Source organism: Scyliorhinus canicula, chromosome 20 (genome assembly GCF_902713615.1).
Source record: "Scyliorhinus canicula chromosome 20, sScyCan1.1, whole genome shotgun sequence".
Lineage (NCBI taxonomy): Eukaryota > Metazoa > Chordata > Chondrichthyes > Carcharhiniformes > Scyliorhinidae > Scyliorhinus > Scyliorhinus canicula.
Window position 1 is genome coordinate 29,195,800 of NC_052165.1, and position 144,179 is coordinate 29,339,978.

The 144,179-nt window shown below is 44.6% G+C and overlaps 2 protein-coding genes across 4 annotated transcripts; one reads left to right on the forward strand and one right to left on the reverse strand.

Moving 5' to 3' along the window:
* Positions 1 to 33,112: 33,112 nt before the first annotated feature.
* Positions 33,113 to 89,783, reverse strand: rpap3 (RNA polymerase II associated protein 3). The gene is made up of 16 exons (XM_038780439.1): positions 89,553 to 89,783; positions 88,152 to 88,292; positions 85,011 to 85,112; positions 81,358 to 81,485; positions 74,990 to 75,111; positions 74,677 to 74,747; positions 68,482 to 68,610; positions 67,322 to 67,449; positions 64,490 to 64,611; positions 63,065 to 63,135; positions 59,066 to 59,170; positions 51,427 to 51,650; positions 44,964 to 45,165; positions 39,840 to 39,937; positions 35,187 to 35,287; positions 33,113 to 33,741 (listed from the first exon to the last, which is right to left on the reverse strand). Exons 1-16 carry the CDS (start codon positions 89,712 to 89,714, stop codon positions 33,656 to 33,658), a joined length of 1,992 nt encoding a protein of 663 aa, XP_038636367.1. The 5' UTR covers positions 89,715 to 89,783; the 3' UTR covers positions 33,113 to 33,655.
* Positions 89,784 to 94,809: 5,026 nt separating this feature from the next.
* atp23 (ATP23 metallopeptidase and ATP synthase assembly factor homolog) lies at positions 94,810 to 111,328 on the forward strand. 3 transcript variants are annotated; one of them, XM_038780971.1, is made up of 6 exons: positions 94,810 to 95,046; positions 101,334 to 101,379; positions 102,941 to 103,022; positions 106,115 to 106,252; positions 109,366 to 109,449; positions 110,950 to 111,328. In XM_038780971.1, the coding sequence occupies exons 1-6, from the start codon at positions 94,896 to 94,898 to the stop codon at positions 111,151 to 111,153; spliced, it is 705 nt and encodes a 234-aa protein (XP_038636899.1). In that variant the 5' UTR covers positions 94,810 to 94,895; the 3' UTR covers positions 111,154 to 111,328. The 3 variants fall into 3 exon arrangements, with proteins under 3 accessions (XP_038636899.1, XP_038636900.1, XP_038636901.1); XM_038780972.1 differs by having other exon boundaries at positions 94,815 to 95,030; XM_038780973.1 differs by lacking the exon at positions 102,941 to 103,022 and having other exon boundaries at positions 94,815 to 95,046.
* The last annotated feature ends 32,851 nt before the right edge of the window (positions 111,329 to 144,179 follow it).

The following is a 144,179-nucleotide window of genomic DNA, read 5'->3' on the forward strand; positions in this document are numbered from 1 at the left end:
TTTAAACTTCTTATATCCTCTTCATAATTTACTTTCCTAACTATCTTTGTGTCATCAGCAAATTTAGGAACCATATACTTGATCCCTTCATTCAAGTCATTTATATAGATTGTATATTCATCACGGTAGCACAGTGGGTAACACTGTCGCTTCACAGCTCCAGGATCCCAGGTTCAATTCCCGGCGTGGGACACTCTCTGTGTGGAGTCTGTACATTCTCCCTGTGTCTGCATGGATTTCCTCCATGTGCTCAGGTTTCCTCCCAAAATTCCTGAAAGACGTGCTGTTAGGTAATTTGGACATTCTGAATTCTCCCTCTGTGTACGAACAGGTACCGGAATGTGGCAACTAGGGGTTTTTCACAGTAACTTCAGTGCAGTGTTAATGTCAGCCTACTTGTGACAATAAAGATTACTGTAAATAGTTGAGGCCCCAGCTGGTTAGACCTTACCAACCCAAAAATGACCCATTAATCCTGGTTTGTATAGTCCGACCCTTCCTGCCACACTCTGGTTGTCATTACCCTTATTGTTAACTTGCTCTCTTGCTTTGTCTTTTCCCTATAATTTATTTCTATTTATTTCAAAGCTAGTTCGACTGCCATCATTATATGACTTGCCAGAACACGGGTCCCAGCACGATTCAAGTGTCAATCATCTCAACAGTACAGCTCCGGCTTTCCCCAGTACTGGTGCCAGCGCTCCATGCTTTAAAACCCATTTCTCTCACATCAATCTTTGAGCCACGCATTCAACACCCTAATTTTATGAACCCTATGCCCATTTGCCTGTGGTTCAGGTAATAATCGAGAAATGATTACCTTTGAGGTTCGCTTTTTAATTTAGAACCTAACTGCTCAGACTCCCTGTGCTATTTACGTAGGTGGGTGGATAGTTTTGAGATTCATGCAGAAAGCACTTCTTAAGGGGGTACAATCAACACTTTAAAAACATTTGTAAGAGTATAAGCAAATCCTGAAGTAATGATACTTGAGGAGATTATTGCTTCAATCACCACTCCTCCTCCTAGTTACAGAAATGAAGGACTTTAAACCCCATTGTTGCCTGAAGGAGGGGCGGAAGCAAAAATCAGGAGAAGTTTAAAATCCCATGCATTCTCATTCAGCACTAAAACCAATGACATTAAAATGTCCGGAAAATAAGCAGGGAAAAACAAATAAAAAATGTGACGGCTTCATTTTACCTTATCTGGGAGAATTAAAATTGTTTTTCATTTAATCTCACTATTACTGCATAACTCTATCCCTCCTCAGGTTAAGTCACAGGGATAGAGTTCTGCTCTGCTAGTCAATTAAAATATGGCAGTTCTGTAACTTCACTCTATTAACCTACCTTCGTTCCTTATTTCCTCATAACCCAACCTATAAATAAATCTTCTCAGTCTCTGTTTTGAAATTTTGATCAAACCTCAGCAGCTCTTTGAGGGACAGAATTCACAACCCTTTTTTGTAAAGTATTTCCCGGCCTTACTGACTGAATGGCTTAGTTGCAGGTTTAAGGTTAAGTTTACCTCTGTTCCTCATGTCTTCACCTGAATTTATCATAATTCTAAATAACTAAATCTTCAATCCACTACCTGCTTAAAAAAATTACAATTCTGCAGATGGAAGGAAACAATCTCTTCTTCATTTTCAAGCTCCAGCTAGTCATGTAAACTATGTCCAATACATTGATGATTACATCAGTACAATCTCCAGTTCTCGTCCTGCACTGGATGAACACAATCATCTTTGTTTTCAGCTTCTACTGTTATATCCGGGACATCAGGAATCCCCAGATTCTCTAGCCTCACTACCGTTTATAGCAATAGTGTAAATGTCTAATCCACTCAGCAAAATGGCCAATTATTTACCTTCGCTAGGGCTAGACACAGAGTAAAGGAGACTTTAACCGGGTTTCTTTCAACAAACTCAGAACAATTGATTTATAATGAAACAAAGTTCTTTATTAAAAAACTCAAGTTGCAAAACTGATTAACATAGAACATAGAACAGTACAGCACAGAACAGGCCCTTCGGCCCTCGATGTTGTGCCGAGCCATGATCACCCTACTCAAACCCACGTATCCACCCTATACCCGTAAGCCAACAACGCTCCCCCTTAACCTTACTTTTTAGGACACTACGGGCAATTTAGCATGGCCAATCCACCTAACCCGCACATCTTTGGACTGTGGGAGGAAACCGGAGCACCCGGAGGAAACCCACGCACACACGGGGAGGACGTGCAGACTCTGCACAGACAGTGACCCAGCCGAGAATCGAACCTGTGACCCTGGAGCTGTGAAGCATTTATGCTAACCACCATGCTACCGTGCTGCCCAATTACATACAATTATAATTCACAAGACTAATGATTTACCCCTTTTAAAAAATTCCCCAACAGACACAAACAAGAAACAAAAAGTAAGACAAACTCTGTAGATGTTGGTATAAGGGACCTCTATAAAAAAGAATAAAGTTTGAAAAGGCTTTGACACTGTCGATCTTACAGAGCGTTGGTCACAGTTATGCACTGAAAGTGATTTCAGATGGATCTTCGGTGGAACGCAGTCTTTGTTAACTCTTGCTGGTCACAGCTTCCCAGGCTTTCATAATGCAGATGCGTTGAGTACTAAAATTAGAATTTTCTGGCTTGAGGTTAACACTCCACTCTGGATTGCTGGCAATACAGGGTGAGAGAAAGAGAGAGAGAAAAAATGGCAATCTTTCACAGTTTGCTCCCAAGGCACACACCACACAACTGAGTTAAAATAAAGCGTTCAGAGTGAATGTCTTCCAGGTCAGATCTTTTCAGCCAATCAACAGGATTCCAAGGCCTGGCAACAGAATTTTGTTTTTAATGTTAGTTCAAGAAAACTAAATAACTTATATCTCGCCAGGTGTCTTGCCGGTCATCTAACTCTAGTCATGTGATTTCTTGAAAAAAGCAACTTGCAACTTTGAACTATTTGGACAATTATTTTTAAAAGTCCTCCCAGTTCTTCAGAAAGCACATAGTTCCTGGTGACACGGACTCTGCACACCACCTTCTACCACCTTGACATCGTACATCTCTTACCAATATCCACTATAAGCCCAGTGACTCACCCAATCAGTTTTAGAACAGTTTCTCACACCCCACGTCCAGTAACCCCAGCTACCTATTCTCCCAGTTCCTCCATCTCTTTCACTTCAGATGATGCAACCTTCCTCACAAGAGCTTCTGATATTCCTCAACCAAGGATTCCTCCCTGCATCCTGATTGGCATGGCCTTTGCCCATCTCCTTTCCATTTCCCACCCTTCTGCTGCCTTTCTTTCCACTGTCTCTCAGCACCATGATAGGGTTCCCCCCATAAGACAATAAGACATATGAACAGAAGTAGACCATTTGGCCCATTGAATCTGCTCCGCCATTAATGAGTTCATGACTGATCTGATACGATAATCCTCAATTCCTGATTACCCTCACTTTCATAGATCATAGATTTTTACAGTGCAGAAGGAGGCCATTCGGCCCATCGAGTCTGCACCAGCCCTTGGAAAGAACACCCTACTCAAGCCCACGCCTCCACCCTATCCCCGTAACCCAGTAACCCTACTTAACCTTTTTGGACACTTAGGGCAATTTAGCATGGCCAATCCACCTAACCTGCACATCTTTGGACTGTGGGAGGAAACTGCAGCACCTGGAGGAAACCCACGCAGACACGGGGAGGATGTGCAGACTCCGCACAGACTCCGGGAATCGAACCCGGGACCCTGGAGCTGTGATGCAACTTGCAACTGTGCTAATCACTGTGCTACCGTGCTGCCCACTGTACCCCATCGACCTCAATTTTCAACGTTTTTTTTCTCCACCACTTCCATCACCTGTGTGTGAGATCCACTAGACACATTCCCTCCTATTTAGTATTTCACAGCGTCCATTCCCTCCATGACACACTCATGTGCTCCTACACCCTCTCTGCTTCCCTTCAAAACTTTCCATGCAATTAGAAGAGTTCAGATGAAGGGCCATCTACTTGAAATATCAACTCTGTTTCTCTCCCCACAGATGCTACTCGACTTGCAGAGTATTTCCAGCATTTTCTGTTTACATTTCAGATTTCCAGAATGGGCCGCATTTTGTTTCTCCAATAATTCCCTAATACCTGTTAAAGAAACTTTCTAATATTGCAAGGTAAACATCGGCGAGCCTGCGTAACACCATCTGTTTTCCCTTTCATGGCAGATGGTACTACATAAGTCAAATTGAGTGGAGATTCCCCATCCTTTACAACAGGAATATAAGCACGCATACCAAACATATTGAGAAATGTACACAAAATAAAAGAACGTTTAAATTGATCTGTACAAAGCAACAAAAACACAGCAGATGCTGCAAATAGGGAATTTAAAAAATAATAACAATGTGAGGTCTTTCAGAATGAAAACGTATATTAACATTTAACTGGGACGTCTTAAATGTACATCTGTCGAGATTCAAGATTAAAAGAGAATGAGTAGGAAACTAGATAAAGAAAAGCAAGAATAGTGGTTACTTGTGAGAGGAGAGATGCTTGGGTATAGGGAAATGTTGAGCAGAGCTTTGTTTTTGTGGATGAATTTATAAGAGAACAGATTCCCAGACCTCTACTTTATATGCAGAATGTCTTTACGAACCACATAATGCACTACATGTGCAAACAGGGGCAGCAGGGTAGCATGGTGGTTAGCATAAATGCTTCACAGCTCCAGGGTCCCAGGTTCGATTCCCGGCTGGGTCACTGTCTGTGTGGAGTCTGCACGTCCTCCCCCTGTGTGCGTGGGTTTCCTCCGGGTGCTCCGGTTTCCTCCCACAGTCCAAAGATGTGCGGGTTAGGTGGATTGGCCATGCTAAATTGCCCGTCATGTACTAATAAAAGTAAGGTTAAGGGGGGGGGTTGTTCGGTTACGGGTATAGGGTGGATAAGTGGGTTTGAGTAGGGTGATCATGGCTCGGCACAACATTGAGGGCCGAAGGGCCTGTTCTGTGCTGTACTGTTCTATGTTCTATGTTCTATGTTCTATGTCATTTTGTTCTCACACGCTAACAGGAGTATAGCCATGTAAGTGCTTAGAATATTCTGCTTCTCGATTCATTTACATATGTCGCCTCAGTAGAAGCCAAGTTTAGCTTCAAATATTGGTCAGGAGTAAATCAGTAAATGGCTCACAGACATATGGTTTGCTCCTTCCAGTCTTATGACCAATCCCCATGCAAAGTCTTTTAATTTATGATCCTGGACAAGATACCCCCAAATAGATATTTCCACTGCCACCCCCCCGCCCCCCACCCCCCACCCCCCACCCCCACCCCCACCCCCACCAGCCTGTGTGAGGAAGGATGAACTGGCTCCCCTTCTTTCCTCAACACCCTCGGTTGGTCGTGACAAGGATAATCTTTAGGATCCTTTTTACCAGTCCACATGTATTTATGCTGTAAAAGGAACCAATTTAACCATGCTTTCTTGAGTTGAGGAAGAGCAATTTTATTAGTTACTAAAATGCAAGAATAAGAATGATAAAATGTAACATGCATATACGCAGATTAGGAATGAGAAGTGAGTCCAAAATGAAAGTTAGGAAAGATATAGGAATCTGTCTTTGGCTTGTCTGTGAGGAGTAGATGGTGACCAGTTGTGGCCTTGAATTTGGATGGTTCTGGGAGCTCTGACTCTGCCAACTAAGCAGTTGGTTTGGATATTCTTGGTCCTACAGGTTAGCTGAAAGAAGTTGCCCTGTTTTCTTTTTGATTGTGACTACTGACTTATGACTTGCTTCCAACAATCAGAGAGTTTTTTTTCACCTGTGAGCACAGAGATACCGAGTGAATGTTCTTCAGCAGTGACCTTCACAGCACACACAAGCACAGTAAGCACAGTAAAACTAGAACACCAGACTAGTTTTGATTTCAAGGTGAGAGGGGGAAAGTTTAAGGGAGATGTGCGTGGAAAGTTTTTTACGCAGAGGGTGGTGGGTGCCTGGAACGCTTTACCAGCGGAGGTGGTAGAGGCGGGCACGATAGCATCATTTTAGAGGCATCTAGACAGATATATGAACGGGCGGGAACAGAGGGAAGTAGACCTTGGAAAATAGGAGACAGGTTTAGATAAAGGATCTGGATCGGCGCAGGCTGGGAGGGCTGAAGGGCCTGTTCCTGTGCTGTAATTGTCTTTGTTCTTCTAGCACACAGAGACAAGTGTTACAGTTGGTGTTAACTCCTTTTGTGTGTGTATCGATGGAAGGGGATGTGATGTTGTACGAAATAAGTAATGGTATGATGGGAAAACTGGTCAACTACTTGGTACAATGTAAGAAAAGCTGACTTTGCATGACTTAAAGCCTGAATAAGATTGGAGAAGGTCAAGCCATTCCGAAATGCCTGACCTCCGCAACTTCTGATATGACTAACTCGTCATAACCCAAGGCAGTCTCAATAAGACGAGATAAGGTCAGGAAGGAACAAGTCTCCTCCGACCTTTTAATGTTCCATCAAAGGACAAGATAATGGTATGTGATGAGACAAAGAGTCCTGGAAGGTCAGCAAGGTGACGCCTGATTTATGATATTGCTTATGTTTATACTTCTGATCGAATTCCTGACTAAGCTGTAGTCACGTATTCCTGATTCTGATAATGTATAAATACTGAGCTGATTCTCTGTGAAAGCGCAAACTTAGGAAGGAATCAGCAGTAATACTAACTGCTCTCTGACCTCAAGTTTCAGCCATTACTGCATGCAGTCTGTTCGTAAATAAAGTCTTGTTATTTTTCCATAACGAGCATTGTTGAATCTTTCTACCACAGTCCAGAAGCGGGGAAAATATTGACTTCTACAGGGACAAACACAAGCATGTCTTCCACCCAGAATTGCTTTCTTTCAACTCGCATCATGTACATGGTCTGGGGCATTACTCATAGGAGATGGCTTATGCTGAGATGGTAATCAGCCTCCATTGTCTCTACACAAGATTACAGTTCAGTTTTTGCATTGCATCTCTTCCTTTTGCATTGCATCTCTTTTTTTGAAGTGTCTCTGACTGAAAAATGGTGTGACGTTCTGTTCTCCAAGTTGGTCAAGTGTAATCCACAAAGGAGTTCCAACAAATGCTCACTTGACAGTCTCAGCCAAGCTTTGCTCGTCTGTCCCATTTTAAAAAACATGTCTTACTTAAAAGTTCAATCTGTCAGGAAGTAATCTGGGGCTCAGATCCATTGTATGGCACTATGTTTGTGCTCTCCCCTTGCTCAATTAATGTTCCCTCTGTGCTGCACTGCCCCAGTCTTTCTCGTCTTCCCATGCTTTGCCTTTGTGGCCTCCTGCCCTGTCTGTGCTCATGCCAAGGATAGACCAAGTCCGCAGTAAGAAGCAGGTACACCGCACACCCACTAATATCTAGCAGTTAGTACCTATCTTCTTAAGATCATTATCAAAGCACTCTTCATCTGCGGCACCTTCATGGTTTATATTACATGGTATTATGAGTTAGATATGTTATCATTTTGATGGTGGTCGGAATTCTCCAAGTCATTGTGATTCATTTTGGAAATCTGGAACCATTGAAAAAAGATAAAGGGCGGGATTTTCTGCATCCCCCACCATACCCCTCAAAGCGTGTTTAGTGGTGGTGGAGGCGGCCTCCCATTGGCCGGTTGGCGGGGTTTTCCCATCGCCCACAGCCTCTGCCACTGGGAACCCGGAGCCGGAGGTCACCGCCAGCGGGACCAGCCTGAAAATCCCGTCCAAAATCTCAGTTCTGTTCAGCAGTGAGTCAGCTTCCGTCTTCGGTTTTCCAATGTGCAAATTAAGAAAAAGCTTTCTCACACATATACATTGTTGAAAATGGCACCAGAGATACAGTAGCCTTTTCTGCCAACAGAGGGTATTTGTTTCTTAAATTCAGCCAAAAGTCGATAAATGTTAGACTTCTGAGATCATTTTCAATTCATAATCAAAGGAGATTTCGATCAATTACTCTTCTTCCTCTGCGCTCAATATCTGCAATCAGAAAGTGCTTTCATTAAAGGTGTTGCAATTCCAGCCAGCATCGTCTGGCATAGCTGAAAAATATTCCAAACTTTAAGATCATGTGAACCCCCTTTCATGAAAATGCTCAATCCCACAAAACCCCTCGTCAAAATAAAGTATAAATTATAAAAACACTGTGATTTCTTTTTCTTAATGACACTTCATTTGTACAATATTAATTGCACTATTTATCATTACACTATTAATTGATAACATTATGGAAACACGGACACTATGAAAACACCAGTACTCCTCCAAAAATTAACTTTTATGACTGGCAATACTTGGACTAAACCTAAACTCGAGTAGATAAAATAGAAGATTTAATCAGTGTGATAGATGTGGTTGCTTTGTTCAAAATAGGATTTGGAAATGTGGAACCATTGAAGAAAGATAAAGGGCGGGATTATATGGGCCTTCCCACTGGTGGGATCGTCCGGTCTCGCTGAAGGCAAGGCCCGGCCACAAGTTCCCTGGCAGCAGAGGTGTGAACAACTCAAAACCCCGCTGACAGCGGTGGGACAGCGGGCACATGGTGGGCCCTACCTCCACCGCCACAAAATAAGCCACTTGGGCGGGGGGGGGGGGGGGGGGGGGGGCGTTGGGGAAGTCCTGCCCAAACTCTCAAATCTGGTTCAGCGTCGAGTCTGCTTCTGTATTTTGTTTTCAAATTGCGTGAGAAGAAAAAACTTTCTCTCCTAAGTACATTGTTGTAAAGGGTACCACATCTGCAGTAGCAGTTTCTTCCAGCCAAGGCGACAAAGGTTGATTGATTTGAAACTGATTTTCAATTCGTAATTACAGATTGCAATCAATTCCTCTCTTTCCTCTGTGCTCAATATCAGCAATGAGAAAGTGGTATCATCAAAGGGATTTGAACCCAGTCACCCTCGCCTGACATAGAATCCATACAGTGCAGAAGGAGGCCATTCGGCTTATCAAGTCAGCACTGCCTCTCTGAAAGAGCACCACACCAAGGCCAATTTCCCACCCTATCCCTATAACACCACCTAAACTAACCATCTTTTGACACTAAGGGGCAATTTAGTATGGCTAATCCACGTAACCTGCACATTTTTGGGTCGTGGGAGGTAACCGGAGAACCTGAGGGAAAACCACGCAGACACAGGGAGAATACACAAAATCCATAAAGTCACCCAAGTGTTTTTGAAAACTCACCACTATTCTTACAATTCCCCCTATACCAAAAAGGGCCAACATTCTAAATGGTGAACAGGGATTCTCACTCCCTGACTCTGATGCAGGCTTCGGTGGGTGCTATTCAGGTCAAACTATATTTTCAAGTTATCCCCGGTATAACCCATACCTCCACCAAATATTTTATCTACTTAAAACTTAGTAGCATCGATGTCCTGTGTCCTGTATTGCTAAGTAAGTAAAGTAGACTTTAGGAAAAAAAATACTTTTTCAGGTTAAGTTAAGTTATTTTATTATTATATTTTTTCTTTTAAAAGCTGCAAACACTTTCTTTTTAGAAAGGTAAAAGATCTTGCTTCTGGATCCTGCTGTTTGGTTGAAGGGACCTTCAGGCCCACCTTGACAATCAATCTTCTATAAAGTCTGGTTTTCTTGAGATGTGTTCGCTGGTTAGCTCTGCTGCTGTGTCTTGTCGATCCCATGTATTGAGCTATAAGAGCTGGCTCTGCTAGTTATCTCTCAGCTGACTCTGACTCCTGTTTAAATTCTAGTCTTCCTTAGCTGATTAAACTCGGCTGCTTGTCTTGTCTTTCCCATGACCGAGCTGTGAGAGCTGAATATGCTTCTCTCCTCTCTCTGAGTTCTCCTCCCCTTCTCTTGTTTCCTTTTTCTGGTCTACTTCTGCTCCCTGTGTTTATATTCTCTTTCTACCAATTATTACGTTTTTAGAGCCTTATTGTAAATTAACTTATTTCACTTTGATTGTTAAAAAGTATCTTTGATGTAAACATTCTAATACAACTAAGTTTTCATTTTGGGCATGGCCTCACCTCTCAGATCTGATTACATTGTCCTTTGTGATGTTCAAAGTTCCTTTGTTTTCAATAGAGGTGTTACTTTTAATTCTGTGATTTCGAATTGTTTAATTTTCCAATTGTCCCCAGCTCATAACTTTGCCTTTGATTTTGACTTTAAATTATGTCTCTCATAGACAGGTTGTTTCCAATTTTCTTTTCATTGACTTGATGTTAGTAGAATTTCACACTTAGAATTGACAGAAAATTCGACTGAGCATCATCCATCCTTTCCAGCTGTTTACTAAGAGAGTTAATTTCAGTGAAGGTGTGAAACCTTTGCTTTTAGCTGTAGGCTAAAATTTCACTTGGTTATGACTTGAAAGACCTGCCTGTTTTAAACATTCATCACTTAATTCAATTGAAACTCTCATCCATGTTTTTCCAGATACTTCCTAAGATAGTTACATTCAATGAAGGTGTGAGCCATTGTTACATGAATCCTGTGTGTTTGCTAAGGCTGCTTGTGAGAAAGAATCTGCATTTTATAATCCTGCTCTTTGCAGCTGCTATTAACCTTTCATGGGATCTTTCCCTGTATCGACTCAGACCAGATATTGCCAGGCTTCCATGTTTCAAATGACACATTTTTCTGTATTTTCAATTACACAAGGCTAGAATTGAACCCGGGTCTCTGACTCTGTGGCAGTAGTGTTAGGGGGCGGGGGGATCTGTCACCGGGAGGGGGGTCCTCCAGGATGGCCAGGGTTCTGAACAGGGGCCACCGATTGGCGGGCGTGCGCAATCTGGGGCCAGCTTGCTGTGTGGGTCCGCCATGTTGCACGGGGTCGCCACGCACATGCACGGACACGCGGCCGGATGTGCAGAGCCACGTATTGGCAGCTGGAGATGCGCGGAACATTCCAGCGCCCTGCTGGCCCCCTTCAGGTGAGTGAATTGCAGGGCCAAAGGGCCCATTGACGCCGGCTTGAAACGCTCCGGTGTTTACGCCGGCCTAAACACTCAGCCGCCGTTTCAGAGAATCCCGGGATTCTGAGTTACAGGTTACTGAGTTGGATGATCAGCCCTGATCATAATGAATGGCAGTGCAGACTCAAAGGATTGAATGGCCTCCTCCTGTTCCTATTTTCTATGTTAGTTATGTTGGTTTTAGTGACGATCCAACTAAATTTCACTTTCTGCCAGGAAGTCATGAAGAATACTGAAACACTCAGTTTAACTGTTCTCCTAACACCTTTCTCAGAACGACAACTTTTTTTAAAATCACAGATTCAACTCAGTCATGGCCAGTTGAAAATGTTACATTGAGGCCTTGAACAGGTCAATTTGGCCACTATGCCTTGAGAAAATGTCTGCTAAATAAGCAAGACCCTGGAACCAAAGATGATTTTCCATGCAGTTGGCAAGGTGGAAGCTTTGAAAAAGCTTGAATTTCCATTCTACATTCAAACAAACGTGCAAGGGCTTGGCGTTAGGAGAACCATCTAACATTGCTCTGGGTCAGCAAACATTTGTGCACACTACCCATTTCTTCACAAAGCATCTGGAATATTCTGGAATTTGTTGGCCACATTTTTATGAAATTCACTATTTTCGTTGCATTAGCCAACACTTCCCTCAGGCATGTGTTTGGCCCCGAGAGCTTGTCTATGGATACCTCAGTGAGTCCAAGAAGTGTTGAATGCAATTTAATAATACTGGAACCTGAAAGACAAACAGATAAATGATGAAAAATCCCATGAGACCTGGAAGCACCTGAGGAGAAGGAAGATGAGAGTTAACTCTTCGAGTCTGGATGAGAAATCAGAGACTCAAAACAGTAATTCTATTTTGTCCCTCAACAAGTGCTTGATGCAACTTTTTCTTTATGAACTACCAATCCTGAATATATTCCCATCATTGGTGTGGCTCCATCAGTGCAGATGTCGAGGCATAAAGAACAATTTATCATGAGTCAAGTTGAAGATATCTTCTCCAGTTATTATGTTCTTTCAATTTGGACAGCAAAACAACAGGTTTTCTTCAACCATGCCTTCATGTATATAATATAGCAACATCAGTTGATTCATCCAACTGCATAGCATAATGTAGCCTGTTTTTCACTCTGTGCAATTGTGGTCTCAACATAACTTGTCATGTCATTAATTCCCTGTGTCAATGTACAATTGGACAAAAGTATCACATCAGTCTTTTCTGCAGTCTTTTCTTTCACCATGAACTGAACAATGTCCTGTATACGTGGACCAATCAAGATCTCTGCTGTGGATCTCTCCAATTAATATAAAAAGCCATATTTTCTGTAATCACCATCATATTTGTAGTGATCTGCATTACTGTATATACACATTAATGTAAATACAGTACAACTAAGTAACCACTAGAAGGAGCACTACAGATGTATAAATAAGCAGACGAAAGCCAGGAAGTCACCCTTCACAGGAACGGCATCTAGTGAGCAGGACACAGACAGACAACTCACATGTAACATCTAGTATAAAATCTGGAGAGAGAACTCAATAAAGCATTTACTTCAACTGGAAGACTACGAGCTTTAGTCTGACATAAGAAATAATATATGGTACCAGGACTGGCTTCAGAACACTTACTAGAAGATTACACAAGATGCAGACAAAGGAAGATCGAAAAGAGAAGAAAACGCGTACCGGAATTCAACATGGGGAGCCTTCGCTGATTCGATGGAACTCATTGGAACTCCACCGCAGCTGGAAACAGCCTAGAATTTAAGTCATAACTGGAAAATTTTTAAACAAATATTCAAAATATATATCGTAGCTAATGATTTGACTACGGCCTCTGAAGAAATTAAAATAGCATTGCTACTAGCAAGACATGAAGCTAGAGACATCTATATCTGCTTTAATTACTTGAAAGGTGAAGACAACACCAAATTAGAAGTAATACTCAGAAAATTTGAAGATCACTGTTACACCAATAACAATGCTGTTTTAAGACATTCAATGTTTGGAGACCAAATTGCACAGGGAATGAGTGATACAAAACTCAAACAATCATTATCAGAACAGAAAGGTTTAACGCTGGAATTCGCGATTGAAAAGTGCAGATTGCCAGACAAAAATAACATTACGTTTTTACCAAGAAAGAATGCCGAAAAAGTTCTTCTCCACCGGTCTAAAGAAGTTAAAATGGCATCTGAACATATTTTAAACTGCCCGGGGAACAAAAGTTGCAAATCTAGTTCTGCGCATGCGCAGGAAACTGCAGCCGCTCATGCACAGTTGAAAATAGCCATTTTGTGCAAAGACTGTTCTGCGCATGCGCACGCCACATGCGCAATTGAAGAAAGATGTTTTGGATGCAGATCGTTCTGCACATGCGCAGTCAGAAAAAGATCGAACACCGTTCGAAGATAGATCTGCGCATGCGCAATCGATTAGTACGCATGACGTCACAAGCGCCATTATGTCAGAGGACTCAGACCACGTCCACTTAAAGGGGAAATGCCCGAAAATCACTAACAAGACTCTTAGAGGCATAAGGCCAAAAAATTCAAACTCAAAAGGCACAACATTGCCTGAACTTCGACCAGCAGTTGAAAATAACTTCCGCAGCACCCCGGAACTAGCAATTTGCAGCACAAACAGTGAAGAGCCCAATAACAAATCCAAAGCCAAAGAAGATGATTTGTTAATTAAAAGTGAAATGCTCAATAGCAAATCCGAAACCACAGAAGATGATTTGTTTATTAAAGAACACTACTCAGACATGGCTGAGTTCATTTTATATGATCATAAAGGCATCATCAACACGGTTGAAAAGCTCAACACGACTTCACTCATAGTAGATGAATCCAATACCATGATGCAATGGCACATCGTTGAAAACGATGCCACACAGAGAGTACTGACCGACTCCGTTGAGAGCACAGATCGACTCCACAGAGAGACCACTGCACGACTCCACACAGAGAGCGAAGAAAGACTCCACAGAGAGAGCGACACAAGCCTCCACAGAGAGCTCATTGACAGACTCCAGAATGGAAGCAATTAAAGACTCTGGAGTGATAACCATGCATGAATAAGACTATGAAGGTCTATCCACCTTATTTCAGCAACCAGTAGCAGACCATGAAAGTCTACCCAGCTCATTTAATCAACAAGAAGACAATGAATGTCTACCCACTGTGTGTGAGGATAGTGACAATGTGATCACAATCAGCAAACATGACCTGCAAGATCACAGTGTGACTAACAGATCTCAGCTCGTCAGTACAGAAGCACTCAACAATCGAAGTAAAACTACTCTCGAGTCCAGTGAGACCGCATCCATTAAAACCTCATCCACTCTTGACAACCCACAAGGTTCTGAAATCGTGATGACATTGACTCCAGAAGAGGAACAGCAAGAGATCAATAAGGAAGCAAATCAACCACAAATGACTCCAGAAGAGGAGCACCAAGATATCAACGATGAAGCAAATCAAGCAGAAATGACTCTAGAAGTGGAACACCAAGGAATCAAAGAGGAATCACATCAACCACAAATGACTGATGTCACCAGGATCAATGCAACATCAGATCATTCTCACAATCCTCAAGTCAAAACGCTCAATGAAACATCAGATACCACAAAGGACACTGATACCAATAACTTTGAGAATTACTCAAATTATCCACACGGACTAGTCATTGAGCGCAATAAGAACAACAAAACTACAAGAACAACAACAAAAACTACAAGAACAACAAAAACAATGACAAGAAGCACAACAAAGACAACAGAAATAACAAGCACGACAAAAGCAACAACAAAGCAACAAGAAGCATAACAAAGACAACAACAGAAACAACAAGCATGACGAGAACAACGAAAACAACAAAAACAGGAACAACAAGCATGACAAAAACAACAATCAGAACAACAACGGAAACAACAGACAGAAACGACAGAAACAACAAAACAACAATGAAACAATGACCTGTACAACATGGTACAACTCTGCACATGAAGGACAATGTAACAGCACAGTCCAAAACAATGGCAAGAGTACAAACATAACATGGCATGACAACAAATCTCACAAATGCATATCTGCTCCACAACAAACAAGCAAACTAGTTTTCAAGGCAGATGTCATACAGAATCAATGCCGCAAGCACAGAAAAATGTCCAGGTCAGACAACAAGGATGACAAACAGAATCAATACCGGAAGCACAGGAAAAAGTCCAGGTCAGACAAGGCGGATGACATACAGAATAATGCCACAAGCACAGGAAAAATTCCAGGTCATGACAAGGCAGCTGACATACAGACTCAATACCGCAAGCACAGGAAAAAGTCCAGGTCATGATAAGGCGGCTGGCATACAGACTCAATACCGCAAGCACAGGAAAAAGTCCAGGTCAGCCAACAAAAGTGATTCGACCATTCGAACACCTCATGATGACTTGTTGGTTACTTAAACACAAGAACACTGATGACGTTCACAAAGAAATTATAATGTCAACATCACCAAGTCAACAACAGAAGAAGAAAGAAACTCAACTGAATAAATAAATAAAGTTTGGATTCTTAAATTTTTTTAAATTAAGATTGGATTCAAATATTAATTGGCTTTGTATAATCATCAATATCATCACAACTTGTACATATAATCATTTATCTATCTGTTTTGTACAATTTTCTTTAACAAAGTACAGAAAATATGTAAAAAGTAAAAAGGGGGGAAGTAGTGATCTGCATCACTGTATATACACAAGGGGTTAATGTAAATATGCTACAACTAAATAACCACTAGAGGGAGCACTAGAGATGTATAAATAAGCAGGCGAAAGCCAGGAAGTCACTCTTCACAGGAATGGCAGCTAGTGAACAGGACACAGACAGACAGCTCACATGTTACATCTAGTATAAGCTCTGGTGAAACAACAAACTTACACAATAAAGCATTTACTTCAACTGGAAGACTACGAGCTTTATTCAGACATAAGAAATAATATAATCTTTTCTTCTTAAGATACATTCCTGGACTATCTTGATCGATTTCGCACAATTTGACAAAACGTTAGCCGACTTTGCCTTATGTTTTCCCCTGTCCTTACAGTTCCTGTTTTCAGCCACTTGTCCATTGCTGATGTGAAGCAGTTAAAATAAAATAAAAACATACTGACAATAATATCAAACGAACACAGTGGCAAATGAGAACATAGACCCAAATCTCACATCAGCCAGAGCCACGTTCCCCATAGATGATGCCAGAATGACTATTAAACAAACCATTGTACAAATTCTTTTTACATCAATGTGCAATATTGCTAATCTGATAGAAAACTATTACATTAGCTATCTATAACATTGAACATATGATAGCATTGCCTCATTAACATGTTCTATATATTGTACCATGCATTACGACAGACAACCGTAAAAACTCACCATAGCCCCACATCTCACCCTTCCAACCCCCCACAACAAATCTGCTCATTTCACAATGTCTCACCACTACAACCACCCCAACTTACTACCCCCACCTCACATCACTATCCCCATTCCCCACCTCACTTCACCACCACCACATCACTTCACTACCCCTCCAACCCCACCTCACTACACTCCCCACGCCCACCTCACTTAGGGCGGTACGGTAGAGTGGTTAGCACTGTTGCTTCACAGACACAGGGTCCCAGGTTCTATTCACGGTTTGGATCATTGTCTGTGTGGAATCTGCACATTCTCCTCGTGTCTTGCATGGTTTCCTCCTGGTGCTCCAGTTTCCTCCCACAAGTCCCAAAAGAAGTGCTGTTAGGTGAATTGGACATTCTGAATTCTCCCCCGGTGTACCTGAACAGGCGCCAAAATGTGGCGACTGGGGGCTTTTCACAGTAACTTCATTGCAGTGTTAATGTAGCCTACTTGTGACAATAAAGATTATTATAAAATTTATTATTATACACTCCCCACCCCACTTCACTACCCCCAACCCCCCACCTCATGACACTCTCCACCCCCCACCTCACTACACTCCAACCCCACTTCACTACCCCACCTCAGTACCCCCACCTCACTACTGCACTCCCCACCCCACCTCACTTCACTACCCTCCACCTTACTGCACCACCCTCCACCCCCCTTCCTCATTTCACTACACTTCCCACCTCACTTCACTGAACTCCCCGCCCCCACCTCATATCACTACACTTGCTCAAAACATGCTCGCAGTCCCCCGCACACCATTAACGGTGCCTTAAAGATTTTTGGAAGGTGGGGTTGATGAGTGAAGCGTTGAGACAGGACTTGGGAGAGGAAGGTGAAATTTAATTCAATTACCCGGCTGAAATGGGGCGGCGAGCTCAGTGCTATTTAACTGCCAAGAATCGGCAGCCAGAACCTGCAGACTTTTAAAAACAAAAATTGGAAGCAACAGGTTCAGAAATCTGTGATTTTCTAAAACTTGTTCATTTTCATTATTGCAGCTGCTTCTGATCCTCGACAGCCTCGTGGGACAAACATCCAGCCATAGAGCAACAAATGGATCTAAGTGTAAATACACCAATTACTAAATGTTGCGCCACATGTTAGCAAGGCCATAAAAACAAACCAAGCACTAAGTTTTATTTATAGAGGGATATAATTCAAAGGTAGGGAATTTATGCTAAACCTATATCAAACATTTGTTAGGCTAATTATACACAGTTCTTGTGAAATGAAATGAAAATGAAATGAAATGAAAATTGCTTATTGTCACGAGTAGGCTTCAATGAAGTTACTGTGAAAAGCCCCTAGTCGCCACATTCCGGCGCCTGTCCGGGGAGGCTGGTACGGGAATCGAACCGTGCTGCTGGCCTGCTTGGTCTGCTTTAAAAGCCAGCGATTTAGCCTGGTGAGCTAAACCAGCCCCTATTATATGCCACCCTATTATAGAAAGTATACGGAGAGAGTGCAGGAAAGATTTACAAGGAGGCTAATAGAAATGCTTGGGTATATATATCAAGGAAAGGTTGGCAGGCTGGTTCTCTTTTTAAAAAAGAATGCTGTGGGGTGACCTAATACGATCTTTAAAATTATGAAAGAATTTGACAGAGTGGATACAGAGAGAATGTTTCCGTTTTTGTATAAGAGCATAACTAGAAGTCATCAACATAATACAATCACCAAGAAATCCAGTAGGGAGATGTAGGCTGGATGAGGGAACCTTTTGAAAGATAAATTCTTACCCATGCCCTTCTGCCTCCCTCTGACCCTCCAACCACCCTATGTTCCCCTCCAACCATACCCCTAATGATTCTCCATGCCAACCTATGGAACTTCCATGTATCTTCACTCTTACAATAACAATATCAACACCGGCATGTGTGGGGCATTTTTAAAAGACCAGTTATTAATTTATAACTTTTTAATTGCTTCGGTGTCAATCATCAGACCTTTAAAATATCAATAGCAGAAACTACAAGCATTATCTTGTGTAAAGAAACAATATGCAATTGACACAATAGATCACAGAGAACGATCTGACAATCAGCTCAATAAGAACTAGGAGCAGGAGTAGGCCATCTGGCCCCTCGAGCCTGCTCCGCCATTCAATTAGATCATGGCTGATCTTTTGTGGACTCAGCTCCACTTTCCGGCCCGAACACCATAACCCTTAATCCCTTTATTCTTCAAAACACTATCTATCTTTACCTTAAAAACATTTAATGAAGGAGCCTCAACTGCTTCACTGGGCACGGAATTCCATAGATTCACAACCCTTTGGGTGAAGAAGTTCCCCCTAAACTCTGTCCTAAATCTACTTCCCCTTATTTTGAGGCTATACCCCCTAGTTCTGCTTTCACCCGCCAGTGGAAACAACCTTCCCGCATCTATCCTATCTATTCCCTTCATAATTTTATATGTTTCTATAAGATCCCCCCTCACCTTTCTAAATTCCAACGAGGACAGTCCCAGTCTACTCAACCTCTCCTCGTAATCCAACCCCTTCAGGTCTGGGATTAGCCTAGTGAATCTCCTCTGCACACCCTCCAGTGCCAGTACGTCCTTTCTCAAGTAAGGAGACCAAAACTGAACACAATACTCCAGGTGTGACCTCACTAACACCTTATACAATTGCAGCATAACCTCCCTAGTCTTAAACTCCATCCCTCTAGCAATGAAGGACAAAATTCCATTTGCCTTCTTAATCACCTGTTGCACCTGTAAACCAACTTTCTGTGACTCATGCACTAGCACACCCAGGTCTCTCTCTGCACAGCAGCATGCTTTAATATTTTATTGTTTAAATAATAATCCCGTTTGCTGTTATTCCTACCAAAATGGACAACCTCACATTTGTCAACATTGTATTCCATCTGCCAGACCCTAGCCCATTCACGTAACCTATCCAAATCCCTCTGCAGACTTCCAGTATCCTCTGCACTTTTCGCTTTACCACTCATCTTAGTGTCATCTGCAAACTTGGACACATTGCCCTTGGTCCCCCAACTCCAAATCATCTATGTAAATTGTGAACAATTGTGGGCCCAACACGGATCTCTGAGGGACACAACTAGCTACTGATTGCCAACCAGAGAAACACCCATTAATCCCCACTCTTTGCTTTCTATTAATTAACCAATCCTCTATTCATGCTACTACTTTACCCTTAATGCCATGAATCTTTATCTTATGCAGCAACCTTTTGTTGGCACCTTGTCAAAGGCTTTCTGGAAATCCAAATATACCACATCCATTGGCTCCCCGTTATCTACTGCACTGGTAATGTCCTCAAAAAATTCCACTAAATTAGTTAGGCACGACCTGCCCTTTATGAACCCATGCTGCGTCTGCCCAATGGGACAATTTCTATCCAGATGCCTCACTATTTCTTCCTTGATGATAGATTCCAGCATCTTCCCTACTACTGAAGTTAAGCTCACTGGCCTATAATTACCCACTTTCTGCCTACCTCCTTTTTTAAACAGTGGTGTCACGTTTGCTAATTTCCAATCCGCCGGGACCACCCCAGAGTCTAGTGAATTTCGGTAAATCATCACTAGTGCATCTGCAATTTCCCTAGCCATCTCTTTTAGCACTCTGGGGTGCATTCCATCAGGGCCAGGAGACTTGTCTACCTTTAGCCCCATTAGCTTGCCCATCACTACCTCCTTAGTGATAACAATCCTCTCAAGGTCCTCACCTGTCATAGCCTCATTTCTATCAGTCACTGGCATGTTATTTGTGTCTTCCACTGTGAAGACCGACCCAAAAAACCTGTTCAGTTCCTCAGCCATTTCCTCATCTCCCATTATTAAAACTCCCTTCTCATCCTCTAAAGGACCAATATTTACCTTAGCCACTCAGGAATAGTAAGGCGAAAAAGTCACTGATAGGAGTTGTAAAAACCTTTACTGTCTGTTTTTATATTTTGAGCAAGTTTACTCTCATACTCTATCTTACTCTTCTTTATAGCTTTTTTAGTAGCTTTCTGTTGCCCCCTAAAGATTTCCCAGTCCTCTAGTCTCCCACCAATCTTTTAAACCCTCCCCAACAGCTCTAGTCTCATTATGCATTCTTGGTTGAAAGCCCAGACATCCATTAGGCTGTTAAAACAGTTGTGCCTGAGGGAAAACATTGCTTGACTAACAACTCTACAAAGCCCGAGAGCACTGAGGCAGGTCTTTTAGCCATCCCACCCCAGCACCTACTGTGCCTGCCTCAAAGATCTCTCTGGGGTCGGCGGAAGGTGTAATATGAGTGATGCACTTGCAAGTGTTTGTGCCAAATTATTTTCAATGGTTTGTGGTCAGGTTCCACAATGAATCATTTACTAAACAGGTTCATGTGGAACCTGGTGCTACCATATACCAGAGCAAGTGCCTTATGTTCTATTTTCAAATAATTAGATTGCACTTATGGTAGACATTTGGAACCAAATGCAATTGGTTTGCAGACTGCATGCTCCTAACCCTTTTTGAGATGCTTCAACTTCTAACATTGTATCTTTTCTTGGGTCATGGTACTGCAGTATTGCAGAACACATGTCTGTTTAAGTGATAGGAACAAGTGCAGATAGTTCCCTGCCGTACATATGGAACACCCTTCCTTAGCAGCTATAAGCGGCGATGCTCTATTTGCAAAGCTGGGTATGTATGGGTGCTAAGAAGTTGAAAAATCCAAGTAACCTCTACAATTCCTCTTTGCCCTGCAAGGTAGGCATGTCTCATACATTTTCCGGTTTCCCTGGATCAGGATAAATCCCAGAAATAGAATAGATCAAACTGAAAAAGTTAATATGACCCACATTCACTTGGAATTTCCTGCTGCTGGAAAAGAGTTCTTCACGATGAGCTGCTGCCGCCAGTGAGTGCAGAATTTTATCATGTTCACCTTTGGTTTTATCTGTCACCACAATATCATCGGCAATGCTTACAAATCCAGGGATATTGTGTGATTCTGTTCATAAGCTGCTGGAACAGATCCTGGTTGATGGATAAACCAAAGGATAATCTCTATAAGCAGCATCTTCTGAATGGTGTCTTGAAATTAGTTTTCTTCAGATTGTTCTGCCAAATAAACCACTGGATATCAATGTTTGGCATTCAACTTGGAGAAAAACCTTGTTCCTGTGAATTTGGGATTTAATTCTTCTCATATTGCAATCTGGTGGAAGTGCCTCTTACAGTGTGATTTAAGCATTCAAGGAGTAAGCATACCCAGATTACACCATCTGTTATCAGTACACACATGATCGAACTGCACCAGTCAGTGTGCTGATGTTTAATGTCATTATGTGCCATGTCAATTAATTGACTCTAACGCTTCTCTTGTATGTACACACTACACTTTCCATGAGGGTCAATTGATGGAATTGCTCCTTCTCTGCGATGTAATACAGCATCACCTCAGCAGTTCCCTATGGCCTTGCATATGACTGGGAATGAAGGTCATTGACTGATAAAATGTGATTATTCTTGGCCTCTTCTGCTGTGGTTGGTTTCTTAGTGATCTCGTACATGGTCATAATGTTAACTTCCACACGCGCCAGTAACCCTGCAACTGCTGCTCTGCTTGTGTCCACCAGGTAGAATACGTGCAGTTTCCATTCAGGTTTGTCATGGCTGCATCTCAATATTAATGCAATGAATGGGTGACCCAGTGTACATAGACAGTTTATCAGTGATGGGTTATATAATTGACTTCCAATGATTCAGATACATAATCTTCAGGATTCTGACCGGTAAGGTATTTAAGCTTGCTCCCATGTCAATTTTCGATGCAAGTGCGTCTGCCACTTTTCTTGTTGATGTTGATAGTAACAAAAGGCCATTTCACGTCATCCACACATCTCTCTCTCTCTCTCTAACCATTACAGACTGAAAACTAAAACCTCCAACTGAAGGCCTGCATTGAAGAAAGGTTCACTGGAAGATGTCCATCTGAAACAAAGATTCTTATCCTTTTACCTTAATTTTTATTTACACCCCTCTTTCCCCTCTGTGTTTGTCTGTCTTGTGTATACCTAAAGGGTGGGGTAAGTTAATGGGTGGGGAGGGGGGGGGGGGAGGTTAGGAGTTATATATTGTCTAACCAGTTGTATTTGATGCATATTTAATTATAGTTATTATTATGAAAATTAATTGTGTTTACATTTACAAACCTGGTGACTAGTTATTGGGCAACCGTAGACCAAAGACTTTGGGTATTTTCTAAGAATTATTTGTTAATTTAGTTTGGGTTGCAACTCCGGGTCAAGTGGGGCTGGAATTAATTGCGCACTAGCCCAGGGTAACACCATAAGACAAAATATTGATCAGATTGTTCCTGAAAAGTTCTCACTCCAAAGATCTGCACAGAAAAGCAAGTACCCTGATTGTTAACTTTATTCATAAGTGGCATTTGAACTGTATTGGGTTGGTTAATTGGAATATTCAGTGGCAGGTGTAGATAGTGAGTTAAAGTTTTTTTTCTTTCATTTAAGAACTGTTTGAACTGTTAATTGGAAAGCTATTACTGTGTTGCTAGTGTGATTGATTCTTTGTTTAATTTAAAATCTATTTTAACATTAAAATATACCTATTGGTCAGTGCGATCACTCCTATGGTTTAGTAGTCGTTCCTCAGTCTTACAAATTGCAAATTGTTGAGATTCACAGATGAGAGTCCCGAATTCTCTGGCACCAGAGATTCGACGGGGGCGGGAATCACTCCTCGCCGGTTGGTGGGCCCCCCTGGCGATTCTCCAGCCTGCGATGGGCCGAAGTCCCGCCGCTGTCAAGACTCTCCCGCCGGCATGGATCAAACCACCTATCTCCGTGGGAGCAGGTGGCGCGGGCGGGCTCTGGGGTCCTGGGGGGGGGGGGGGGGGCGCAGGGTGAGCTGGCCCCGGGGGTGCCCCCACAGTGGCCTGGCCCCACGATCACTGCCCACCGATCGGCGGGCGGGCCTGTGCTGTGGGGGCACTCTTTTCCTTCCTCCTTCGCCATAGCCTTCACCATGGCAGAGGCGGAAGTGACCCCCTCCCCTGCGCATGCACGGTGATGATGTCAGCAGCCGCTGACGCTCCGGTGCTTGCGCGGACCTCTGCGGGCTGGCGTGGTGCCAAAAGCCGTCCACGCCAGCTGGCGGAGCGCCAACCACTCCGGCGTGGGCCTAGCCCCTCAATGTTAGGGTTTGGCCTCTAAAGGTGTGGAGACCTCCGCACCTTTGGGGCGGCCCAACTCGGGAGTGGTTCACGCCACTCCATCACGCTGGGACCCCCGCCCCGCTGGGTAGGGGAGAATCCCAGCCCAGATTTCCTGCATAGGTGAGTCCAAGTTCCTTTTACAATGCATAGCTGGCAAAGAACTTGGAATGCAAGTGGGTACAGCAGACCTCACTTCCCACATGACGTGCTTGCTTGCTGCATCCTGACTACTCTGTCAATACAGGTTGTTGTACCTTGCAAGCATTGTCCAACTACAATAGCTTCAGAGTTCCTGCCATCTTTTAGCAATATTGTCACTTTGCTTTTCTTCAAAAGACCTTTTTGGAAAGCTTCAATTAGTGTTGCAGATATAACCAGCTCCATTATTTGTTCAGATAAATCAACTTATGAAAACCCACAGTTCTTGCCCGTACCAGGACACTTGTTGATGATCTATCAATTGATTTGTGTGGCTGTTGTCTGTAAGTCATTAGCTTTAATGGTGCATTCTAAAGTTCATCTTTACATGAAGCTGATCCTCCAGCATGTTCCGCACCTTGCCCTTCTGATACTCCTCAGGTAGGCCAAAGTGTTGACTGAGTGCAACCCCTTGTTTCCAATGGCTATCTTTATTTTCAATTATAGTTTATCTGGTTCTTTGATGGATTAATCTAAAAACATACCTGCATTTTTGTTTAAAAAAGCTTAAATTCGGATAGGACATCTGTGGCCTTCCACCTCATGTTGGGGAATTGAATGATTAACTTCCCAGATATTTCCTGTCTTTTACTAATGCTGATGTGTAGGGGATTTGTATCTTCTCTATCCCATGAGAGGTTAAGGTATGCAGCTGCTGTGTTTTTTTTCTCTCCGTTCTTTTTGTTGCTGAAGCTTAGGGTTTTTTTTCTATTTTCTACGTACGTTTCGATGTATCTTGGCTATTTATCCATTAGTGTATTCTCTTCACACAATATTACAACAGATCCTAGCTATTCTTCCAGCATCACCTTGAGATTCTTGCTGAGCTATGGGACATTTAGACCCTATTAAAGAACAATCCATAGGGAAATTGTTGCTCATGATTTTTATTTGGAGACCAAGTGGATTTAATGATAATCTTTATTAGTGTCACAAGTAGGCTTACATTAACACTGCAATGAAGTCGGAACAGGACATGGACTTTCTGCCTCTGAGTGCTAATCAGGTGCTCCGATGAGAATTTGCAAAAATACACAGCTGTATCATAAATATGGGCAAATTTAAGATGATGCATTCTAAAACAACAAGGGGCTGGATTCTCTGATTTTGGGGCTATGTCCGATGTTTGGGGGTAAAATCCATGGCATTTTACATGGGAAAACTCAGCGAGGTCCCAGCATCCATCCTCTGACTGGTCAGGGGCTAGCCTTCCCGATATAAACAGCTGGAGAATTGCCGGGTCCCTGGCCGCGCATGCGCACGGCCACGACCTGCAGTGGTCGCACCATACAACATGGCGCCAGCCGTGCTCGGACCTGACCTGCCAGATAGTGCCCCCCTGGACACCCCCTCGCCACTACCTCTACACCCTGGGGCTGCCCCCCCCCCCCCCCCATCACCCGCCCGACTGCTGAGACCACACGTCCCCTGCGTGGTCGGAGACTTAGCCCACTGGGGGCGGAGTATTGGGAGAGGGCCTTCAGGTAATGTCCTGAGGCACGTTGTGCGGTGTGCTCCTCGATGATGCCATTTTGGAGGGGGCAGAGCATCCAAAAACAGGCACCGCCCCTGATTCCATCGTAAAAAGGGATTCTCCACCTGATCGCCAATTCCAAAATTCGGGTCGGGGAATGGAGAATCCCCCACAAAGTGTTTGAAAAATGAAAATGAAAATCACTTATTGTCACGAGTAGGCTTCAATGAAGTTACTGTGAAAAGCCCCTAGTCGCCACATTCCGGCGCCTGTCCGGGGAGGCTGGTACGGGAATCGAACCGTGCTGCTGGCCTGCTTGAAAAGCCAGTGATTTAGCCCAGTGAGCTAAACCAGCCCCTTCAATTGGAATACATGATAGTATTCTAACATTTTAAGTATGAAAATTAACTGTTCACCAAAGGTATCCAGTCCATTACAAACCTATTACGAACAAGGCTAATCATGTAGTAGGAAGGAACTCTAAAGACATTTGATTACAAATTGAAGCCAAGTGAAGATAAAGACCTGTAGAGCTAACTTATTTAATAAATACCAATTTAAGAAACTAGTGACATGCGATCCAATTTTACTGATTGGTACAAATGGTTTAACTTGAGCGGTAGGCACTTACTAAAGAATAAATTTCAAATTAGGAAGCTACAAGGAAGAATAAGGGGTATTTAGTTAGGAAGGCAATGAAATATATATTTTTAAGAAAAGCACATTGTGGGAAATAGCTTCTGAACTGCTGGAACCTTTTAAATGTCACTTCAGGGAATGGAGTTAGTCAGGCATGAACAATGCATGATATATTAGTTGGCATGCTAGCTAGTTGTTTTACTGTACTTACCTTAAAGTGCAGTGAGATGTTTGGAACCTTTTCCCTCAAGAGATGAATAATGATGGGAGAGCATACTGGAAGCATACTACGATCAAGAAAAATGTCCCTTTCATCGAAACATTCCCAATCAGCGAAAGGGGAATATTTTAAGCTATTGCTCAAGTGCCTTATCCATGACTAAAATTTGCACACTGGACTCCAGATATCAAAACTAAATACGAAACTTAAGTCTTGTAATAAAGCTCAAGGCAGATTGAAGCATATTTATCATAAATGAATTAAAACCAATATGTTGCCTTCATGCAAATGATTTCTATGAGCAATAAATCCCAACTACAGTGCAGTTGATTCCAGTTATTTGACTTTTTTTCTCATTACTTTTTAATTAGTGTCTGTAAATTAGAATACTACATCATATGGATCCAAGAACTATGATAATATAGTAACTTTCTGTCTGATCCCGGACTTAAGTCGATTGTCCTTCATACATGCGCTGCACGACCAGCCGGAAGTGCTTTCCTTTCACTGCTGTGCTGAAGAGACAGATGAAAAATCCAGGGACAGCGCTAACTTGGTCGACAAAGTAAAAGAACATTTTTTTTTAAAACTTTAGTTTATTATGAGGATGTTATTCCATTAAAGGAACTAAAATGGATAGAATGGGCGTGGAATGAATACAATCCAAGATACTCCGTGTTACTGGTCATGGGTTCTGTGGGTCCTCGCGTGGCCGATGAGTCCAATCTTAGAACTACATCTTCAATGACTCACTTGGCAGGAGTTCCTAAAAGGTGAGATTGGTCCTTGGATGTGAAGTCGTGGGTATTCTTTTGTGTCCCTTCAATCAGTTGGTCTCTTCTGAACAAGGTTCTGCGAGGCATTGGCGTCTATGTCCCATTTATTGGGGTAAGCCTTCCTTTATCCTCCTTTTGTTCGGGATCCTTCCTTGAACTGGTTGAAGAAGATTTGCTTTAACATCCTGAGCATATGGGCAGCCCAGTGGAATTGCTTTCGGATGATCCTCGATATTGGTGCTATTGACTCCTTCAAGGACACTAATTTTAGCACATCTGTCCTCCAAGCTGATTCAGAGCTAAAATACATTTGTATTTTGCGACGGGTTTTTCCAAAATATATCATGCCCATATCGCTTAGTCCCTCAGGCAATGGTATTGAACATCAAGGCAATCCTTTGTAGCATTACCACAAGAGACTTTCTCCTTCACTGGGGCTGACTATGGTATGGGGCTGTGCTTTGAGATAGACTCCAGGAAGAAATTTCTACAAAACATCTGCAGTGCTTTTTTTTCCAAAGTATTTTTATTGAAGTTTTTCACTCTAACAACAAAACAGCAGGAATGGTACAGCTCAGCACAAAAAAAGGTCTCAACATATATGGAGAGCAGCAATATAATTAACTGGTTCAGTACAATAATTAGACTCAACTTGGTGCCTCCATACGCACCACCAGAGAACAAGGGTGAGAAGGATAAGGGCATGAAAACATGGCAAAGTGATGCACACCTTCCTGCACAGTGATTTCTCCCAATGACCACGAGAGTTCAGGATAAATTGTTTGCACCAGATTCGGGCATGTAGTAGAACACATCTCCCTCAACTCCAGCAACACCAGAGGCACCAATGCACGCCTTAACCCCCACCCACCAGACGTCAGACTCATCTATACCCCCTCAGGAGCCAATCACAGTTTCTTAAACCCCACCATAACAAAAATAGAGAAATAAAAAGAAAACAGGGGTGCGAAGGAGGGGGGTGTGGCAGGGTGGGGTGGAACCAGACATTGGGCATAACTTAATTAGAGCAAAGAATTGGCTAAGAGTTCCCATTTGGGATTTCTGGTGCCAGGAGAACTGCCCCAAATTAAGGCTGGGGCAAGAAGGGCACAACATGAGAATCCCATCTGCTGGTGGTGGGATGACAATTAGGCTCATTAATGGGCTTCTTGACACCAGTTATTCCTGAACCCACTGTAATTTAATGGTGTTTCAGTGATTAAACAGGACTTGCACAGCACTCTCATCTTTCCTGAAGGCTGCCCAGCAAATCCTGTCAGGGAAACTAAGGACATTAACTGATAAATATATGCCGTCTGAAACTCCATGGGGACATTTTACTGTCAATGGACCTCAAAGGTGGGTGCAAGGTAGAAAGGAAAGAATAAGAAATCTTCATCACCGGTACTATAAGGTTGCATTATTAAAATAAACAAAGATTACAAATTGTTCACAAATTATCAAACATGAACATGCTTCATGTGCAGTCTCAAAGTGAGGAACCTAAACCACGGAGAAAATGGTACAATAGGTCAAAGCAACCTTGTTACTTGTACATTCTTGCTGAAGGCACTGCCTCCTGTAGTTGATGTGATCCCAAGCACTCTTCAATACCTCAACACATCCTTTAATAACAAACAGCAGAATTTGGCAAGATCCAGTTTTCAGCTATGAAAGACTGACCAAATATAACTGCATTGAATTTAACCCCATATCTCTATATTTCAATATGACTATGCTGGATCTTACTGGCTAATACCACAGGCTCTTGGACACCGGAGTGCCAGTAACATCTTCTATTGCATATTGGAGACTCCTTTGTCGTGCTTGTAGTGATTTAATTCTTCACTAAAACTCTCTGGTGCCATCATCTGTTCACTTGTGGTATTTAGCATTCCTCCAAAAGGTGCTGAAATACAGAACAGTATCCAAGATATATAATGTGAACATGTGTGGCAAGGATTTCTGAATTCAGAATCACTTTACCATGGATGCTACATCATCAAGACATATGGTTTTTCCATATTTTACTACCACATAGTACTGAGCCATCTTCAATGAAATAAACACAAATAAATTTACCAGACTTTGCAAGAATGTGCGAGTGCTGGAACAGCCTAAGCACAGGAGCGTAGGGGATGAAATCAGGATGGAGGAAATGGGGCAACACCATTCAACTGGTTCAAAAACCTGGATAATGCATGTAATAGTTTCAGGTTTCAGTCTATAGCTGAAGACCAGGGACCCGGGTTCAATTCCGGCCTTGGGTGACTGTGTGGAGTCTGCCTGTTCTCCCCGTGTCTGTTTGGGTTTCCTCTGGGTGCTCCAGTTTCCTACCACAGTCCAAAGATGTGCAGGCTACGTGAATTGGCCATGCTAAATTGCCCCTTCATGTCCAAAGAAGTTCAGGTTAGGTAGAGTTATGGGGATTACGAGAACGGGGCGGGGAAGTGGGCCAAGGTAGGGTGCTCTTTCAGAGGGTTGATGCAGAGTCGATGGGCCAAACGGCCTCCTTCCTCACTGTAGGGATTCTATGGTTAACATAGGTTTTGTTATTTGTTTAAAATCTGTGAAACTACTTAAATCTGCACTGTATAACTTTACATGTGGCATGCTTAAAAGTGATTATGTTTTAATTCAGGATATGGCAACTGAAAATTTAGCTGGAAAGACGAGAAGCCAGAACTTCTCAGACTATGAACAGTGAAAATTTTTGAAGCAGGACAAAATGTAAGTAACACTGTCTCCTTACAACCCTCCAGAAGAGGCATAACATACTGTTACAAGATGATTCTTACCTGGTCATAAGATTGAAAAATTGTTCCAGGGATTTTTGCTTTTAACTGTCACTGTCCTTGTAACATCTGATATTTATTTGATTTGTGTTCATCATGGTCTTATTTCAATTATCTTATTCATTAATAATTATCTCACAATTAAATGTTCAGTTTTGATGTTTCAGTAAGGCATTTGTAGAAGTTTGTAAAGTTTAATGGAAAACATGTATCAAAAATAACATAAGTTCCCAACTTTGATAATGTCAACATTTAACATTACCAGCTGCTGTACATTTCATTTAATAACTGCCTCAACTTTTCCAAATTTCGTGCAATAAAATGTTTTCTCACTTCAACACAATGATCAATAAAATATATTTTTTACTGGAGCCCAATGGTTCTGTTGCCTTTCTGTAAATGGAGGGAGGGAGGAAGAGTGGGGGAGGGAGGTTCAATATCCAAAAGCAGCAGCTGCCAGGCAAACTCGAACTGCTCTACTGTCACGTGGGGCCTGGGCTTGCAAATCTGCACCTGGAAGTATGCCCGTATCAGGCTCCATATTGCCCTCCTCCATTTCTGGTGGCAAATCATCTTCCATGCTGAAGGGCAAAGTTATGCAATGCACAACACACTACAACTGTTGCGAGTTCATCTTCACTGTTAAGGCAGTGCAGCAGTTTGAGTTCGGCTTCAGGTCTTCCGTCAATATTTAACAAAGGCATCTCATTGATTCTATGCTGAAGCACAGTCTCCTGGCACACATCACCTCTGACATAATGATGTCTTTTGCCTGTACACTCTCGAGGTGATTCACTTCCCTACCAGGCGGACACGTAGCCCGGCTCCAGATTTTGAATCTGCAATGGGTTTTGCAATACCTGTCCAAGAGATAGTTCACATTAGCTTACAGGGGGCTTTCATACATCTGGGGCATTGGAAGGGGGGGGGGGGGGGGGGGGAGGAAGGGGGGCGCATGGTGGCACAATGTTTAGCACTGCTGCATCACAGCGCCAGGGATCCGAGTTCAATTCCAGCCTTGGGTGACAGTGTGACGTTTGCACCTTCTCCGCGTCTGTGTGGGTTTCCTCCAGGTAAACCAGTTTTCTCCCACAATCCAAAGTTGTGCAGGTTAGGTGGATTAGCCATTCTAAATTGCCCCTTCATGTAGCTGGGGTTAAGGGGTCATTGGGAGAGTGTGGGGAGTGGGCTTGAGTGGAGTACTCTTTCTGAGGGTCGGCGAAAACCCGATGAGGCGAATGGCCTGCTTCTGCACTGTAGAGATTCTATGAACTAAGCTATTAAAAACTTTGCTAAGGCATTTGAATTAATCACTGAGGCTTGTAAGGACCTATATTACATTAGGGAGACTCAAACAGCACAGCTTAAAATGCATTGCAAAATCCAAATGTACTTTACCTCTGCATCAGCTGTGAGGACATCAGTGACCATTCTTGAGGAGCAAAGATCAGCATCGAGGCCATGGTCATCCGAAACCAGGTCTGCTGGGTCCCACATGTGCTTAGTATGTCAAGTATCCCGACTGCGAAAGCAAATCTTCATCCACCTCAAGCAAGGCTCCCAAACAAGAGCAGGACAAAGGAAGCGATACAGACACCCTGAAGGCTTACCTCAAGAAATGCAACATAGACGTCAATGCCTGGGAGAAGAAGCAAGCACGATGGTGCAGTGGTTAGCACTGCTGCCTCACAACACCAAGGTCCCAGGTTTGATCCCGGCTCTGGGTCACTGTCCGTGTGGAATTTGCACATTCTCCCTGTGTTTGCATGTCTTTCACCCCCACAACCCAAAAGCTGTGCAGGGTATGTGGATTGGCCACGCCAAATTGGCCCTTAATTGGAAAAATTAATTGGGTACTCTAAAAAAAAATTTTTAAGTCCTGGGGGACGTCAATGCCTGGGAGAAGCAACCAATTTGGAGGAAGATATTGAATAACGGGGTCACAATTCTTCGACAACCGGGGGCAGGAGGAACCTGAGAAAATGAGCCTGACAAAGGAATACCAGTAATCTAGAGTCCGAGGACTGATCCCACTTTCCGGAAACGCCTGCCAAGCGTACAGTCGAAGATGCAGCTTTTGGATCAAGCTCATCAGCCACGCAAGGACCCACAGAACCCATGACCAGTGACACAGAGTTTCTTACTTGGACAATCATACTCGTTAGCTACCACTTAAAACCATAGTTTTTGGGTGACCTTGACTATCAACTCTATCTCTAGCTAATGAAAACCCTCTGCAACCCAATATATGGCCAACATACATATAATGAAAGTTGTTCTGCCATATGGAACATCATTGAGTAGATTATTGGGTTGCTTAAGCAACGGTTAGCACTGCTGCCTCACAGCGCCAGGAATCCAGTTTCAATTCCGGCCTTGGGTCACTGTCTGCGTGGAGTTTGAATGCTCTCCCTGTCTCTGCGTGGGTTTCCTCCAGGTGCTCCGGTTTCCTCCCAGCGTCCAAAAATGTGCAAGTTAGGTGGATTGGTCATGCTAAATTGCCCCTTAGCGTCCAGAATGCGCAGGTTAATTTCCAGGGATTGCAAGGGATGTATAGGTTGGACAAGGTTGGATGCTCTTTCAAAGGGTTGGTGCAGACTCGATGGGGCAAATGGCCTCCCTTCTGCACTGTAGAAATTCTATGACAATTCTAGGACAATGCCTCATTAACTCCAGTGCTCTCCTAAGTTTCCGTACTAATTAATGGTGGTCTGGTCACAGGCCTATGAGGGCACAGCCCTTGTCACAAGTGAATATTGCTGAAAACAGACATGATGCCGAAGCTTTTTGTTTTGTATTCATCTGGACAAATGCAAGAAAACAAAATTTCAAACAATTAATGCTACGGAAAAAGGTGCTGAATAGTTGGGAAATTGACTGATTGGTTGAGCGATTGCCATGAAAAAGGCCTTTAGGAACCCCAAGGTCCCACGTAATTCAAAAAAAGGCACGCGACTTGCACATAGCCCTTGCTTGCAGAGAACAGGTCACTGTACATTAATGTATATTGCTTCTAGCAAGGTAAATGAGCCACATTATGAGCTCAACTGAATTGGTTGTTAGTGGAGCTATTATGCAGTCAGGGTTCTTCAGTAAGTGCTGCCCAATTTCAGAATTACATCCAACATTAGATGTTTTGTTTTGGATTTTACAAGTGTGGGCTGCTTGAGTGGTCTGTCTATTATGAATAACTGAAGGTGCAAGCCATTCATTTGATCAGCCAATCAGCAGATCATGTGACCTACATACCTGTCATCACGTTGACACTGAAATTCATACATGATGTTGTTCCATTTGTGTGGTAGGCAGAACGCCCTTTTGGGCTGACGGCAGCATTATTGGACAAAAGTTCTTGGAAATAAGTTTATTAGCAATTATATTTTGACCAGTCTCTCAAACACTCAAATGCATAATACGATCTCACAAATCTGTACATGGAAATATAACAGATGAAACAGAAAAGAAATAATCAATTTCGGATTTAATTGCCCAAGGAAAAGTCACGAACAAAACTTTCCTACAACAAAAAAAAAGTGTGACTTGGTAGATCAAGCAGCCAATATCGTACCCTCAAATAGTTCCCGGCTACGGCTTTTGGACAGGTTCTGCCAATTCATCTGGGCTTGAGATTGGAGACAAATATGGATAACTTGCCAAAAACATATCTCCTCATGGCTGCTCAGTGACATCATTAGCAATAAAAAAAACCTGTAAAGCACAGATGATCTATTCTGACCACTGAAGAAAGGAAATTCTATACATACATGGGACAATACTTTATATTAAATTAATTGCTGAGGGAAATATATATATTTTTTAATCAGTTTGCTGAATTTGGGTAAATCAAGGTACAAATGCTGTCCTTTACTTATTTCTGGGCCAGAGGGACGTTTCAAACACTGTATCTGCTCTTCAATGCATTAAGCGATCCTTCTTCAATGCCAGATTTCTGCAGATGCTCAAATAAATCTTTTACAACTGTGAAAGGAAATCAGAATTAGAAGAAAAAATAGATTACTTGTTTTATATTGATAACCATAAAGCACAGTTTATGCACATCAACAATAACGGATGGGCCAAAGGATATTGCAAAATATGAACTAGTGCAATTGACAAAATATGTGGCTATAACAAACTTTTAATCACTTAGAACATTTATGTATTTATAGAGGGCCTTCAAGTGCAGACAAATGCCACAAGGTACTTCAAAAATAATTTTCAGGTTATTGGCATCGCTGGCAAGACCAACATTCAGTGGCCTTTCCAATTGCCTTCAAGGAAGAGCACCACGAAAAGACACTTGCGAACTAGTTGGGTTCTAGTTAATCAGTTTACTTTTATTATCATTTTGCAATTTCATGCTCATTTATACTGATGTCTGCTTTTCAATCTAGGTTTTTTAAAACTGAATTCAAATTCTAAAACTGCAACAGTGGGATTTGAGCTCTTTGAAGTGCTAGTCCAGTAACATAACCATTATGCTACTGTACTATTAACAAAGGCATAAAAGTCAACCAGATAATGAGCCAAAAAATTATAAAATTGTGAGGGATAGCCAAGGTTTGGCCACTACCGCACCAGTGTTTTGATTCTGCGTACTTTCTACAACATCTTTGGTTTGTCTACCAATGGGATAATGCCGTCAAATGACTGACAGAGTGTGCAAAAGCAAAAGGCAGCAAATAATCCTGGTATTGGATTATACAAAATTGGGTGGGCTAAAATCCTTGTTCACTGATTAGAATTATTTCTATTGTACAGAAAACAAATGAATAAAGTTAGGGTACTGTATTTATGGTTTTCATTATACAGTACTACCAATCTCAGTTCAGATGTGTAAAGCACAGACAATATTACAAGCTGCACCTCACTAATTATCGTCCTCTTTGTCATGTGTTGCAGCAGTACAAATCCTCCACCAATACCTACTTATTATTTTAGAACAGCACCAGCACGAGATCTGCATTTTCACAATAAGTAAGGCAATGTAACACTATTTCTGAAGCCATGTTCCATACTGCTTAATTTTAGTGCATTGTGCTATTATAATCCAAAAGGGGACAAGGTCTAAACAGACAATAATTGCTACCTAAAGGTGGACAAAACTAAAGTAATTTGTCTGTTTTAAACAGCCTTTTCATTCCACTTCATTTTTTTCCTCAGGGTGTGCGCTTGATTTCTGTCTGCCCTCTCACATCCCAGGCTTCTGACTGAGTTCTTCTGCAATAATGTGCTTGGAGATGCTAAAGGCCAGATGGCTGGTGAGGAAAAGCCTAGTATGCGTTTGATCAAACTGTCAAGGGAGATACCAAGGCTAGCAGCACATGATGCAAAGAACTTTAATTGTGACCAAATCATCATATACTAGAGAACTGAATCACAATGACGGCTTCTTAAATTGTAGTTGACCAACTACAGCTTACCTTTTCTTTCCGATTCAGACATAAACATGATTGCCATATCAAACCTTTTCACACTTTCCAAGTTCCTGAGGACATCTAGGATTAGGGAAGGTTCCTCAAACCTATAAAATGCAATGCAAGAGGATCAATTTGATTAATCGGCGTGATTAGAATTCCTACAGTGCAGAAGGAGGCTATTTGGCCCATTGAGTCTGCACCAATCTTTCAAAGGACTACCCTACCTAGGCCAAATCCCCCACCATATTCCTGCAACCCGACCCTAAGGGGCAATTTAGCATGACCAATCCACATAACCTGCACATATTTGGACTAGAACCTCAGGAGCATATGGTAATATTTCTGTGTTGAATTAAAATTATTCAATGAATGTAAAATGTATGACATGATTCCATTAGAACATTGTTAGAAATCAAAATGCAGTATTATTTAAAATTCAGTATGTCACAATTTCTCGAAATTGCAGCCTTCCACCTTGTTAATCTATATTCAGTGCTGTATATTCAATAAAACTTTCCTTTCCAATCTCCAAGAAATAGCCCTTGGAGGTCAACTGCAGCGTTTGGGTGGGGGTGGGGGGGGGGGTGCTAAGGCTAATATTATTATTTAATGGCCACAATTAAGGGCAGCACGGTAGCTTGGTGGTTAGCATAAATGCTTCACAGCTCCAGGGTCCCAGGTTCGATTCCCGGCTGGGTCACTGTCTGTGCGGAGTCTGCACGTCCTCCCCATGTGTGCGTGGGTTTCCTCCGGTTTCCTCCCACAGTCCAAAGATGTGCGGGTTAGGTGGATTGGCTATGCTAAATTGCCCTTAGTGTCCTAAAAAATAAGGTTAATGGGGTGGGGGGGGGGTTGAAAGTTCTAAAGATTTAAGGCATTTAGGTATCATTATTTTCACGGGCAAGTTACACTGGAACCTCTATTACCTGCCTTCTCAGTTAATCACATTTGTGCAGAAAAAGCCAAATTTAAACAAGAGTTTTCTAAAAACACAACATCTCAGATATAACACCCATGATACCAACTTCTGGAAAAGCTTTCTACTGCATTTCTATCTCTCACACCAACTACTCTTGTGGTCTCTCTAGAATGATAATGTAATACTATATTAGCAACAGTTATTTCATTTAATCTTGCGTCCTTTTCAGGGTGGGTGAAGAAAATGTGAAAACACTGACTGAAAATTTTCCAAATGCAATTTTTTATACAAATTAAAAAGTAAATGCACAACAGGACAATAGAACAAAACAGCAATAATTGTCTGGAAATTATCTTTCCCAAAACAATAAGCAGTTTAACTCAATTTTCTATTTATGGTTTTAACTGCCTTTATACTTTGCATATGCCCTTCGGGTTCATTGTGCAGGGACTAGAATAGCCCCACAAGGTGAATTCACCATTCTAGATTCTGACATATCAAGCATAAAAATAAAATCTACACCTGCTTGGGTATTCTGAGACATGGAGTATCTTGGCACCAAACAGAAGAAATCCATGGTTTAGTTTATGCTAATTCGTAAGTCGCACAAGTGCTGCAAACAAAATGCACGTGTGACTTATGTTTGATTAGAAGAGTCATACAACAATCGCAATTAAAGATTTGAAAAAGCTTTGAAAATTGTATTTTGATTTCAGATCTTCACAACCTGGATGGAACGTTCGGTCATTTTCTGCAGTCACTGTGGCTCAGCTTTATTGAAAGAATTCCAGCTCTGTCTTAAATTTAATTATTTTTAAATAAATCTTCCAAAATACTGAAGATTCATATTATGGTTATGCATTTTTTTTAAATCTTCTTGCCATTGAAACTCTTCTAAAAATCTTTCTAAATGTATGTTAAAGTTTTGCCCATAATCAGCACAAATTTTCACTATTGTGCTTTGCTGATAAAATTTCAACATAAAAACTGTTGACTCCCAATTCAGTTTGAAAAGAGCACGAGTGATCTGATCGAAAATACCAATTACTTGCCAACTGACCAAACAAGACGGTTCAAAATACAATTGTGCCCATGTTGTGCTGTGTTTTTATACCTCCTGATTGTTCAGTGACAAAAATTCCAACGGTTGTAATGCACACTCAGTAACTAAACAAGGATGTACAATGATGTCTAAGAAACCAGTTACTAACTTGGAACAAATGGCTAAGTGGGTCCTTGAAAGTACTTTCTTTGATTTAGCTGCTGCAAGTAGCAAGTGGTCATATAGTTAAGCATGCATCCACTTGACTACAAATTGTTGGCATCATCGCTGAACTGATTGTCATATTTGGATGTGAAGACAAAATTAGTGCATGAAAGGATACTGAAAAGTCCACCTTTTCTTCTACTACAAGATTTTAGCAGCTCTAATGCTGCTCCAAATAATTTGCATTAAAAACAATTGCATTTGGAAATTTTTCAGTCACATGAGTTTTCACATTTTCTTCACCCACCCTGAAAAGGGCACAAGTTCAAATGAAACAATTGTCGCTAATATAGTATTACATTATCATTCTAGAGTGACCACAAGAGTAGTTGGCGTGAGAGATAGAAATGCAGTAGAAAGCTTTTCCTGAAGTTGGTATCATGGGTGTTATTTCTGAGATGATGAGATGAAATTAACATTTACATTCAGTAAATATATTTTTAAACTGCTATTTAAATCTGTTGAATATTCCTTTACCAAAAAATGGCAATTTAGTGTGACCACTAAACTGGATTGTTCCATTAAATCTTGAACCAGCTGGACGAGCATCAGCTCACAGTAATATCATTGGCAACTGGCAGCAAGTCACTATGTGGCTAATATTAAAACATCAAGTGCGGTGGGATGGTGCCAAGGAACAGCTAAAACCAGATATGAACTACGAGTGTGAAAAGACTATCTCCAGGAGTGACACTACACGTTTTGGTACCAGGGCATGAGAATCCAATTGAAGCTGCTTTTGTGTCAACTTTGATAAGGAGCTGCTTTGTAACATAAAATATTGAGAATTGGGGAGAATTAAGATTAAGAAATGAATCAGGATAAAGTAAAATCGGGGGTTGATAAAGGCAGCTGTCAGAATGGATTTAGGTCTCCAAATTAGCATATCAATGAGAAAAAATGCGACTAGAGGGGAAACAATGGGGCATAGAAGAGAACTTCAAAGTGGAGAGATAAGGAAATTGGCAAGTGTATACTAAAAGTCAGATCGACAAGGTGGGCAACATTAAAGGGAAAGAATGATATATCCATAGCACAATAACCAGAGAAAGGTGCACAGTAGCAGCTACCATCACAGCCACACCCAGCTGCAGACTGTCTCTCCATAATCAGTTATTGTAAAAAGGTCAGCTGGTTAAGATCCAAAACTCAAATGAGAAAATGTTACCTTCGCTGAAACTGTTTCCCCAAACATAGACGAATAACCTGCGCATGGTAATTATCTGCTGGATTTACCTCATAAGAGTTATAGTATGTTGCATGTTGTTTGGGGACAAAGGGGCATCTCAGAGTTCAGGAAACATAGATAGTTGGGAACTATGGGGTAACTTCATGTAATACGATGTGTTGTGTAATCAAATGTTTAGTGTATTATAGTCCTTCTTGTCATGTGTTTTTTTTCTTTCAAATATTAAATATTCTTTATTAATTGATCACACAACGACTGGACTTTTCCTCCCTGGTTTCCATACCTCTCATTATACCAAATTGAAAATATACATTGCTAAGAATCAAGGTTCCAAATTATCTTTTTGGATTTTGGGATATTCTTGCATTTAACATCAGTGGGGTTCTTAACCATATGATAAAATATCACATTTTGGGCAATGAAGTACCAATGCCAGATGATAAATATAAACTCTGAAAGAACCAATTCTGGTTAGTGCAGAGAAAACAATGACTCATTCAATAGTCCAAAGATGTGCAGGTTAGGTAGATTGGCCATGATAAATTGCCCTTAGTGTCCAAAATTGCCCTTAGTGTTGGGTGGGGTTACTAGGTTATGGGAATAGGTTGGAGGTGTTGACCTTGGGTAGGGTGCTCTTTCCAAGAGCCGATGCAGACTCGATGGGCCGAATGGCCTCCTTCTACATTGTAAATTCTATGATAATCTATGAATAGGAAAAATGTGGAAAACTGTATGTATATAGAGCAGGGCACAAGAATGAACTACAATAACTTGCATTCATACAGTGATCTTAACATTGAAGATTGTCCCAAGGAATATTATAGTAAGCACAACCAGACAAAAATGGATGCCAAGCCAACAAAGGAGATATTACAAAGGGTGTCTAAAAGCTTGATCAAAGAGGTGGGTGGGATTCTCCATTCTGCCGCATGTGTTTTCTGGTGCGGTGCGGCACGCCCTGCCAGCAGCGGGATTCTCCATCCCGGCAGCCGGCCAATGGGGTTTCCCATAATGGGCAAACGGCGTTGAGAAACCCGCAGGCATGAGTGCGGTGCCGGTGAAGCAGAGATCCAACCGACGGAGAATCCAGCCAGTGGTTTTTTCACTACAAACAAGTGCTAGCAATACTATATCAAGAGATAAAACAATATTCAGATGAATCGTGAAATGAGCGCATTTCCTAACTATACGTATGCCTGCATTAATATTCAATATCATGTGACAGTCTAACAACACTAATCTATTCTCACTGGTAAACTGAGAACTTAAAACATTGCTTACCTGATGTATGAAACATGAAGGATTCTTAAAATATGATTTAAAATGTCAGGTTCCAATGACTTTTGAAACAGTTGTGAGTAAAAAGAGGGCTCAATTTGCTATTCACAGGAGCAAGAAAAAGAAGAAAAAAAATCAGAATATTGTATTGGATAGAAAGTGAACATTTGCATAAGTTCTAAAACAAAGTCTTCTTTAAAAGTTAGTTTAATTTTTGAAGTTTAAACTAAGTTGACGGAAATAAAAGTTTACCAGCTGGCAACATAAAGAAAACACTCGGCATCTTGATAGTTCCAAAGGTTTATCTTATGAGCAACTTAGTCCTCTAGAGCGGGGATGCCCAATATCTAATCTGAAAGATGGGAGAAGATATGACTCTCCGCTTCTGATGGTTATTCAATAACCGCTCCAGAAAGTGTATACGATGGGTGTCAAATAAGGTTTAGGCTCTGCTGGGATCCAGCACTTGGCCTACCCAGTGTACACCCCTGGCTGCTACTGCCCAATGTTCACAATCCAGGCTTTCATAAGACTTTCATACAAATTTTGCTTTGGATATAGAGATATCTAAATTTCCATGCACAAAAACCTGTCACACAGTAGGATATATCAATGAAGGGAATCCCTGCACTTAGAACTAATCCTGCAAGGGATTAGGGAGGGGAACAAATTGTGAAGGGCAGAAAAAATATCTTCCTGATTAGTCATTCAGTTCTTCATGTACAAGATCTAGTTTTTTCAACTCCTCCAATCAAAGCAAAAATTATTGTTAATCTCAGAAGTTATAAAGTTCATTTTTGTAATGAACTAATTAAAAATCACTAAACTAAATGATTAAGTACATACAATTATCAAATACATGATATTAAGGTTACCCCCTTAAAATCTAAATATAAAACACAGCACAAGAGGAAGAATTACAAAGGAGATTTGAATTGGACGAGCGGGGCAGGGGAAGGTTTAGGAACAGTTTGAGAGACAAGGTTTCAAAGAGCTTTTCAAAGCAGGGAGGGAAGTGACACGTATGGAGAGAGGAGAGATTCCCAGGTAGCCCAGTTATTGAAGATAAAGGGGCAGTCACTCATTGAAAAGCATGAAAACAGTACAGCTCCAGAGGTGCACAGGATACATGCAGGAACATGAAGCTGTAAGAAATTGATTAAATTTGCTCAGACAAGACTTGGGAGGCATTTGAAGGAGAAGATGAGTATCTTACAGTCGGGCCATAGGAGCTAGTGCAGTTTAGTGTGGTTAGGAACAAACAGGTTTATTAAGCGTTTTGGTTTTTCAAACTCAACTTTGTACTAGGGTATCATTAAAGGGTGCTTTCAAGATCTGAATAAAACTACACATTTGCTGTACTCATCAACCAGAACTGGTGCTGGATGAGCCACATTATTGTATTAAAGTTTTAACTCCATTAATCCGAAAGCAGCAAATTTCCAATATTGGAATAAGTTTGAAATGAGGATATATGGCCACAAGTATATTATGCAAGCTAGCGTCATCTTTCACTCGGCAGCCTTAAATTGTAACATAGGGCACACCTGGAAGCAGCCTCCCTTATCTATATGTTTCCTGTGTACTTGGAACATTACATTCTCTAATGCCCAGTATTACAATAAAATACATGCACATTTATACATGTTATGCATTTACATTAATTCTTATTAGCTCAAGTGAAACTCTGTTGCATTAATGTATCACCGGCAGTGACATCATTTTGCTCCAAGTGCTGAGAGTTAAGGTAAGAGTAGGAATTTCAGAGGATTAACCTTAATCTTTTTATATTTAACATAAATTACTTGAGTGGGACAAGCCAGGAAAGTCAATTAGGACAGTTAGTAAACTAGCTCAGACCGGTTTCTTTAAGGAGGGGAAGCTCAGGCTGAGGTATAAAAACAGCTTGTTCAGTGCCTCGCACGGAGAGCCATTTTGCTCCGAGTGTCGAGAGTCAAGTCAAAAGTGGGAGCGGAGATTTAACAAGAGCGGGAGCTGAGAGGGACACGCAGCGGGCTGAGTTTGAAAAACAATTCTGGAGTGACATCATAGGAAAACGTAGGCTGGTAAGTAACCGCTAATTTGCATTACCTATTCTAAATTACTTTCAGATTATAGGTGAAAAGAGAAAAAAAATTAAAGACTAGAAAGGCTAAACAACAGCTGCAAATTTAAAATAAAAAATAAATATAAATTAATTAAATAAAAGAGATGCAGGGCCAGGTGGTGTTGTATCTGCGTGATGATGACAGCAGGCCAGCATTTCAGCAAAATTTATCTGAGCCAAGCCTACTTATAGAAGAACGTGGACAAGAAATTATAAGAGCTTCTGACAATTGTGACACAAAGGCTTATCCTGTACCAAAGTTTGCCATTTGGTGTCAATCTGTTACTGCATTGTTTCAAAGAGCAATAGATCGGATCCCGAGTGTTATCTGGGCGACATCCTAGACACTGGAAGAGAGGAGGAACAACACTTCGAAATATGGATGCCATTCTCCAGAAATTGAGAGACTATGACCTGAGAGTCCAAAAAGACAAGCGAGTTCTTGCAATCCTCCGTTAAGTATTTGGGACATGTGATTGACCAACTGGCCTTCACAATTCTCCTTCAAAGATTAAGACCATGACAGAGGTGCCTGAACCTCAGAATGTGAGCCAGTTATGCTTTTTCCTGGGATTGTTGAACTAAAATTGACGATTTGTCCCAAACCTGGCAATAATTCTGAAACCATTGTATGATCAGAACAAGAAGTGGAAGGATCAATGCAATAATATTTTCGTGCAAGCTAAAGAAGCATTACTTAAATCTGAAGTTCTCACCCACTTTGATTCTACTTTACCCTTACAGCTGGCTTGCGATGCATCTCCTTAATGCTGGAGGAACAGTGGTCTCTTACATCATGACATCGGGTGAAGAAAGACCCATTTGCTCAAGTCAATTAGGTCGAGAAGCCAAAGCAAAGTTGAAAGTAATTCCAGATTGAAAGGGAAGTATAGGGATTATTTGGGGAGTAAGGAAATTCCATCAATTCCTGTTCGGAAGGAAGTTCAAATTGTTGACGGACAACCATCCATTGACTACCATTTTTGGACCACGCTGGGGAATTCCGTCATTTGCCGTAAGCAGAATGCAAAGATGGGCATTGCTTTTGTTTACACATACGTAAACCATTAAGTGCCAACAGTCAAGTCCAGATGGGACTTTCAAGATTACCACTGCCAGATAGTCAAGACTGCTCAAATGGAATATCTCCACACACCAGTCACTTCTAAACAAATGAGGAAACACACTCGGAGCGATCCAATACTCTCAGAGGTGATGATATGCTATTACGATGGAAGACTTAGAAATAGCACTGAACCTGAAACCCTACTACGCCAGGAGATTGGAGCTGTCAGTACAGTCAGGATTACTCCACGACCATTGAGGAAACTAGTGTTTGACAAGTACGTGGGCCATTGCGGATTCATAGGCATGAAGGAAATTGCAGGAAACTATTTCTGGTGGCATGGGCTAGACATGAAAATGAAGATAAAACTAGAACGTTCTTCCTGTGCAAAGGTAAGAAACCTGCCACTCTTAGCCCTGCTGCATCCATGGGAAAGAGGAGGCTTGGCAACGCATGCGTGTGGATTTTGCAGGTCATACGCTTGTGGTAATAGTCAATGCTCACACCAAATGGCCAGAGGTCATTGTGATGAAATCCACCTCCTCAGAGAAACAAGAAGTGTTTATTTGTTTTGGATTCCTTGAACAATTGGTCAGCGACAATGGAACTCAATTTGTCTCAAGAATTCGAACGTTTCTTACAAGAGAATGTTATTCAATGTATTATGTCCTTACCGTACCACCCTGCTATTAGTGGAGTAGCAGAACATTTCGTCCAATATATATATATATAAATATCTTGACAGCAACCAGAGAACAAGGTTTGCTGCTCAAATGTCTTAACAATTTTCTACTGGTGTTGAGGAATACTACACATACCACAATCAAGACCACTTCCTGCATTACTAATGATGAAAATGAAATGAAATGAAAATCGCTTATTGTCACAAGTAGGCTTCAAATGAAGTTACTGTGAAAGCCCCTAGTCGCCACATTCCAGCACCTGTTCGGGGAGGCTGGTATGGGAATTGAACTGTGCTGCTGGCCTGCCTTGTCTGCTTTAAAAGCCAGTTATTTATCTTCTGTGTTCAATTTGTTGAAACCTCTAAAAACTAAAGAAATTGTACAACAGCAAGTACAAATGGAATGGCGGGAAAGCAAAGGATTGTTTTTTGCGACGGACAGGAGTTTTGACTAGGAATTACTCCACAAGGAGAAATGGGTTCCTTGCACAGGCTTAACCTGTCTCTTATACTGTCCAGATCAGGGGTTAGGTTATTTGGAGGAGACATGCAGATCAATTGTTGGCTAGAAGAACAGAATCAGGGCTTGTGGAAAATCCAGGTTCAACCTGACAAAGTCATGACTTGATCTGCCCTACAACCCCAACGGACACTGTTGAGTAAAGCAACACCTCTTGATCAGACACACGGACAATCTCAAAAACATAAATATGAAGGGATGCTTTTTAATTAAGTGAAAAGTGATGGAACAATCAACCAATGTGATATGCTGTTCAGCAACTGACGTTTTACACACAAAATGTATTGAATTTGAAAACAAGTTGAAGAATCAAAAATAAATTTGAGCAAGAATGACAGCCATTTCAGTTCCACGGTCAACTCCACACTGCAGCTACCTAGTACCATTTTCCTGCACATTTCCTTTATGTGTTTATTAACTCCCTCTTAAACTTGATGATGAATTAGCTTCAACTTGTGGTAATGTATACCAAGTTTCTAAGATTAAAAGAAAACCCTTTAAAACATTTCAAGTACTAATCCTAAATTTACATGTGATCGTTACCGATTAAATGCAATAGTTTACTGTTCACCGTCACAAATCCTTGTAATTTTGATGTACTTGCGAAGATCACCCTCAAGTCTCTTCAGAAACAGATTTATACTCATCAATTACAGCTACATTTTCTCAAAAGAATTACTGCTGGAAGATATTTTAACGGGAAAATCAAAACCCAGTTTCACATCAGATGGATTAAATGCTTCTAGATTTACCTTTAAGTATTTATGTAACAATTCAGGATAATTTTTCAGTTTCCGGAGGTCTGCTTCGAGTTGAAAAGAGTTTGCAGGGGTGTGAGGAACAATCACAGAATGGGAAACCAGCGGCGCTTCAGCTTTCTTCATTTCTGCCAAGCTCTCTAAAGCAGTAGTTTCAGCTTTAATTAATTGCTTATCTGACACAGCAGGATGTGTTCTGAAAAAAGAATGGCAGTTTTATGGAGCAGAACTGTTTGGAAATCAATAGTCCATTAAACCCATACCATCAGGTTTCATACCACTTAATCTAGTTTCATTTAAAATATTTCAAAACAATTAAAAATGGCAATCAGTCATGGAGTGGTTAGCACTGCTGCCTCACAGCACCAAGGACCCGGGTTCGATTCCGACCTTGTGTGACTGTGTATAGGTTGCCTATTCTCCCCATGTCTGCTTTCCCCCCCACAGTCCAAAGGTGTGCAGGTTAGATGGACTGGCACTGCTAAATTGCTGTTAGTGTCCAAAAAGGTTAGGTGGACTCACTGGGTTACGGGATAGGGTGGGGACGTGGACCTAGGTAGGGTGCTCTTTCGGAGGGTCAATGGTGCAGACTCAATGGGCCGAATAGCCTCCTTCTGCACTGTAATGATTCTATGATCTCTTTAATGAACAAAAGTCAGAGGTAATCCGAGCACTGTGTAGGTAGGGTTAAAGACACAAGGATAGAATAGGCAATGATAGAACAGACCCAAGTAAAGAGAGGAAGAAAATATCAGTTGGTTTCATACTAGTTGTTTGGCTTTGATGTGGAAGATACAGTCATGCAGGGAAAAGCAATTGGGGGCCACAGCTTGCTTAGTTAGTCATTTTAAATCAAAGTTTATAAACAGATTTTTAACATTAATATCTAACCAAGTCAACTTACAGCATTGAGTAGAAGCATGCAGATTCATGTCCATGACTCCCTGCTCAGTAAGTTCCTAACCTCAGTGTACATAGCAAAGAGGAGAAAAAGCAGCAAATAAAAACAGGAGCCATCCTCCTTGACATTTGAAGCTTTCCAGTGCTGGTCCAAAAGCGGTGTTGCTAAAACCCTGTGGTAGGCTCCTGGCTGCACTCAACAGAGAACAGCACAAGGAGAATACATTTCTTTTTTTAAAAAGGGGAAAAATAACAATGAAGGGAGAAAATGGAGAAAGTAAATTTGAAAGACCAGAAACCAAATGATTCTTCTGCTTGGCTACATTTAAAAAAATGTCTTTATACCTTCAAATCTCTCCGTATACGCTACTGTCACTGAGTGCAGAAATTCTGCAAGTGCAACAGACAAGGGTTTATGTTCAGCGAGCACGTGAACAAGCTTGCAGGAGCAGAACAAGAGGAGAATCATGTAAAAAGTTTAAAAAGAAGCACAACCGTGTGGAGTTTGCACATTCTCCCCGTGTCTGCGTGGGTTTCGCCCCCACAACCCAAAAAAATGTGCAGAGTAGGTGGATTGGCCACGCTAAATTGCCCCTTAATAGAAAAAATAATTGGGTAATCTAAATTTATAAAAAGAAAGCACAACAGCTAGCTGGAGATGTCATTCAAAAGTATGGATAGAAGCTCACACACCAGAATGTGACCCAGGCGTCATTGGTTTTCTTTTGACTGGCATGATGACAAAGGACATTGATAAGTAACCCGAGCAGATAATCGCTGCAGGAGTTCCTAAGGGCAGCATCATATTCCCAGGCATCTTCAGTTGCTTCACTAACGTCCGTCCCTCCCTTCATTGTAAGATCAGAGTGAGGATGTTCACTGATGATTGCAAAGTGTTCAGTTCAATTTGCAATTCCCAAGATAACGCATTTCGTGCCTGCATGCAGAAAGATCTAGCTGACATTCAGGCTTACGCTGATAAGTAGCATGTAATATTTTGCACCATGCAAATGAGAAGAAATAACTATCTCCAGCAGGAGAATTTAATTACCTCAGCAATGCCATTCAATGGAATTACCATGATTAATCAGCAGCCTGGAGTTTATCACTGACTGGAAACTTAATTGAGCCAGCCACAAAGAAAATAATTTGCTGGTTCCTCAGTATAGGATTGTAGGTAAGCCAAAGATGTGCTATGGAATCTCTCTTTGAGGTTCCCACTTTATGCCAACAGTTTGGCATGGCGGATTCAAGGTTACTAATGGATGAATGTTAAGGTGAAAAACTATCCGGCATCTGCAGTAAAGCAAATACCGTGAGCTTAGAAAGTGTTTGTTAAAGAGGATACTATTATTTCCTCAAAATATGCATTAAAACATTTTTAAACCATTACGCTTCATGATAAGTTTTCTAGTTTTCAGGAGAGATATGCAAGGGGGCAGGTTAAGTATGGGAAGAGTAATGTTAATATTTGCAAAGATGAATGACAATGAGAAGGTCGCACCCCCCGAACCCCTCGCCCCCGATTTGTAATCAGCAAGTCAAGGTTTTGTTTCTGGAACCAGCGGTGTGTGCGCTTCAATTGAATGACAGTCCAGATGATTTACATCCCTACTGAAGTCTTGGTGATACATACAAGATGTGCGCACAAGTGCAAGGAATTATTTTTATTCATTACATCCACTGAAATCCACTTTTAAAGAACATAGTTCTCAATTAATTATTGTAATAGCACATGGAAATAAAAAGAAATCCGAGCAAACTAACTCCCCTTCAAACCTACACTTCTAAGTACAGTTGATTATGTAACTTGATTAGATGGTTTTAAAATTCAAATGCCATGATATTAATTCCCTAGTAGAAGAGAAGCCTTGTTTAGTTGGAAGATTCCATTCATTTTAAGTGTCACCATTGGTTACATTAAATGCAATACTCAAAGACACAGCTTCATATCACAAAATGCAAGAATATGCTTCGCATTTATTTAAAATATAATTTTAGTTGATGTAATTATCCTCAACTAAAACTTCAAAAGGAAACTATTTCAGTGACAGATCCATTGAAATGGATTTAATTAGACTGCTGAGCTAATCTGTGCAAATACAACCATCAAATATTATTTTCAGGAAAATTTAATGCAGACTGGCCATTTTGCTGTTAATCCAAAAATATCTCCATTCAAGGCCAGTAAGGTCCTTTGGTTTTAAACCCATCGATCGATACAGGAGGAAAAAAGTTGGTAATAGTGCTAATGAAAGGTCATTAATTTGAAACGTTAACCCTCTCATCTCTCTACAGAAGCTGGTTGACCTGCTGGGTATTTCCAATATTTTCTGTTTTCATTTTGGATTTCCAGCATCTGCAGTATTCCGCTTTTTGTTTGGTAACTGATCCATGGTCTTGTTCAAAAATCAAAACCAATAAAAATGGTCTTAAATTTACCTAGTTCTTAACAAAAAGTTAAAAATAGAGCTTGGTATTAGATTAGATAGCTTTGTTCCAAAAATAGCAATTTGTTTCTGTCAGGTACGGCTTTTCAGAGAGAAACTAAGAGAAGCCACAATACCCGCAAGGTGGAAGAAGTTCTCTCTTTCTCCTCTGCTGCCTACAGTCTGAAGGCAGAAGGCTCTAAACCCCAAAAAGAAACTGTCTCTTTTTATCTTGAATGCCTACAATTTCTGTGAGTCTACAGTGAAAACCATTAAAGGCTGAAAGAAAAGATAACATCCATCCGAAAGCTTAGACTGAAGAAACTACTAACTGGAAGACATCCATCTGAAACAAAAAGACCCGCATCCTTTTACACCCTGCTATCCCATCTGTGTTTGTGTGGGTAGAAGGTGGGGCAAATTAAAAGGTTGGGGGGGGGGGGGGTTTAGAAACTAGATAGTAGCTAACCAGTTGTATTTGTTGCATATTTAATTACGGTTACTGTTAATAATAAAAAAGGTTAATTGTGTTTAAATTTACAAACCTGGTGACTATAGTTATTAGACAGCTGAAGGCCTCCAGTATCTTAATACAAGTTAATTTAATCTCTGTTGCAACTCCGGGTCAAGTGGGGCTAGAATTAACCATGCTCTGGGTGTTGTAACAGTGGGAGGGCAGTGCCGTAAATCTCGGCCGCCGGGCCTTGTCGCTGGCGCCAAGGCCTGGCGCGCCGAGAATGACGCGGCTGCCGTCTTCCTCTCCGCTTCCCCGCAAGACGTGGCGGCTTGATCTTGCGGGGCGGCGGAGGGGAAAGAGTGTGTCCCTTTGAGACGCCGACCCAACGATCGGTGGGCACCGATCGCGGGCCAGTCCTCTCCATAGCATGGTCGTGGTGCTCACTCCCCTCTCCGCCCCCCACAAGCCACAAACCAGGTATTGGCGCCACGTTTACGCCGGCAGCGACCAGTTGTGGTTGCCGCCGGCGTGAACCAGTCGGGAACGGTAGGCCGCTCGGCCCATTCGGGTCGGAGAATCGAGGGCCGCCGTGAAAAACGGCGGCCCGCGATTCTCCAAGCGGCGTGTCCAAAAACGCGACACACCATTTTGGGGGGGTGGGAGAATCACGGGGGGTGCCAGAGTGGCCCTCCTGCGATTCTCCCACCCGGCGTGGGAGCGGAGAATCGCGCCCTCTGACTTTTGCTTTAGTTTTACCAGCAAATATGGCAGCCAAGTTGCCTACAAGATTTAACAAACAGCAAATAAGATTAATAACTAGTTAGTGTGCTGTTGCAGGTGGAGAAACGTTGGCCAGATCACTGAGAGAACTTGCTGCTCTTCTCTATCAACCATCGATACTGCAACATTCACCCGAATCACTTGGAACAGGCAGATAGACGGGCCTTTGTTTAATGTCTCATCTGAAAGATGGCAATTTTACCAATGTAATTTAGAACTACAACGTTTTAAACACAGGAGTATGTCAACAACCTGAACAGGGTTGCTAGAAATCTGTAGATGTAGTGCATTACATGAAGTGCACTATGAAGGATTCTGATTTATTTAAATGAATATACGGAGTTAGGTCAAAAGATCAACCATGATCTTATTGAATCTCAAAACAGGCTCAAGAGATTAAATAGTCAATTTCTCTTATTCCACCATTGCATTTTTTCCCCACACAGTGCTACCAGGTGAGATTCTGATTTTCCCACAGGAAGAAATGGGGCAGGGATAGGGAATCATTAGGAATACAATTCTGAATGGTTAGTTACAGAACATGGAGATGTAGGAAATTGAAAGAATGGAGACGGGTTCCTTCGAGACTAGTGTATGTGCAAAATCCTTCTTTCCAATTACATTATATAAACATATCTTTTCTTCAAAAAGTTGTGTTATGGTACTATTCTCTCGAGATATCCCATCAGAAATGAGATATGAAACAAAGCAGTTTATACATTATGAAGACTGAAAATACTGGAAATACATGTATATCAACATCTGTTAAGTTTTCATTTTGCAAATGAGTTCCTTCATCGGAATGTAAAAGGCAGGCAGGCAGGCAGAGATTCATTTTTTTTAGCGCCATCAATAGATTGCAATTTTCCGAGATACCGGAAACCAAAACATCCAGGCTGCACAATGCTGCATGGATGACGGTGAATTAAAAGCAAACTTTGCTGAAACTTTTATGTACTGGCAGCATTACTTACGCCAATCACTATGCACTACAGTATTATTTACATTCTTAAATACAACATTGCACTAAAAAATGCTCATTTGCCAATTTAAAAAATCTATTTCATTCAATCGGTTACTTAGCTGTACATTAAAATTATGCAAAATATAAAATAATGGATGAAGTTGAGCTGGTAATTTGATCAATGTGTCATTACAGGAAAATTGAATCCCCTACAAGGAATGCTTTTGATTAGATTTTCTCACCATTCTTTCAAAGTTCAAGAGGCTGAAAAATAAATTGTGCCGTGACAAAGTATCACATATGAGATTTTAAATGCAAGGTTGAACTTTTTCGCTTCAAGGGCTAACCCAGTTTATGTATTAAAGAATCTTTAATAAAACATGAAGATATAGTATGGTATCACAATAACCACATTGTTAGATGGCATCCTACACAGATTTGCTTTAAAAAATGAATCTACATCACTTCTCAGAAATTTGACTGGTTAAGTGTACACTGAACTATATAGAACAGAATTAGAGTCTCCAGTCTAGTGCTTTAGCTGAGCTGTGCCAGGGGTCACCTAGTTGCAATAAGTGCAGTATTATGCAAGATCAGAATTTTCAAGTTGAAAAGGGAGTAGGTAGGATAATAGGCTACTAGAGTTGTCACAACCCTGTTATTTTTGCTGGGAAAGCACAAATGGAATCAAGCAAGTGCAAAATCTGGTTCAGCTTTGACAGCTATTACAGGCAAGTGCCTTCTGAACACCATCTTTCTTATGGCTCTTGACAAACATGAAGAATATCTATTTGAATGAGAAATTGGGAAGAAAAGGGAAACTAATTCCCAATGAACTTCAGAGCAGCAAAAGCTGCTGTCTTTAATATAAAATCTTCAAAAATATAAATTGTACTGAAGTTTTTAATTGAGTAAACACCGGCATACCTCTCTTCAAATTTAAGTATTTTGGCATTGGGCGCATCAGCGACTGGCACAGAGCAGTCAGCATGGGTGATTTTTTCCTGAATCTTATTTGCCTCTTCAATAGGCGGTAACACAGATGGTTGCTTTGTTGCAAGATCAAAAGGGAAATTGACTGCAGCTGCCTCTGTCTTGGTATCAGTCATTGTATCTCCAATTTCTTCGATAGCAACTCTTATCAGGGGTTTCTTGTAAAGAACATATAAAATAAACAAAGACAAATTAAATGTATGGCATTGTGATGAGACTTGGTCAACTAAAAATTTAACCTGAACACACAATGACAATAATCTTCCCTACAATTACAAGAGGGAAGACATTTTTATACTGCACTGATGCAAGATACTTCAATCTTCGGCAAAAATGTCCAACCCCTTGTTATCCTCATTATAAAAGCCTATTCTTTTAGTAAAGCAATCTCAATTAACCTCAATTATTAACTTGGTTACATCTTCAAGGAATTCTAATTTGTACATTAACACACCCCTTTGTCTCATGTCCATGACACCTTTGTCAATCTCTCCTATGCTCCAACCTATCCCTGTCCTTCTATTCTTCCCCACCTCTTCCACTTGCCTCTCCAACTCTAGAATTCATTCTATTTTCACCCCCTTTCAGTTCTGAACGATAGACTTAAAACAATAATTCTGTTTCTCCCCACAGATGATGGCAGACTTGCTGAGTTTGCCCAGCATGCTCTGTCTTTATTTCAGATTTCCAGCATCCGCGGTATTTTGTTTTCATATAATTTATAAGTTTCTGGATTAAACTGGTAGCTCGAGCTTCTCACAATACACTTTGTCTCCTTTAAACTCCCAGGACAATAAGTTTCAGTTTCAAAAACCACCTCCAGACGTGTTCGAAAGAATTGAAATCATTTTAATTGAAAATACTAAACTGGTACAGTATATGTATTAATAATTCAGAGAAAAAAACTTATTGTATCAATCTCCTTACTCAGCAACATTTATTGCTGATATTTGAATTAAACAAGTATATTTTACTATCAGGTGATGGGAGTAATTTTTATTGGTGGGTCTATAAATACATCTCCATGCTGAACAGATTCTGGTCAGCAGAGTGAACTGCCATAGTTTAGGGACAAATACAATATTGAGTGATCAGGTCGACTTTCCAGCAAATTTGGTGAAAGATACACACAAGATTACAAGGAATACGAAATAGGAATTAGGATAGGTCATCTGGCCTTTCAAGCCTGTGCCACCAATCGATAAGATCATGGCCTTTCTTCTACATCAACTCCACATTCTTGCATTGCCTCTCAAGTTCCTTAGTACCAACAACAGCTGAGGTCCAAGTACTAGTCCTTTTAAGCACCCTGCCACCTACAGCCCGCCAACCTGAAAATGTCCTGTCTATTCCTATTTGGTCCATTAATCAATCCTCACTCCATGATAATACATTGCCCCAATCAACATTCCCTCTAATAGTTTTGAAGCTTGCATCATTTAAGTGTGTGGGCCTTTCAAAGCTTTTGCATTACCGCAAAGTGATAGCTAGCTTGTGCTCGGCCTGTATGGGAATTTCCAAGTTGTTGCCTCAGTTGTGCGGCAGCACAACTGAAGGAAAATTGCCCCAATCCCATGATTTATAATTTTATGTAGTAACCTCATGCAATAGCCTTGTTTTCTTTATACATCCTTTCTTACATTATGAGGTTATGTTTGCTACCTTCCAAATGAAGGCTGATCTAGAATCTAAAAATTCAGGTAGTTGAAAAACAAAGTTTTACACTCTCTCTGCAACTACCCCCTTTAAAACTGTAGGGTGCAAGCTATCAAGTCGAGGAGTTTCGTCACCACTCAACTCTGACACTATTTCTTATGCGGATTTAAATTCCTCGTTCTTGCTATATCCTTGGTTATTTTTGGAATGTTTTTGTCTTTTTCAGCATTTGTTTAATGTCTGTGATTTCCATATTCTCTATTACAATTTAATGTCTCTGCCGCGATTAGATCCACTTTTACAATCAGGCATCCACTTTTACGATCACTAACCCCTTCCTACACTCATACCTATAAAAACAATCTCTTGCTATACTACTCACATAATCTTTTCTCTTTCCTTATCAATTTCTTAGCCTGCTCTTGCTGAATTCTTCGTCTACTCTTGCTGAATTATAACATCCTCCTAATCTTCAGATTTACTAATTTCTGGACAACATTTTAACCCTCTAAGGGCAGCACGGTGGCACAGTGGTTAGCACTGTTTCCTCATGGCGCCGAAGACCCGGGTTCGATCCCAGCACCGGGCCACTGCCTGTATGGAGTTTGCACATTCTCCCCATGTCTGCCTGAGTCCTACCGCCACACCCCAAAGATGTGCAGAGTGTGGATTGGACACGCTAAATTGCCCCTTAATTGGAAAAACATTTTAACCCCCTAGTTCCTCATTAGCCATACTTGAAAGGAATGTACATTTGTTGCAAATTGTGATAATTGTTAAAGGCTAAGTATTTAGCATTTAAATAAGTTTAATATAGCCTCTCAATTTACTGAATTTGCCCCTCATAGCTCTGAAGTTTGTTTAGATTCTAGACCCTAGTTTTGGGCTTCAGATCAGTTGCAAGCGCATGTACAATTCATTCTCCCCTAGAGTTCCCTTTGTACATGGATCTAGAAAGCGAGCACATACATTCCAAGAACTCACTATTGTTAGAGGGCCGACAAACTACTCAATGTTTTCGGCCCGTTGCTGTTTCTTAGCTCAATCCAAAAGGGTTGTTCTTGATATTGAGCAAAGATCGTTTCTCTCTACTGCTCTTCCCCGTCCCCTTCATTCCCCCGTCCCCTTCATTCCCCTCCTCCCCTCCACCCCTCCATTCCCCCCTCCCCCCCCCACCTCCCCCTCCCTTCCCCCCCACCGCCCCCTCCCTTCCCTTCCCCCCCCCCCACCTCCCCCTCCCTTCCCCCCAACCTCCCTCCCCCCCTCCCTTCCCCCACCCCAACCCCCCTCCTCCCTTCCCCCCCACCTCCCCCCTCCCTTCCCCCCCACCTCCCTTCCCCCCCCACCTCCCCCCTCCCTTCCCCCCCACCTCCCCCCCCCCTTCCCCCCCACCTCCCCCCTCCCTTCCCCCCTCCCCTTCCCCCCCACTTCCTTCCTCCCCCACACCTCCCCCTCCACCTGCCCCTCCCCTCCCTCCCACCCACTCTTCTCTTCCCCCCCACTCTTCTCCCCCCCCACTCTTCTCCCCCCCCACTCTTCTCTCCCCCCCACTCTTCTCTCCCCCCCCCACTCTTCTCTCCCCCCCCCACTCTTCTCTCCCCCCCCACTCTTCTCTCCCCCCCCCCCTCTTCTCTCCCCCCCCCACTCTTCTCTCCCCCCCCCCTCTTCTCTCCCCCCCCCTCTTCTCTCCCCCCCCCCACTCTTCTCTCCCCCCCCCCACTTCTCTCCCCCCCCCCACTCTTCTCTCCCCCCCCCACTCTTTCTTCCCTCCCCACTCTTTAACAAAGTTAAAATATATCCATCTTGCATAGAAAATTGGATTAATATAAATTACTGCAGTGATCACGTGTAGCTTTTGACATTGTAAAGGACTACATAGTGAAAAGGAAAGACTGCATTTAGCATACACAAGAATAATTAATTTTAAGCTAATTCTGAGCCTATATTTAAATGATCAATTAGTTGTGCATTTGTATTGCAAAAAAGTCCACTTGGATTGTTGTGATTTTAAAACATGCATTGCAATTAATTTTGTGAATAAAAATGTTAATCTCAGGGAAGGAAGGCAGGAAGGAAAGAGAGAAAGAAACAGAAATTTGAATTTACAGAACACCTCTCAAAACACAGAACAGTCCAGTGCTTTAAAGGTGCTTGAAAAGAGACTTGAACCCACAACCTTTTGACTCAAGAGGAGAGAATGCTATCATTAGCTGATGCTCACACCTTATTTCGGGATTTAATTCCATATTTAACTGATACAATCTTGGGGTGGGTTAATCATCACTATTAAACTGACAGAGCAGAAAAAAAATAATGAAAATGGTGATTGTATCTTGGGTTCGGCAAGACCTTTGCCTCCATCCTATTATGATAGTCAGTGACCAACATTAGAGATTTCTCTACCTCCCTCTTCTGCTAAAAGTTGCAAAAGCATCAAGTTGTTGTCAATAAAGAACCTGATTGTCTGTACCACAAGACTAGGCAAGTTGTCTCGAATGTAAATTAATATGCAAATATTTTTCCAGTTCCTCAACGTTTAATATTTTATAAGCAAGTCAACTGATTGTAGCTAATTTCCACTATTGACATCCATGGAAATAAAAAAGGAAGCTCCATAAAATAAAGGTGGCGCTACCAAAGTTAACTGCAACTGATTGATAATCCTACCAATAATTCCAATAACCAGTGCCCACGGTACAGGTTTCCAGTTCACACCGGCATTAGACATGTCCTAACATTTTTAGAATGTTATGTACACACAAACATAAGAAAATTCAATAATATCCCTGCCAACAAAGCTCATCCAACTAGTATCAACTCTACCTTTTCAAACATCACCAGTCTCATGTCTCCACCTTAGTTTTGCAGGTAAAAATAAATAATAGTACATAAATCTAGTACAGTCATTGTTTTTTAGATTTTCTTTTGCCAATTTAAATTTATCATCTCATCCTAATTCCCCTACTTAATTTGAAACAGCATTTTAAGTTCCCATTAGCTGGACAATTTAGTGCTCTTTGCATCACTGCAAAGTCAGACTCAATCACTGTCTTCTGGACTGCAAAGCTAGAGCTTCTTTCATTTCCTTTTCTTAAAGCCTATATTCTTTACAATTGGGATTAATCTTGGTTGTCCTTCTCAGCACCCTCTCTGATGCATGTATATATAGATTCATTTTCTTTAAACACCCTTATTTGCCAATTTGCTCAAACCATGTTAGTCGAGGAAAGTCAGAATGTAAGAATGCTGTTTTCACAAAACACTCAAGCTAGCAAGACCAATTGTATTTTGTAACACCAATCCTACTTTTTCCACAAAGAAATTAAAATCTGTGAACAGTTTTGCTTCAATTGGACTCACTGCTGATTCATGTTTAAATGCAACGCAACATTTTAATTTCTCCAGTGACATTTTTAAAATCCTTATTTCTTCTGTTTTTCCCATTCATCCCTAATAGATTTTGTTTTCTCAGCTCACCCACGCCTGCCATAAAATGATTTACCATGGTGGGATTTGAGCCTGAAACCTCTAAGTTTGTAGATTAACAGTTCAGTGACGTCCATCACAAGATAACAGATTTTTATTTCAGAAGTGCAAAATGCCTTGGAATATGTCAGTCAAGTAACTATTCCCCAAGAGGACCTGGGTAGCACACATCAGTTGTTCAATCAAATCAAAATGCCCAAATTGCGCACAATTGTATCTTTGCCAACTGTCTATTTACATATTTTTCAACAAACAGCAGTTTTCTAGATTGCAAACCCTAGCCTAGATGGGCACCCAACTCCTCAGCAGTGATTCTTTTCAGATTTCTAAGGTTCACAGCAGCACGGTTCCACAGTGGATAGCACTGCTGCCTCATGTCGCCGATTTCCCAGATTTGATCCCGGCTCTGCGTCACTGTGTGTGGAATTTGCATATTCTCCCCGTTTTTGTGTGGATTTCGCCCCCACAACCCAAAAGATGTGCAGGGTAGGTGGATTGGCCATGCTAAATTGCCCCTTGATTGGAAAAAATGAATTGGGTACTCTAAAATTATTTATTTTAAAGATTTGTACGGTTCAATGCACCTCCTGTCATAACCGCAGACACTAAAGCTTGAAAGAAGAAAAACATTTCTCAAGTCTTCTGTTCCATTGCCAAAATATTATTATAGCAGCATTACTATGAAGACACTTCAAGTATAAGTCTAGTACAGTCTGTACATCTGCAAGAACATTAACAGTAAAACTGAAGTTTCCAGCAGTAGTGTAAACTGTTTTAACAAAAGGTAAGTGCTATTGATTTTTGCAGTAGGCAGCTTTGTTGTAACTTGGATACAGGATGATTCAACTATCAATTTAAGTACGGTGTCTCCTGCCAATGCAATCTGCCCGTCTGCATAGATGTCACTCTGTTGCGCCCAACCTGCCAAAAAGCCTCCTCATGGAAATATATTTCATTAACGTGAAAATATAAATATGAAAACAAATATCGCTCTGGCCCTTCAACAAGAGCATCCCACTTAATTGTACAGCACAAAATAGATAAGAGTGAGTGCCAGAGTGAGTTAGGGCCATCAGAGGTAGATGGTCAAAGTATCGGTTTCAAAAACCTTGTAAAGTCTTGTATCAGAGATAAACACAGTATTAATCTCACACTCTGAGCAGTGCCAGCGAGGGTTTTAAAAAGTCCCATTTTTAACCCTTCTTTGCCTGTTGTGATCTCTAGATTGCAGACAGAAATATTTTTAGTTTGTAAACAGTAAACATGGTGGAGAAACTAAAGAACTGGGCATGCGGGGCATAGGCAGCAAACTCAGCCAAATTTAGGACATCAAAATGGGAAACAGACTGCCATTACTGTGTAGGGTGCCCCAAAATACAGCTGGAGAGAAATATCAGGGTTGGCAAACTAACGTTTAGTGATGTAAAAGCAGCAAACAGAATTACCAAGGCACTTTAAAATGTGAGCATGAGCATTTACGATCAGGACTATAGATGCACAATATTAATTTAACTGAATCCAATTTATCTGGAGTAATGAAGATAAATTGATTTAGACTTTCAAACTGAAAGAGACCACATAGCAGGAAGAAAGAAACCCTTCTTGCATTTTACCACAATAGAACAGTTAAATCCCAATTACTTCAGTGAAAAAGACGCTTTGCAAAATGGTTTGTTACCTAGCAACATAGACAATATACACAAATAAATTGATTTTTTTTATGCAGAGGCAAATCACTGTGGTAGCTCAATTTCTTTTGGCAGCATGAATGCTAGCTGCAGAGGACATGGTGGCAAAATCACTGGGTTCCATGGACCAGCTATTGTCCCTGGCTGAAAATCACATCGGACATTGTTGCTCTGTGTTGGGACTAAATTCTGTATTCCCAGTGGGAATTTCTAGGCTTGGGATAAATCAGGAATTCTCACTTGCAGCAAAGTGTCCAATCTGATAAGGTGCAGTATCAGAAGTTCCTATGTCCATAAAAAACTGCAGGCCACTAAGAAAGTGCAGCGTCTATGAACTTTGTTGTGTAGAGTGGGTAAGTCGGAGAGAGAGAGTGTGAGAGTGAGTGTGAGAGTGAGAGTGAGAGTGAGAGTGAGAGTGAGAGAGAGAGAGCACATACTTTAATTCCAATAATCTCCATTTTTCCCTGCTTGCATAAATCAAAAACCTCGTCACGTATTGCAGGAATGAAAGAAAGCAGCCTGGAACAAAAGGCACATCATGAAGGGTAATTTTATAAGTACATTTTTGATGCACTGTTTCCATGTTGGGTAGCTTTCGATAATTCTCAGCAATCTATTTGCTGTGCAAGTTGTGTGTTCTGTGCACATCAAAGTTGGCCCATGTGCACTCATAATGCATGCATATAGAACATCCAATAAGGATGGATACCTTTGAAACTAAACTTGGATGGTTTAAGACTTACAGTAGATCTTAGATGGGGTGGTTTATCGACTGGTTTGATTACTCTCCGACCTTCTTTGTTTTCTGAAGATTTCTGGTGGGTGGCGACCCCTTGCAAAGTCAATTCCTTAAACATGAAAGATAAATATTTGAAGTTTACATTACCAACCAATTGGGTTTTACAACAATCCTGACAATTTGCTTGGCCATGCTTTCTGATGCAAGCACAGATTAACTGAACTGAATTCAGGTTCACAATGTGGTCTGCTGGGATTTAAATTCAAACTTGAGAGTCTAGTTCAATTCTTAAGTCTTCTGTCAAAAAATAAACTTGGTTTTTCTCTTTGTAATTTTGTTTCAACCTACCTACTTTGCATGTTCCTGGACAATAGGGGCTTTTCACAGTAACTTCATTTGAAGTCTACTTGTGACAATAAGCGATTTTCATTTCATTTTTCATTTTCAATTCTTACCGTTATAATTAAAGACTTGATCAATGCACAGCAAACTCTCAGCCTGCCAACTTGGGAATTACATAGAAACATAGAAAATAAAAGCAGGAGGGGGCCATTCAGCCCTTAGAGTTTGATCCGCCATTCATTGTGCCCATGGTTGATCAAGTTCAATACCCTGATCCCACCTTCAGCCTACCCCCCATGACCCTTGATCCATTTAGCCCCAAGAGCTATATCTAATTCTTTCTTGAAATTACACAATGTTTTGGCCTCAACTACTTTCTGTCGTAGCAAATTCCACAGATTCACCACTCTGGGTAAATTCTCCTCACCTTAGTCCTGAAAAGGCTTCCCCTTATCCGCAAACTATGACCCCCAGTTCTGGACTCCCCCACCATCAGGAACATTCTTTCTGAATCTACCCTGTTTAATCCTGTTTCGGGTGGCATGGTGGCAAAGTGATTGGCACTGCTGCCTCAAGCCGCCGAGGACGCGGGTTGAATCCCAGCTTCAGGTCACTGTCCGTGTGGAGTTTGCATATTCTCCCCGTGTCTTCGTGGGTCTCACCCCCACAACCCAAAGATGTGCAGGGTAGGTGGACTGGCTACTCTAAATTGCCCTTTAATTGTAAAAAAAAATAATTGGGTACTCTAAATTTACAAATAAAAAAAGAAGGTTCCCCTCTCACTAAACTCCAATGAATATAATCCCAAGCAACTTAAGTCTCTCCTCATATGACAGTCCCACCATCCCAGGAATCAGCCTGGTAAACCTTTGCTCCTCTCCCTCCATAGCAAGAACATCCTTCCTCGGATAAGGACATCAAAACTGCACAGAATACTCCAGGCATGGCCTCACCAATGCCCTATACCTACACAATTGCAGTAAAATTAGTTAATTCTGTTTCTAATGAATTTGAAGCATTATCATTTTCACCAGTCAACATCTTGTATTTATATAGCATGTTTAGCATAATAAACTGTCCCATTGTGAAATAAAATATGGCATCAAGCCAGAGAATTTAGGTCAGGTGACCAAAGAGGTAGGCTTGATGTTTTGAAGTGAGCTTATCTGCTGATCATGCTTAACTGTTCTCCTTCTTGTCCAACAATATCTTATTCATAATCCTATTTCTATTCTGATTAAATAGATTTAACCGAATACTGCTGCCCGTGTTCACATTCGCAAAGCAGTTATTTTAAAATATAGTGAACATACAGTCAGAAATTAGGAGTAGGCCACTCGGCCCCTTCAGCCTACTCCGGCATTCAATTAGATTATAAATTGTAACCTGAATCCCACAATCTTGCCTACCCCCATAACCTTTCATTCCCCCCCCCCCCAATCTTGTTGATCAAGAATCCGTCTAGCTCTGCCTTAAAGATGGACAGCACGGTAGCATGGTGGTTAGCATAAATGCTTCACAGCTCCAGGGTCCCAGGTTCGATTCCCCGCTGGGTCACTGTCTGTGTGGAGTCTGCATGTCCTCCCCGTGTGTGCGTGGGTTTCCTCCGGGTGCTCCGGTTTCCTCCCACAGTCCAAAGATGTGCGGGTTAGGTGGATTGGCCATGCTAAATTGCCCGTAGTGTCCTAAAAAGGTTAAGGGAGGGTTGTTGGGTTACGGGTATAGTGTGGATACGTGGGTTTGAGTAGGGTGATCATTGCTCGGCACAACATCGAGGGCCGAAGGGCCTGTTCTGTGCTGTTCTATGTTCACAGATTCTCCCTCCACTGCTTTTTGTTTCAATTGGGTTTCAAGTGAGTTTCAGACTCACGGCCCTTAGACAGAAATTCTCCTAATCTCGGTCTTAAATGAGTGACCTTATTTTTGAACAATTACCCCTAGTTCTAGAAATGAAACAGTGGCAAGAGTGATCATTTTCTTGTAAATAAAAGTGGATGTTGCATCCACTGAGTGGGCCAAAGAGGCGGAGTTGGGCGGACCTTCTTGTTCTGCTCCAGCCAGTCACATCCATTGGGGCCCAAATTATCCTGAGGCGAGACCTCAGCTCTCATCTGGGGAGAAAGTCCCACTGCCAAGAGCTCCCAGTATTGGCCACCACTCCTGCACCCAGCCACCAGAAATGATTGTTTCTGGAGATGGATGCAAAGTACATGGGCTGGGTTGCCAGTCCCCTACAAAGAGGGGTGGGGAGGGGGGGAGACAGGGTGGATGGGGCAGGGGAGGTGGGCTTGTTTGAAGCTTGGAGGGTATATCTTATTTAAACAGGGGTCTTATAAGGGAGGCAACTCACCACTTTTCCACCGGAGGCCCAAGCAGTTTTATCTGTGGGTTTATGACCCATCACTTGATTCAGCTGACCGCATGTGAAATAGAAATAAGAGCAGAGATAGGGGGCGGGATTCTGCGTTGGCTGTTGTCGAAATTGAGAAAGGCGATCGAGTGGAGAATTGGTTCAGATGCCAAAATAGCGGCAGGCACCAATTTGATGCCAAATCGCAATTCTCCAGCACCTCGACAGCGGCGCCAATGCGTCCCCGGAAAGCACGTATAGTAGACACCATTTGTATATCATTAGGTGGCCTGACCCAGTATTCTCCGGGGCTTCTGTGATTCCCCGCCTCTGATGGGCCAAGTTCCTGATGGCGTGGTTCATTTTTGCTTTTACAAATCGTGAAACCAGAGGGGCAGCTGCTGAGAGAGAGGGGTCAAGGAAGGTGTCCAACATTGGCATAATTTGATGAGTTGTGCTGCTCGCCAGGGCCTTCAGTCAGGGCCGGGAGGAGTAGTGGGGAGTTGCCAGGTGGGCTGTGGGGTCAGGATGGACGGGCACGGAACACCATTGCTGCAGCCAGCAAGGCAGCCATGCGGCTGCGCACATCGCTAACAGCCTATTTTGGACAGTGCGACGGGTCTTATAAGTGTCGCCCCAGGGCGCACCCCTGGGTGACCTCTGGCCCCAGCCAATCCATCAGCTGTATGGGTGCGCTCCAGCACATCCAGTGCCATCTACTTGGCTGGGATGTGTGTGTGTAGTGATTGTAACGTGTATGTGCGGCTGCAGCTCATCAGCTTCCAGAGTGTCAATCACAAAACCGGCAAATTCCACACCGTTTTTCATTGGAATTGATTGTGTTCCATGTGGCACCGGGCTAGCCCCTCAACAGTAGCGGAATCGGTTCAGGTGCGGTGCCGGTTTTTCTGTTATAAAAGTTCACAAGAGTCTCAGAATCAGAGAATCCCGCCCAGGAAGGGGTCCTTAAATGACTATTAATTGGTCATTTAAGGGCCTTATTTGGCGCAATGACAGGCAGGCCATCTGACATCTCCTCCGCTGCTCATAAAACTGCAACATGGGTCGGGGCAGAGGCAGCCAATAGGTGTTGGGAAATAGTTGTTCATAGCAAACCCTCCACCAACAAACCTGATTGGGAGTGTCAAATTCTGCCTGTGAGATCTAGAGTTTTCAACAGATCCAGCAGATTTCTAATCATATTATTCTTTGCTCCTTATTTTACTATAACAGGTGCTGGCTCCAAAATGCTCCTATTAAATCAGTTTGTTCGCCCATATGAACAAGACTACTGAATACTTTTATATTTACCTTGTTAATTTTTTCAAGTTCAGTTAATGCTTGCTTGTTTCCTGGTTCCAACAACAGCACCATTTCAAAATCTAACACAAAAATTTAAAAAAAGACAACACAAAGACTGTTAAAATCACTGATATCCAATGAAGTCAAGGGAACAATCTTCTTTGTTCAGTCAGGCGAGCACAAAGTATTACTCGCTTGGGCAACAGAAATTAGCCATAGTCCACAAAGGACCACAGGCATTGCTCTCCATTAGAAAGAGACAATTGGTTATGTGGCTTCGGGGACAGCACTCTGTATACATGGGCTAAGGGAAGGGGCAAGGCTTTAAAGAACTACCACAGCTGGTACAGGGATTCAACCTGTGTGGTTGGCATCATTCTGCATTACACTCTTTCCATCTAGCCAACTGAGCTAAATGACCCCCATCATTCACGGATAAATATTCAGTTCAATATTTAAAAAAATAAATTTAGAGTAACCAATTATTTGTTTCCAATTAAGGGGCAATTTAGCGTGGCCAATGCACCTACCCTGCACATCTTTGGGTTGTGGGGGTAAGACCCACGCAGACACGGGGAGAATGTGCAAACTCCACATGGACAGTGACTCGGAGCTGGGTCCTCTGCGCCATAGGCAACAGTGCTAACCACTGCACCACCATGCTGCCCATATTTGGTTCAATAGTAATAAGTAAAACAAATGAAGCAAAATATTACCCAAAATAGTTGTTATACTTGTATGAAATGCTGCTTCAGACTAGAACAAAAAAAAATTTAAAAATTAAAATTCATGGGCATAATAGCAAACACCACTGATTATACTTCAACCACTGGGCTGAGTATAACATACAATGTTCATAAAATATGAGACATGGGAAAGATTATGTTTTCATTCTATTAGAGATAAAAAACAATTATTCGCCTGAATGATTTATCATCATGCATTTACAATTCTAAGCTGATTGGTTTAGATTATTTCATTAAGTGCTCAGGCAGTTTAAAAGAAACACAGTTACAGAAAAAGATACGAATGTTAATGCAGAGCCAAGGGGACATTCAACTCTTCAAAATGTAATCAGAATTTAGACTTTGGTAAGAGCTCTGTGCAGGTGTCATACTGTATACACATTAGTCTTTTTAGACTACATTTGGACAGCTGTGTGAACAGGGAAGTGTACAAAAGCTTCTGTCAGCCTCCATTACTCAAAATTATACCAATTTGAGGAACAGGTGGAAAATAACAATATATTATAAAGCATTTCTCCTCATCCAAGAATTAAATCCTACCCCATCATCCTAACCCCACCAGCCTTGATTACCTGCTGTTTTTTGTTCAAAATAATAACCAAATGTAAAGTTACAAATGGAACATGATTTTCTCCAACAAAAATTTTTGTTTAAAAATTCTGTTCTGCAAACTTTGTACCAATCTCACCTTCTTTCGCTTCCTTCAGCTTCCCTAGGCACATTTGGGCAGTTCCTCTTCGAGCAAATGCTTTGGAGTAAGTATTATCCAGTGAGATTGCCTGGCTACAGTCAGCTTCTGCCTCTGAAAACCTAAAATATTTATAACTGGCTCAGAGCTGTCATGAACAATTGGTTTTGGAAACATACCGCTTTCATTAACGTCACATTAGAAACATAATGCATAAGCCAAGGTAGTCAATTTCAGTGCTTCACACATTTCATTTCAATACTCTGGGGCGGCACGATGCAGAGTGGTTCGCACTGTTGCCTCACAGCTCCAGGGACTCGGGTTCGATTCCGACCTCGGGTGACTGTGTGGAGTTTACACATTCTTCTCGTGTCTGCATGGCTTTCCTCCCACAGTCCAAAGGTATGCAGGTTAGGTGGATTGGATATGCTAAATTGTAGGGTTACAAGCATAGAGTGGGGGATTGGGCCTAGGTATGGTGCTCTTAGAGGGTCGGTGCAGACTCAATGGGCCGAATGGCCTCCTTCTGCACTTTCGGGATTCTATGATTGTGTTTATATCGTCTTGTTCACTGTGCGATGACACACGTGCTTCGGGAAAACCTGTATTTTCTTTTGGGGTGGTCCCTTTGAAGGCCACAATGAAACTGAGAGCATTCTAAATGGAGGCAATTGGTTCTCTGGGGGTAAGGTTGTTAAATGTCCAAGTAGTTTGCACGTGACCCATGGTTGCTACTGGGATGAAAATCAATAAACAAAGGGTAGATACACAACTAATTGCAGATCGAACTACCCTACAGTTCAGAGCAGATCTTGGTTAAAAAGCAGAGAGAATACTCAGAACCGAACAGAAAATGGGTGTGGTATGTTTGATATAGTTAGAAAGCACAGAGATTAAGACAAGGGAGAACAGTGATTGTGGATGGGACAAGATCCCCACTGCTGCTGTTACTATTTTTCCACAGCCAAACAGAGTTTAGAAGTCGGAGAAGGGAGTCTCTGGAGGTTCTATGCTATCAAGACTGTTGTGGACCTGTAAGAAGGTTCTGCAGAGGTGTACTGTTTGGGTGTCAAATGCACCCGGGAACTCCGGATGGAACATGGCTGCCGGTGAAACAGATTCACTGAAGGGTCAAATCCATTGACAGTGTAGTGAGAGATCTTAGAGGCCAGAGGTGAAGTAAAAATAGACTGCTGAGCTTGCACATGGTGCCACAATTGTACAACAAATGCTTATAACAAGTAGAGGCATATCTTTATTGCATCAACTATTTAGTGAAATTTACCTTTTGATTTGAAGTATAATTTGTCTGCTAATCAATGTTTGAATTGCACTGATTTTTGATTCATTACAGAAAGTTTTAAAAAGTGAAATCCTGTCCATCGGTTAACTTTCTGTTGACGTCACGGGGATTCCTTTCTTTTAAAAAGTTAACCGTTTCTACAGACTTGCAACAACTTTATAAGGCACAATTTATTGGCATGTTTTATAAAGCTGGAAATATAATTATAATAGAATTTAAACTGTAATCTAGTGACTATTGTGGTCCTCAAAACTACAAGACAAGCTTGGCTTCAAACTCTGGGTAGTATTTAACATAGGTGACGGAGCTCCAAATTGCCTCCTTTGGGAAATTAAGTGCCCAGTAGATAACGGTGGTCTTCTCCAGGAGAGAAGGGTGGCAAGAAGGGTTCAGCAGCAAGAGCAGGGGTTGGCTCTCAGCAAGCATCCTTCTCAGGGGCCACAAGAAAACCCGACATGGTTTTGCTTTTCAGGTTTCCCTGGAAGTTTCCCACCCGATGATTGAATACCATGGCTCATTGAAGGGCATCAATTGGTAGCAGAATGGGAAGGTCTTTCACACGTTTTCCTGTCCAAACCCAATCAGGTCAGAGGAGGGAAAGCATGTGATTCCCTACCCAGCATCCTCCCATCCAATTAAATGCCCTCTCCTTCCAACTTTGTCTCAGGATAGAGCATAAAATTCCGCCCTATGGGGCAGCACGGTGGCGCAGTGGTTAGCCTGCTGCCTCACGGCACCGAGGTCCTAGGTTCGATCCCGGCTCTGGGTCACTGTCCATGTAGAGTTTGCACATTCTTCCCATGATTGCGTGGGTTTCACCCCCACAATCCAAAGATGTGCAGGGTAGGTGGATTGGCCACGCTAAGTTGCCCCTTAATTGGAACAAAAATTAATTGGGCACTCTGAATTTTAAAAAAGATTCTGCCCCATGGTTCACTACAATGGACAAATTTAAACGTGCATGTGGTGTGACTAAAATCTGTCTTGCTCGGGTCAAAGGTTATACAAATTGTTGCTTCGTACAGAACATTGAATATTGATGAAAAAGGAGACATGCTTTTGAAGCTTTTCACCTTGTACTCATCAGAAAGATTCACAAGAATATCAAATCTCTAGGGACCAGCAATTTATATTGCATGAGAAGGTGGTGCTGATTGGTTGGCAAGTGGGTTCTAGTTGGTAGAAGTGTTGCCAGAGAATGCAACAGGAAACACTTAACTGCCAAGCTTTTGTTTAAATTTAAACCAGGCAGGTCAACTCCCATTGTCATGGCATTGCCACAGGGAAATAATTAATCACTCCTCATTGTGCCAAAACAAACAAAAAGCATTGCCCAATCACAGCATCCAACATTAGATGTGATTCCGTGTTCTGAGCTTTGCAATTACAGATTGAATTTCAATGCCGGTGTATGTAGGCCACATGACTAGGGGATCGCATCAAACATCACATCCCTTGAGCTGCTCATAAAATGTGACACATAATTAATTAAATTCAGTGATACCCTGCACCTCCAAAACCAAACTTACTTTTCAAGCTTAAGATAAGCCATGGCCCGGTTTGCTGGTAAAAGTGCATTGGTCCCATCTGCTACCATCCCTCTGGTATAGCATTCAATTGCTTCTAGATATTTTCCTTCCTTAAAATACTCATTGCCCTGTAATGAAAGCAGTAAATTTAGAAGTTGAAAGCTATATGATTTAGAAGATCATTTTTAACACTGGGAATGAGCAGAATTAGCATGATTTTTAAAACTGTATAATAGCTGTCACTTTCGAAGGATGCTATTAAACACTATAACTCTGCCTAGGCTTTCCTATAATTTTAACTGTCACAACAAGGTCAATGGACAGGTAGGGGGTAGGTTAGCAGAGCTGGATTACACTGTGCACTTGTGATTTTGTTATGTTACCATCAGCCTGAAGCCAGCATAATTATTTGACCTCTTTACCAGTGCAGATTTAGCACTCATGAATCAATGCTTTCCACTGCAAATCAGAAAAGAAAAAATGATTTGAATTATATAGCCTTTACGACCACCATAAATAATCTCAAAGCGCTAAATTAAGTACTTTTTGAAGTGTAGTTACTTTGAAATGTAGGAAACTCTGCAGCCAGTATGCACATAGCGAACTCCCACAACTAACCATGTGATGATAATGACCAGATAATCTGTTTTAACAATGTTGATTGTGGGATAAACATTGGCCAAGACCCCAGATATTTCCCTGATCATCTTAGAAATACAGCAATGGGATCTTTTACATCCACCCGAGGCAGATGGGACCTCTTTCTAGTGTCTCATCTGAAGGATAGCAACTCAGAACGTACAGTACTCTCTCAAAATGGAATCAGAGTGTCAGCCTTGACTTGTGCTCAAGTCCTGAATGGAACTTGAACTGTGAACTCTATGACTCAGAGGTGGGTGTACTACCAACTGATCTACAGCTGACACTACACCAAACTGCAGTCAATGTCTGAAGGGTCAGTGATGAAAAAGTTAACTGTGTGCTGCCTGACCTGCCTAGTCTTTCCAGCATTATTGGATTCTATTTCTAAGCTAACTAGCCCAAACACAAATTCAGCAAAACCCAGGCATTATGGTTGCCTGACCAGTTAACCCTAGCCATATCTGTATCTGATTCCAACTGGCATTTGGAACCATTTGAATTATGAGGCACAGACATACCAAGTCTTTCTCAAAAATTGCCTGCTGTTTCGCTTGTGATCCAGTCAGTTTCTCTTCATCATTGGTATCCATTTCCTCAATTTTGTTCAATTGATTTGGATCGTTACCGTACTGCTCGGACGCTAAAGCCTGAGAAGAACGACAAGTACATTTTTTCAATTTACATAAATCCACATGTAATAAAACATGAGAAAATAAAAGACAACTCAAACTGCCAACTCTACTTAAACTGCCATGAGGGAAGGAGAACTATTGAAAAAACTGTGCGGGTGCCAGTCAATGGTCATCAGCCCTCCATGCTTATGGAACCACTGTAATAAAAAAGGTATTATTTATATTTCACAGAGGTTTTTAAACACAAGAAAGCCATCTATGTTATCGTTCTGTATCAAAGAATACATTCCTGTTGGTTATTGTTATGGGCCAGGGTTTAGAGAACCCCAAAGTATATAATGGCATTCACCTGACCCACAACTTTTAATAGATTGTGGTATGGGGAGCACACGGTCCACTCTACAGGTGTGGTACAGCAGAAATGGAAAAGTACTTTTTAAAGCAAAACAATGTTTATTCTATGAACTCAAGTTAACCTTTTTGAAGCATACAGTGTACATCCTCGCAACCATTAACGCAAATACAACCCCCAAAGAATACAACACTAAGTAATCCTTAACTTCCCAAACAACATCCAGAAGACAGATGAAACACCTTTCAACAGGAGCACATTAGGTTTACATTCACTACTGAGAACATTTATAATTCTGAATTCACCAAATGATCAAGAGACAGTCTTTTCATGGCAGAGAGATCAACAGTATACCTGCTGTCTGGCGTCAGCTCCAACACTGAAAACGAAACTAAAACACACCCTGCAGCAAACAGCTTAAAACAAAAGTAAAAAGCAGACAGTCAGCCCAGCTCCACCCACACTCTGACATCACTGACAACCACCCATTTCTTAAAGGTACATTTCTTAAACACCCATTTCTTAAAGGTACTCTCCACATGACAGTTATGCATCATGTGATGTGCAGCTACGCCAACAGCTGGCATTGAACAGAACACCAAATTGATTGTATGAGCAACACCCTTAATAAACCTCTCATCGTGTTTACAAGAATGCAGAGTGTGGGCATGCCCATACCTTTTCTCTTTGCAGCAACAAAGAAATATAACAGAAGAGAAAACTGGACAAATGTGAGGTTATGCATTTTGAGAAGGTTTAATACAGGTAGGAAATATACAGTGAATGAGTATTGACAGTCAGAGAGATCTAGGTGTATAGGTCCACAGGTCACTGAAAGGGGCAACACAGGTGGAGAAGGTAGTCAAGAAGGCATACGGCATGCTTGCCTTCATTGGCCGGGGCATTGAATATAAAAATTGGCAAGTCATGTTGCAGCTGTATAGAACCTTAGTTAGGCCACACTTGGAGTATAGTGTTGAATTCTGGTCGCCACACTACCAGAAGGATGTGGAGGCTTTAGAGAGAGTGCAGAAGGGATTTACCAGGATGTTGCCTGGAATGCAGGGCATCAGCTATGAGGAGAGGTTGAATAAACTTAGTTTGTTCTCACTGGAACGAAGGAGGTTGAGGGACGACCTGATAGAGGTCTACAAAATTATGAGGGGCATAGACAGAGTGGATAGTCAGAGACTTTTTCCCCAGGATAGAGGTCAATTACTAGGGGGCATAGTTTAAGGTGCGAGGGCAAGGTTTAGAGGAGATATACGAGGTAAGTTTTTTAAAAAAAAATTTTTGTATAATAGAGTAGTGGGTCCCTGGAACTCGCTGCCGGAGGTGGTGGAAGCAGGGACGAGAGCGACGTTTAAGGGGCATCTTGACAAATGCATGAATTGGATAGGAATAGAGGAATACGAACCTCGGAAGTGTAGAAGATTTTAGTTTAGACAGGCAACATAGTCGGCGCTTGCTTGGAGGGCCGCAGGACCTGTTCCTGTGCTGTATTTTTCTTTGTACTTTGGTGACAAGGATTACAGAAAAAAAATCAATGAAAAGAGGATTTAATCAACTAACTGTGGGACGTGATTGGGAACAATGGTAGATTCTTGGGAGCGGACACGCACACAGACATCGGGCGAAACACTGCCGCTGGTGCAGAAGGTTTAAACAAATTTTCGATCACAACTGTGAGTAAAACGACCGACAGTTGGAGAAGACTTTCTTGCGTTGAAGTGAGGGGGGTCTGGGTCGCAGGGACCACACACGTGGCTAAACTACATGGGCTACGGGGAATGGGGATATTGAAGTCTGCCGACTCTGTAGGGCCACTACTTGGGGGAAGGGGAAATTAAAATATAATCAGGCAAAAGGGGAAAGAATTCCTAGTTGCTTATTCAAGGGATTGTTTGTGCCATACTTTCTATTAAAAATCGGAAGGGAAGATGATGGACTCGGAGCCGGGATCCAAAAATGGCTAGAAAAACGAGCACCATAGACAAGTTTGGGCAAAACAAATCATTAAAACGGGATGGCTCAGTGAAAATTTGCAGAGATTTTTAAATTATTAACTCAATATTTTGCATAGATCATTATCCACTGCCACTGATTGAAGACTCATTTGCTGGACTTTCTGGAGGACAGAGATTCAGTAAAATTAATCTTTAACAGGGATTTCTGCAGATGAGCGTGGCTGCAGAATCGCAGCCACTACTCACTATTATTAAACACAAAGGAAGTTGTTACAAAATACTTCTTTTGGAATGACATCTGCACCTTCTCTTTCGATCCATGGACCAAAAGTGATTGAATGGAGTACAATATTATTTAGATGACATACTCATCACTGGTTCGAGTAAACAGGAACACATTTGGAAGCAACCTGAAACTGAGTTAAAATCCACAAATTACCCAAGTCATATTATCGACAAAGATGGTTTATGTAAAGAGCTGAAGAAATGTCAGCAATCTTTGAAGCTCCGCTTCCTCAAAATATGACACAATTAAGGTAATTTTTAGGATTGATCAATTATTATGGCAAGTTTGTGCCAAATTTAGCAACATGCTTCAAGTTTTTACACATTTTACTATGTGTTAAACAGGCATGGCACTGGTCAGAAGAATGTGAGAAGGCATACAATTAAGTGTACAATTTCTCAATTGCCATTACAAATCAAGCATGACCCTGAAGAACATTGTCAATATTTTGTATTTCACTCATGGATAGTGTACCTGTGACTTCATCTCAAGTTCAAAGCTTACAAGAACCGATCCACTGATGGGGAAGGTGATCAACTTGGTCCAAAAAGGAACGCTGTCAGCTATTCATAGCAAAAATCCAGATTTTGCACGACATCACATGAATATTTGTACTGACAATACAGAATGGAGTTCTACTGTGGGAAATCCATGTGCTTATTCTTCCTTGCTTGCGCAGTAGAGTCCTTGACCAACTACATGAGGGACATCCTGCTGTGATGAAGATGAAGGAATTGGCACACAGTTATTTTTGGTGGCCAGAATTAGATGTTCAAATTGAAGAGAAAGTTGGGCAATGCCAATCTTCTGTAAAACTAAGGAACACTCCACCATTGGAACCATTACATCCGTGGAAATGGCCTACACAGCCATGGCAGATTATGCTGGTCCACTGGAGGGTCGCATGTTCTTAGTGATTGTGGACGCACGCTCGAAATAGCCACTAGTCATGATAATTAAGTCAACGACGACTTGAGCAGACTATTGAGAAACTAGATGAAATATTCGCAAGATGTGTCACGCCAGAACAGATTGTCAGTGATAGTGTTACTTTAATGGAGTTTGGATTACTTGAAAGGGAATGGCATACACCATATAAAGTCAGCTCCATATCATCCAGCAACAAATGGACTGGGCGAATGTGTTGCGAAATCATTAAAGCGTCAAAGGACAAGGAGAGACATTCTCAAGAAGAGCAAACAAATTCCGCATATCTTATCGGAACATTACACGCTATCACTCATACAGTGCTGTAGTTCAAAAGGAAACTACTCAACCTGATACTTCAGGGATTGTAAAGCACAAATTGCTGGGAGGGAGAAAAATCTCTAAATCTGTAAAAAAAAACCTATTCAACCGTGTAGAGAGTGTCAGCTGGAAGTTATACTACAACAAAAAATAGGTAACAGCTATGATCCTAACAAAGACAGGTCCAATATCATACACCATAGAAACTGATGGTGAGAGTTTGGCGATGTCATGCCGATCAGTTACTTGCTGCACAAAGTGAGCTTGCAGAAAATTCTCAAGATGTTCTACTTTTAGAAGATCTCAAGAGCTATACTTTAGAAAAGAGATCAGAGACAGTTTCTGAGGACTTTTCAGTGCCTATAGGGGCAGATAATGAAAAAACTATTCAAAGAAGTGCCATAGGACACTTCAGAAGGCGCAAGTAGTCAAGTTCAAAAGCTGTCACGGGCGCTGATTTCCTTGATCCTGAACCACACAGGACGCCATCTCCATCCTCTTGCATGCTGCCCCTTCCCCGTCCATTACCCACTTACGCACCATCACTGCGTTGGCAGCCCAATAATACCCGCAAAGGTTGGGCAATGCCAGCCCCCCTACCCTATCCCTGCCCCGTTCCAAGAACACTCTTCTCACCCTCGGAGTCCCATGCGCCCACACAAATCCCGTGATATTTGGGAGAATGTGCAAACTCCACACAGTCACCCAAGGCCAGAATTGATTTGATGCACTTTAATGTCACCTGAAGTGTCCTGGCAAGCCATTCAAGGTTCAACAGTGTGAGAGCTTATACTCCGCCTCTGGCTACGCCCCCAGGAAACGGTATATAGGATAAGGCTCCATGCGGGGAGTACACTTCTCTCGGATGCTGTGCAGTTCTCTGTAGATTAAATTGAGGCACCCTCAATTACGATGCGAGAGCGAGGTCGGTAATCAAAAGGCTTTAATCTATAGAGCACTGCACAGCATCCGAGAGAAGTGTGCTCCCCACATGGAGCCTTATCCTATATACCGTTTCCTGGGGGCGTAGCCAGAGCCGGATTTCTGAACACTATAATAAATTCCATAAAGATATAGGGAGAGAAATAGAAGACAGTAATCCTTTGAAATGGAGATGAATTGCTCTTCCAACAGGACATTAAATCTTCCTGAAGATTCGCCAAAAGTTTCGATATGGTTTGGGGATGTTGCAGAATTCTTTAAACCTGAGAAAATTAAGTTTGCCCTTCGTGGCTCAGACGGGGAGTTCTGGACAAGGTGGAAGCTGTTCACGTCTCTATTTACAGATCTGTTTGTTGCCAGTGGGTAAAAGGAGGCGCGTAGGGGAGATGAGCTGAGGTGAGAGGGAAAAAGGCAAAGATTTGACGGAAACAACAGAAAGCATCTCAAATTAGAAGAAATGTACTTTGCTATTGATTGATTGATATATCCTTATTTTAATAAAAATATTTAAACTCTTTTGGGCATATAACAACTGCCCAGGTGGGTGGCAGGTAATGTTTAGTATTAGGCTCAGCTGATGCTTTTGATGACCAACTTATTTAAGAAAGTAGTGAGCCCAATAAACAAGGGGGAAATGTTAATCAGGTCAACATCCATATAGGTAGGCACTGTTGTATTCAGAAAACTGCAACACAATGTGACATGCAAAGTGATGCAAATACATTGGTTTTGCCTCCGTGTGCAATAAAACCAGAGGAACGCAGTAGCTCAAGCACCTGAGTTTTAGCAGACACTGACATTGAATCATAATGCACAAAATCAGTATGTAACTCAGGTTCTGAAGAAAGGTCACAGATCTGAAATGTTAATTCTGTTTTCTATAATTCTCTGATGCTGTCAGACTTGCCGAGTAATTCCAGGAGTTTCTATTTCAGTTTCTTAGGCTACTACATTTGGTCCATTTCCCCCCCCCCCCCCAAATCTTAATTCCTTTAAGATCTACAGTTTACCTACCTATCAGGTAACTACTTATGCATTCCCAGTTGCTGTCCTGAATCCCCACAATTTTTAAGCTTAAAAACAGCAGAGCTTAACTGCTTATTTTAAAATCCACCTACTTAAAATCCTCGCAGCCGATTACTTTAACAAATATACTAAATCATTTTTGACAACTTTAACCTTCTTCAGTTTTCCAGTACTCACAAGAAAAACTAATTTACTTAAAGGTTAACTACATTAATCCAGAACATGGACAAAATGTTTGAACGAAAAAATTACATTTTTACCTCATTTACTTTTCGGAGTTCATTCTGCGCTTCAACGTTTTGTGCATCCAAGTTTAACACCATTTCAAAATCTGAAGTGTTAGGGAAAGGAAATGATCTTATTAATTGAAACTAAAAATATCACAGGACTAAACAGTTTTTAAAATTAATATTAAATTTAAAATCACCGACCGCGACTCCGAGCGGTCTGTCCTATGGGTCTTGACAGCTTGCATCAGTTATTTATTTTTTGCACAGGAAGTAATAGTACTTCAGTCCACAAATAATTAAATGGTGAATGGAATAAAGAAGAGCTTTACAGCAATTCACCAACCTCCTTTTGCACCATGAAAGTTCTGCAGTTTCATACGAGCAGCACCTCTTCGAAGGTAAGCTTTCAAGAAGGAACTGTCCAGTGCGATAGCCAAATTGCAATCTGATTCTGCAACGGCATACCTGCACCAGAAAATAAAAACCAATTACACTGTAGCTCGCGCCGCAATGTGTTTCTTCACAAAGGTTTAAGGACTGTTAAATACGTTAATAGCCCATGGTGTTAAGGGTAGGATCCTGGCATGGATAGAATATTGGCTGACTGGCAGAAGGCAGAGAGTGGCAATAAAAGGGATCTTTTTCAGGCTGGCAGCTGGTGACTAGTGGTCTGCCTCAGGGGTCTGTGCTGGGACCACAACTTTTCACAATATACACTAATGATCTGGAGGAAGGTACTGAAGGCACTGTTGCTAAGTTTGCAGATGATACAAAGATCTGTAGAGGGACAGGGGGACAGGTAGTATTGAAGAAACAAGGGGGCTGCAGAAGGATGTGGACAGGCTAGGAGAGTGGGCAATGAAGTGGCAAATGAAACACATATAATGTGGAAAAGTGTGAGGTTATCCACATTGGAAGGAGGAATTCAGGCATAGACTATATTCTAAATAGGGAAATGCTCAGAAAATCAGAAGCACAAAGGGACTTGAGAGTCCTTGTTCACAATTCTCTTAAGGTTAACGTGCAGGTTCAGTCGGCAGTTAAGAAGGCCAATGCAATGTTAGCATTCATGTCAAGAGGGCTAGAATACAAGACCAGGAAGGTACTTCTGAGGCTGTATAAGGCTCTGGTCAGACCCCATTTGGAGTGTTGTAAGCAGTTTTGGGCCTTGTATCCAAGGAAGGATGTGCTGGCCTTGGAAAGGGTCCAGAGGAGGTTCACAAGAATGACTTGTCATATGAGGAACGGTCGAGGACTCTGGGTCTATACTCGGAGTTTAGAAGGATGAGGGGGGATCTTATCGAGTCTCACAGGATACTGCGAGGCCTGGGTAGAGTGGATGTGGAGAGGATGTTTCCACTTGTAGGAGAAACGAGAACCAGAAGACACCATCTCAAACTAAAGGGACAATCCTTTACAACAGAGATGAGGAAGGTGGTGCATCTGTGGAACTCTTTGCCGCAGAAGGCTGTGGTACCAAAATCACCGAGTCTCTTTAAGACAGAGATAGATTGGTTCTTGATTAATAAAGGGGATCAGGGGTTATGGGGAGAAGGTAGGAGAATGGGGATGAGAAAATATCAGCCATGATTGAATGGCGGAGCAGACTCGATGGGCCGAGTGGCCTAATTCTGCTCCAATGTCTTATGGACCCACAAGTTCCTCTGTGCTGCAGTTTTCTGCAGTCTTTCTCCATTTAAATAATATTCAGCTACTTTATTCTTCCTACCACGGTGCATAACTTCACATTTTCCCATGTTATATTCCATCTGCCAGGTTTTAGCACACTCACTTACCCAGTCCATATCCCTCTGTAGACTGTGTTATCCTCACCACTTGCCTTCCCATCTATTTGTGTGCCATTCACAAGCTTGACAATAGTGCACTCACGTCCCTCCAAGTCATCATTATATAGTGAGACTAATTGTGGCCCCAGCACAGATCCCTGTGGCACTCCACTGGTTGCAGGTTGCCATCTTGAATATGTTCCTCTTATCCTAATGCTCTGTCTTCTATCAGTTAGCCAATCAACTATCCATGCCAATATAGTACCTCAACGCTATGGGCTCTTATCTTATTAAGTAGCTTTTTGTATGGTACCTTATCGAATGCTTTTTGGAAATCCTAATATATTACATGTTCTGCTCACCTTTCATCTTTGCTGCTCGTTACCACCTCAAAAGAATTCTAATAGATTTGTCACGCATGATTTCCCCTTCACGAAGCCATGCTAACTCTGCTCGATTATGTTATGTATTTCTAAATGCTCTGCCATTATATCCTTTATAATGGACTCTAACATTTTCCCTATGACAGAAGTTAACTAACTTGTTTATAGTCTATAGTAACTTTTGTTTTGTCTCCCTCCTTTATTGAATAAAGGTGTTACATTGGTACTTTTCTAATCCTCTGGTGCTTTTCCAGAAATTAAAAATTCTTGGAAGATTGCTACCAGTGCATCCACTATCTCTGCAGCTCCTTCTTTTAATATCCTGGGATGCAACCCATCATGTCCAGGAGACTTATCGGTCTTTAGCCCCATGTGTTTCTCTAGTACTTTTATAAGTTCATAAGATATAGAAGTAGAATTAGGCCATTTGGCCCATCAAGTCTGCTCCACCATTTGATCATGGCTGATCTCATCCTGGCCTTAACCCCATCGTCCTGTCCGCTCTCCATAACTCTTCAAACCATTACCAATTAAAAATCTATCTAACTCCTCCTTAAATTTACTCAGCATCCACCACCCTCTGGGATAGTGAATTCCACAGATTCACAACTTTTTGGGAGAAGTAATTTCTCCTCAACTCCGTTTTAAATTTGCTGCCTCTTATTCTAAGACTATGGTCTCTTGTTCTAGAATGCCCTACAAGAGGAAGCATCCACTTCTACTTTATATATATCTTTTGTCATCTTGCACACCTCAATTTGATCTCCCCCTCATTCTTCTAAACTTTAGGTCTAAACTGTTTAATCTCTCTTCATATGACAAACCCATCTCTGAAATCAACCTAATGAACCTCCTCTGAACTGCCTCTAATGCCACAACATCTTTCCTCAAATAAGAGGGCCAAAAACTGTGCACAATACTCCAGGTGTGGTCTCACCAATGCCTTGCACAGTTGCAACAACACATCCTTACCTTTATACTCTATTCCTTTAGCTATAAATGCCAACATTCCATTTGCTATTTTTATTTTCTGTTGTACCTGCATACTAGTTTTCAGTGACTCATGAACAAGGACCCTGGATCCCTCTACAACAGAGCACTCCAAAGTATCTCCTCCTTTAGATAATAAGTTGCCTTCCCATTTTTCCTCGCAGCATCCAATTTTCTCTAGTGATTATTATTGTATCTATTTCTTCCTCCCCTTGATTATTTATTTTTGGAATGTTATTAGTGCCTTCCACCATGAAGACTGACGCAAAGTATTGTTTAACTCCTCTGCCATTTCCTGGTTCCACAGTCTCATTCTCTAAGGGATCCATGTTCAATTTGGCCTCTCTTCCTTTTTATAAAAACTCTTGCTGTCCTTTTTTATATTAGTTCTAGTTTATCCCCATGGTTTAACTTCTGCCTCTATTTAATTTTGGTCATCTTTTGTTGGTTTGTAAAGCTTTCCTAATGTTCTGGCTTACCCTATTCTTTGCCACTTTACATATTTTTCTTTCAGTTTAATATTATCCTTCACTTCATTGGTTAATGATGGTTGATATATCCCCTTCCTGGAATCCTTCTTCCTCACTGGGATACATTTCTGTTGTGAATCATGAACTATTTTTAGAAACGTCTGTCATTGCTAATCAACCGTCTTTCCCGTTAAACACCTTCCCAGTCCACTCCAGCCACATCTGCTCTCATTCCTTTATAATTGCCCTAAGTGTAGCACAATTGTTTCTGACCCAGGTTTCTCACTCTCAAATTGAATGCTAAATTGTACTGTGGTATGGTCACTGTTTACTTGGGGATACTTTACTCAGATTGTTTATTAAACCCGCCTCATTACATTACCAAATCAAAAATAGCCTGATCCCTGGTTGGACAGTTCTAGGACACTGTCCCAAATACACTCTAAATTCTACCTCAAGGCCCACAAATTCTACCTCTTTGTGGGCAGCACGATAGCACAAGTGATTATCACTTTATTCACAGCGCTAGGGTCCAGGTTCGATTCCCTGCTGGGTCACTGTCTGTGCGGAGTGTGCACGTTCTCCCAGTGTCTGCGTGGGTTTCCTCCGGGTGCTCCGGTTTCCTCCCACAGTCCAAAGATGTGCAGGTTAGGTGGATTGGCCATGATAAATTGCCCTTAGTGACCAAAAAGGTTTAGGAGGGGTTACTGGGATAGGGTGGGTGAGGGCTTAAGTGGGTCGGTGCAGACTTGATGGGCCAAATGGCCTCCTTCTGCACTGTACGCTATCTGTCAATTTGATTTTCCCAATCTACATGAAAATTAAAGTCACCATGATTGAAGTACTGCTTTTTTAAAGCTTTTATTATCTCCCGATTTATTCTCCATCCTACAGTGCAGCTACTATACGTCTGTGAAATCTGTAATTGTGCTTCAGAATATTTAAAAGACTTCTAAAAAGTCTGCATCATTAATAGGTGGGTCAATTGTACCTTCCTTGGTTAATACAAAATACTGGTCCAACAACACTTTTGACCTGGCAACCGTTGACCTGGAAGCAGTACTAACAGGAAATAATATACAATTATGCCATGTAACTGGCAGACACAAAAGAGAGTTGCAGATACACGGAGTTAAAGCAGAGGGGCCGGAGGGTTATGGCACAGGTGCAGACACAGAGAAAGCAGCTGGCAACAGAATAAAGAACACAGAATTTTTGTGAGGAAAAGCAGCAAATCACTCACAGGAAGAGGTTGATTTTTCTGTTTGGTGGAATAGGATAGGAATTATTGGAGCCAATAGACGTGCTGGCTAAGAAAGTTTAAAACCTGGAAGTGTGCCAGATGAAAACTGGAGATGCCAAGAAGAGATGCCTGTTTTCCCAGAAGTAGTCAAACTATGCCAGTGGTCTTGATGGTTGGTCGGTTGAAAAAGATTTCTTGAAAGCTACATCAGGACTGCCATGACCCGAGGGAGAGAGAGTTCATAGAAGTATGTCTTACTGATGATAATTATATCAGTGAAACTGGAAGGTGAGAGTTGTTATCAGATACAGCATCTGACCTTTCGTTTGTGAATAATGAACAGCATATTGTGGAATGTGTGTAGTTGTGTAGTACCACATTTATCTGGGGAGTGATGTGAATGTTTGTGGTTGCAAAAAGATTCTTTGTTCTATCGACTATTGCAAGTATAATTTAGCTTATTATTTAAAGTGTCACTTGCCTGTTAATTAACATGTAATCTGTGTTGGTTCTGATTCTTGTTAAAGGAAAAGATACAAAACGTGGACCTTTTTGATAATTTCTTTATTGGGGTCAACAAATTTGGTTATTCTGATTTATAGCTTCCCCATAGAGATTGTAACAATTCAATAGGTAAAGTTGCCATAGTCCCAGGTGACCATAGCTTCTTTCCTCCTTTGAGAGGGGAAAAGCTGACTGGTGGCGATTTAACCTGAGGATCACCACACCTCAGGTGAGGGGCAAATTTGAGAAGGCAGGTCTTCATGAATAACCTCAGCCGGTATGGGAACTGAACCAACTCTGGCCTCGCTCTGCGTCACAAACTAGCTGTCTAGCCAAGTGAGCTAAACTGACCCCAGTACTTCAATAGAAGATGAGTGATAATCTGCCAGAAAGGCTAAGTTTTCAACATATATTGAGAGGTTAAGAGAGAGGTGACAAGGCAGAGGGATTTTAGAGAGTTCCAGTTGGAGCGTTTATAGCCTTTTTTTTTAAGTTGTCACTGTCGAAATGAAGAAAATGCAGCAGCCAATTTGCACACAACTTGGTCGCACAAAGACATGGCCCCAAGACAGTTGAAGGCTTTGTTGAACAAAGAAGAAAATGAGAGAGGGAGGAATGCAGAAGAGGCAATAGTGGTATGAGCCGAGAACACACACGCCACATTAGGTTGCAGGGATTGGATGGGGTGAGCTCATGGAGGGATTGTTATCAAGGCAGTAATTTTAAATTGAATGTGTTAGGAGATGTGAATCAGGGAGTTCAACAAGGGCAAAGGAGGTGGAAGCTGAAATTGCTCAGCGACACAGTGCAGTGGGAGGTTTGTGAACAAGATGGAATACACATGGCATACAGTTAGTCAGGAATGGCAAACTTTGAAAAAGTAAAGGCCAGAGTCTACAAAGATTTGGATGAGCATTTCACCGAAGTATGCCAAAGATGCAAGAAAACAATTTAGCGAGACCGCTATGCATTAATATTTAAGCAAACACTCTCAGAAGACAAGGATTTCAACATTAGGGTTCAATATACAGTCCTAGTTAACACTAGGCACTTGCATATAACTATAACGAAAAGTTTAAATTAATGGTTTTCAGATGTTTGTGTAAACCATAAAGCAACAAGATCAGTTATGAAATCAAAATGTGCCCTCAGTGTTCCTTGTAGCAAAACTACTTAAGACCTAGTTTGTACTAAGCTTAATGAAAGTTAATAAATAGTACATTCTACTAATACTTAAATAAGAAGAGCTCTGTTTCATGGAACAGCCATATGGAATACAAAATATTTCTTTATAAATAAATTAAACTCCTTATAACTTTTATTGCTATACTTACTTTTTTATTTTTATGAAAGTCGATGCACGATTTGTAGGGAAGACTGGGTTATACGGATCCATTGTCATGGCTCTGGTATAACAGTCTATTGCTTCATCATATTTCCCTTCTCTGAAGTAATTATTACCCTGTCATGCAGAAAATCAAATATACTCAGCATCAGATTTATTTGATCCACTCAAGGAAGGATAACAATATGACATCATCTCCACATATAAGGCCGTGGCCAAACTGATTGAAAGTAGTCATTCACATGAAGATGCTGACTGCAACTTAGAACTAATATTTTTCTTGTTAACTTCTAAACCCCCCAAAAAAAAAATCGTCTTTGTGTCAGAAAACATAAGATAGAAAAATTATGGATAATTTAGTGCATCATGAATTCAAAAAAAATGCAACCCCTCACATTTCTAATATTACATACCATATCAGGAGAATTGCTTTGGGAACTGAAATTCGGTGTAAAAAGATGCTGAATTTAGACACCTTATATTGTATTCAGCGAGTGGGCCCAAGTTTCTTAAACTTCTGGGGCTGTAAATGGTGACGTAAATAGCACTGAAAAAAATTAATGATTTTTGTCACATTATTGTTTATGGGACTTTGCTGTGCAAATTGACTGCTGTGTTTCCCATGTTACAACAGTGTTATCCAATATGTTCTTCGCACGTGGTGAATCAGCAACAGGCATGTGCCAATTTGATTTTATTCATTTTGAGTTGCGCAATCCTGCGTATATTAAAATTGCAGTCGGGTATGATTAAGAGAATGGGTGGCATTTGCTTGACCACTATGTGTCCCTAATTGAGCAAGGTGGAATAAACCACATTGCTTTTAGACATAAAAGATCTGCCAAGCAAATCTTTCCAGACCTAACAGAAGATAATCAGTGATCAAATATTCCCATTGAGGAATAGTATTTGCAAGGAGCACAGTTGGAAAACAGAAGTCTGTGATTTTCTGTCCAGTTCCTGGTTGTGCTCCCTGCGAACTCCACTTCTTAGTGTCCTGAAATATGTTTTTCTATTATGTTTCATTAATGACGCATTACTTTTTTTAAAAAAAAACAAATGACTTTTTGCTGTTGTTCCACCCCGAGAGGCCTCAGTGTTAAAAGGGTCTAAGACACTGCAAATGTACATTCCTTTCACTTTTTAAAAAAAAACAAGATTGAGCTGCACAAATTTGTAATCCTGATTAACAATGATCTTCAAAAGGCCTTCGACAGAGTCGAATGGAAATACCTCATAGAGGTACTGGAGCGGTTCGGGCTTGGAACAGGGTTCACCGCGTGGGTAAAACTCCTATACAACGCCCCCATGGCGAGTGTACGGACCAACAATACCAACTCCCAATACTTCCAGCTGCACAGGGGCACCAGACAAGGATGCCCACTGTCCCCACTGCTGTTCGCGCTAGCAATCGAACCGCTAGCAATTGCACTCAGGGTAGCAAAAAATTGGAGGGGGATCCGAAGGGGAGGCAGAGAGCACAGAGTCTCACTCTATGCAGACGATCTGCTCCTCTACATCTCGGACCCACAAAGCAGCATGGACGGAATCATCGCGCTCCTGAAAGAGTTTAGAGCCTTCTCGGGCTACAAACTCAACATGAGCAAAAGCGAGATCTTCCCAGTACACCAGCAAGGGGGGGGGGGGGCAGCACTAAAGGGGCTGCCGTTCAAACAAGCCCGACATAAATTCCGCTACCTGGGGATCCAAATAGCCCATGACTGGAAAGGGATCCACAAATGGAACCTCACCAGCCTGGCGGAGGAAGTAAAAAAGGACCTGCAAAGATGGAACACACTCCCACTCTCCCTCGCAGGAAGAGTCCAGACGATCAAAATGAACGTATTGCCCAGGTTCCTCTTCCTGTTTAGATCCATTCCGATCTACATCCCCAAGGCCTTCTTCATAGCGCTGGACAAACTTATCATGGCGTTCGTATGGGGGTGGGGGTAAAAATGCTAGGATCCCAAAGAAGGTCCGACAGAAAACAAAATCCAGGGGGGGGCTTGCCCTCCCGCCGAATCTACAATTCTACCACTGGGCGGCAACAGCCGAGCGAGTAAGGGGATGGATCCAGGAGCCAGAGGCCGAGTGGGTGCGTGCGGAGGAGGCCTCCTGCATGGGGACCTCCCTCCGGGCCCTCGCCACGGCAGCACTCCCATCCCCACCCAAAAAACACTCCAGCAGCCCAGTGGTGACAGCCACCCTCCAATCCTGGAACCAACTGCGGCAGCAATTTGGCCTGAACAAAATGTCGGACAAGGCTCCCATCTGCAACAACCATAGGTTCAAACCAGCACTGACTGACGCCACCTTCAAAAGGTGGAGACAGGACGGGGGGACACTGACAGTCAGGGACCTATACACGGACGACAGGATCGCAACACTGGACAAACTGACAGAGAAATTTCAGCTAGCTGGGGGGAACGAGCTACGGTACCTGCAGCTCAAAAACTTCCTACGAAAGGAGACAAGGACGTACCCACAACCGCCACGACAGACACTACTGGAAGACCTACTGGACACAAGTATCCTAGAGAAAGGGAACTGTAGTGACATGTATGGCCGACTGGTAGATAGGGACGACACCGTACTGGACGCAACAAGAAGGAAATGGGAGGACGACCTGGGGATGGAGATAGGGTGGGGACTCTGGAGCGAAGCACTGCATAGGGTCAACTCCACCTCCACATGCGCAAGGCTCAGCCTGACGCAACTAAAAGTGGTACATAGAGCCCACTTAACGAGAAACCGTATGAGTAGGTTCTTCCCGGAGGTGGAGGACAGATGTGAGCGGTGCCAAAGAGGCCCGGCCAACCACGCCCACATGTTCTGGTCTTGCCCCAGACTTGTGGAGTACTGGACAGCCTTCTTCGAGGCTATGTCCAAAGTGGTGGGGGTGAGGGTGGAGCCATGCCCGATAGTGGCGGTCTTCGGGGTTTCAGACCAGCCAGATCTATTCCTGGGGAGGAGGGCGGACGCCCTTGCCTTTGCCTCCCTGATCGCCCGCCGTAGAATCCTGTTTGGCTGGCGGTCAACAGCACCGCCCAGAGCTGCAGACTGGCTGTCCGACCTCTCGGATTCTCTCCAAATGGAGAAAATCAAATTCGCCATCCGAGGGTCGGACGATGGCTTCCACAGAACGTGGGAGCCATTCATGCAATTGTTCCGGGACCTGTTTGTGGCCAACGTACAAGAGGAAGAATAGTCGGGGCAAGGTAGCCGGCGGGGAGGGGGGGGGGGGGGGGGGGGCTACGGGCTCGATACGGGGATTTGATGGCTAGCTAAGGCCCAAAACCAAACTAAATAAATGCCAATAAACATGTTGGGGAATGTAAAATATGTATGCCGGCGAAGAGGGGGAGGCCACAGTTATTACTACGAAGATGCTCACCTGTAAATATATATGTTAATTTTTGCGTGTTTTTTTTTTCTCTCTCTAACAATTTGTAATTTGTTCAATATAAAACATGAAAACTGAATAAAAAACATTTATAAAAAAAACAATGATCTTCAAAGTATTCCTCACAGTTGAAATATGTTGAGGCAATGTAGAGCAAACATACTTGACATTGCAGATGACATTCATCCAGCAGAACTTCATTTCTCCCCACTAGCTGCCCAATGATCTTAGTCACATACCTTTTCTTTCTCTGAAAGAGCTTTCTCTGCGTCTATTTCTTCATCTTCGGTGTCCGGCTCTGGAGAGCTGTCATTTTTATCCAGTTCTTCCAGTACTTTGTCCTAATGCAATAGAAGATATGCAAGATGAACGTAATCCTCCTTAACCCCAAAAGCAGTTAATATGGGCTCATTTCACCATATGCATAGACGATTCAACCTTTCGAATCTGCTTCGCCATTCAATACGATCATGGCAGATCCTCTATCTCAATGCCATATTCCTGCTTTCGCCCCACACCCTTTTATGCCATATTAATCTTTTTTTTTTTTAAATCACATTCTTGAATACATTTAGTGACTTGGCCTACACAGCTTCCTGTGGTAGAGAAGTCCATAGGTTTACCATGCCTTTAGTGAAGAAATCTTTCCTCATCTCAGTCCTAAATGGTTTGCCCCGTGTGTCCCCCAACCAGGGAAACCATCCCCCCTGCATCTAGTCTGTCAGCCCGGTTAGAATTATATACATGTTTCAAAGAAGTTTTTTTAAAATTAAATATCACAATGTTTGTCTTTTTATAGCAGGGCAATTGACAATCACCGTATAGCTTAAAAAACAAAAATCATGAACAAGAACATCACAGTATGTGGATATTTGGTATTTTACATTTTAGACTTTCTGAATTTCATCAGTGTACCCAAACTGGTGCTGGAGGATTTTCACAGTAATTTCATTGCAGTGTTAATGTAAGCCTACTTGTGACAATAATAAAGATTATTAAATATCTTGGTGCATAAATGTATTATGTAGTATGGCCCTGATAAATTGGGCCAGAATAATCTCTAGTTTGATCCTTGGTACAACCTGAGCTAGCTCTAACTTCAGTTTCAGGGTGAAAAGTGTGGGCACAGGACAAGTGTCTTAAACTTAAAGACAATTACAGGAGTACGAGGACAAAGTTGGCTAAATTGAACTGAGAAAATATGTTAAACGGTAGGACAGTAGAGAAAAAGTGGTAGATATACAAGGAGATATTCTCAGTAAAAGACATATTCATTAAGAAAAAATTCTATAAAAAAGTATGCAGCATTGATGGTTAACTAAGAGAGTTAAAGATTGTAGCAGTTAAAAGAAAAAGCTTACAATAATGCGAAAATGGGTGTTCGACTGAAAACTGGACCGATGTTTGAAATCAGCACGGAATTACGTAAAAAGATAAATTATAGTATGAAAGAAAGTTAGCTCAGAATAAAAAAAGATAGTAAGAGTTTCTACAAGTTTTGGAAAAGGAAAAGAACTAAAGTAATCATCAGTCCCTAGAAGATGAGACGAGGGAATGAATAATGAGAAACCAGGAAATGGGCTGCAGCACTGAACAGGTATTCTGACTCGGTGTTCACTGCAGAAGACAAAAAAACCATGAGTATTTGAAAATCAAGAGGTAAAAGGAAGGAACTTAAAATAATCACAATGGAAAAGGTATAGCGCGGCAAACAGTCAAGTGAAGTTGATGTCAAAATCAGGCCAGCCACAATCTTATTGAATGGCAGAACATGCTAAAGGGGCCGAATGACTTATTCCTGCTCCCAATTGTTATGAAGCATCATATCTGGACTCAGCATTCCACGGTTAGGGGTTATGGAGAGCAAGGAAGGTAAAACAAGGAATCACAAAGTTCCCACTCTATCGATAGAGAAGTACCTGAGAAAAGGCACCATCTCAGTGACAGATATAGCTTTCTCCAAAAGTCACTTGCCTATCATTTATTCTTTGGACTCCCGAGTTCAGAACGGAAAGTGAATATTTTAATCTCAAAGACCCTGCTCACCAAAAATACTACAGATCATGTGGAGGTCCTTCCAGGTAGTCCCATGGGCCACCTCATGTATTAAGAGAGAGACAGTGGCATTATAGCGATGTCACTGGAACTAGCCTGGACAAACTCCCTGGGGAATTTAAATTCAATAAGTAAATTTGGAATTTGAAAGCTTGACGTAAAAATACATCCGGTTCACTAACATCCTTTGGGAAGCCTCACCTGATCTGGCTTTCATGTGACCCCAAACCTGCAACAATGTGGTTGACTGTTAACTTCCCTCTGAAATGGCAGTAGTCCCAACTGCTCAGTTCTCAGGCAATTAAGGATGGGCAACAAATGCTGGCTTTGTCAGCAACACACACATCCCATGAAAACATATCAAATCTTTTTATTTTCGTACTCATGTCAAAGTGAGTTAAAAGATCCGTTGTATTACTTCTTGGTGCTGTTTGCTTATTTATAACTTTTATTTTGTAATTTAAACAAGTTTACAAGATGTCTGCAGTATAACACATTGCACTGAATATACAAATTAGAAAGGATTTTCAAAACAATGGAAGAGTTTAATAATAATATATTTTTTTAATATAAATTTAGAGTACCCAATTATTTTTTTTCCCAATTAAGGGACAATTTAGCATGGCCAATCCACCTAACCCGCACATCTTTGGATTGTGGGGGTGAAACCCACGCAGACACGGGGAGAATGTGGAAACTCCACACGGACAGTGACCCAGGGCCGGGATTCGAACCTGGGTCCTCAGCGCCGCAGCCCCAGTGCTAACCACTGCACCACATGCCACCCAATAATAATAATAATAATAATAATAATAATAATAATAATAATAATAATAATCGCTTATTGTCACAAGTAGGTTTCAATGAAGTTACTGTAAAAAGCCCCTAGTCGCCACATTCCAGCGCCTGTTCAGGGAGGCCGGTACAGGAATTGAACCCACACTGCTGGCATTATTCTGCATTTCAAGCCAGTTATTTAGCCCACTGTGCTAAACAAGCCCCTAAACAAAGTTTGGCAGACAGATGGAGCAATACTGGAAATCATGGTAAAATACATCATGATAGGTTGGCACGCGGCACAGTGGTTAGCACTGCAGCCTGCAGCACTGAGGACCCAGGTTCGAATCCTGGCCCTGTGTCACTGTGCATGTGGAGTTTCCACATTCTACCCATGTGTGCGTGGGTTTCACCCCACAACCCAAAGATGTGCAGGTTAGATGGATTGGCCACTCTAAATTGCCCCTTAATTGGAAAAAAATTATTGGGCACCCTAAATTTATTTATTTTTTTAAATACATGGTATCAAATTCATATTGAAAACTTACCACATCAAATTTTTCCCAAGACTTATAGTCAAAAGATTTTATTCTTGTTGCTTTATTTTCTTTGTTCTTTCTATTGTTCCGAGAAACAGTCTTTTTATTTATATTTTTCTTATAATTCCGATTTCTTACAGGCGGCAACATCTGAAAATTGTAGAAGCACAATCAGTTTTGTTTAACCAATTACACAAACTCTACTTATTCTGCACGTTATATTGATGCAAGGTCACTTTCATTTCATGTTGATATATAGCAATGTAACTTAGGCACAAGGCAATTCCTATAGCCAAGAGAGCAATGAGTATTATCTACTATTCATCAAGTGTTAAATTTAACCAGCATTTATGTATCAGTGAGCAAATTCTCACTAACCAGCAACCCACACAGAATCATCAACATAGCTCAACTCACTACAACTTGGATCGCTAAAGCAAGGCACTCCTAATCATAGCATCTACGAATGCAAGATTAGGAGAGTGAATTTCCTTGAGCGCATCAGTAATGCTATAACTAGGGGGATTGCAGTTTCTACAACTCTGTCAATGGTACAAGTATAGCACCGCAGACCACAACATATGGAAACGCCCAAATAAATGGTTCTGACATGCATAGCAAGTATTAATTATATCTTTATAATTTAATCATATAGATTACAGATTATGCATTACATACCCTTATTCGGATAATGCAAAAGATAAGCACCCTCACCACTAAGTCAAAACTCAGTTCAAAAGTCAATAAGTCCAGCACAATATCTTAAGTGGCATTTCAGCAATGTAGGGAGGCTGTGCTGCAATATCGGAGGTGTCGTTTCTCAGAAATATGAAATTAAAGCCTTGTTGGTCCTTGCAGGTGGCATATAAAATCCCATTGCACTAGTTACAAATTGTGCAGGGAATTATGCGCAGGTCTCCTGGCCAATGTAGTTCTTTCCATCAAATTTACTCGAAAAAGAAAATGAACTGGGCATGGTGGCATGGTTTTGTGGGCACTGTTTGCGCACATCTTGACAAGAGTTTCTCTCCATTACATTATGCATTTCACAAATAAGTCACTGTTTGTTAAAGTGCTTTGGGACATCCTGGGTCTACCAAAGATACTGCCCAAATGCAATTTCTTTCTTTTTAACGATATCTGATAGCCGGGGGAGAGGGGACAAAAAAAACACATAACTGGTCAAAGAATAATACTGCAGAAGCTGGAAATCTGAACTAAAGACAGAACATGCTGGAAATGCCCAGCAGGTCTGTGGAGTTAACATTTCAAAAGAACTGGGAAAAGTGGGAGATGTGATCAACTTGGAGTTAATCCTCAGAGACAGGTTCAATAACCCCAAGCGAAGCTCTGGCTGAAGCTTTGCAGAGGATGGGAACCGACTCCGGAGGAAGGGACCTGGTCACCCACCGAGTCCAGGGCCGGGGTCGCGCCGCTCTGCTGCCGGAGTTCGTCGTCCTTCTTCTTAATGTCGTTCTCCCAGCCGTCCAGCTCCCGCATGAAATCCCGCAGCTCTTCCGACTGGTGCCGCACCTGCAACTGCAGCTCCACCGACTTGCTTATTCCCGACATGGTTCCCGAGCCTGGAACCTTCTCCCGGTCACCGGCACCGGGCCCGACATGCACCGCGCGGCGGCGGAAATAGCTCACCGCCCGGGGGACGACATCTTGGTGAAGGAGGGCGTGCTCGCCATCTTGCTGAGGGGGGAGGGGGTAGGCACGCAATCCTGGTGACGGACCGAGTGCCGCCATCTTGATAAAGGAGGCAGTGTTCGCCATCTTGGTGAGGACGGGAATGCTCGCCATCCTGGTGAAGGAGACAGCAGTGCCGCCATCTTGGTGAGGCAGAAACCCACACAAAGAGCCTCATCTCTCCCATGTCTGAGTGGTCAAAGGGGGAGTGAGTGTCTGCTTCACAGAGAGTCGGAACAAAGTGCTTAATCCTGTCCCAAAGTAGTAGTGATACTTTTGCATCTTCTAAAGCTCTGTCAATGGCAGAAGTGTGCTGACGTCTCTGTCAGAGTAAGTTAATTTGACCAGCTTTCATGAAATAAAATGAGGGACACTTCGACTGAAGGGTGTTGGCTGGTAAGCATATGAGCAGGATGGGTGGGTGTGGACCGTGACAGTTTGTCTAATAAAGTCAGAATAGAAGAGGTGGGGACTACAAAACAGCAGGTGGGGTTACTTAGCTGAAGACAGGGTCCACACTGCTTACAAAGGAGTGATGTTTTGTTTTGGGATGTGGAAGACTATGTTATCATGAAGATGGGTGGAGGATACTCCCATTTCATTTTATCTGAGGGTTTTGAAGTAGGGAAAAAGGCTGAGTACTGAAAGGGTGCTGTTTGCTGGCAGGTTCCAGGCATTTCAGGCTCGAAAGAAGCATTGGGGCAGCTGGGGAGGTGGTTTGCAGTTAGAACTTCTTGGACACAATCTTCCCAAAAGGGAATAAAGTCCCCAAGTGGGTGCATTTAGCCACATATTCACCGGCTGAGAAACACATGACTATTCAATGTGACTTGTGTTGAATAAGGGGCCTGAACGGGGAACGGAGAACTCCCCATGTAGTGAGAGATCGGAAAACCATTTTTAAATTGCTTTCCAAACTCCAAGGCCCCCAAAACAATCCCCAACCTGCCCCAAAACAATCCCCAACCTACCTCCAAACCCAACCCCCCCCCCCCCCCCCCCCCCCCCCAACACCCATGCAAGGCAACCCCAGCCTGATTCTGTGTATGCAAAAATGCCAGCTTGGTACTTTAGCAGTGGCAACTTGGCAGTGCCAGGCTGGCACCTATGTAGCAGTCTGGCTGTTGGATCGTGCCCTATGTTTTTCACACCTCATTGACCAGTCTTGGGAACTGTTAACAAGTTATATGCAGTTAGGGCTCAGGGAAACCTTGGGAGCCAATTATAGCTTGGTGCAGTTGGGAGACTAGAGTTCAGAGAAACCCTGGGGCAGTGCCACCTTAGTGAAGCTAGCAATTTTCAAAAGGGTTGGAATTGTGCCAGTAATTGGAGGCGTAAGAACAGCTTTGTGAATCCTGTGGAACAAGAGTCTCAGGTGAAGACTCCTGAGAAGACATTGACACACTGAGGAAGTCAGGGTTGGAGTAGTTTTTGAAAGAACTAAGAGGCAAGATCTTAGAAAGTGAAGGGTTGAAATCCCTCATCAGGGAATGTCAGAAAATAGAGATAGGTTTAAATAATGTATATTTGGGGGTTTTAGAAACAGGGCATAGTTTTAAGCTTGTTTAATCTGTTTCTGTATTTGAATGGGGTAATGACTTCAGTTTGATTTAATTCCTGTATGATAATGAGAGTTGACGGCGTTAAAGCAAACAAGGCTTAAATGAAAACTAGGTTGTTGCTTTGCAACCAGGGGCCACCCTAGGATAGAATGAGCTTTTGAGTTAGTTGTAAACTGGATAAAGACAAGCTAGACAGGACCAAGGAGCTGCAGAAAGAAGACTTCACAAAAGAAAGTCCAGAAACCAGGGAGTTGGGACAAAACAATGTTGTGGTAAAACAGTTAAGTCAAAAAATCAAAGCACAAAAAGTTGAACAAGGTCCTATTCAGGGGAATTCAAATACAAATCAGAGAAAATGCTCTTGAGTTGACATGTGTGGTGGGGCATACTGGGACAGGAGGCCATCTTGTAAGAAGTTGATGAGGAATTTCACTGAAACACAATTTCTCCTTTTAAACTCTGTCTGGACTGTTCTCTTTCTACCTATGTGATTGGTACCAACATGTATGACAACCTCTGCCTTCTCATCCTCCTCTTTCATGATGCCCTGCAGGCGTTCAATGACATCCCGGAGCCTGGCACCAGGGAGGCAACACACCACCTTGGAGTCACATTGACGGCCACAGTATCGCCTGTCTGTTCCCTTGACATAGAATCCCCTATTAGAATTGCTCTATTATAATTAATTGTTCTTATTGTAATTATTTCAATTATAAATGCTTATAATGGTGCATAATTGCCTCCCTGATCGCCCGCCGTAGAATCCTGTTTGGCTGGCGGTCAGCAGCACCGCCCAGAGCTGCAGACTGGCTGTCCGACCTCTCGGAATCTCTCCAAATGGAGAAAATCAAATTCGCCATCCGAGGGTCGGACGACGGCTTCCACAGAACGTGGGAGCCATTCATGCAACTGTTCCGGGACCTGTTTGTGGCCAACGTACAAGAGGAAGAATAGTCGGGTGGCCAAGAATCAGGGGGAAATGGACGGGAATTGGGGGAGGGTAGCCGGGGGGGGGGGGGGGGGGGGGGGGGGGTTACGGGCTCGTTATGGGGGTTTGCTGGCAAGCCAAGGCCCAAAACCAAACTATAAATAAATGCCTATAAACATGTGCCTCGGCCATATTGGGGAATGTAAAATATGTATGCTGGCTAAAGGGGGCGGCCACAATTGTTGTTATGAAGATGCTTACCTGTAAATATTCATGTTAAATTTTTGTGTTTTCTTTTTTTTCTCTCTAATAATTTGTAATTTGTCATATATAAAATATGAAAACTCAATAAAAAACATTTATAAAAAAAAATAATGGTGCATAACAGTGGTTATCACTGTTGCTCCACAGCGCCAGGGTCACAGGTTCGATTCCCGGCTTGGGTTACTGTCTGTGGAGTCTGCACGTTCTCCCTGTGCCTGCGTGGGTTTTCTCTGGTGCTCCAGTTTCCTCCCACAAGTTCCAAAAGACTGTTAGGTAATTTGGACATTCTGAATTCTCCCACCGTGTACCCGAACAGGCGTCAGAATGTGGCGACTAGAGGCTTTTCGCAGAAACATCATTGCAGTGTTACTTGTGACAATAAAGATGATTAATCTGCTTAATTTGTGTAGCTCTTTACTCTTGTACTCACTGCCCCTATTAGTAAGATCTACGATATCAATTATTTTATTAACTGCCCTTTCAACATGCCCTGCCATCTTCAATTACTTATGTACATATACACTGAGGCACCTTTATTTTTGTGCCTCCTTAAGAGTTTATTCCTTTTGTAAGGTGAGGGGTTAGGATCTGGAAGTCAGTGCCTAAGAGTGTGGTAGAGGCAGATTCAAGCATGACTTTCAAAAGGGAATTGTTTCATTATCTGAAAATGAAACATTTGCAGAGCTATGATGAAAAGGCAGGGAAGTGGCACTAAGTGAATTGCTCTTGTATGACAGGCGAAATGCCTCCTTTGGTGCTGTAACCATCCTGTGATTCTATCATTCTAAGAGGTTTGCAGGGCTAATTGATCTCCACCTTTTCCTACACTCTGACAGAGTGCATATTCCTTAAATGCATACTTCTATGGTGTCAGCAAGTCATCCTAAATTACAATTTCTATAAATTTTCACAGATGGGTATCTATCATTAAATGTTTGTCACATTTTTAAGTATAATTCCTCTGCAGGGAAAAATTAAGTAATTGGTACAATAGGGGCCTGATATATTAAGAAGTTTTATAACACCAGGTTAAAGTCCAACAAGTTTGTTATGAATCACTAGCTTTCGAAGCGCAGCTCCTTTCAGAGGTCAACTCCTTCATTTGGAGTGCGCTCCAAAAGCTATTGATGCGGAACAAACCTGTTGGACTTTAACCTGGTGTTGTAAGACTTCTTACTGTGCCCATCCCAGTCCAACGCTGGCATCACCACATCAAAGCTGATATATTAAGACAGCAATCAAATGTACAATTCACTTCACATGAACATTTGGAGCATCCAAAAAGGATGTTTAACTCATTAAATAGTTGCTGTGGTTAGTAAATACAGTAACAATAGGCCATAGTCTTACTGCAAAATCTGCATAATCTTAGAAATCACAATATTCAGCAGAGTGACGGAAACATGTCCAAGACAATGAAACATCCTCAGGGAAGGAAATTCATTCATGGTGCATAGGGACTGTTTAGCACACTAGGCTAAATCGCTGGCTTTTAAAGCAGACCAAGGCAGGCCAGCAGCACGGTTCAATTCCCGTACCAGCCTCCCCGGACAGGCGCCGGAATGTGGCGACTAGGGGCTTTTCACAGTAACTTCATTGAAGCCTACTCGTGACAATAAGCGATTTTCATTTCATTTCATTATGTCCACTTTTTTAAATTGTTACTTTATTATAGCTGATTGAGAGATAAAGGAACATCACGTATTATAAACAGTTTGACGCGAAGATGCCAGTGTTGGACTGGGGTGGGCACAGTAAGTAACATGGGTGTAGGGAGGATGGGCCGAATGGTCTCCTGTCCTGTAACATTCTATGATATCCCCAAACAGTGGTGTTTATATAGGAGTTCAGTAGTAACAACTGTGGGACCCCAAGAAAAGAAAAGTACATGAACAGTCCAGACAGAGTTTAAAAGGACAAATTGTGGAGCAGTGAAATTCCTGATCAACTTCTTACAAGATGGCCTCCTGTCCCAAGATGCCTCGCCGCCTACGTCATCCTGAAAATGCTCTATCTCGGGACACTGGGTGACGTCACCAAACTACGTGCTGCATCACCGCCAATTACAGCCCAAAACACTGCACAGTCATACGCATGCGGGGTTGGTATAAGTATAATTTAAAATTACTTACAAAAAAACGTTCTTTGCAAATATATCACTTTCAGTTATAGCTTGGATCTATTCAATAAACTTATCGATAATTTGGCCTTTTGTTCAAAAATTCCGGACCATATTTGACCTCTCACCCTTTCATTCAATGGCGGCGGGTAGTCGACCTCTATAGGAAATCAAATCAAATCTGAGTTATGGATAAAGGCCGAGACAAAGAGGAGGATTACGGCTATAGTTTATTTCCAGAACATCAGACTGGGAAACCAAAGAGAGGGCTGTTGGCGGAAAGCATTTTAACGTTTAACCATAGATGCCGGGTGATGCTGCAGGTGACCCTGGATACCAGTGAGTGCAGGGGGGAGGGATGAGGGGGTACGCCGGGGGGGGGGGGGGGGGGGAGAGGATGAGTGGGTGCGCCGGGGGGGGGGGGGGGGGGGGGGGATGAGGACTGAGGGGGTGCGCCGGGGGGGGGGGGGGGGGGGAAGAGGATGAGGGGGTGCGCCGGGGGGGGGGGGGGGGGAGGATGAGGGGGTGCGCGGGGGGGGGGGGGGGGGGGAGAGGATGAGGGGGTGCGCCGGGGGGGGGGGGGAGGAGGATGAGGGGGTGCGCCGGGGGGGGGGGGGGGGGAGGAGGATGAGGGGGTGCGCCGGGGGGGGGGGGGGGAGAGGATGAGGGGTGTGCGCCGGGTGGGGGGGGGGGGGGGGGGAGAGGATGAGGGGGTGCGCCGGGGGGGGGGGGGGAGGGAGAGGATGAGGGGGGTGCGCCGGGGGGGGGGGGGGGGAGAGGATGAGGGGGTGCGCGGTGGTGGGGGGGAGAGGATGAGGGGGTGCGCCTGGGGGGGGGGGGACGAGGATGAGGGGGTGCGCCGGGGGGGGGGGAGAGGATGAGGGGGTGCGCTGGTGGGGGGGGGGGAGAGGATGAGGGGGTGCGCCGGGGGGGGGGGGGGGGAGAGGATGAGGGGGTGCGCCGGGGGGGGGGGGGGAGAGGATGAGGGGGTGCGCCGGGGGGGGGGGGGGGGAAGAGGATGAGGGGGTGCGCCGGGGGGGGGGGGGGGGGGGAAGAGGATGAGGGGGTGAGCCGGGGGGGGGGGGGGGAGAGGATGAGGGGGTGCGCCGGGGGGGGGGGGGAGAGAGGATGAGGGGGTGCGCCGGGGGGGTGGGGGGGAGAGAGGATGAGGGGGTGCGCCGGAGGGGGGGGGGGAGGAGAGAGGATGAGGGGGGTGCGCCGGAGGGGGTGGATGAGGGGGTGCGCCAGGGAGGGGGGGGGAGAGGATGAGGGGGTGCGCCGGGGAGGGGGGGGGGAAGAGGATGAGGGGGTGCGCCGGGGAGGGGGGGGGGAGAGGATGAGGGGGTGCGCCGGGGGGGGGGAGAGGAAGAGGGGGTGCGCCGGAGGGGGGGGGGGGGGGGAGAGGATGAGGGGGTGCGCCGGGGGGGGGGGAGAGAGGTTGAGGGGGGTGCGCCGGGGGGGGGTGAGGATGAGGGGGTGCGCTGGGGGGGGGGGGGGGAGAGGTTGTTGTCTCTACACCACTCCACTAGGTTCTCTATCTCCCTCCTATATTCTGACTCGTCGTTATTTGAGATCCGGCCCACTATGGTCGTATCGTCAGCAGACTTGTAGATAGAGTTGGAACCAAGTTTTGCCACGCAGTCGTGTGTGTACAGGCAGTAGAATAGGGGCTACGTTCGCAGCCTTGGGGCCCCGGTATTGAGGACTATTGTGGAGGAGGTGTTGTTGTTCATTCTTACTGATTGGGGTCTGTTGGTCAGAAGGTGGAGTTGGAGGAGGGGGGGAAATGAGAATGTGGAGGAGAGGGGGGGAAATTAGGAGGTGGAGGGGGTGAATGAGGAGGTGGTGGAGGGGGGAAAATGAGGAGGTGGAGCAAAGGGGGAAATGAGGTGGAGGGGTGGGAAATAGGAGGTGGAGGAGTGGAAAGAGGAGGTGGAGGAGGGGAAAGAGGAGGTGGAGGAGGGGGGAAAGAGGAGGTGGAGGAGGGGGGAAAGAGGAGGTGGAGGAGGGGGGAAAGAGGAGGTGGAGGAGGGGGGAAAGAGGAGGTGGAGGAGGGGGGAAAGAGGAGGTGGAGGAGGGGGGGAAAGAGGAGGAGGAGGAGGGGGAAAGAGGAGGAGGAGGAGGGGGGAAAGAGGAGGAGGAGGAGGGGGGAAAGAGGAGGAGGAGGAGGGGGGAAGAGGAGGTGGAGGAGGGGGGAAGAGGAGGTGGAGGAGGGGGGAAAGAGGAGGAGGAGGTGGAGGAGGGGGGAAAGAGGAGGAGGTGGAGGAGGGGGGAAAGAGGAGGTGGAGGGGGGAAAGAGGAGGTGGAGGAGGGGGAAAGAGGAGGTGGCGGAGGGGGGAAGAGGAGGTGGAGGAGGGGGGAAAGAGGAGGTGGAGGGGTGGGAAATGATGTGGAGGAGGGGGGAGGAGTTGGAGGAGGGGGGAAACGAGGAGTTGGAGGAGGGGGGAAACGAGGAGTTGGAGGAGGGGGGAAACGAGGAGTTGGAGGAGGGGGAAATGAGGAGTTGGAGGAGGGGGAGGAGGGAAACGACGAGTTGGAGGAGGGGGGAAATGAGGAAGTTGAGGAGGGGAAGGAGGAGTTGGAGGAGGGGGAACGAGGAGTTGGAGGGCGGGGGAACCGAGGAGTTGGAGGAGGGGGGAGGAAACGAGGAAGGAGTTGGAGGAGGGGGGAAACGAGGAGTTGGGGGAAGGAGTTGGAGGGGGAAACGAGGCACCCAGGAGTTGGAGGAGGCGGGGGGAAACGAGGAGTTGGAGGAGGGGGGAAACGAGGAGTTGGAGGAGGGGGGAAACGAGGAGTGGAGGTAGGAGGGGGGAAGAGGAGTTGGAGGAAGGGGGAGGAGTTGGAGGAGGGGGGGAAACGAGGAGTTGGAGGAGGGGGGAAACGAGGAGTTGGAGGAGGGGGGAAACGAGGAGGTGGAGGAGGAGGAGGGGGAAACGAGGAGGTGGAGGAGGGGGGAAAGAGGAGGTGGAGGAGGGGGGAAAGAGGAGGTGGAGGAGGGGGGAAGAGGAGGTGGAGGAGGGGGGGAAGAGGAGGTGGAGGAGGGGGGAAAGAGGAGGTGGAGGAGGGGTGGGAAATGATGTGGAGGAGGGGGGAGGAGTTGGAGGAGGGGGGAAACGAGGAGTTGGAGGAGGGGGGAAATGAGGAGTTGGAGGAGGGGGGAAATGAGGAGTTGGAGGAGGGGGAAATGAGGAGTTGGAGGAGGGGGAAAAGAGGAGTTGGAGGAGGGGGGGAAACGAGGAGTTGGAGGAGGGGGGAAACGAGGAGTTGGAAGAGGGGGGAAACGAGGAGTTGGAGGAGGGGGGAAACGAGGAGGTGGAGGAGGGGGGAAACGAGGAGTTGGAGGAGGGGTGGGAAATGATGTGGAGGAGGGGGGAGGAGTTGGAGGAGGGGGGAAACGAGGAGTTGGAGGAGGGGGGGAAACGAGGAGTTGGAGGAGGGGGGAAACGAGGAGTTGGAGGAGGGGGGAAACGAGGAGTTGGAGGAGGGGGGAAACGAGGAGTTGGAGGAGGGGGGAAACGAGGAGTTGGAGGAGGGGGGAAACGAGTTGGAGGAGGGGGAAACGAGGATGTGGAGATGGGGGGGAAACGAGGCGGTGGAGATGGGGGGGAAACGAGGCGGTGGAGGGGGTGAAATGAGGAGGAGGAGGAGGGGTGAAATGAGGAGGTGGAGGTGGAGGTGGGGGAGGGATGAGGTGGAGGTGGGATGAGGTGGAGGTGGGGAGGGATGAGGTGGAGGTGGGGGAGGGATGAGGTGGAGGTGGGGGAGGGATGAGGTGGAGGTGGGGGAGGGATGAGGTGGAGGTGGAGGTGGGGGTGGGATGAGGTGGAGGTGGGGGAGGGATGAGGTGGAGGTGGGGGAGGGATGAGGTGGAGGTGAGGGAGGGATGTGGGGGAGGGATGAGGTGGAGGTGGGGGAGGGATGAGGTGGAGGTGGGGGAGGGATGAGGAGAGAGGGGTTGGGGGCGATGAGATGGGGTGAGGAGGAGGGGGGGAAACAAGGAATTTGGGGCGGGGGGAGAATGAGGATCCTTGGTGAGGTGAGACAGCAATGCTAACCATTGTGTCACTGTGCTGCCCCCAGGCCTATATCTTTAGTGTTCCAGCTCAATTACTGGAACAGAGAGAATGGGATTACAGCTTAACATCCTATTCAAACGACCTATTCAAATCGTTCACCAGGCACCTCCACAAATACATAGAACATACAGTGCAGAAGGAGGCCATACGGACCATCGAGTCTGCACCGACCCACTTAAGACCTCACTTCCACCCTATCACCGTAACCCAATAACCCATCCTAACCTTATTGGTTACTAAGGGCAATTTATCATGCCCAGTCCACCTAACCTGCACATCTTTGGACCGTGGAAGGAAACCGGAGCACCCGGAGGAAACCAACGCAGACACAGGGAGAACGTGCAGACTCTGCACAGACAGTGATCCAGCAGGGAATCGAACCTGGGACCCTGGCGCTGTGAAGCCTGAGTGCTATCTACTTGTGCTGCCCAAAAAGTCTCTGCAGTCGAACCAGCTACAGTCAAAGGGACTGGATGGGCCAAGACTGCTTGCGATACCTGTGATGGTATGATATCAAACAATGGCAAGGCATGTTCCAATCCACTCCTGACATTTCAAAATAGCTGTGTTAATCTCCATGCCAACAATTTATTGTACCTGTAGGAAGTGAGGGGAAAGCAGAGAGGGGTTCACAGCGCCAGGGACCAGGGTTCGATTCTTGGCTTTGGTCACTGTCTGTGCGGAGTCTGCACATTCTCCCTGTGCCTGCGTGGGTTTCCTCCGAGTGCTCCAGTTTCCTCCTACGAGTCCTGAAAGACATGCTTGGTAGGTGAATTGGGCATTCTGAATTCTTCCTGAGTGTACCCGAACAGGCGCCAGAGTGTGACGACTAGGGGATTTTCACAGTAACTTCATTGCAGTGTTAATGTAAGCCTACTTGTGACACTAATAAAGATTATATTTTTATTTAAGGAGATACTCGCTAGTTAGGAACATAGGAGCAGGCTATTGAACCCCTTGAGCCTGTACTTCTACTCCAGGATAATCAGTATCTTGACTCCATCTATCTAGCTTGGTTCCCAAATCTTTATACCCTTGCCTGACAAAAATCTGCCAATTTCAGTTTGAATTTTCAATTGAACCCCACCATAGCTTTGTGGAGGAGGTTTCCACTACATGTTGTGTGAAAGCAACTCTTTCTGACATCCCTACACGGCCTAGCACTAATGTTAGATCATGCCCCCTTGTTCTGGATTATCACACCAGAGGAAATAATTTCCTTGTATCTACTCTTATCAACTCCTTTGATCATCTTCAACATTTTACTCAGACCATCTCTTAATCTTCTATATGGGAGTAAAAAGCTGGTCTGTGCAAGCTTTTCTCAAAATGCTCCCCAAACCGTTTCTTGGTGTGACCCAATTTTAATGTGTCAGACTTTGGGTGACGCAAGAGTGAAAACTTGGAGATCTGGAAGTTGTTTAGTGGGGAGGTGGGGGAAGTAGTCTTTAGATCTTGATGTGAAGTGGGAAGAACAGGAGTCGAGCATGGAGGCAGTTAGGAAAGTCAGGTTTTCTACAAAAAAAATGAAGACCTATCTTTCCATTGGCTTTTTTTTTGCAAATGGGAGGATGTAGAGGGGCCTCGCAGCTGTCAGAAATCAGTCCAAGCTTCATGCCGGCCATGACTACCTGTGAGCTTGAAACCCACAGGGTGGCGGGTGTCTGGAATTCGCTGCCTGAGTTGATGGTGGAGGCAGAGACCCTAAACTCTTTTTAAAAAGTACCCGGATTGGCGCCTTAAGTATTGCAAGCCAGATCTTAAAAACCTTAAGTGGTCCAAGCCGTGTGCAGGAAGATGTGATTAGAAAGGGCATCTGGGTGTCTCTGGTTGGGGATGTACAAGGTGGGCCAAATGGCCCCCTTCCGTGCTGTATCGTTTCTTTGGTTCTAACCCCCAAATCTCATCTCGACTCCACTGACCACAATTTGGGAAGCCCTTTTAGGCCCATCATCATTCTGTTCAATCTGTGTGGCATCCTGTCGAGGCGAAAGAGAAGTCAGGATAATCTCTGCATGATGCAAGGATGACTACCCAATTGTGCTCTGTAACTGTTCAAATCTGCATCTGTTGGACTTGAGTGAAGATGGTGGCTACCTAGACGAATGTTAAGTGTTGGAGAGAGTAAGGAGACAAGGCTGTGTAAGCTAGATGATTAGGGCATGAGTGGGCCAATCAGTGGCTGCAGAAGTATTTTGGTGAATGATGGGTTAAAGGCAAACTTGTTGGCTGTTAGGAGGTGCCATTGTGGGTGACCTGGGTCGTTGGGAAGGATGGGGTGTTGCATACAGGTAGCAAAGCCATTGAAACATTAAGCCAAGGATGAAGTTGAAAGACATCTATGTGACTGTCACCAAGTGTACTTATGTCACTCATTATTTCTTCTGAAGTTTGTATGTAATTAATTTTGCCTCCCATTAATTTGCTGTAATTTTGTAGCTCCTGAGGCCTACTTTGTTTAGAATGAAGCTTGATCAATTGCGTAAATCTTCTAATTCTTTTAATGGTCAGTTTAAATACATGTTCAACATTGTAATCTGACTTCTGCAGGTCCGTATGCAAAGCTCCTGGTAGATGCCATGAAAGGTTCAGGATGGTAAGTTTAATCTTCCAATTTAAGATTGTTAACATCCATCAAGCTCTTGCGTGTCTACATTTTCTTAAACGTATACTGATATTTGCTTTTTAACCATTGTTTATGTCTTATTAAGTTGATCCTGTTCTGTTTACAATGCAAAAGCATAGAATTGCAAAGAGACAGGAGTATAGATTAACTGTTAAGATGCGAATTATCAAGAATTTTTATGGCAAAAATGCATCAATAGCACATGTTAGCTCCTGATTACATTGGGGGATTCCTTACCCAGCCTCCATTCTGAAATCAAACTGCTGTGTTTTAATTTTTTGAGGTTCGTGAGCAGCAGCCTACCTCGGGAGGCATATGTAGGCAGTGGCATTCAAAAGGAGCAATGGGAGGCCATCTGTTCAGGCTGTCTGATTCATTAGGGGTGGCACGGTAGTTAACACTGCTGCCTCACAGCGCCAGAGACCCGGGTTCGATTCAGACCTCTGGTAACTGTGAGGAGTTTGCATATTCTTCCTGTGTCTGCGTGGGTTTCCTTTGGGTGCTCCGGTTTCCTCCCACAGTCCGAGAATGTGCAGGTTAGGTGGATTGGCCATTCTAAATTGTCCCTAGGTGTGGTTATGGGAATAAGGAGGGTGGTTTTCTGGAGGGTCTGTGCAGATGCGATGGGTCGAATGACCTCCTGCACTATTGAGATTCTATGATACTACCTTATCACCTTCTGTATACATGGCAGGGTGACCATCATAAATACCTACAGTTGTGGGCAGCATGGTGGCGCAGTGGGTAGCACTGCTGTCTCACGGCACTGAGGTCCCAGGTTCAATCCCGGCTCTGGGTCACTGTCCGTGTGGAGTTTGAACATTCTCCCCGTGTTTGCATGGGTTTCACCCCCACAACCCAAAAGATGTTCAGGGTAGGTGAATTGGCCATACTAAATTGCCCCTTAATTGGAAAAAATGAATTGGGCACTCTAAATTTAAAAAAAATTTTTTTAAAATAAATAAATACCTACAGTTGTTACTATCTTATTCAGACTGCATGTTTATACTTTCCCTCATTATGATAATTATTTTCCTTTAAACAAAGGACAATGACACAGTATAGTATTAACCAGGAAAGCCCATTTAGGTTGTAACCATGTACAGGAATTCCTGGAGCTCAAGAAAATCTACGCAGCCGAATAAACAACATTCTTCAGAATGTTGTCATTATTTCACCATAGAAATTAAAGGGGTCGAGAGGAACTAGAAACTGTTACACAGGATAGTTACCCCCCCCCACCATCTTTTTCTCCGGATCCATACTTGCTTAAAAATCTTTTCATTTCTAACATCTTCCAGGTGAAAGTTCATCGAGCTAGAAAGTGGGCCAGATTTGAACACTGTACGAGTGGGTGGTAGATGTTTAAAATCTTGCCCATTAATTCCGTTTTCTCTCCGCGCCTGCTGCCTGATCTGCTGAGTGTTTCCAGTACTTCGGATTTCCAGCATCCACAGTACTTTTTTGCTTTTCCATCGGATGCCTACAGCAAGAACAACTAAATTATGTTTACATTATTTTGTATCTTCAGCGCGGTTTATAAGGATCGTCACTTTTCCTGTGAAGATTGTGATGGGACTGTCAGTGGAGGTTTTGATGCTGAAATATCACAGGTGGGTCATGAGCCTTGTATCGTATTGTAATGCAGCACAGAAAGAGGCCTTTCGGCCCATCAGATCAACACCGGCTCTTTGAAAGAACAACCTACTTTCTCCTCCTTTCCTATTGTCCCTGTAACCATTTCCCCTTCACCTTTATCCAAATCCCTCATTGCACATGCACACACACACTTTTTTCCCCCATGTTACCGTTTTTTGCCCAGCACCTTAAATCTGTATCCTCTGGTTACTGACTTTTCTGCCTCTGAACGGTTTCTCTTTCTTTCTCTATCAAAACCATTCATGGTTTTCAACACTTCTTTCAAATCTCCTATTAAACTTCTCTGGTCTAAGGAGAACAATCCTAGCTTCTATGGTCTCCCCACACCCTCATCTCTGATATCGTTAAGGCCATGGCATCTAAAAGGCAGACTTGATGGGCCGAATGGCCTCCTTCTGCACTGTAAATTCTATGGTAGCTATGGCTATGGTAAATGTTGGCATATACGTGAAACCATGTTTCAGCACTCTTAATTATAATTTTGACATTTTGCATTGTCTAACAAAAAGAGTGGTGAGTTGCTGAGATGTATAGCAAATGATGAATGGTATTGACAAAGTAGATGTAGAGTGGATGCTTCCTCTTTTGGGGGAAATCTATAACGAGGGGTCATTGTTTTTTGATAAGCGGTAGCAGATTTAAAACCGAGATGAGGAGAAATTACTTCTCTCAAAGAGATGTGAATATGTGGAAATCTCTGTCAGGACATTGAGTAAGTTTAAACAGGAGACAGACCGATTTTTAATTAGCAATGGGTTGAAGGGTTACGGAGAACGGCAGGAAAACGGAGTTGAGACCAAGTGAAGATTAGCCATGATTTATTTTGAAGGGTAGAGCAGGTTTGAGGAGTTTAATTGCTTGCTCCTAGTTCTTATGTTCTTATTATCTCAGTTTAAGAACAGTTTCTTAAGAACTGTTAGGCTGCTGATTAGCTGCTAGATGTGAGTTTGGCTGTGGTCCATCCAATTTGTTTAGCACCTCACATATTGTGGTCCAAGTACATATTTCACAGAAGTACTCGAAGTAACCATGATTTCTTTCAAGTTATATAAGTTAGAATCTTGTGGAAGCAACAGGAGCCTTGGCCGTCACTGGAGAGCCAACAAAAGCTCAGCATTGCTTCTTTTCGTAGGGATCCACTGCATCAGGCACTTAATAGGCCAGCAGCAGGCCCGTCTCCAGGATCAAGGAACCCAGGGAGGTCCTGCCCGCCGACAACTGCTAGGAAAGCGGAGGCTGATGGCTGTACTCCATGGCTGTGCCACCAGGGAGACGACGGCTGTTACTGGCATAATACCCACCTCAGGTCTAGGATTGTCACTAGATCTCAGACCAGAGGCGAGTGATGATGAGAGAGGGTGGAGGGGTGGGTGGAGGGAGTCTACAGCAAGGGAAGGGGGTATATCTCATCGGGCCCCCCTTTCTAAAGCTGGGTCCGTTGATCAGGCTCTGAATGCCTTTGAATGAAGGATCACCTCCCCAGCCCGCGCGGACATGCCAGGGCTTACTTGTTATGGACTGGAGGCCCTGCCCACCACTGGGTTAAGACCAGTGACAACAGGATGAGGTCCTTAAGTGAACATTGTTAGGATACCGGACCAGACCCCAACATTTGTTAGGATACCTGACAAATAATTTTTCTTATTGTATAACTGTGAGGAAAAGATATTTCACAAAGGACTGATGATTGAACATATTTATTTATGTTAAAACAAACTTTAATTTAAATGCAGAATTAACCACATTAATATCAAAGAAATAGCTTTATAATTATCAGGTAGGTATTCCTCCGTGCACAAGTTTTAATGAACTGGCCGAGGATTCCAAGGGATGTTCTCTTGGTATTTTAGCAATCATTAACCTGTTTCCTTTAAATTGAATCTTGGATTGATGAACTCAAGCATATTAAGGCACTGGGTGTTAAATTAGTATAACACTGAGCAAAAAAGAAATATAATTTAATTTCCTTGAAGTAAAATTGCAAAATCAAAGTAGTGATAGATATGAAAATTACTTCACATGCTTCACATCACTCATAAGTTCAAAAGATTTTCTAAACCATCCAGATTTTGTATTTCAAGTTTTTTATGTAATTTATGCTTGGACGAGGTGGGATTTGCAGTACAACAAGGTATATAACAAATAAATCATTGCTTCTCATTTCCAGCCCAGTATTTTTTCAAGTTAAAATAAATGTACACCCTAGTTAAAGCTAAGAAAGGAAATAACTTTTGAAAAAAGGATTTTGCTGGTAAGGCCATAAGACATAGGAGCAAAAGTAGGCCATTTGGCCCATTGAATCTACACTGCCATTCAATGAGATCATGACTGATTTGATAATCCTCAACTCCACTTTCCTGCTATCCCCATAACCCTTGATTCCCTTACTGATTAAAATCTGTCTATCTCTGCCTTGAACATACTTAACAACCCAGCCATCTGCGGTAAAGAATTCCACAGATTCACTATCGTCTGAGAGAATAAATTCCTCCTCTTCTCATTTTAAATGGGCGACCCTTTACTCTTGAGATTATGCCCTCTGGTCCTAGACTCTCCCACAGGGCAAATCTTTTCCTCTGAGTGGTGTGCTTTGGAACTCTCTTCCTCAAAAGGCAGTGGAAGCAGTCTTTGAATATTTTTAAGACAGAGCTGGAAAGATTCTTGATTAAGAAGGAGGTAAAAGGTTATCGGGCTAGGCTTGAATGTGAGGTTGAAGTTACAATCAGATCAGCCATGTTCTTATTGAATGGTGCAGCAGGCTCGAGTAGCCTACTCCAGCTCTTAATTCTTGCGTTTGTATGTAATTTGGGTCTTAATTGTAATAATTCCAATGCACACAATCTTTTTGTACCTTGAAACTTTGTGTTAACTTTTCACATTTTTGAAGCACAGCAACATTGTCATGGATTACACTTCAAAAGTCCTGGCCGTTGTACGTCATGTAACAAATGCAAAAATTCATAACCAATAATTCACTAAGTTATCACACCATTTTGTGGTATAGTTGTGCTTTGTATCTAATCTTTCTTGTGTTTTTGAATTCCAGATTGTTTTATGCCAGAACAATATCCACCAGCAACAGCACATGAATCGGGTGGTGACCCACGAGTTAATACACACGTTCGATCATTGCCGGGCACACGTTGATTGGTTCCGCAATATAAAACACCTGGCCTGCTCAGAGGTAAGATATCCCTGGAAAGGGCAGGATAAAAATCTCACCTCACGGTATGCTAACTATTATGAATGGTCTCTCACTAAACCGGATTTATCTTGGGGCTGAATTTTTATTTATCTGACCTGCAAAGAGCTGGTGAGTCAAAAGGTGGCGGGGAACCAGAATTCCGGATTCCTCCAAGGGTGTCCATGACTTCATCGAGCTGTTCTCTGATAGAGACCTCTTTAGTTGATGGGCTTGCTTGCTTCAGATGTTGAGTTGGTTGGTGATGGCCACAGGGGCACTGGAAAGGAATTGATGGAGAAGAACAGAGATTGGAGGATCAAAGGCCTTGTGCATGTAGCGGGTTGGGGGGGAGGGGGGGGGGGGTTGGAGGTGGTGATGAGCGATCGGGGTTTGGGAGAATGAGAGGCTGAGGGGAGAATGGGGTTGTGAGTGAGCGTTAATCAGAGACCTTAACGTGAGGTTGGAAGCCCTGCCTGATTGCAGAGGCTGCTCACGCAGGTAGGCAAGGTTCAGCACATGTCTCTTGAATCTGCCTTCCATGAATGGGAGGAATATGGGACTGAAACATACCATCAGAAATGTAACTTTAGGCAGCACGGTGGCACAGTGGTTTGTATTGCTGCCTCATGGCGCCAAGGTCCCAGGTTTGATCCCGGCTCTGCTACTATCCGTGTGTAGTTTGCACATTCTCACTGTGTTTGCGTGGGTTTCGCCCCCACAACCCAAATAGCTCCAGGTAGGTGAATTGGCCCTTAATTAGAAAAATGAATTGGGTACTCTTTTTAAAAAAAAAAAATTAAATATAATTTTAATTTGTGTGACTAAGTTTCCTTTAAAGTCTTGTTTTTTGTGTGTATTGTGGATCGTTTCAAAGGGGACATTTAGTTTCTCTTAACTGACCAACCCACAAAAACAACAGAAATTTGATTTACCTGCTGAACTGACAGCAATGGGTTAAATATTCATTTGGCAGTCCAGAACTTGAGTATTGCTGAGGAAGACATTTTGCCAAAGTTTTTCGATTTGCACTCATTAGGACAATCAAAAGAATACCAATGTCAGGGGAAACAACTTTATACTGTATGAAAAGAGAGTGCTGATTGTTTGACAGATGAACACTGGTGGAGGTGGTGCCATGGATTATTCACCACTTCATGGTGGCTAACAGTTAACTGCCAAGGATTTTTGACAATTTGCACCAGGCAGCTTGACTCTGGTCAAGTCATTGCCCTGTAGAATGAACCAGTGAATGGCTATCACTTATTTTGTTTAGCTGAAACATGCACAATTTGTATACATGTTCTTTTGTCTGCAGTTAATTGTTTGTGTATTAATCTATAGCTTCCAGTACACGTTAATGTGACACACTTCGAGTTAAATTGGTTGTCAGTGTAATTCTTAGCGCAGTGAGGATTATTTCGCAAATGTTGCCGAATCGCAGAATCACATCTAACGTTGGACACTGTGCTTTGAGTTTAACAGGCACGAGCTGTTTGGGTACAGTCTGTACCTTGCCCATTGCAAACCGCGGAAGGGACAGGCTAATTAATACGATCCACCAGTCTGTGAGACTTCCGGTCTACATACCTAGCATCACATGGACACTGAAATTCATATCCCACATTACTAGTTTGTGTGCCAGGCAGAATGTATGTGGTTGGATGGCAGCATCCTGTTAGTGGCGAATACCACTTGTGTTGCCACTGCCTAGTACCAGCGTGAAACAGCTAGCATCACCTGTTACACAAATGTTTTTTATTAATATTTCTATTCTCCTTTTTCACATTTACTCCCAAATTTACACCCACCAACAGTAAACAATAATCAGCAACAGATATGTCAATCCCCATAACAATAACAACGATCCCATCCTCCCTCCAACCATCAGCCTGCATGTTTACATAAACAAATGACAAAAAGGAAACAGGGAGTACCATTAGTCATCCTTAATGTACACAGCCGCCCTCCCCCCCGCCCCCAACTATTGTTCGATGTTATCCAGTTCTTGAAAGTGCATAATGAATAATGCCCATGACTTGTAGAACCCCTCTGAGCTTCCCCTCACTTCAAACTTAACCTTCTCAAGGGTCAGGAATTCCAACAGGTCCCCTGCCATGCCAAGGCACAGCGTGGAGAGGCTGCTCTCCAACCCAGCAGGGTCCGCTGTGCCCTTCCAGGTCATCTGAGGTAGACTGGGCATTTTCAGGGCCAAAAGTGATGACGTTGGAACCCCTTCATGAGTTTACATGATTTACAGCGCAAAATGATCTGAATAGGGTTGCCATTATCCCACAGGATATTTTTGATGCTCTCTATTTCTGAATGAAGCTTATATGGTGAGAAAATGGCTTGGGCCCTATTTACAAGGTTGCCGATAGGACCAATCTTGTAGCGGATCGTCAAAGTTGTTTTCCCTGACATTATGTGGAGATGCCGGTGTTGGACTGGGGTGAGCACAGTAAGTCTTACTTCACCAGGTTAAAGTCCAACAGGTTTGTTTCAAACACTAGCTTTCGGAGCACTGCTCCTTCCTCAGGTGAAAGGCAACCTGAGGAAGGAGCAGTGCTCCGAAAGCTAGAGTTTGAAACAAACCTGTTGGACTTTAACCTGGTGTTGTAAGTCTTCCCTGACATTGGTATTCTTGCGTGTGTCCTGATAAGTGAAAGATGGAAAACTTCGGCAAGTTTTTTTTACAGCAATTCTCCAAAAGGCACATCTTAAAGTTAATTAGAGTGAATTACTTTTGGCTAGGAAAGTTTATTTGAAATAAAATGTGACCTGGCCATGCTATCCTTCCTCCAGATATTGAAAAGAAGGAAATGATTAATGGTTTCCTGATGCTGTGGATTCAAAATTACTAGACTGCTACTCCTCCTGGGGAGAGAACAGATTACTAAAGTGGAAAAGAAACAGTGAGAATGGATTTGTCTTTAAAAATGTGCTTGTTAGATGCTAAGCTTCCTTACCTGCTGTTTTAAGTATGTCTGCACTGAACATGTGCAGATGTGAAATACACTTTGCAGATGTGATATTTTAGCGAATGACAGGCATGCCTGGTGCTAGACTTCTATTATCTGGATGTTCAAATGGATTGCCCTTTACATTTTCAACAGATACGAGCTGCTAATCTCAGTGGTGAATGTGCTTTTGTGAATGAAGTGTGTAGATTTAACTTTGGTCTAAAGCAACACCATCAGGTGAGTATGAAAATAAAGTATACCACTTTGTTAGGAATTTCATCAAGGATTTTCCCTGTATAGCACTTCTCTTAAGAATTTCAGTATTTTCCAGTTGAGCATTGTAGCTTTGACAGAAGCTCACTTGTCTGGCCAGTCGGGAAAATCCCCATGGAATCATGTTGATAATATTTAAATATAATCCCTGACATCTAGTCTTTAAAGATGTTTGCACTCAGTGAATTGGATTTTCCCATATTTTTTCCAGTGTCAGGCTTTGATTGAAACCCAGTGTGTAGCTCTCCAGCTGCACAGCCAAGCTTTTAGTTCTGATTTTGAGCCACTCTGAGGGGGTGGTGCGGGGGGGGGGGGATTTAGGGGGCATCGTTCATGCTGTCACTGGCGGGATGGGGCCTGATAGAGCTGGAAAGGCTAGTCAGCACAGAAAATAACCCCGCACACAAGCATCTGGGGCTCTCAAACCCACCTTCCCCCAACCACCAGCATCGGGCTCCCCGGAGGGTCCGTCCTGGCATTTCCTCCGGCACAAAGGTGCACTACATGGGTGGAACTGAACCAGGCATGTCCATCCATCTCTGTTCCTCCCCCCGACCCCCCCGGGGGGGGGGGGGGGGGGGGGGGGGGCTATACTTACCTTTGCAACCCTGAGGGGAATCCCCTCTGACTCCCGTTTTTCCAAACTTGTGGACCATCATGTCAACGAGGCTTGAATATTCAGTGAGGGGGAATAATGTGGCAGGGAGCTCGGTAATTAGATTAAATTCATGTCCGACTATTAAAATTGGGTTCTAACCTATTTGTGGGTGAGAACCTAGTTATGTCACTGGCGAGAATCCCGTTTCCCAAATCTCAGGAGATTTTGCAATCGCACTGCAGTTCTTACTGACGGTGGTCACGGGTGCAAAATCATCCCAAGTGATGAAACAATTGCAAGGGATTAATTGTATACATTCTCATGAAGAGTATTGGTGGCACAGTGGTTAGCACTGATTCCGCACCGTGCCAGGGACCTGGGTTCAATTCCAGCCTTGGGTGATTGTCTGTGTGGAGTTTGCATGTTCTCCCGTGTCTGTGTGGTTTCTTCCGGGTGCTCCGGTTTCCTCCCACAGTCCAAAAATGTGCAGCTGAGGTGGACTGGCCATTCTAAATTGCTGATGGAGCAAAAGGTTTGAGCTTTGTCACCCTTGGCCACTCTTGTACACTTTGAGTGTTGGGTAGAAAAGCGTTGTGTATGCTGGTCAGTTTCTCTGAGTCAAGGAAACTTTGGTGCAATAAAGAGTGGGCATTACCGTTGTGTATATTGCAACGTGCTTAGAGCGGACGGAACATGAATCTACAAACCTTTAAGTTGTTTAAAGGCCATACCTTCTAAGATAATACCGAACAGTTAAGAAAAGGGATTAAGTTTATGAATAGTATTTTCTTAAATTTGCTGTGTAATTATCAAAGACTTGGTTTAGAATAAGACTCTCTAAAATTAGTCTCTGCTTTTCCACACAGAAATGCGTTCGAGAACGAGCCCTTCGTTCCATACTAGCTGTTCGCAACGTCAATAAAGAAACTGCAGAAAAAGCAGTTGATGCAGTTTTCAATACCTGCTTTAATGATCATGAACCTTTTGGAAGAATTCCACACAATAAAAAGGATGCAAAACAAGCATATAGAGATTTTCAAAACCGGAATCGATATTATTCAAATCTCTGAGAAAATGCCAGACCTCCTAATAACTGTGACAATTAATTTGTAAAGAAGGTTTATTAACATTATTATACAAGTTCTAGTTGCAAAGAATCAACTATTGTTGTGTTTTACAAATGAGATTTTCAACAAATAACTTTTCAGTCAACCATTAATAGAAATATATAAATCATTTACAGTTTGTTTTGCCCTTGTCAAATTCTTGTTAAGCTGTGAGTTTTACTCCTGTAGTTCCATTTTGTGACGTTCATATGCATTTTGCATATAACTGCTATAATTACTATAAATTATAATAAATTACTATAATTACCAGGTGGCAGGGTAGCACAGTGATAAGCACTGTTGCACGTTCTCCCTGTGTCTGCGTGGGTTTCCTCCGGGTGCTCTGGTTTCCTCCCACAAGTCCCGAAAGACGTGCGGTTAGGTAATTTGGACAGTCTGAATTCTCCCTCTGTGTACTCGAATGTGGCGACTAGGGGCTTTTCACAGAAACTCTTCATTGCAGTGTTATTGTAAACCTACTTGTGACAATAAAGATTATTATTATTTTATTATGTAAAATCTACATTGTAATAGATAAATTAGTGTAATATGATTGAAAGTGACTTCAGAGGATTTGCATTGTTTCAGTGCCAATCCAAACAAACTGCTATTTGCTTATTCATGCTGTTCTAAACTTAAACAGTCATTATGTTCCTCCTTTGCAAAGTCAAGCTCGAATGTTCAGACAGCTCAATGAACAATTGTGTCCCAGGGTGTGTTTACTGAGCCAGGAAATCTCACTTGGATGTGATATTGCACAAGATCAAATGGCCTATACCCACACTCAGTCTAAAGCAACATCAAAGAGGAATGACCAAGGATTGTTGATGCATGTGAAGATGCTCCAGCATAAACAGCTGTCATCTGGAGAGAAGAGAGACTGAGAAAAGAAACTAAAACCAGTGGATCAACTTTCATGAATTTATACTTTACTTTATAGAAATAGTGAATCAATATTTATAAAGCTTTTGGAAAAAAGAACCAACTTGAAGGGAATAACTCTTTCCCTGGTATTAATACTGTTGTTAGCCAATTTTCAATTTATTCAGGGCAGAACAGTGATTCTCTCTACTGCCTCACAGCGCCAGGGACCCGGGTTCAATTTCGAGCTTGGGTGACTGTGTGGAGTTTGCACGATGTCTCTGTATCTGCATGGGGTTCCGGTTTCCTCCCTCAGCCCAAAGATGTGCAGATTTGGTGGATTGGCTATGCTAAATTGCCCCTTAGTGTCCAGGGCTGTGCAGGTTAGGTTGCAGGGGATAAGGTTATGTGGATGGGAGAGTAGACCTAGGTGGAGTGCTCTTCCAAGGGATCGATGTAGACTCGATGAGCCGAATGACCTCCTTCTGCACTGCAGGGAATCTACTTCATAAAAGTTACATTTGGAATTGTCTTACCTTATGCAAAGCCAAACAATTAAACATATATGGCAGAAACATAGATTTAAAAAAAAACTATTTTTATTGAAGCATTTGCAAAATTTTTATAACAATAACAAACAAAACAATAATAACATAAACATCAACATGGTAAACTACACATTTCCCACCCAGCCCCTTCTCGACATCCCTTAACCATATTGCACCTACCTGGCCTCCCTCCCCACCTTCAGAATGCTGCTTTTGTTGACATTTTAATTTTTCCCGAGAAAGTCGAACGGCTGCCGCCTCCGAGAGAACCCCAGCATTGACCCCGTCAAGGCAAACTTTATTTTCTCCAGCTTGAGAAACCCAGCCATGTCACTGACCCAAGTCTCCATACTCGGGAGCTTCGGGTCCCTCCACATTAAAATAATCTGTCTCTGGGCTACCAGGGAGGCAAAGGCCAAAACAAGGCCTCTTTCACTCCCTGAACTCCTGGGTCTCCTGACACTCCAAAGATCGCCACCTCTGGACTCAACACCACCTGCGTACCTAGCACCTTGGACACTGCCTTGGCAAACCCCTGCCAAATCCTCCAAGCTTTAGGCATGCCCAAAACATGTGGACATGGTTGTGCCGTACACCTCGCACATCTATCCTCTATCCCGAAAAACTTGCTCATCCTTGCCACTGTCATGTGTGCCACCTTAAACTGTATTAGACTGAGCCTGGCACATGAGGAATTAACTGCTTAGGGCGTCCACCCACAGACCCACCTCTAACTCCCGACCTAGCTCCTCCCACTTGCCCTTCAGTTCCACCACTGGGGTCTCTGACAACTCCTGATAGATATCTGACACCTTCCTCTCCCCCACCCAGATACCAGAGACTACTGTGGCGGCATCAGCAGGAAAGCTAACGCCTGTTTCCTCAGAAAGTCCAGGACTTGTAAATACCTGAAACCATTCCCCGGCGGCAGCTTGAACTTGTCCTCCAGCGCCTTCAGACTAGGAAGACCCATCTATGAATAGATCTCCCATCCGTCTAATTCCTGCTCTCTGCCAACTTCGAAACCCGCCATCTATCCTGCCCGGCCCTGTGGTTATTGCAAATTGGGGTCCAGACTGACGCACCCTCCACCTTATACCCAGATTTCAATGTTGCCGTCACCACTGTGCTAGTGGCGTACCGGGCCGGCGAGAACGGCAGAGGTGGCGTTACCAGTGCTCCCAAACTGGTGCCTTTGCATAATGCCTCCATCTGCTCCCAGGCTGACCCCCTCCCCCATTACCCACTTCCTAATCATCGCTATATTCCCCGCCCAGTAGTGTTGCAAAGGTTCGGCAGCGCCAACCCACCCTCCCCCCGACTGTGCTCCAACAACATTTTCTTCACCCACAGGGTTTTATTTGCCCATACAAAGCCCAAAATAATCTTGTTTACCCGCTTGAAAAAGGCCTCGGGGACGAAGATGGGGAGGCACTGGAAGACAAACAAAAATCTGGAGAGGACTGTCATTTTAACATATAAAGAATTTAACCACATATGTGGATGAACACATTACCAAGTTTGCTGCATAAATTTATATAATAGGTAATATGACCGCACAAATATACAATTCAAAGAAATACAAGAATATGAAAGTGAATTTTCCAATCAGTTTTTGATCGATCACTGTATCAAGCAATTACGTCACCTTATATATCCCTATTACATTGTAATCAGTGGCTACTTAGCATGTTAGACGGTAGAACATATTCTTGAAATGTATGTAAGTTATTAATAGAGTTGCATGCATGTCATCTTGTGATTCCATTTCACTGTTGGACAGGAAAGGAGCAGTATGTTTTTTTTAAGTGTAAATATGATCACCCCCTTCCTAAAATTCGGTGTGTGTTATTCTGTTTTATTCTCTTGCATGGGATTTCAGTTAGTTTGTACACATTTTCATGCACAGCGCTGCAGCATAGACGTGCCATTATCATTGAACTGCTGTGCATGTGCAAAATAAGCACCTTTATAGTTACTTATTGGGACTATGATAAGGTCATTGTTTATACCTTGAGGATATGCTTATCTAACAAAATCAACTAAAAAATAGGGGATTTTATTCTGCACTCTCAGAATCATGGGTCGGGATCCTCTGCCAGCCAAGGCCGGAATGGCAAAAATGCGATTGAGCGGAGAATTGTTTTCAACGCCAAAACGAGGCAAGCACCGATTTCATGCCAAATCGCAATTCGCTGTCGAATCGACAGCGGCGTTAATGTATTTCCACATCATTATATTTGCATAACAGGGCCCGACCTGTTATTCTTCGGGGCCTCCCATGATTTTCCGCCTCCGATGGGTCGGATTCCTGACAGTGAGTTTCACTGTCCTTTTAAAAATGGTGAAACCGCCGTCGTGGCTGCTGCGGGGGCTACTGAAAGTGTCCAACATCGGTCTAATTTGCTGACAGTTGTGCTGATGGCCGGAGGGCTTCTGCCGGAGCCAGGGTGCGTAGTGGGGGGTGGCCAGGAGGTGGGCTGTGGGGTCGGGTTGGACGGGCACGGAGCACAATTGCCGTGGCCTGCTATACAGCTGTGCACGCTCCTGGCTGCCCACTATGGACTTTGGGCCACAGGTCGTATGGGTGTCCCTCAGGGGCACTCCTTAAGGTACTCTATGGTCCTAACTGAACCATCAGCGGGATGGGCATGCTCCAGTGCCACCTTGTTGGCTGGGCTGACTGTGTCTAAGAATTGTAATGTGTATATGCGGCTGTAGCTTGTCAGCCTCCGGAGTGCCAACCACAGACCCAGCGAATCCCGCAATGTTTTTCATTGGAATTGATTGTGTTCCGTTGCTAGCCCGTCCACAGTCGCTGAATAAGTCCAGGTTTGGCGCCAGTTTTGCTGTTGAGTAAGTCGACGCATCCTGCCCTGGCGTCAACACTTAGCCTCAGGAAAGGAGAATCTACCCCATGATCTTTCCTGAGTTGACACAATCTTTGCTGAAAAGAGACATAGCAGATGTTTTTGTCTTGCACTCATCTGGACAAATGCAAGACTCAAATTTCAATGACAACAACTAATACTACAGTAGAAAAAGGTGCTGATTGGTTGTTAAGCTGGCTGTAGGCAGTGTTGTCATGGAGAAGGAAAGAGAATATGAGGCTCTGGCGTAGTTCAAAAGGGTGAAATACCTTCCTTTTGTTCACAGAGAACATGTCCCTGTGCATGAATATGCTGCTTCTAGCAAGCGTAAATGAGCCATGTTACAAGCTTGACTGATTATCTCAAATTGGTTGCTAGTGCAGCTGTTGGCGCACTCAGGATTGTTCAGCAATACTGCACAATCTTGGGATCACATGTAACAGTAGACATTTTGTTTATGTTTTTGTATGTGTCAGCTGGTTGAGCACGATTTGTGCTTTCGCACATGACAAACAACCAAATGAACATTGGCCGTGATTCTCCGTGGCCCGACACCGATATCGAAATAGGCGATTGGGCGCAGAATGGGCTCTGACCCTCAAATCGGGGCCGGTGCCGGTTTGAAGCTGGTCAGCCATTCTTCGGACCATGGAAGTGGCATAATCGCGTTGCATGCCGCATACCATTGCAACGGAATTGGCGTGTCATCGGAAGGCCCTCCCATGATGCTTCTCCCCTGATTGGCCGAGTTCCCGACTGTATGGTTGGGAACTATGTGGACTATGTCCAGCGGCGCCACACTCGGCTGGGATCCATGCTGCAGGCTTCGGGGGGGCTTCTGCAAGGGCCCGGGGAACTGGTGGGGGGTGACCAGGGAATGGCCTGTGGGGCCGCGGATGGCAGGTCGGGTGTGCGCACAGCCGGCACCATGTTGTACGATGTAACTTCTGTGGGCTGTCGCCATCTGCAGGCGTGGCCAAAGGCCCGTCCATTCTCTGGCTGTTTTCGCTGCGGGAACTGGGAGTTTCGCCCAGCGCTGCTGCTAGTCCTTCACCAGTCCCGGAATCGGTGAGGGTTTGGCGCCGATTTTGGTGTCGTAGAACGCCCCCAAATTCTCCATTTGAGCCGGCACTTAGCCTCTGAAATTGAGATCCCAGCCCATGGTGTTTGATTCAATTGGCCAATCACTGGGATGTACAACCTGTCATCACACCAGCCCTGAAATTCATACACAACATTGCTCAATTGTGTGGTAGGCAGAGTCTCTTTTTGGACTGATGGAAACATCTGGTAATTACTGAGCCATTGCTCAGTAGCATGAAACAGTTTGCATAAGCTGTTGATTCTTTTGAGATACGTCTGGAATCCTTAGACTGTCAGGATTCTCTGTTCCCGCTGATGGCTTCCCGATGGCTTCAATGGGAAAGCAGCGGGAAGAGAGAATCCTGCTGCCAGCGAACGGCATACCAGAAACATTAGCTGGAGAACCGGAGAATCCAGACATATTTGTCTTTCCCGGGTAATTTGAGATATGCCAGGGACATTTTGGGCCTGAAAGTGGCGTCTCTGGTCCATTGGCAAGCTTGCATGATACACCACGAACAATGGTCTGATCCTGATAGTCATTGTCGTGACTCCTCCGAATTCTACCTCCTCAGCCAAACCAAAATCACGCCCCCAGATGTTGCTGCCTGGTTCAGTGGACTAATAAAAGTAAACGCTATCAGTTGGACTGCCATTGCCATTGCAAATCTGGTTCCATGTATGTTTGTCCATCTCAACCCAACATGTTCCGAGCATTAAACCTGCCATTCACATGTGCATTTGGTTCAGTGTTCATATTTGTTAAGACAGTGATAAACCTCAACTGAACAAATAAGGAGTGTACCAATTGGAAGGAGGAAAACCTGGTGTATAAATCCTCAGTGAAAAGTTGCTAACCTATTTTTGACGCCCCCTAAAAAGTTGCTAAACTTACATGAAAATTTTCAATCAAAAATTGGCAGTCAGGGGTCAGCACGTTGGCACAGTGGCTAGCATTGCTGCCTCACAGTGCCGAGGTCCCAGGTTCGATCCCAGCTCTGGGTCACTGTCTGTGTGGGGTTTGCACATTCTCCCCGTGTTTGGATGGGTTTTGCCCCCACAACCCAAAGATGTGCAGAGTAGGATGTTTCACCACGCTAAATTGTCCTTTAATTGGAAAACAAAATGAATTGGGTACTCTACAAAAAATTTTTAAAACTGGCAGTCAGCAAAATCCACAACATCCATTCTTTTCTAAATATGTAACTGAAAGACAAGCTGGTTATTCATAAAAGTTAATTTGCGTTAGTCATACAGTAGTGCTTTCTCTGAAATATGCTACCTTTCAGTAATCACTCCAGGAATGCAGGATAACGTTTAGTTTCCAATTCAAATCCAATTCTTCAGATAAGAATAATTATTTTCACTCAGATTTTTCTGCCTCTGGAATACTCTGATTTAAAAGGTGGTGGAAGCTCAGGTACTTTTATACAATATTATATTCAAAAAGCTGCGACTTGGGACTATGCATGCCTGCTGTTTTAAGGAGCCATATTTAGTTTCCATTGGATAGTACTCGAGGCATTTGGACCACAAAAAATTATACTTTATATAGGTATATATAAAACAACTCTCTATGGATTATAATTACACCTTGATTGTTTCAGATATTTTATTTCCAAACGTGTCTTACCTCAGTGAGAATCCAAGATGGCAACTTTTCTTGGAGCACCTCATTAATCGCTATTGTCACTTTACAATCGCTAGATTTGTGCTGACTGGCAGTAGTGCAGCCTGCAATGTTTGAAGCAAGGCTGCAGAGGGAGCTTTAATGCCACTGTACTCATGGAACAAGGTACATTGCTGATCAACACGACTGAGATTCTGCACCAACAGAAACCACTTCATTTGGTCATCTAAACTGCACAGTCATTATGAAAAACATGTCCTGGGAGCAAATAAAAATGTAATTAACAACAAAATTTGTACCATAAACCTGTCCATAGTAGATACAGTGTAACTTTGCACCGAACTAAATGTTAACCTTAATTCGTAGAATCATTCTATTACAGAAGCATATAGCATAGAGAGAGAGTGACCACTAGGCCCTTCGTAACCCTTATAGAGCAGACATGCTTAATCTTACTCCCAAGCTTTTTGACAGTAATGTTCTCTAAAATTACCTGCCCAACCCCCTTTTAAAACTACTTAAGGAATCAGCTTCCACCACTTATTTAATTGGAGCATTCCGGGCAAAGTCTCACTGAAAATACTTTTCTTCGTCTTCTCTCTAGATCAATCATTTAAATTTTTCTTTGGGATGTCATGTAATCTCAGAATGAGATACTTACTGCACGGTAATGTCTGACACCTCTGCCGACTTCTCCCAAATCACTACTGAACATCAAGACTGTGGGCGCGATCTTCTGGCCTCATTAAACCAGTGTTCAAGCGTAATGATGCCGGTGAATAGCGGGAGAGGCCAAAAGCGGGATCCACGCCAGGCACCAAACAGTTTGCGATGCAACCGGCCTGTTCCTGTCGGCGAATTCGGAATTTTGCCGTTGTGTGGCAAGAAACCAATTGTGACCACGTAAGCCCCATTTCCATCTAATTAACGAGAGCCACCCGTCATCCATCGGCCTCCTGTCATTCACCGGCCTCCCCAGCAAGTGAACCTGCCACCCAGTGCTCGGCACGAGGTGAGGGACCCTCTGCAGGGGTGGCCGCCATGGTAGGGTGGGGTGGGGGGGGGGGGAGAAAGGGGGCTGCAACTGGGGGGGGGGCAATTGCTCACGGCACCACCATGTCAACCCTTGGATCCTAACCCCATTCCAGGGGACACCCCTGTCTCTGCCCGTCTGCCCCACCGATCACCCATAACCCCCACTGAATGCTGAAGCCTCTGGGTGTGCAGTTGAAGGCAATCGCAAATCGGGAATGGGCAATTCTGGTTAAGTGAGCACTTGACGCATGCCAAATGGCTTCCAGTGGGTGGGCAGGCCATGTCACATGTGAGAGCCATTGCCTGGCATTCCAATTGCACCTTGATGCCTGGACAATGGATGGGAGTCAACACCACATGCAGCAGCGGGACGGGAAATCCCACCCATCGTCTTTTGAGCCAGACTTCCATTTTGGAATCCTCACATCCAGTTGTAACATCAGCTGGGATTGTAACAGTGTGCGGGTGCGTGCAGGCATATGTGGGTCTCTATGAGTGTGCTTGCCTGTGTGTGTATTTGTGTATGCAATTGTGTGTGGGTGGGTGTGCCTGTGCGGGTGCGTGCATGCCTGTGTTGTGCATGTGTGTGCAGTGTGTGTATACATGGGCATGTGCATGTGTGTGTGTGTGTTTGCATGGGTGTGTGTGTGGAGCATGGGTGTGTAAATCCGCGTGTGTGTGTGTCTAGTGGGTGTGTGTATGTGAGTCTGGTGCATGTGTGCATCTGTGTGTGTGTGTAAATATATATATATATTGTTTTCTGGAGCAGAGAAGGTGCTGCTGCAACAACCATGTACATTAGGATGGATCTGTGGTGACTAATTCACATCTGACCTTGGTTTAGTAAGCAATAGAACAGCTTTACATTTTCAGCTGCCAAAACCTGTGGCTTCAGTAGTTGTAATGTCAGGAGTCTCACAGCCAGGAAGCTCCCACCAGTCAGCAGCTAGTACATTAAAATCTTGTTAAGCATTGACATAGACACTGCAGTTTACATAAATATCCACCGTTCATATTCCTTCCGGGCCTTGCAACCAGCTGGTTTAATACTGATTTGACAAGCTGATATTATAAAAAGCCAAAGCGGCTAACACGGTCACCTCTCCATAGAAGCTCTTTGGTTTGCCACTGCATGTTTCATGGCTAAAAGAACAGCAAACACAAAAGAATACATTACTCTTTAAAAATCTAAAAAAAAAAGAAATAATGTCTCAATTAAATTTTTCATCAGCCAGGGGAAGGGATTAGATGCAGGACGATGGAGATAACAGAGCAAGGATTGGAAATTGGACAATGCTTTGCTCGGTAAAAAGGATATTTATGGGTTGGGTATGCAAAGTGACGTACACACTCTTATTCCACTCTGGAAATGCACTGCTCACAGCATTGATTAAGGCTCCTCTGGAGCCTCCTGAATGTGTGTTTGTTCGGCTGATTGTAATGTGCAATTTAGGCACCGAATGCTTCCTTCAGACCCCTTTGCGAAAGAGAACCGTGCACACAATGGCCAGTTTCTTCAGGTGCTGAAGCTAAGATTCCTTAAAGGGGCAAAGGGCGCAAGACTGCTCTTCCTGCAAGTGAGCACTCCCAGTGAGCCAGCAGACACATCCAGAGTGAGACACAGCGAAGAGTGAGTTTGGGAGCTGGGAATTTGAAGCTAGGTGGAAATTCAAGGCTGGGTGGGAGGAGGCGCTCATTGGCCACAAGTGAGATCCCAAAGGATTGGATGCTAGCCAATGTTGTCCCGTTATTTAAGAAGAGAAGCAAGGATAACCCAAGTAATTATAGGTCAGTGAGCATGACGTCAGTGATGGTGAAATTGTTGGAAATGATTCTCAGAGATAGGGTGCTGGATTTTCAGATTTTGAGGCTATGTCCAGAGGACATGTCTAGTTTTACAACCAAAAAACTGGCGAGGCCCCAGCACTGACCCTCCGACGAGGGGCTAGCTGGCGCACCACATAAAACACACGGGGCTGGATTCTCCGATTGCCGGCTCCAAAATCATGTTTGGCAATCATCCGGAGAATCCATATTTACACCTGAATTGGGGGCGGTGCCTATTTTGCGATGCTCTGCCCTCTCAGAAACAGCGTACTCGGGGAGTATGCCGCTCGCCGTATGGATGGCCTCAGGACGAAAGGATCGAGACACCGACGGCGACGCTTGCGTGTGCTCACACCATTCAGGGACGTCGCGTGGCGGCTGCGCATTGTGTCCAGCGCAGCCACAGTCAGGGGGGTGGGGCATTCTGCTGGCAGGGGGGGCTTCGGCGGGGGCTGGGGGGACTGGTGAGGGGTAGCCTGGGGGTGGTGAGGCTAGTTACAGGGGGACAGTTTTTGGCAGACCAGGGGCGGGATTCTCCCCTACCCGGCGTGGCGGAGGGTCCCGGCGTAGGGGAGTGGCGCCAACCACTCAGGGGTCGGGCCTCCCCAAAGGTGGGGAATTCTCCCCACCTTTGGGGGCCAGCCCCGCGCCGGAGCGGTTGGCACCAGAAGACTGGCGCATAAAACCGGCGCCCCCGGCAGCGGGGCTGGCCGAAAGGCTTTCGCCGGTCGGCGCATGCGCCGGCAGTGACGTCAGCGGCAGCTGGCCGCTGACGTCACTGCCGGCTCATGCGCGATGTGGGGTTCTCTTCCGCTTCCGCCATGGCGAAGGCCGTGACGGCCGCGGAGGAGAAATAGTGCACCAAGGGCACTGGCCCGGAGTCTGAGAGGGGGGCTCCGATCGCGGACCAGGCCACCGTGGGGGCACCCCCCGGGGTTCGATCGCCCCCCAGGACCCCGGGACCCGCTCGCGCCGCTGATCCCGCCGTTACAGAGGTAGTTCAAACCTCGGCGGCGGGAGAGGCCTCCTAGCGGCGGGACTTCGGCCCATTCGGGCCGGAGAATCACCGCAGGGGCCTCTCCGATCGGAGTGGCGAGTTCCCACCGCCGCCACTTCCCAGGTGGCGGAGAATCTCTGCCACGGCGGGGGCGGGATTTTCGGCGGCCCCAGGCGATTCTCCGACCCTGCTGGGGGTCGGAGAATTTCGCCCCAGGCCTGCCTACGACCGCCGCCATGTTGCACATTGCGCTGCAGCAGGCCGCCATTGTGTGCATGCATGGCCATGGACCCGGCCATTCTGCGGCCGGAGTAAGGCCAGAGGCTTTACACTGAGCTGCTGCTAGCACCCCACTGGGCAGAGGATCTGTGCAGGCACGGCGCTGACTTTCTGCTCATAAAACCAGACGGATCCTGTGGACATAGCCACAGGATCAGAGAATCCACCCCAAGACCTTCACGAAATAAATGGCCAGAGAATTACTGGGTCCATGACCGCGCATGCAGAATTACTGAGGTCGCGCCGTACAACATGGCTCCGGCCAGCGCGGACCCGACCTACCAGATAGTGCGCCCTTCGACACCCCCTCGCCACCCCCAGGCTACCGCCTATCAGTCCCCCCAGCCCAAGCTGAAACCCTCCGGCCAGCGGCACGGCTCCCCCTCCACCTGTGGCGGTGCTGGACGCTGTCCGCAGCCGCCAAGCCGGTTCACGAAAACTGAGAGCACATCTGTCCCACGCCATCAGAATCCGGCCTATCGAGGGCGGAGCATCAGGGGAGGACCTTCAGGTAATGCCCTGAGGCCATCCCAATGGAGTGGGGTGCACCTCGAAGATACCGTTTTGAGTGGGGCGGAGCGTCCCAAAACAGGCACCGCCCACGTTTCGATCGTAAACAGAGATTCTCCGCCCAATTGCCGATTACGATATCGGCGTTGGGCAACGAAGAATACCGGCCAGGATCTATGCATATTTGGAAGTGAATCGTCTTATTAGCAACAGACAGCATGGTTTTGTACGAGGGAGGTCATGTCTCACTAATTTAATTGAGTTTTATGAGGAGGTGACAAAAATGATTAATGAGTGAAGGGCTGTGGATATTGTCTACATGGACTTTAATAAAGCATTTGACAAGGTCTCTCATGGCAGGCTGCGTGAAAGGTTAAATCACAAGGGGTCGGGGTGGATTCAGAACTGGCTTGGCCATAGAAGACAGTGGGTAGCATTGGAAAGGTGTTTTTCCGATTGGAGGTCTGTAGCTACTGGTGTTCAGCAGTGATCAGTACTGGGACCTCTGCTGTTAGTAATATATATAAATCACTTGGAAGAAAATGTAGCTGGTCTGATTAGCATGTTTGTCGATGATACTAATCTTGCAGGTGTTGCGGATAGTGATGAAGATTGTCAGAGAATCAGCAGAATATAGCTAGGCTGCACAATTGGGCGGAGAAATAGCAGATGGAATTTAACCCGGACAAATGCGAGGTGATGCATTTTGGTAGCGATAAAATAAATGGCAGAATCACCAGGAGCATAGAGACACAGAGAGATCTGGGTGTGCACACCCACAGGTGGACATGGTTAAAAAAAAGCATATGGCATGCTTGCATTCATCGGACAGGGCATTGAGTATAAAAGTTCACAAATGATGTTCCAATATTATAGAATGTTGGTTATGCCACATTTGGAATACTGTGTCCAATTCTGGTCACCACACTACCATAAGTACTTGCATGCTTTGGAGAGAGTACAGAAAAAGTTCACCAGGCGGTTGGCTGGTATGGAGGGCATTAGCTATGAGGACAGATTGAATAAACTGGGATTGTTCTCCCTCGAAAGATGGAGGCTGAGGGGCGACCTGATAGAAGTTTATAAAACTATTAGGAGTATAGATAGAGTGAACAGTTGGAGGCTTTTTCCCAGGGTGGAAATTACAATTACAAGGGGGCACAAGTTCAAGGGGAGACCATAAGACCATAAGAGCAGAATTAAGCCAATCGTCCCATCGTGTCTGCTCCCCCATTCAATCATGGCTGATATTTTTCTCATCCCCATTCTCCTGCCCTCCCCCCATAACCCCTGCAAGAACCTATCTATTTCTGTCTTAAAGACACTCAGTGATTTGGCCTCCACACCCTTCTGCGGCAAAGAGTTCCACAGATTCACCACCCTCTGGCTGAAGAAATTCCTCCTCATCTCTGTTTTATAGGATTGTCTCTTTAGTCTGAGATGGTGTCCTCTGCTTCTAGTTTTTCCTGCCAGTGGAAACATCCTCTCCACATCCACTCTATTCAGGCCTCACAGTATCCAGTAAGTTTCAATAAGATCCTTCTAAACTCCAACGAGTACACACCAACAGTGCTCAACCATTCCTCATACGACAATCTCTTTATTCCAGGGATCATTCTTGTGAGTCTCCTCTGGACCCTTTCCAAGGCCTGCACATGAGGGGGGATTGGTTCAGTGGAGATGTGCAGGGGACGTTTTTTACACAGAGGATGGTGGTGACCTGGAATGCACTGCCCAGTGAGGTAGCTGAGGCAGATACGTTAGTGATCTTTAAGACTTATCTAGGTAGATAAATGAACGGAGTATAGAAGATTACAGGCAGTTGATCTAGATAGGACACGTGGTCGGCACAGCTTTGGAGGACCGAAGGGCCTGATCTTGTGCTGTGCCGTTCTTAGCTCTTTGCTTTTGTTCCAAACTCGAAAGGGGTTATTTATTTTATACGTCCTCTCAACCACATCAGTCTCCACTTCCACATTTGCAAGCTTTAGTTACCTTGTGCTTTGTGTTTCACCCTGTCCCAATTTTCAAATCACACTCCAGGTGCTTCAATCAACCAAGCTTTGATAACGAGTCATCCAGATTCGATGCGTTAGCTCCTTTCTCTCTCCATTGATGCTGTCAGACCACCTGAGATTGTCCAGTATTTTCTGTTTTACCTCAATCAAGCGAGTGTCCTTGGGCTGTGGGTGAACAATGAGATGGCGGATAGTTGCCAGGGATAATAGAACTGCTTATTCTCGATCTTCAGCAATGTTCTCCACCAGCTCCTTGGCTGCAATAGCTGGAAGAGTTTAAACTGCTTAAGCAGCATTCTATCTTGGTTGGCTACTTTGTGGATTTCGTATGAGGTGAGCAATAGCCACTGAAGAGCCTCAAGAATACCCACCAGCCAGCGGGATCTACCACCCCATCATTGTCAATGGGATTTCCCCGTGACAACACCCTTCATTGCCGGGAAGCCCATGCGCCGGCATAGGGCCCGAGTTTCCCGCCGGTGTGAACAGCTGGTAAATCTCACCCTAGTGTTTCAGAAAAGGTACATGTTTTTAAAGTAAAGTCACCATAGTCCCAGATGACCATAGGCTGCTTTCCCCTTTGAGGGGAAGAGCTGACTGTGATGATTTAACCTGAGGATCACCACACCTCAAGCGAGAGGCAAGGTTGAGAAGGCGGTGTGGTAGTCACCACTGATGTATATATTGTATATAGAGGATGTTGTTATAGGTGCTTTACGGTAAGGCCCCTATACTACAGGTACGGGGTTAGATCCCTGCCTACTGGCTCCACCCAGTAGGCGGTGTATAAATATGTGTGCTCCCCGTACAGCAGCCATTTCGTCAGCTACTGTAGGAGGCCACACATCTCTGTGTAATAAAGCCTCGATTACATTCTACTCTCGTCTTTGTGTAATTGATAGTGCATCAATTTATTACACTGAGTTTTCAGAAATGGACCTCCACATTAAGCCTGATCACCTGCAGCTGCATCCTCAAGCAGACAACGCCAAAAAGGACTTTGAACATTGGCTAGCCTGTTTCGAAGCGTACATCGGGTCTGCTCCAGACATAATTCCAGAAGCACAGAAGCTCCAGATCCTTTACACGCGGCTGAGCTCCAACATCTTTCTACTTGTCCAGGACGCGCCAACCTACGCAGAGGCCATGGTGCTACTGAAGGAAAACTACGCTCAGCGGACTAACAAATCTATGCCTCCTCTCCACGTGGCGCCAGCTTCCCGGTGAATCAGTGGAAGATTTCTGAGTGCCCTTCTCGCCCTAGTTAGAGACTGTGACTGTGAGGCCGATTCAGCCACGGAACACTGGAATTTGCTGATGAGAGACGCATTTGTTACGGGCATAGGGTCTGACTACATCCGCCAGCGCCTCTTAGAAGGGGCCAAACCCAACCTCGCGGCGACCAATAAGTTAGCGCTCTCACTTCTGGTCGCATCACGCAACATTCAGGGCAATTCCCCCGACCGTGCGGCACACCCCTCCTGTGCATCGTGGCCTCTGCTGACGACCGCCCTTAGCCAGCCCCCCGCCTGTGCCATGCAGCAGCCAACCAATCCTGGGGGGCCCAAATGCTACTTCTGTGGACAGTCAAAACACCCCTGACAACGCTGCCCGGAGCGGAGTGCCCTCTGCAAGACCTGTGGCAAGAAGGGACATTTCGCTGCAGTGTGCCAGGCGCGCATAATCACTGCTATTGGCCCGGCACCCCCCACGTGCGGCCAGTGGGCGTCGTCATCTTCCCCTCCTCGGACCACGTGCGGCCAGTGGGCATCGCCATATCAACAGGCGCCGCCATCCTGCCTCCCCACGACACGTGCGGCTCGTGGGTGCCGCCATCTTGCCCAAATCGGGACCCCTGCCCATCGGGCACCTCATCAGGCCGCTCATCACCTCCAACCACCGTCGACCAGCTGCGTCTCGCCTCGGTCACGATTGACCAGTCTCGACCACACAACCTCGCGACTGCTTCAACTAAAGTGAAGGTCAACGGACATGAGATCTCCTGCCTGCTGGATTCCGGGAGCACTGAAAGCTTCATTCACCCCAATACCGTAAGGCGCTGCTCCCTCGCGGTACACCCTGCCAACCAGAGAATCTCCCTGGCCTCCGGATCCCACTCCATGGCGATCCGGGGGTACTGCATCGCCATTCTCACTGTCCAGGGCATGGAGTTCAGCGGCTTCCGCCTCTGTGTCCTCCCCAACCTCTGTGCTGCCTTGCTACTCGGCCTGGACTTCCAGTGCAACCTCCAGAGCCTAACCCTGAAATTCGGTGTGCGCCTACTACCCCTCACTGTGTGCGGCCTCGCGACCCTCAAGACGGTACAGCGCCCAGGACAGGACCTTCATCAGGTCTGAAGTCCAGAGGCTGCTTCGGGAAGGCATAATCGAAGCCAGCAACAGCCCCTGGAGAGCCCAAGTGGTAGTAGTCAAAACTGCGGAGAAAAATAGGATGTTGACGACAGTCAGACCATCAATCGGTACACGCAGCTCGACGCGTACCCCCTCCCACGCTTATCTGATATGGTCAATCGGATTGCACAGTACAGGTCTTCTCGACAGTGGACCTGAAATCTGCCTAGCACCAGCTCCCTATCTGTAAGGCGGACTGCCCATACACTGCATTTGAAGCAGATGGCCGCCTTGACCACTTTCTTGGGGTCCCCTTCGGCATCACCAATGGGGTCTCGGTCTTCCAACGGGAGATGTACCGAATGGTTGACCGGTACGGACTGCGGGCCACCTTCCTCTACCTGGACAATGTCACCATCTGCGGCCACGATCAGCAGGACCATGACGCCAACCTTGCCAAATTTCTCCACACCGCCACTCTCCTCAACCTCACGTATAACAAGGAGAAGTGCGTGTTCAGCACGAACCGCTCAGCCATCCTCGGCTATGTGGTCCAGAACGGAGTTCTGGGGCCCGACCCCGACCGCATGCGCCACCTCATGGAACTCCCCCTCCCCCAATGCCCCAAGGCCCTCAAACGGTCCCTGGGGTTCTTTTCGTATTCCGCCCAGTGGGTCCCAAACTATGCGGACAAGGCCCGCCCACTCATCCAATCCTCCGTTTTCCCACTGACGGCCGAGGCTCACCAGGCCTTCAACCGTTATCAAGGCCAACATTGCCAAGGCCGTGATGCACGCGGTTGACGAGACGTTACTATTCCAAGTGTAGAGCGAAGCATCAGACGTCGCTCTGGCCGCCACCCTCAACCACGCAGGCAGGCCCGTGGCGTTCTTTTCCCACCACTCCATGCCTCCGAAATTCAGCACTCCTCCGTCGAAAAGGAGGCCCAAGCCATCATTGAAGCTGTGCGGCATTGGAGGCATTACCTGGCCGGCAGGAGTTTCACTCTCCTCATTGACCTACGGTCGGTTGCCTTCATGTTTAACACACAGCGGGGCAAGATCAAAAATGATAAAATCTTGAGGTGGAGGATCGAGCTCTCACCTACAACTACGAGATTTTGTATCGCCCCGGTAAGCTCAATGAGCCCCCCGATGCCCTATCCCGAGATACATGTGCCAGCGCACAAGTGGACCTACTCCGCACCCTGCACGACAACCTCTATCACCCAGGAGTCACCCATTTTTACCATTTTATCAAGGCCCGCAACCTGCCCTACTCCATCGAGGAAGTCAGGGCGATCACCAGAGACTGCCAGGTCTGCGCGGAGTGTAAACCGCACTTCTACCGGCCAGACCGTGTGCGCCTGGTGAAGGCCTCCCACTCTTTGAACGCCTCAGCATGGACTTTAAAGGGCCCCTCCCCTCCACCGACCGCAACACGTACTTTCTCAGTGTGGTCGCTGAATATTCCCGATTCCTCTTTGCCGTCCCATGCCCCGACATGACGTCTGCCACTGTCATCAAAGCTCTCAACACCATCTTCGCTCTGTTTGGTTTCCCCGCCTAGCTCCACAACGACCGGGGATCCTCATTCATGAGCGATGAGCTGCGCCAGTACCTGCTCAACAGGGGCATTGCCTCGAGTAGGATGACCAGCTACAACCCCAGGGGAAACGGGCAGGCAGAGAGGGAGAACGGACAGTCTGGAGGACCGTCCAACTGGCCCTACGGTCCAGAAATCTCCCGGCCTCCCGCTGGCAGGAGGTACTCCCCGACGCACTTCACTCCATTCGGTCGCTCCTGTGCACCACGACTAATGAAACGTTTCTTTGCCTTCCCCAGGAAGTCCACCTCCGGGGTATCACTCCCAACGTGGCTGGCAGCTCCAGGACCCCTTTTCCTCCGTAGACACGTTCGACTCCACAAGGCGGACCCATTGGTTGAGAGGGTACAGCTACTTCACGCCAACCCACTTACGTAGCATATCCTGACGGCCGCCAAGACACAGTCCCTCTCAGGGACCTGGCACCAGCTGGTTCCACACACACCCACCCCCCTCTGACCCGGCGCCACCCTCCCTTCCCCCGGCACACCCCACCGCAGCCCCCGCCCCGGGACACTCCGCCCTCCCCTTGCCCACACCCGAGGATGAAGAGGATTTCGACACACTCCCGGTGTCTCCGAACACCAAGCCACCGTCGGAGTCACCACCAGCACTACGGCGCTCTCTACAACAGATTAAGGCACCAGATCGCTGAATTTATAATTTTATCTGTACTTTTAAAACACAATTTCCTGGATACAGTTCTCCACCACCCCTGCCGGACTCATTTTTAACAGGCAGTGAATGTGGTAGTCACCACCAATGTATATATTGTATATGGAGGATGTTGTTACAGGTACGGGGGTAGATCCCTGCCTGCTGGCTCCGCCCAGTAGGCGGAGTATAAATATGTGTGCGGCCCGTACAGCAGGCATTTCGTCAGCTGCTGTAGGAGGCCACACATCTCAGTGTAATAAAGCCTCGATTACATCCTACTCTCGTCTTTGGGTAATTGATAGTGCATCAGGTGGGGCCTTCATGAATAACCTCAGCCAGAATGGGAATTGAACCCACGCTGCTGGCTCCCCTCTGCATCACAAACCAGCTGTCCAGTGAGATGAACTGGTGATGGGTGAAAGAGATGTGGTGTGTGTTAGCGAAAGGAAACGCTGCAGTTTGGTGCATTTCCCACATACGGTGTCAAAACTGAAAATCATATGATTCACTGAGCCCCACTGGGCATGACCTCTTAGCTTCAGAATTGCTGTGCTGAAACCATTCCAACAGGTACCAAATAGCCTCATACGCGCTGGTGCTCATGTGAAGTAACCTTTTGTAAAGTAGGTGAAAGTCTCTGCAGCGTAAAATACTCAGTATAACATAGACTCAGCACGGCCTAGTTATGTGTGTAGTGGAGCACGTAATTATGTTGAATAAATGAAGCAGAAATCGCCTATTAACAACTGGGAAAATTACATAAATGCAAAATCCTGCACTTATTATCATCTGAATTGTTAGGACATACGCCTCCTCTAAAACATTGCATAAAACTACAGAGATCCCGTTGAATGTGACATGGTTTGAACTGAGCACCAATAACGGATCATTTTCAATGCCTTACACATTTTTTCTCTCACGTTCAAATATACAGGATAATACCAATGCTGGGAGGGGCGGAGATCAGTGCAGGGGCAGAAAATAATCTAAAGATGGCAAGTGCAGAGACATTTTCCGAAAGGATATAGAAACATAGAAGCTTTAATGAAAGCTTTTTCTTCTCGAGGAATTATGGTCTCAGTTGGAAACAAGAAAACCCGAGTGCAGGGGCTGCGATAGTCAGCAAGGTGAGGATTCCTTTGACCATCCAATACCACCAGGTTACATGGTCATCCTTAGTTGTCCTGCTGTACCCAGCACCATGTGACCCCCTTCCCCCATCCCCTTCGAGACAGACCGCATTGCCTCCCTGTCCCCATCAGTGACTGGCACCTGGCCTGTGATGTGGGGGGGGGAGGGGGGGGGGCCTCTATCCTCACCACCCGTCCCTGTCAACTGTGAAAACGGTGGTTGCCACAATCGATGTTAGCGAGAGGCTCTATGGCCCCTGCCCTGTGTCTCCCAGTGGAATCTGCTGTGTGTCTTCTCACTGGGTGAGTTTTGGTCTCTCCTTCCAGAAGGGAGGCCTCTGGTTGTGTGGTGGAGACATTCATACAGTGCAGCCATTCGTCTCCGGGCTAAGAGTCTGGTTTGCGGGCATGTCCGATAGATCAGGGTGAACAAGAAATGTTGAGTCTGTTGGGAGCTTAGCTGCAGTGTCACATGGAGCCTGGGTTTAACACACATATTGTGACAGGGAGCTTGTCAGGTTTCCTGGCCAGGGTCAGGATGGAATAGTGAGGGCCTTGGTAGACAAGGCAGAGCTTGGAGACATCTCGTGATGGTCAGGGGTGGGCGAGCTGATAGTGTCAATGGTGAGGCTGTTACTCTGAGGGAATGTTCCAGGGAGGAATTTAGTGGTGCCAGGTCATATGTCCATGTTTGGGGTTGTGGTAGTATGACTAGGGGTATTACGGTACCTTACAAGTGAGCTGCTGTTGGTGCAGAGGACTCGCTGCCCATTGGCCCGGGTAAGTCATGTGCCTCTCAGCCGATTGGCTGAGAGGTAGGTAGCTCCGCATACAAGGCAGGAAATAAGAACCTGTGCTTCCCGGCAGACAGCCATTCTTCTGTACGTCTGCTGCCGGGCACACATCTTGTGCATTAAAGCCTATCGTTTGGATCTCATCTTCGTCTCGTGTCTAATTGATGGTGCATCAATTTAATGCACAAGTTTTTAAAGGATGGAGCTTCGTATCAAGCCTTCGACTCAGCCCACACGCAGCAAATGCAACAGCAGCATTTAAACACTGGCTGGCGTGTTTCAATAGTTACTTGAGCACAGCCGAAAACCCCCCGACGAGGGAACAAAAACTGCACATCCTCCACTCGTGCGTTGGCACCGCCGTGTACACGCTCATAGAGGACACAACAGACTACGACACGGCCATGGACTTGCTTAAGGGACATTTCATCCGGCCGGTGAACCAGGTCTACGCACGGCACTTACTGGCCACGAGACAGCAATTCTCTGGTGAGTCTTTAGACAAATTCTACCAGACCCTCCTTGTTCTGGGGAGAAACTGCGCCTGCCCACAAGTTTCTGCGGCCGAGCACACCGAACTTTTAGTCAGAGTTGCTTTCGTTGCGGGTATGCAATCTTCCCAGATCCGCCAGAGACTCTTAGAGAAAGAAACTTTAAGCCTTGCCGCGGCATGGGCCCTCACCTCCTCTCTAGATGTCGCTAATCGTAACGCCCGCGCGTACTCTCCCGACTGCGCGGCAGCCCCCTGGGCAGCATGGAACGCGACCCCCCCTCACCTCCGCAGACTCAGACCCCCCTCAGGCCTGCACCGCAGGGCGCCCCGATAAACCCACGGGGCCCCGCTGCTACTTTTGCGGCCAGGCCAAGCACCCCCGCCAGCGCTGCCCGGCCCGCACCGCAACCTGTAAAGGCTGCGGCAAAAAGAGCCATTTTGCGGCTGTTTGCCAGTCCAAGGCGGTCGCTGCAGTCCCGGGCTGCGACCGTGGGTCCCCCCCCAGCGCTCCTCATGGGTCCCGTGTGGACCACGGACCTCACTGCCCCCACCCCCCACCGCCACGAGTGATCCCCGGGCGCCACCATTTTGGGCCCCCGACGCCACGTGCGATCCCCGGGCCTCGCCATTTTGGGCCCTCGACTCCACGTGCGACCCCCGGGCGCAGCCATTTTGTTCACCCCCCACCACATGCGGCCGACAGGCGCCGCCACCTTGGATCGACACCGAGGATTCCGCAAGTGACCACTCGCTGCCGGATGACAACTCGGAGATCCTGCCACGACTCGCCTCAGTAACATTGGACCAGTCATGGCCCCGCACGCTGTCCATGTCGACCACAAAGATCCTTCTCAATGGCCACGAGACGAGCTGCTTGCTGGACTCCGGGAGCACAGAAAGTTTTGTCCACCCCGCCACGGTAAGACACTGCGCACTTCCCGTTTACCCGGTAAAACAAAGAATCGCTCTGGCCCCCGGTTTGCACTTTGTCCAGATCACAGGGTGCTGCATAGCGGACATCACATTCCAGGGGACGGAGTTTAAAAACTATAAACTCTTCGTCCTTCCCCACCTCTGCACTCCTGTGGTTCGATTTCCAGTGCAACCTCCAGAGTTTAACGTTCAAATTCGGGGTTATTGAGGCTAACAACAGCCCCTGGCGAGCACAAGTGCTGGTGGTTAAGACTGGGGAGAAAAATCGGATGGTCATAGACTACAGTCAGACCATCAACAGATTTACGCAGCTGGACGCGTATCCTCTCCCACGTATCTCCGACCTGATCAACAGGATTGCGCAGTACAAGGTTTTTTCGACGGTGGACCTTAAGTCCGCCTACCATCGGCTCCTCATCCGCGCAAGTGACCGGAAGTACACTGCGTTTGAAGCGGATGGGCGACTCTACCACTTTTTAAGGGTTCCTTTCGGTGTCACAAATGGGGTCTCGGTCTTCCAAAGGGAGATGGACCGAATGGTCGACCAACACGGTTTACGGGCAACCTTCCCGTATCTCGACAATGTCACCATCTGCAGCCACGAGTAGCAGGACCACGACACCAACCTCCGCAAATTCCTCCGTACCGCAAAACTCCTTAACCTGACCTACAATAAGGATAAGTGCATGTTTAGCACCGACCGTCTAGCCTTCCTCGGCTACGTAGTGCGTAACGGAGTGATAGGCCCCGACCCCGAACGCATGCGCCCCCTGATGGAGCTCCCCCTCCAACACTCCCTCAAAGCCCTCAAGCGCTGTTTGGGCTTCTTTTCATATTACGCTCAGTGGGTCCCCAATTACACCGACAATGCCCGCCCACTCATCCAGTCCACCACGTTTCCCCTGTCGATGGAGGCCTGCCAGGCCTTTAGCCGCATCAAAGCTGACATTGCAAAGGCCACGATGCGCGCTATCGACGAGTCCCTCCCCTTTCAAGTTGAGAGCGACGCGTCGGATGTTGCTCTGGCGGCCACCCTCAACCAAGCGGGCAGACCCGTGGCCTTCTTCTCCTGTACCCTCCACGCTTCCGAAATCCGCCATTCCTCAGTCGAAAAGGAAGCACAGGCCATAGTCGAAGCTGTGTGACATTGGAGGCACTATCTGGCCGGCAGGAGGTTTACCCTCCTCACAGACCAACGGTCAGTGGCTTTCATGTTTGATAATGCACAGAGGGGCAAGATAAAGAACAATATGATCTTGCGGTGGAGGATCGAGTTGTCCACGTACAACTACGACATCTTGTATCGTCCTGGGAAGCTAAACGAGCCTCGCGATGCCCTGTCCCGCGGCACCTGTGCCAATGCACAAGCGGACCGCCTCCGGACCCTCCACGCGGACCTCTGCCACCCCGGGGTCACCCGCTTTTTCCATTTCATAAATACCCGCAACCTGCCCTACTCCATCGAGGAGGTCAAGACAGTGACCAGGGAATGCCACATTTGCGTGGAGTGCAAGCCGCACTTCTACCGCCCTGAACAAGCGCATCTGATAAAGGCTTCCCGCCCCTTTGAACGTCTCAGCATGGACTTCAAAGGTCCCCTCCCCTCCAACAACCGCAACATGTACTTCCTCAACGTGATTGACGAGTACTCCCGCTTCCCTTTCACCATCCCCTGCCCCGACATGACCACAACCACCATCATTAAAGCCCTGCACACCATCTTCTCCCTGTTCGGTTACCCCGCATACATTCATAACGATCGGGGGTCCTCATTTATGAGCGACGAGCTGCGTCAATTCCTGCTCAACAGGGGCATCGCCTCCAGCAGGACGACCAGTTACAACCCCCGGGGTAACGGACAGGTCGAGAGGGAGAACGGTACGGTCTGGAAGACCGTCCTGCTGGCCCAGAAATCTCCCAGTCTCCAACTGGCAAGAGGTCCTTCCAGACGCCTTCCACTCAATCCGGTCACTTCTCTGTATCGCCACTAACCAAACGCCTCACGAACGTCTTCTTGTTTTTCAGGAAGTCTTCCTCAGGGACCCCGCTCCCGACCTGGCTGGCTACCCCCGGGCCCATTCTGCTCCGGAAACACGTGCGGGTGCACAAGTCGGATCCGTTGGTCGAAAGAGTCCAGCTACTCCACGCGAATCCGCAATACGCGTATGTGGAGTATCCGACAGCTGACAGGGAACGGCCTCCCTCCGGGACCTGGCACCCGCCGGATCTCGGCCACATCCCCCAACACCAGCACCCCCCCAACCCCCACTGCCTCCAGCACCGACGTCCCCACAGCTCAGCGGACAGGAACCCCCTCCCCCGGCCTGGCCCCTGCTAGCTCAGACCAGGGGTACGGAGACAGGAACAAGATCATCGCTCCCGGAGTCACGGATGACCACTGCTCTGACGTCGCCATCACCGCTGCGCAGGTCAAGCAGGATATCAAAGGCGCCCACTCGACTGATTGAATCGATGTGACCTACTGGTGGACTTCTGCCTGCGGATGGACTCTTGTGATTTTTCTTTTGTTCTTTACCTGTTCCCCCATTCCCCCCCCCCCCCCCCCCCCCCTGTAATTGTGGACACTGTACATAGTTGTTATTTTTCCATTTGCACATACGTTACGGGTCAGTGGGCAGCCATCGATGCAACGGTACGACCTAAACATCTCTAGTCATACTACCAGTCTCACGTACTCACGGGACACCACCCCCACCCCCCCCCCCCTCATGCCCACGTTTCCCCCCCCCCCCGCTTCTTTTTCAACAAGGGGTATGACTAGGGGTATTACGGTACCTTAGAAGTGAGCTGCTAATGGTGCAGAGGACGCGCTGCCCATTGGCCTAGGTAAGTCATGTGCCTCTCAGCCAATCGGCTGAGAGGTAGGTAGCTCCACCTACAAGGCGGGATATAAGAACCCATGCTTCCCGGCAGTCGGCCATTCTTCTGTACGTCTGCTGCCGGGCACACATCTTGTGCATTAAAGCCTATTGTATGGATCTCATCTTCGTCTCGTGTCCAATTGATGGTGCATCAGGGGTGAGCTTTGCTGATCCCTTGATATCTCTGGTGTGGAGCAGCGCTTCTAAGGTGTGTAGTGAAGAGTGTCAACACTTACCTCCTTACTCCCCCTCAATGGCCATGGTGCCTGGTCCACACGTGTAAATACTTGCCCCAATTCATGCCCACTTGACTCCTGACTGTGAGGGATGGAGCTTTGCAAAGGGGTGGAGATTCTGATTTCCATGGTTCCTGGTCAGAAATCCTGTGTCCATCAGACACCCCCTCTTCAAAGTGTTAAACATCCCACTGCGTACCACCCCTTGACCTGTCACACTTTGACCCCTCTGTCACACCCCCCCCCCCCCTCTCTGGGGCTTGCCTCAACTCAGTTTAGGCTCTATCGCTGAATGCCTTTCTCAGGGACTCCGCAATTTCCAATTGTGCTGTTGAGAGTCATTAAACTGCCATTAAAGGTTTGTCAACCACATGCAGGCAAGCTTGCTACCATCTTTTACTCCGCCCCGTCATAAAATTCAGTCCTGAGTGAACAATTAGCCAAATGGAACCAGATTTCAGGAGAACATGGACAGCCTGGTAAAGTGGGCAGACACATGGCAAATTAAATTTAACACACCGAAGTGCGCTGTGATCTGGTTTCTGGATAGGAGCAAAAGTAACAGGCTAATTGTTATGGGGGACTTTAACTTTCCAAATATTGACTGGAAACGATATAGTTCGAGTACTTTAGATGGGTCCGTTTTTGTCCAATTTGTGCAGGAGGGTTTCCTGACACAGTGTGTAGATAGGCCAACGAGAGGCGAGACCACATTGGATTTGGTACTGGGTAATGAACCAGGACAGGTGTTAGATTTGGAGGTAGGTGAGCACTTTGATGATAGTGACCACAATTCGATTACGTTTACTTTAGCGATGGAATGGGATAGGTATATACCGCAGAGCAAGAGTTATAGCTGGGGGAAAGGCAATTATGATGCGATGGGGCAAGACTTAGGATGCATAGGATGGGGAGTGAAACTGCAGGGGATGGGCACAATTGAAATGTGGAGCTTGCTTAAGGAACAGCTACTGCATGTCCTTGATAAGTATATACCTGTCAGGCAGGGAGGAAGTGGTCGAGTGAGGGAACCGTGGTTTACTAAAGTAGTTGAATCACTTGTCAAGAGGAAGAAGGAGGCTTATGTAAAGATGAGATGTGAAGGTTCAGTTAGGGCGCTTGAGAGTTACAAGTTAGCTAGGAAGGACCTAAAGAGAGAGATAAGAAGAGCCAGGAGGGGACATGAGAAGTCTTTGGCAGGTAGGATCAAGGATAACCCTAAAGCTTTCTATAGATACAGTAAGAAGTCTTACAACACCAGGTTAAAGTCCAACAGGTTTGATTCAAACACGAGCTTTCGGAGCACAGCTCCTTCCTCAGGTGAATGATGAGGTATGTTGCAGAAACATTTATTTAGACAAAGTCAGAGATGCTGGACAATGCTTGGAATGCAGGCATTTGCAGGTAATCAAATCATTACAGATCCAGGGAGAGGGATAATCACAGGTTAAAGAGGTGTGAATTGTCTCAAGCCAGAACAGTTGGTAGGATTTTGCAAGTCCAGGCCAGATGGTGGGGGGTGGATGTAATGCGACATGAATCCAAGATCCCTGTTGAGGCCGCACTCATGCGTGCGGAACTTAGCTATATGTTTTTGCTCGGCAATTCTGCGTTGTCGCGTGTCCTGAAGACCGCCTTGGAGAACGCTTACCCGGATATCAGAGGCTGAATGCCCTTGACTGCTGAAGTGTTCCCCGACTGGAAGGGAACATTCCTGCCTGGTGATTGTCGCACGATGCCCGTTCATTCGTTGTCGCAGTGTCTGCATGGTCTCGCCAATGTACCACGCTTCGGGACATCCTTTCCTGCAGCGTAAGAGGTAGACTACATTGGTCGAGTCGCACAAGTATGTGCCGCATACCTGGTGGGTGGTGTTACCACGTGTAATGGTGGTATCCGAGTCGATGATCTGGCATTTCTGGCAGAGATTGCTCTGGCAGGGTTGTGTGGTGTCGTGGTCGCTGTTCTGAAGGCTGGGTAATTTGCTGCAAATAATGGTTTGTTTGAGGTTGCACGGTTGTTTGAAGGCCAGTAGTGGGGGTGTGGGGAAGACCTTGGCAAGATGTTCATCTTCATTGATGATGTGTTGAAGGCTGCGAAGAAGATGTCGTAGTTTCTCCGCCCCAGGAAAGTACTGGACGACGAAGGGTACTCTGTCAGTTGTGTCCCGTGTTTGTCTTCTGAGGAGGTCGGTGCGGTTTTTTGCTGTGGCGCGTTGGAACTGTCGATCAATGAGTTGAGCGCCATATCCCGTTCGTACGAGAGCATCTTTCAGCATCTGTAGGTATCTGTTACGCTCCTCCTCGTCTGAGCAGATCCTGTGTATACGGAGGGCTTGTCCATAGGGGATGGCTTCTTTAATGTGTTTCAGGTGAAAGCTGGAGAAGTGGAGCATCGTGAGGTTGTCTGTGGGCTTGCGGTAAAGCGAAGTGCTAAGGTGACCGTCCTTGATGGAGATGAGTGTGTCCAAGAATGCAACAGAATTTGGAGAATAGTCCATGGTGAGTCTGATGGTGGGATGGAATTTATTGATCTCATCGTGTAGTCGTTTCAGTGATTCTTCGCTGTGGGTCCAAAGGAAAAAAATGTCATCGATGTATCTGGTGTATAACATCGGTTGCAGGTCCTGTGTGGTGAGGAAGTCTTGTTCAAACTTGTGCATGAAGATGTTGGCATATTGAGGTGCAAATTTGGTCCCCATGGCTGTTCCATGCATCTGGGTGAAGAATTTGTTGTCGAAGGTGAAGACTTTGTGATCTAGAATGAAGCGGATGAGTTGCAGAATTGCGTCTGGAGATTGGCAGTTGTCGGTGTTGAGGACTGAGGCTGTTGCAGCAATGCCGTCGTCATTGGATAAACATATGGATGATAAGGGAATAGTGTAGATGGGCTTTAGATTGGTTTCACAGGTTGTGTAAAATCGAGGGCCGAAGGGTGTGTACTGCGCTGTAATGTTCTATATTCTATGTGAGAGCAGAGGAGTTGTGTGCACGTGAATGTATATGCTGAAAAACATGGGAACAGAAAAATCAACCTGTTCTTTTATAAAGAGTAAATGCAGAACTCTAAAGAAGTGAATACGGTCCTCAATCATAAACAAGGTTGATGTTTCCCGTGGGTTCATGAATTTTGACACGCGGGGCTGCATCAGTTTAAGTATTAAAAGATCATTCAAAATATACCTGTCATAATTGAGAATAGAAGGGCAGCACGGTGACGCAGCGGGTTAGCCCTGCTGCCTCGCGGCGTCGAGGTCCCAGGTTCGATCCCGGCTCTGGGTCACTGTCCGTGTGGGGTTTGCACATTCTCCCCGTGTCTGCGTGGGTTTCACCCCCATAACCCAAAGATGTGCAGGCTAGGTGAATTGGCCGCACTAAATTGCCCCTTAATTGGAAAAAAAAATGAATTGGGTACTCTATAATTGAGAATAGAAAGCTTGGCTGATGGCTGAATTATAAATACAGCAGTGATTGATATTTAATCACACCACGAATATGATTACATCTCTAGTATCTATTTATTTACACATTTGCTTCAAAAACATTTTGGAATTTACATTGTCTCCTTTACCGTGTTTAAGTTTAATATCGGATCTAAGTATTGTTTCAATATGATTGTGCCCTTAGTCAAGCTGCTCTATTAGTAAGAAATCACAGCACAGTATACAGGATTAGCTGAGTTAAACCAGTAGGGAGCATAATCTTGATCACTTCAAAAAATCTGCTTCTTTCTAATTGCAATCTAATGTTCAACTGTAGATTCTTACATAAGATGTAATTCAATAACAATATTAATTGTTATAGGAAGAAGGTTCAAAGCAGCCATAAGATTTTTAATTATCTTCAGTAGAATTAATTTTGGTATCTAAAACCTGAGGCATTGAGATCATTACGGGTTCATCAGATAGATTTTGGAACACAACCATTGTTATTTTTTTAAATTATTATTTATAAGTTAATATGAGATCCTGTTGCCTCAAAATATCCCACGGTGCTCTTTTGAGGAACAGCAGGGGAGCTTTCCCTGATGTTTTGGCCAATTTTATCCTTCAAACAACATGAAATAAGTAGAATACTAATACTGATTAGTATTACCCTGCTGTTTGTTGGAGCTTACTGTGGTTGAATTGTCTGCTACATTATCTGCTACACTGCTACAGTGGTTGGTACACTTCATAATCAATTCATTAGCTGAAAACTGATTTGGAATATCCTATGGTTGGGAAAGGTGCTATTATAAATGCAAGACTATCATTTTATTTATGACAATACTCGTCTTTTATCCCCCACACAATCTTTGGTTTTTATCTGTCGTCTCTCAAAGATGATGATTCATGTCAGAGTACAATTCCAGGAAACAGCGAGTGAGGATTAGGGTGTTAGGGGGTTCTCTTTCTGACCAATGGGGTTCCACAGGCATCAGTTCTGGGACTGCAACTGTTTACAATATATATTAATGACTTGGAGGAAGGAAGTGAATATATCGGAGCCAAATTTGCAGACAACACAAAAATAGGTGGGAAGGCAAGTTGCAAACAGTTTGCAAAGGGATATCGATAGGTTAAGTAAGTGAGCAATAATGTGTAAATGGAGTAGGATGTGGGAAAATGTGAAGTCGTTAATTTTGAAAGGGAGAATAAAAGGACAAAGTTTTATTATAGGGGCAGCAAGATGGCACAGCGGTTAGCCATGTTGCCTCACAGCATCAGTGTCCCGGATTCAATTCTGGCCTTGGGTAACTGTCTGTGTGGAGTTTGCACTTTGTCCCCATGTCTGCGTGGGTTTCCTCTGGGTGCTATGGTTTTCTTCCACAGTCCAAAGATGTGCAGGTTAGGTGGATTGACCATGCAAAATTCCCCTTAGTGTCCAAAGAATTAGGTGGGCTAATGAGAATAGGGTGGAGGCGTGGGCTTAAGTAGTGTGCTCTTTCCAAGTTTTGGTGCAGACTCGATGGGCTGAATGGCCTCCTCTGCACTGTAATGATTCTATGCTTTTATGATATTTAAATCCCTACAGACTCCTTGTAGAGATTCTATGATTCTATGACATTTAAATGGGGAAAAACGTCAGAAAGCTGCAATACAAAGAGACTTGGTGGTACTTATGCACCAAACACAGAAAGCGAGCACACAGATGCAGCAGGTAATCAGACGTCTAATAGAATGTTGGCCCTTATTTCAAGGGGGTTGGTGTATAAGAGTAAGGAAGTCGTGCTGCAACCGTACAAAATAATTTTGAGACCACATCTGGAGTACTGTGAGCCCTTTTGGTCCCCTTTTTTAAGGAAAGATATGGTGGCTGGAATTCTCCGGTCATTGCGATTCAATTCTCCAGCCCTGCCAGTGGGTTTCACAGCAGCCTGGGATGGTTACAATGGGAAATGGGAATGTTCACTGATGATCCCTGGCATGCAGGGATTGCCTTCTGACCAAAGGTTAAACAGCTTGGGTCTCTACCCATTGGAATTTAGAAGAATTTAGAAGAATGAGAGATGATCTCATTGAAACATATATGATTCTTAAGGCTTGACAGGGTAAATGCTGAGAAGAAGTTTCCCCTCATGGGGGAGTCTAGGACCAGAGGGCATTGTCTCAGAATAAAGGTGCATCCCTCATGGGGCCTATGAGGTGGGAATGCTTGCCTTCTCTGTGCTCCTTGCTGAGTACGAGTTCCCCTGTTAGGTGTGGGGTAACTTAATAACCCAGTGTATATAAAGTCGGCCAGTAAGGCATCCACCAAGCAGGAACCCGATAGGGGTCTATCGGGAAATGTATATATATTGTTTGTAAAGAAAACATTGTCTTTAGTTTACATGGTGTGGATTCCCTGGGGGGGGGAATTCCCTGAGCCCCGTGCCGGGCCGGAGAATCGCCGCAACCGCGCCATGACGCCCCGACGCCAGTGCGCGATTCTCCGAGGTGCTGAGAATTGCCGCCATTTGCACCGGCATGTTTGGTGCGCCACCAGAATCAGCGGATGGGCCAAGCGGCGCTGTTTACCCCTGGTCGCTGCCGGTGGGATCTCTGCGGGAACAGTCGGGGGGGGGGGGGGCAGCCTGAGGGGGGTGAGGGGGCCTCCTTCACCGGGGGGAGGCCTCCGATAAGGTCTGGCCTGCGATCGGGGCACACCAATCGGCGGGCCGGCCTCTCCCCTCCGGGCCTACTTCCCGGCGCGGCTGCGCCCCCCTTAAAACTGAGATGAGGAAGAATTTCTTCTCACAGAGCGTGGTGAGTCTTTGGAACGTTGAAGACAAAGTAACAGACTACATTAAACAGAATTAAAATACAAAATTAACATCGTTGAAACCTCAGAAGAAAATTATGAATGAATAATCAACCGGTTCTAAAATGTGTTGATCCTCTCAAAAAAGCTTTCTCATGAAAATCGCAGATGACAATTTGTGATCATACGGTGGGTAAAATAGGTTCGGGCCATCAATTTCCTTATTAGTTTAAATCTCTATTTTATTTTGTATCCCTGTTAGAGCTCATGATGGAATCGAGCAAATAAGGGGCTGGTTTAGCACACTGGGCTAAATCGCTGGCTTTTAAAGCAGACCAAGCAGGCCAGTAGCATGGTTCAATTCCCGTACTAGCCTCCCCAAACAGGCGACGGAATGTGGCGACTAGGGGCTTTTCACAGTAACTTCACTGAAGCCGGTTTGTGACAATAAGCAATTTTCATTTCATTTTTCAATTTCTCCCGAGGTGCAACCAAACTTCTGTAAGCAGCTAGGAATGAAGTTCCAGGATTTTGACCCGGTGATGCTGCTATGGTTCCAAGTCAGAATGGTGTGGGACGTTAAGGGGAACTTACAGGTGATGGTGAATCCATGTGCCTGCCTCTTGATCAGTTCCGCAGCCCTGGGGTTCCATCGGTATGTTTAAAATTTGGGAAATGTTGTCCTTCTGGCTTGTTCAATCAAAGGCAGTTTTTCACTTGTTTGGCTACTGATAGACACACTAGTCAACCTATCATAAGCCAGCGCACTGAGAAGAGAGCCTCTGATTGGATGAGCTGGAAATAGCGAGACAGTCAGGGCAAAAGCGAGGACGACCGGGTGGCCCAGCGAGGTAGGCCACAACCATGGGACAGTTGAGAGGCCAAGGCAGGGCGAACAGAGGCTCGGGGAAAGTGAGCTTGGGGAGTCAGGAGTTGTGGGGGGGGCACGGGTCCGAGGGGGAGGGGGTGGGCTTGCGGGCCGGAGGTCAAGGGGCTTGGATGGGGGTTGCCAAGGGGCCGGGGTGGGCGTTGGGGGTCTGAGGCTGGGGAAAGAGGACCAGGAGTCCAAGGCAAGGGGACGGGGATTTGAGGCTGGGAGTCCATGAGTCCAAGGCCTGGAATCCAATATTCTGAGGATGAGCGTTGAGAGGCTGGGAAGCCAGGGGCTGGGGGTCTGAGACACCGACAGCCAGAGGCCGGGAGTCCGAGAGTTCGAGGCCTGGTGTCTGAGAGGTCTGAGGCCAGGGGTATGAGAGTCTGAGGCCGAGGGTTTGAGAGTCCGAGGCTGGTGAGCAGAGGCTGGGGACTGGGCAGTGAGAGGTGGAGCATTAGGAGGGTGGGGCAGAGAGGGAGGGAGAGTGGGTGGAGAAGAGAGGGAGAAGTGGGGCAGTGGATGGGGGAAATGGGAGGGTAGGTGGTGGAAAGGTGGGTGGGGAAGAGGGAGAGGCAGGAAGGGGTGGGGATACAGAGAGGCAGAGGTGGGAGGGTTATTAAAGGGGAGAGAGGGAGAGCGAAGTGGGGGGTGTAGGGCTGGGAGAGAGGGGGAGAGAGGCTGGCAGAGGTGGGAAGTGTGTGAGTGGGAGAGAGGGAGGTGGGACGTGGGTGGGGGAGGTAGGAGGTTGGGTAAGTGAGAAAGGGAGAGTTGAGATTGGGTGGTTGGGTGAGGGGAGAGAGGGGGGGAGGGAAGAGGGTGGATGGGGAGTTAGAGGAGGAAAGACAGGAGGGTGGGTGGGGGAGAGGAGGGGGAGATGGAGGGAGAGGCGTAGGGTGGGTGGGTGGTAAACCACTGTTACACCTATATTAGGTGATGTAAGGTAAGACCTGTACTACAGGTTCGCCGGTAGCCCCTGCCTGCTGGCCCAGTAGGAGGAGCGTGTCCTCTATTCAGCAGCCATTTCGCCAGCTGCTGTGGGAGGCCACACAACTTACTGCAATAAAGCCACAGTTGTATCCAACCTTAGTCTTTGTACAATTGACCGTGCATCAATTTATTGCAGTAAGAATTTCTAAGATGGAACTCCAAATCAAAC

Bases quoted from the DNA above. Each gene is read 5' to 3' on its own strand.
- atp23 (XM_038780971.1), top strand. From the start codon at position 94,896: ATGGATAAAGGCCGAGACAAAGAGGAGGATTACGGCTATAGTTTATTT. The intron at 103,023-106,114 runs GTGGGTCATGAG...TTTGAATTCCAG, and splicing joins TTGATGCTGAAATATCACAG to ATTGTTTTATGCCAGAACAA. The intron at 106,253-109,365 runs GTAAGATATCCC...CATTTTCAACAG, and splicing joins AACACCTGGCCTGCTCAGAG to ATACGAGCTGCTAATCTCAG.
- rpap3 (XM_038780439.1), bottom strand. From the start codon at position 89,714: ATGTCGGGAATAAGCAAGTCGGTGGAGCTGCAGTTGCAGGTGCGGCAC. The intron at 85,113-88,151 runs GTAAGTTTTCAA...CTATTGCATTAG, and splicing joins CTTGGGAAAAATTTGATGTG to GACAAAGTACTGGAAGAACT. The intron at 74,748-74,989 runs GTTGGTGAATTG...CTAACACTTCAG, and splicing joins CTTTCATGGTGCAAAAGGAG to ATTTTGAAATGGTGTTAAAC.